The sequence below is a fragment of the Grammomys surdaster genome, unplaced genomic scaffold (genome assembly GCF_004785775.1).
Source record: "Grammomys surdaster isolate TR1022 unplaced genomic scaffold, NIH_TR_1.0 330, whole genome shotgun sequence".
Classification (NCBI taxonomy): Eukaryota; Metazoa; Chordata; class Mammalia; order Rodentia; family Muridae; genus Grammomys; species Grammomys surdaster.
In genome coordinates, this window is record NW_021604749.1 from 3,777,195 (window position 1) to 3,921,373 (window position 144,179).

The window sequence follows — 144,179 nt, forward strand, 5'->3', positions numbered from 1 at the left end:
GGCCCAGCTAACTGTGATAGGACTTCACATTAATTACTTACATTTGCAGTGACCTTAAGCTCAATTCTAAGGAATTTTATCATATGAATCTCAGGGGGATAAAAGCCAACCCATACCACCATCAAAGTGTTACTGCTTTCATATTATATAATTTTCTAATAACTGTTCTACAATATGTAATTCATTTCCAACTTTGGCATAAATAGCATTGTACTGTGCCTATTTTTCAAATCCTTCTCTTTTTTAACCAAAAATATATTTTGGAGAAATACTTCTATTTCCAGCACATTTATAGCATTTCATCAAGTGAATTTGTCACCATCAATGTATTCTCTCTACTGAAATATAAAATAACTACACAGTTCAAAATGGCACCCAACCAGAAATAATAAAAGCATGTATCTTCGGCATAGCTCACAGGAGCTCTGAGATTTTGGCCCTTACCGAGAGATTGTGTGGCTCTAACTGCCTTTCACACTCTTGCAGTGTCTGTGAGTTCTTACTTATTAAGGATGCTCCAGGCAGCAAGAAGAAAGTGACTTCACAACTACATGATACTGTTAAACAAGGAAGAGGTTTTAACTGCTGGACAGGTTTAAGTGTGGTGTTTTGAAAGAGTCTCTGGGATGTCAGCTGAATGTCCCAAGCTAAAGGGAAGAATCTCTAGGGAGTAGGTGGAAGACCCATTTTCTTGACCTCTAACAGGGTCTTTAAGAAGGAAACTGATCTCTTTTTTGTTTATTTTTCTGAGTGGATATGTTTATTTTTGCAGATCACCATTTGCTAATACTGGATTGGTGTGTTAACTTTTCCAAGGTAAGAGGAAAAGAGAGTGGAGATTTAGAAGCAATGTTGAATAATAGTTTCCTCATCATGAGGGTTATTCCACATAATTGGGAGGCTGTAGCTGCTTGTCTGACCTTCTCTTTCTCCACTCACTGCATTTAAACAATGTCTAGCTAGTAAAGGCACAAGCCTCATTTATTTGAGTATATTAAACATCGCTATGTGTATTACCAGACTGTTTAGTGTCTTTTCACAGGCTTTTAAGATGTTAACACCATAAGGGTGTTTAGTGAAACTTTTTATTGATTCTTTGTGAATTTCACACTATCCCATTCTTTTGATCATGAGTCCCACCAAGCAGCCAATCTGCAAGGCTTCCAGGCCCTCCTGAAGACATGCTTCATGACCTCTCTGCTTGTCTGCAGTCTATGCTGCTCAGTGGTTTTTGGTCATGGTGCCCAAAACGAAATGAATTAAATCTAATCAGAGAGTCAGAAAACATGACATGCCTGAGGTGAGTTGCAGTAACCCACAGCAGAGGTAAGAGGTCCAAGGACTCTGCAAGGTCATCTAAGACATAGATAAAGGAAGGTCATGCTTATAGAGAAATCACAAGGTCTCTGGTCACAGAGCTCCCAGGATGAACATACAAGGCTTCTCGGAAAGTTATCTCAGACAGAGATGACAATGCTATTACCCAGTACCACTTCTAGATGGTGCTGTGATATCCAGGTCTGAGCTCCTGATTTTCTGAACCCTAGCAACTGGGCCTTAGAACATCAGTGCAAATTCTGCTCCCTGAAGGGCCCAGGAGAAAGTTCCATGGCACGCCTAGACACTGGATGCTTAAGGAAAATGCTGGGAAACAAGATAGAATCTACATTCTGGACGCCAAAAGTACTGTTGGAAGTGAACCCAGGGAATATATCCACTTTCTTTGTCTGATGCTCTGACCATTAAAATAACTCATTCAGGCCAAGTGTGGGGAACAAGGAAAATCTTGTGTGAATGTGTGTCGTAGACATGAGCATGACCACATCAAGGACCCCAGTGCCCCAGATTCATGTGAGCCGGGGAAGCCTTCCCTGTGCGAGCCCCAGATGAATGGCAAAACTTTCCTCTGGTCTGAATGTGAATGATGAAAATGGGTGTTTTCCCCCCTGGTGGTTTACAGCCTGAAGATTGCTCCCTGCAGAGACTGCTTCTAAGGAGATAACTAAACCTGCCTCCTTATCCAGCTGTAAGTAATACCCTGCCTTTTTTTATTTATTTGTATGCAATAATCCCACCCCCTTGTTCAGCTATATGCAACAACTTCACCTCCCTGTTCAACTGTGTGTAATAAAAATACTGAGTTTCAGGGCACTGTAGCTTCTCCATCAGAAAGCCAGTGTACCCAATCCCAGCATTTCTCAGTACACATGTCTGTCCTTTACTCACACTCTTGCTGCTGACAGATAGGTCAATCCCTGGGGATACAAAAGGACACCCAGCTGAGGAAATGGTTCAGGCAGTAGAGCTAAATCCCCAAAAACCCTGTGAAAGTACCAGGTATGCAGATGCACACCTAGAATGCTAGTGCTGTAGAGGCAGAGAACGGAGGATCCTGCAGACTTGGTGCCCAGTCAGCCAAGATGAGTTAATGATGGATAGTGATAGAGGAAGACAACCAATATTAGTATCTGGCCTCCATGAACATGTACATGTACGTCCTCCACACATATACCAGACATTCAAACAATCAAACAAATAAAAATAGCTTTTTCAATTTTTGGAAATTCAAAGGCCCTTTGTACAAAAGTATCAAATAGAAAGGAAGTTGTGAGCTAGCTGTTTGTGTGATGTGTCCTCCAGACATATAATATAAATGGATCTCCCCAGGTGCACTCTGAAGTGCTTCAGAGGTATAGGTAAGTTCATTACTAAGTCTTAGCATCTAAGATCTAAGGAATCAAATTTTCAAGCACCCTTAGAATTAGCACCAACCCCACCCACTCACTCCCCTACTCCCAGCCACCGGATTTCTCAAGGGATATGTGGATTCAGAGAAAGCACAGCCCAGCTGGGAGCTGTGAGTGAGGCTTGTATTCCAGAAGTTGATCTTGATTCAGCCTTCCCTGAAGGCAGATACCCTGTGACTCTCACCCATCTACAAGGCAATTCCCAACTGTCACCTATAGTCACCAAGCTTCCCCTACAGTGAGAAATGTGGTTGTTTTACTTACTGGTGGACTCTGCCTACACTACGAATGATTCCCTCTCAGGCTGGAAGGGAGAGAGGCTATGATACTGAAAGAAAATACCAGCCTACTTTGTCCCTAAAGGGATGAGAATCTTGTTTCTGAATAATGACAGAATTTAAAAATAAGCACACAGAATTTTATGGATTTTTCTATGGACTTCCAGTTGGACTCTGCAGTTTCCTTTGAAGGTTTCAAATCAAACGAGTCTCCCTCTACCTCTGTAAATCTATGTGTGCAGTGTGTATGTGTGTGTGTGTGTATGTGTGTGTGTGTGTGTGTGTGTGTGTGTGTGTACATTCTCACATAAATATCCTTATTTCTGCTCCCATCAATCATGTAAAGCCCCCTAAACTCTCTGTAAAAGATCTAAATAAAAGTCACCATGAAGGAGATAATAAGATTATGAACATAGAAATATCCACTGATCCCTACATAGAGATTCTAAGAAAGAAAATTAGTTTATCTGTTACCAAGACTTTGACACCTTGAAGATGGAATCAATAGTGTGCACCATCCACCTTAACAACCTTGTCTTTGTTCTTTTGACCAAAGTTGGAGTAGAGAGAAGCCATTTAGAGATTTTCTGGCATTAATCAGGAGTCATCAAAGGCTTCTGCTTTCATTGAGTTATATTCACTCCCAATCCCATTATTTCTTTCTGAAATAATTCTCATGCCAACTTCAGTAATTTCAACAAATAAATATAGATTGTGAATAAGTAAATATGTATTAACTAACTTAGAATGTAAATTATTTTCTCAATGAAGATAGATAGATAGATAGATAGATAGATAGATAGATAGATAGATAGACAGATAGATAGATATGCATGTGTGCCAAGGACAGTGATCACAGTGATCAGCAGCAGCTGTGGTCCAATCCTGCCTACCACTAATAGTTGAGTGTCCTTGGCAACCGATAGTTTCTCTGATACTATGTGCTTGTTTGTAAAAGGGGTCAGTGAGCATTCCTGAGAGCTTCTCTAGAATTTAATGATGTAGAGCCTGCATAAAGGCTGATACAGAGCTGATGCCAATCATGGCAGCTATCTTCGGTTTTCTCTTGCTGAGATGAAGCACCATGACTGAAGCAATCTGGGAAGAAAAGAGTTTACTTGGTTATACATCCAAATCATAGACAGGAACTCAAACAGGGCAGGAATCTGGAGGCAGGAGCTGATTCAGAGGCCGTGGAGGTGTGCTGCTTATTGTCCTGCTCCCCATGGCTTGCTCTGCCTGCTGTCTTATAGATCCCAGGACCACTGACACACGAGTGGCACCTCTCACAATGGGCTGGGCTCTCCTACATGTGGGACCAGGAAACCTGGACAAATACAATGGTGAAATTAAGCAAGGTTTATTGAGAACTTGTTCTTAGACACTGTTCTATTCACTTTTCAATCATAGAAACATTCAGTTACGGCTACAACTCTATGACTCAGGTAATATGTTCTCATCTTACAGATGAGGGAAGCAAAGCACAGTGAGCCCTGCATTGTGTAAAATAGAACCAGGATTCAAACTGACAGCACGCAGCTTTACCCACTCTGCTTTACCCACAGCTGATGAACCCACCTGACACCAGCTCACCACCTCGCAGTGTAAGAAATAATCCCAGCACTTACTTGTACTTCTTTTCCTTTTCTGAGCCACTAGCAGCCGTTCGTGGAATATCTCCTAAAGGACTGTGGCTCTAGAAAGACCTCAAGCCTTCTAGAAAGAGCCTGCAATTAAGTTCCAGCTCTCTATGTACTTGCCTCTGAAGTCACACAGACATGAATTCAATCATAATCAACCTGGACTTTGATTTTACGTTGTTTCTTAGCGTCACTGAGCGTCAATCTCCTCAGCTGCAATGGAGACTATAATTGGATCTGACTGACAAATGTGAGACTGAGTGGTCACACAGCCTCAAAGCACTAGCAGGATGCAGAAAACGAATGCATCAGGTGCTTCTGTTGCTGCTGGGAGCCCAAACAACCCAAGCAGAAGAGAAAGGATTTATTTGGCTCATGGTTCGAGAGTACAGCATATCAGGCAGGAAAGGCATGATGGCAGCACTGAGAGGAAGCTGCTCACAGTGAGTCTGCAGTTAAGATACAGAGAGATAAATGCTGGCTTTCAGCTCTCCCTCCCCTTCCCCTCTCCTCTCCCTCCTTCCCTCTTCTTCTCCACTCCACCTCCCTCTCCCCCTCCTCTTCCCCTCTCCCTCTCTCCCTCTCCCCCTTCCTTTTCCCCTCTACCTCCCCTTCCCCTCTACCTCCCTCTTTTTCCTTTCTTCTCCCTCCCCTCCCTCTCATCTGAATGCATGTGCCTGCCTGTCCTATGGCCCAGGTCATAGGCTGCTCTGCCAGCATTCAAGATGTGTATTCCCTCCTCAGTTAAACCTCTCTGGAAAACAACCTCATAGATACACCCAGAGGTGTGTTTTCTAAGTGATTTTAAAGCCATTCAAGTAGACAGAGAGGATAAAACACCACAGTGATATTAACATTAATCCAATTCTTTGGGATAGAATTAAACAACTGAGCTAACAGCTGCCTCCTTTCTCCCCTTTTCAGAGTCTCAGATTAACATTTTTCTGCCTGAGTCTCTGTTATGACTTCCAGCCTAGAGCTCCCCAGGGGCCCAGAAGCTGAGTAGTCTATGGCCCAAAGACACTTTAAAATTGCTGAGACTTTGATGGTCTCACTAGTTAGGACTCAGACATGTCATCCTGCCTGGGGGGTGGGGTGGGGGTCATTTTCCCACATCCTGTGGATTTGAACTCTAATTTCTACCCAGATCCAGACTTCTTTCTCTCATTCCTATTTTAAACTTTCTCACTCAAAAGACTACTTTCTGAATAACATTGACCTTTAAAGACATGTTAAGTCTTATTCTGAATTTTCCATTCAATGTCCAACTCCGTTTCTTATTTTGCCTCCTTTTTTGAGTTATTAATAAAGCTTCCTTTATGTATAACACCATCTCTCCATACTATGAATGTGTGTTGCACAAAGACATTGTTGCAGTGACAGTAATTATTTTGAGGTTTAATACAGTCAGGACAAGGCCTGACAAAGCTGTACAGGATCTCTCGCCCAGTATCTTTCAGTGGAGCATGCATGGTGTCTTTTGTATTTTGGTACCTTTAAATAGGTCCCTTTCTCTCTCAAAACCACAACTAATATTTGAAAATTAGACCCAGACATCCACTTCTCCCAGCTTTCATTAACCAAGCAGAAAGCCAGTAAGACAGAACTGTTCTTTTTGACTTTTGAATATTTTTTTTAGTTCTTTACTTGGAACTCCTTCCCTTGAAGTCAAAATTTAGTGCTGATATTCCCTTCAGCTTTCAGCGTCTAATGTGTACACTTACAGCTCTGCTCTATCAGAACTGACAACTGTCTAGGTAGACCCAGAAGGGTAAGGAGCGGAGGGAAAGGAGCTACATCTTTGGTTCTGGATGCTTCATTCTGATGAGAGGAGTTGTCTGGTGAATGAGGACTGAGTGATTCTGACACAACCAGGTCTGTTCTTCACTGACTCCCACCCTGCTCTCTCCTCAAGGATCTGATTCCTGAATATTCCATCATCTGCCTCTCAAAGCAGAGGACAAGACAACAGGAAACACCAGTGGGAGGTCAGAATATGAGAAGACAGGCAAACCATGGCTGGTGACACTGAGACATCTAGAAGACATTTAAAAAAAAAAAAAGACCAAGTGTGGCTGTCTTTCCAAAGAAAATAACTGATAATATTTGTGCTGAGTAATATGATTTGTGCTTTCAAGCATGGTACCTTCTCGGTATTTAAAGGCTGTTCTGATGAGAACAGCCATGATATTAACAAGTCATGTGTTGCTATGTGGTGAAAAGTGTCACTATCCAAACAACCATCTCATGTAATTTAGTGAGATCCATCAAAATGCTCTTTCCCAGGGCTGGAGAGATGGATCAATGGTTAAGAGCCCTTACTCTTCTGACACAGAACCTAGATCCAGTGCACTCACATGGTAGCTAATAGCCATCTACAACTACAGTTCTGGAACATCTGGTCTCCATGTGGACACACATGGTGCACAGACATTCATGGGGACAAAAGAGCCATATATACACATTAAAAAAATCTTTAAAAATAAAAAAACTTTTGTCCTAAGTGTACGAGCTTTGAACAGGGACTCAGAGTCATTTACTTGGTGTCTGAGCTCAATTGTCTCAGCCATTAAGAGAGTTTCTTTATCTCCTCATTGTAAAGTGACCTTGTCTGGCTAGAAAAGAACTAAATAAATAATATATGGGTAAATATTAATGTATTTATAAATTAATGTAGATGCTTCAATGCAAGTGCTTGGACCTGGTCAATGACAGGCAAGTACCCCACTACTCACCACTGTCACTCTAGGGGTCTTTGGAACAACAATGGCTCTGGCAATAGAGGTTGCCACATTCATATTCCAGCATAACTTACAAGCTACTGACCTCAGCCAAGCGATTCAGTAACGTGATCATGTATAATAATACATCCACGAACAGTGATGAATGGCCATATGACTACTGTGAGGAATAAAAGGGGTGGTAGGTGCTTGGCCCAGGACCTCAAACATTATATTAACTCATTTATATTAGTAATTGGGTGTTTGAGAAATCTTTCTTGAACTTTATAAAATCATTATCATGGGGCAGGTGAGATGGCTCAGAAGGTAAAGGAACTTACCATCAAATCTGATGACCTGAGTTGGAGCCCTGGGACCCACATGGTACAATAATATAAACAACTTCCACAAGTTATCCTTTCACACACACACACACACACACACACATCGTGTCACATCATAACTTTCAGGACTCTATACTACTGAGCAGTGACATTGAAGGGTCAGAGGCTTATTTCTGTGGTGTGAGTACTGTCACCATGATCAGTTTCAATCTATGAGAATGAGGACCCTGGACACAGAGCTGGTAAGAAATTCTCAGTCTCAGGCCACTTAGACACCACCTCCTTCCCAGCATCCTTCTGGGGAGGACTCATGCATCGTGTCTCAGTTCAGGACACCTCCCCAGAAGGTGTGGGCTTCCCAGGGCAGAGGAAGCAAGAGAAGCTGAGTTTGAGTGTATTCACAAACACATGTTAGATGTCCCTATAAAAACAAGACACTCTTTCTGTACTTTAAACAGGTAGAGAAGTATCTGAGGCATGTAACCATGAGAAGCAGAAACTGAGTTTAAAGACACAATTCAAGCAGAAAATAAGAAACACATATTTTCATGATTCCATTTATTAAAGAAAATCAATTCCTTACAGTATACCTTTCCAACTGCAAAATTCACTTTAAATTTCTGAAAAGAGTAAAACTAACTTTTAAAAAATGCTGGGCAGTTAAAATGCCCTGGTTCAAAGTTGGGCTTTTTTTGTTTTGTTTTGTTTTTTTAAGTAGGCAAAAATATATGCTGAGAGAGATAGGAAGCATTATGAAGGGGAGTCACCTGTGACAACCTGTCATGTTAGCCTTGACACAATTCAACTTCTGCACCTATATAGCCACAGAAGTCAGAGGGGTGTGTGTGTGTGTGTGTGTGTGTGTGTGTGTATGTGTGTGTGTATAGAGAGAGTGGGGGGGATTCCCTAGGATGAGTTACTCACTAATGAAGATTTCCCTTTCTATTTCATGTAAAAAATAAATTACATATAAATAAGGGGCTGAGAAGAGCTAGCATGTTAAGTGAGCACAGTGTGCCTCCTCTCCCATGCTCACTACACAAAACTCTCCTCCATATTGCTACACAGCAAGAAGGAATCCACAAGCCGCGGCTGGACCAGCTGCTGGAAGTCAGAGTCCTGAAGGCCTTCGGGACAGACCCCAGCCAACCGACGCAGGGCAGCCTGGGGAGAGATCAGAAGAGAAGAAACTATCAGACTAGGCCCCACGTGGGTATGTGCTTCCTTCACCTGCCCCGAGAGATACATTTGAGAAATGTCATGCACTAACCAAGCAATTTGATCTGATTACCTGACTCTTGTCCCATGATACATTTTTAAAACCACTCTGGGAAACTATTCATTTTAAAGATCTGTTTTTAAGGATCTAGTCAACTAGTGATGTATATAAGTTCAAAATGTGTTACTTCCAGAGACTGGGACTTCCAGAGGCATCTATGAACTCAAATTTTTGGTCTCAATGCTGTGAGTAACTTACAGAAACCAGGGTTATTCACTCACCCAAAAATTGCAGCAAGTCCCTCACAGAGAACTGTAAGATGGGAAGGGAAGGAAATGGGAAACATGGAGTCTAGGGAGATAAGGATGCTGTGACTGAGAAATCCAAGTCAAAAGAGGGAGAGCTGGAGACAGGACAATGAGACAGTTCATCTGATTACCCCACTGCACATTGGGCTCACTTCTACATATCCTGAGGATATGTCCCTCCTGTTCTTTCCCAGTCAGAAGTATTCATCTATTGTCACTTCCGCAGTGAAACCATCTTTGGTTACCCTAACAAAGGAACAATCTGTGTCCCTCTTGCTATGCACCCTCCCCAAGGCTTGTTCTCAAGTCAGTCATCCCTGGATCTCACTCTTGGATGCTCAAGTATTAAATGAAGACAGTGCCTACTGCCAGCTACTTTGCTATGGGAAAAAAAAATCAATGTTTGCTAAAGGCAATCTGTGCTATCCACTTTCCTCAAAACAAGAGAAAATAATTGAATTTTTATCAGAAAGAAGGCCTTGGAACAGAAAAGAGGTTCCCAACCCCATCCGTGCATTTCTCATCTTGCTGCCCAGAAGCCTGCACCCAATTTTGGAGTCTTTAATGGGCTAAGCAATGGATATCCACTAGCATCAGTGGTTGGGGATGTGGACAAGTCAACTAACTACAAAGTTAGACAATAATTAAGAGCCAAACTCAAGGTCATGTAAAAAAACAAAGGTCAATACAAAGGCTTTTCCCCTTAGAATCAGGGAAGAGATACAAACCCTCCTCCAAGTTAAAATACTGAGACCAGTGCTTTGAGAGAGTGGAAAAGAAAGAGCGTGGCTAGAAACAAGATGATCTATTCAAAAGGCCCAAGCCTCCAGAGAATTTCAAGAGTCTACCCCATGAGTGATATGGATTATATCAAAAGACAAGCAGGGAAACTAAGGTTATGCACTGTGTATTTCCTGCTTTTGTAGCACAGAAGGATCCTGGGAAACATCATCAGATAGGAATTTAGATATGAGCCTCCAGGGCTGAACAGCAGAGTTGTAGAGATGGTGTTTGTTTGGGGTGTGGGTCAAGACAGTGCTGCCAGGCAGAGTTGTACAAGACCTGGAAAGTGTAGAGCATTCAGGCCTAGTGCCAGGGCAGGGCCATACTAAGAAGGTCAGGAAGTGGACAGTGGTGGAGTAACTAGTGAAGAACATTGGAAAATTCCATGCATGTCTGATAATATCATGAGTCAAACTTTCATAGGAGAATGCACTCAGCATCCACATGGGGGATGGGCTAGAAAGGGACCCTCTCGGCATCCACTCACTTGCCCACAAGAAAATGTGCAGTCCCTTTCCAGTTGAAAGTTCTTGGAGTGATTGAAGATGGCAGCCAAAACTTCTATGTACTTTCTCAAGAAGCAGTAAAAATATCAGTAGTAATAGCAAGAAGCCCTCACAATGGAGGCAGCTTATAGTGCCCCAAGTGCTCCCTGTGTCCTTAACTTTACCTCTCAAGTCCTTCAGTCTGGCAGTTACTGCTGCCAGAGTGGTGAAGATCGGGGAGTTGGGGCCAATGATTATGTGCTTGTCAGCTACAAATGTCTTCTCATTTTGTTTGATAGAAAAATAGACCCAAGAAGGCCTGTGAACTTGAAGAAGAAAGGTTCTCTCTCTCTCTCTCTCTCTCTCTCTCTCTCTCTCTCTCTCTCTCTCTCTCTCTCTCTCTCTCTTTTCTACGAACTCTTCTCCAAACAGCATCTCTGTTGGTTGTCAGTGTTGTAACAAACTGGATCTTGCTGATGTCTGACATTTCTTTCAACAGAAATCTTCACAGACATCTGCAGACCCCATAATAGATGTTGAAGGTGCCTTCAAATCGTATTTACTACCGTGAACAAGCACATTTAAACATGCTATGTGCATAAGTATAGAACAGCCATTTTAACGTAATTGGTGCCCTTTTAAAACTCCACATTAATTTTCTATGCATTTAAAAATTACTCAGAAGTTGAGGGGGAAACTTATTAGGAACAAGGAATCTAAAGTGGATGGAGTGTTGGGGGGAGATAGAAGGGGTTAATGGGGATAAATCTGCTTGAAGTACACTATATACAGGTGTGAAATTGTAAAAGAGGTCAAAAACCTTCCCCAGACTTCCAAAGGCACAGAGGAGATAAGAGTGTCCCAAAGGTCCCAGAAAAAAAAGCAGGAAAGTGTTTTCCTGTCTCCACAACTATATCCTCACAACCTCGAAGAGGAAGCGACACATAAACTCACTCAGCAAATATTTACTAGATAAAACAATTATAGCCCTTTGATCTACTCAGTGACACACAACTCACCAAGGTACAGTCAGGATGGGCCCACTGATGGCAAGGCCAACTGCTTCTACAACTGCGAGGTGCCCATGTGGAACTCCCAGAAATGAGCTGAGCTCAGTGAAGAATGGGGCAAGAGGAAGGCTTTGCAATGACTCAGCCTGAAGGGACCTTCCACCCACTGCTTCTCCCATGTGTTCATTGAGTTCTCTTCTGAAAGCTGACAGCTTCTCCATAAGCCCACACTTCGGTCATTCTGCCACCTTGCTCTGTGGCTCATCACAGTCCATAGGAGGATAACTGTGAACAGAGCATGTGATGCCCATCTGCTAGAGCAGGTTAGTTCAGGGTGAACCCCTAGTCCCCAGAAGTGTGAAGTTCCTAGGATGCACTTGCTTGGGTTCAATGAAGAGATCTTAGCATCTGGTTGAGTAACCCTCACTGCCTGCCACGCCCTCTGTAGTCACATCCACAGCAGAGGGCCGGGCAGAATTTCCTCCTGGGAGTAAAAGGAGAAACCTTTCTCATAATTGTTCACATTGGACAGACAGCTGTCTACTTCCTGGCCCCTGTGTTCTGGGGGCTCCATGATATCAACACTACCACCTAACAGCCTCCAGCTCACCTCTCTGGTTTCAATCCACTGTTGGTAGTCCCTAGAACCTAAAGGCTCACTGGGGTTGTGGGGTTAGATGGAGAACAGCTTCTCCATCCTCACCTAGCATATGGCTTTCATCACATCAATAGGAAAGAGCATCAGAATTACCATTTTAATATGAGAAGGAAAAGCCTGGGAAGGTGCCAAGGTTTATCCAACTGTGGCAGAACCAGCTGCCCTGGCCTCAGTCCTTAAAGCCCCCGCCCCCCTTGGGGGGGGTATCAACTGAAGGCAGGCTGAGAACTCACCAGGCAGGCCACCAGGACAGCATCGCTACTGTTCCTCTCAGAGGGAGATCTGCAGAGCTCAATCAGGCGAGACATACCTGTACAAGACACAAGCAGATCACCACAACCGAGTTAGAGAAGACTGGCCAGGTGAGCCGGAGGTGTCGGCCAGCTTCACTCACAGTACATGCCTGTCTGCAGAGGAGAAGCTCAACCACCTGGAGGAATATTTCCAGGAGATTTTCTACTTCCTGCTCAAGGACAAAAAAAGTAGAGTGTCGAAGTCAAACCCACCAGTGCCACCAAATGCTGCAGGCATGTTGCCCATTTTCTCTGAGTAAGGCCTTTGGAGTACACACTTCCTGTATTACAAGTACAATGTTTAACATTCATGCCTATGCACTCAGGTCTCCCAACTACATTGCCCCAATTGGCTATGTCAGTCAGAAAATATATATTTAGCTACGAGTATAGAAAAAGATAAACCCCATTAACATTTCCGAGAGATTTACTGAGAAGGTGTTGCTACAAGCCACAAAGAACATATGTGACCTTGCTAAAACATTCATCAACCCACACAGACAAGGAGGGCCTGTTCCGTCTACCAGATATGCTTTGAGCATCAGTCTCCCAATTCTTATGTGCAGATCATTCTCCTGTCACTACTCAGGGCAGGTGTTGTGTCACCACACCAGGGCAGTGGTTCTCATCCTTCCTAATGTTGTAACTTTAATACAGTTCCTTGTGGTGTAGTGACCCCCAACAGTAAAACTATCTCATTGCTACTTCATAACTGTAAATTTGCTGTAGTGTAACATAAATATCTGTTATGCAGGGTGTCTGATAAGTGATCCACAGGTTGAGGACCACTGCTCTAGATCTTAGCATAGCATAGAGATTCTGGGACTATTCAGGCAAATAGGAGGCTAACAGCAACAGATAGAATTAATGGATATTCTGATCATAAGCAAGTGAAGTAGTGAATAGATAAATAATGAAGTCAATGAATTACTGAGAGACTAAACCTATGAAGAGAGAATGAGTTTTAAAAGTGAATAAAAGAATAAATGGTTAAGTAAAGGAAATCATCAGGTTCTAAATGGCAGGAGTCTGCAGGTGAGTCACTATTCTGGCCACATTTATCTCTTGTTACAGTTTAGACAAGAAGCTATGCCCAGGGTTCCTACCCCAGCATCTCTCAGCACACAGAGAATGGGGCTGATCTGGTTAGCCCTAACACTCTGTTCTCTTACAGCACCGTGACATCACAACCTCCATCCCAAGCTTCCCATTCCATTCTAGCCACAGCCAGCACCACTCACAGCTGAGCCTCACGGCCTCCTGAGCCACATCTGGGTCTCGGCAGAGGCGGGCCAGGGTCACTGCAGCTTTCTGCTGTACTCTTTCACAGGCTGCCACTTCTGCAGGCGTCCCAGACCTTGGCTTCTCAGACAGCATGCCCATGATGAGCTGGACACCTGGGCAAGAAGTGACAGACGGTTTGGACAGTTTAGACTCACTCCCACAGTAGAGCTTTCCTAGTAGAGCTAGCTAGACAGACGGATGCAGGGCTCAAGCAAAGGCTTGCTGTAGAGGAGTCTCAAACAGAGGTACCAGCTGGTTAAGGTTACCTCTTTCCTGTCCTCCTTCATAGAGATGTGTCTGATTCTAGGCACCAAGTCATTAAACTAGAAAGAAACATCTAGAAAGACACCTCCACTTTTTAAAACACCATTACTGATTTTATGGTATGTCTCACAATGCATTATATGCACAGTAAATAAGCAGTCCCCTCAAATACCCCAACAGCCTCACGGGCATGCCCATGGTAATTCTACTTTAAGGTCCAGAATGGGGTAAGCTTCTTACTCAAAGCATAGGGATGCTGGTTGGAACTTAAATGACTGCTCCTTGTCACTGAATGGGCTGCATCTGAGACAGATGCAGTCAGAGGTGCTGAGTCCCATAGCAGGAGCTGTCTCGGGCTTAGGCTGGAAAACCACTACAGCAATTTCATTCCAGATGGGAGCGCCAGACTGAGACTCTGTTCAGTCACCCAGGGGCTTCCTGACTCCTGCCCAAACAAGATCTGTCTCCTGATTGTTCTATAAAGCATAAACATGCACACACACGCGCACACACACACACACACACACACACACACACAGGCCAGCAGCCTGCCTTTGCCCACTTTCTGTGGGAAATGCCTCTTTCCCTCTTATTCCCAAATACCTTCCATTCTACAGGTTTACAGCAGAGGCCTGTCTTCTGTGTGAGCTGCACCGCCTCCCCCCACCTCCAGCCCCCAACATCCTAGTCCCAACCAGCCAGGTGAGAACTTAAACGAGACATGATCTAAAGACAGGTTTTACTTCATGTTGTTTCTTCAAGAATTATGTTGTATGTGAGTTGATGATTTCCATAATAATCTAAATTTCTGAATTGGCAGTAGTGACTTCACATATATTTCTATATGGCCAGAAGCTTATTGTTGTTGTTTGTTTCTAATTTTGTTTTGTATTATGACAGGGATGTACTATGTATCTTGGGCTCCCTTGGAACTATGTAGCTGAGGCTGGCCTGGAACTCAAAATTCTCCTACTGTAGCCTCCTGAATGCTGAGATTATAAGCGTGTACCTACACACCTGTCTTAAGTGTACTATTATTAACGAGATTGGTCTAAGACTTGTCCGCTTTATCCATTACATTATGTGTTGGGATCCTGCAGACGGCTCTGTTTATGTGACTTAGTAATGGGCTTTCAGAGTCAGACTACTTAACATGGTTTTCCCTTAGAGAGACCCAGGAGTCTTCTGGCTTCTAGTGGCCTCTGGGTACATCACTATCATTCGGATCCCTCAAATCCTACCTTCCTCAAACTCTCTGCATGAAATCCTACGAGGCTCTCACTGTTTCCTAAAAGAGAAGGTAGGCCTGGTGGAGGGCTCATCCTGGGTATAGACGCTCTCCTGACATGCTCTCTCTCTTCATGGTGATCCTCACACACTCCTGAGAGCAAACATTGCTACGTCCACTTTTCAGAGGGAAAAGAGAGAGCCTATACTGTTTGTAGATAACAGAGCCAGGATTTGAGCCCACCGAGTATGGCTCCAGTGTTTGCGCTCTGGTACCCTCCTTCTTCCCTCAGTGAATGTACTGTTTTAGATGGCCTATCTTATACATCAACACTTCAGTCCAGGCAGACCCTCCTTCTGGTCAGGGAAAGCCTTTAGGAAAAATGTGGGGCCCTATTAAACTCCATGTTTTCCTTGTTCAACATACTGTCAGGCACACAGTAGGTTTCTGCCCCTGTGGACTTACTGAGTTAGTCAAAAGCACTTTGTAAGCCACAAAGCACTCTCCAGATGGCAGCTATCCCAAGCTCAAAGGCACAGGCAAGTGGCAGCCTGCTGTCATTGGCCACTTGAGCCAAGACTCCAAGTGCCTAAGGAGAGTACAAGTGACACCACACAGCCTCTCCTCTTGGCCTCAGCTGGCTCAGCACAGTTTCTCATTATTAGCACAATCACATGAAATTAACACAAAATGCTGTGTTTCAATTAGTCTTGGGGAACGGGGAAGTGTATGTTTGTTAAGACAGCAGGGCAGCCTGGGGGAAGGGACTTTCAGGAGAGCAGAGGTACCCAGCCTCCCAGCTCACTCTCTCATTAGTGTCTCTGGTCTCCAACTGCTTGCTAATTGCTCCCTTATTCCTCAGTCACAGGAAGCCCTGGCCAGCCTAGCTCTGTTCCCAGCTGCAAGGCAGCCACCTTGTCTTTTGACAGACATTGCTTACAGCAGCTTTCAGGCTGACATGCCCAGTTCCACTTCTCCTTGACCAGGAACACACAAGGTGGAACAGAGAGGACCAGTTGGAAGGGAGATGCCCTCAGAGAGGGGTGGAGGCATCTCTACTGCCCTTTCTTCCCTTCCCTCCCCCCCACCCCCCGCAACTCCTTCCCACACTTTAGCTTCCCATGGAGGCCAAATGCAATAAGGTAGTAATATAGCAGTCTAGCCCCACTTTGGGACAACCTTACATCCCTCATTGCTTTATTGTCCCCAGGCTACTATCCCTACCTGGCGTTATCTTCTATGTTTTCTATCTCCCACTAGAATTTAAGCCTGCGAAGGCAAATAAGCATTTCACTCACTTTTGACCAAGTTATACACAGAATTTTCTCTCTCTCTCTCTCTCTCTCCCTCTCTCTCTCTCTCTCTCTCTCTCTCTCTGTGTATATATATGCTTATACAGACATATAAGCATATGAGTATTTATATATCTACACATAGGAGTTATACAATCCCAAAGGCATATACCCTGATAATCCATGCAGCATTCCCAGACATACCATTCTCCTGAATGATGTCAGAGGCACACTGCTCCAGCACAGACATGTTTGCCAAGATGGTGACAATCTGGAAAACGGAATTGAGAAATTATAAAACAAACATACACGATCCCCATGGTACTCTCTGCAGGTAGGTCATATGTGGGCTGCAGAGCGTCTGTCCAGCATGGCTCCTTACTACACATCTGCCTAGCCTTCCATGGTACAGTCTTCTATTCTCATGGGCTGCTGCCACCCAGATGTAAGCCCAGAGACTGATGCCCACTAATCATGGGCTAAGTACCAGTAAAAAGCAGACTCACACTGGATGAAGTTGAGATCCAGTTGTTTGAATGCAGGGACCCTCTGTCTAATCCCTACGATTCCAGACCCCTTTCTCTCTTCTGTTCTGGCTTTGTCTCCTGACTCTGATCTTTGATTGGGTTTCCCCATGTCAATTTCCTTTCCTGATACTGACCTTCTACCTGAAATGAATTAAGGCTGAGCTCAAGCCAGAGGACATGCTGATAAGAAAGTTGAATTTAGCCACACTTTATAAGTCTCTAGTCTATAAGCCTCACTTAGAGATCACCACTGACACCAACAGTGACACTGTCATTAATGATAGAACACTGACATTCCATGAACATCTACCTTTAGTTACAGTCTCTTGGGCTGTAACACTTTCCCATCCCACAGTACAATCAATGAGTTCCAGTGAACTCATAGTACAAAAATTAATTAATTAATTAATTAATTAATTAATGAAAATAAATTTGGATTAAGAAACTTTCAACAAGAGACTCAGATTGTAAATGGTGTCAAAAATTAGATAGATAGATAGATAGATAGATAGATAGATAGATAGATAGATAGATAGATAGTCAAGGATAGAAGTGTGGTGCTATGAGCAGAGATGGCCACTGACGCTGTTCCTAAAAGAAACCATACAGTGGCAAAGGTCCCTGTCTCTGCAGATGCAGACAGCATGCACTGATGGTGGTTGAAATAAATAGGAAACTCTAAAGTGTTTCTCCCCAGTGGGAGGCCACTCCCCAGAAAGCTTCTTCAAGAGCTGATGAGATGGTCTAACCAGGAGCCATGCTCTACCTCTGAGATGGCAAGCGATAGTCTGCAGAGGCCAGCACAAGAGGCATCAGTCCCAAGGATGGATGGTAGAGCAGTATTTGCCAGGAAAGAGCATTAAATGGGTCTTAACTGGTTTATTTTTAGCTTATCATTCTCCTTAATAAAGCATCTGAAAACTCTCTTAAACAGGAATAAAAGTACTGTCATACCAATAGGATATCTATCCCTCTGCCCTCTCAAGACACATGTTGGCCGTGGAGATAACATCTCTGTGCCTCAGCCTCTTCACACTCAGACCTGGTCAGGAAGTGGATGGATAAGTAAGAACTGCAGAGAGACATTGGGGGAAGGCAGGGAAGCCACTCAAAAACTTTATTCTGAAGTCACTGCTATACCCAGTGTTTCATTAGAGGAGTGGTAGGTATATATTGGAAGTTCTTTCTCTCTTCTCTTAGGATAAAGAGTGTTTGTGGGCTCAGAGGAAGAAGTTAGAGAGAAGAGATGGGATACAGAAGCAACCCTCAAATGGGAGATTCCCCAAGAGCCATGAAGTACAGTCATATGAGAGATGAGGGGCTAAGTCTGTCAGATTACAGTGCATTCTGGTGTCTCTGGGCAGCCAATAACACCAGAAACAGGGCCTGTTTCCACCACACAGGGGCTCCCATGCCCCATCTGTCACCAGACAGGCATTTCTGTATACAGACTCTTGTTTGACCCGTACATTCATAAAGAAAGGAAGGAAAGACGGAAAGAGGAAAAGAAGAAAAGAGGAAGGAAAATAAAACCTTTGTCTGCAGCAACGGGTTCATTATATGGCAATCATTAGCTGAGTCACAGGCACCAGGTAGGTCTTTGTGTTGGACTAATTTAGATCCTGTTAATGAAAATTACTTCCTCCTTACAGAGCCTGTACCCCATGTGGTTTTCTGAGGTGCAGATGAAGTAGTCAATTAAACACAATTTGAATAAATGCCAATTATACCCTGCTTGGAGTCTCCTATTTGAAACATACTTGTATGCACTGTGATGGAGAGGGAAAAGAAGCCAATGTTTTCACCTAGCAGTTAGCTCCCAACTGGAGTTTTAAGGACAACTGGTTTACCTGACTGGAAGCAACCTAGCAATGCTGTGAGGATATGGAATGTAGCAGTCAGGTTCATGATTTCTCTTGGTCCAGGGTTATTCAATTGGTATAAAATTAAGGCCTGTTTTTCTTGACCCTTCTGTGGTTACCTGGTGTGCACAGAGAACACTGGCCTCAAGAAATACCTTGGATGAGATGTAGTGTAGGCTCAGGTCCTGGCTCCATCTTTTGTTATCCACAGGAGTCTAGCAATGCTACCCAGCCTTCTATGCTTGATCAATGAAACAATATACATTTCTTATTGCTGCTATAACAGATTGCTGAAAACTTAGTAGCTTAAAACAAAACAATTTTATCATCTTGCAGTGCTAGAGGTCTGAGGCACTCTTGGGCACGTGCACACACACACACACACACACACACACAAACACACAGTAAGCCTAGGTTTCTCTATGGGAAAACCAAATGAACTGTAATCTGTGTAACATGGACTTGCCTCCTGCCCTTACCCTTTCTTTCTCTTTCATCTGTAAACTGTAGAACTGGAGAAATGGTTTAGTGCTGCCAGGGCTTGGACTCCAGCATCCAAGTAACAAGTTGAGAAAGCTTCAGGTTAAAGAAGAGACCTTGCCTCAAAAGAAATAGAAGGGAAGCTGTAGAGGATGCCTGACATCCTCTTCTAGACTCTGCAATCTGCACATACTTGTCCATACCCACCCCCATCTCTTTAAATAAATAAACCAATAAATAATTCTTTTTTAAAGTGCCTTGTGTTTTTATATATCCTAGAGAAACTTCAATTTGGGGACTGTATCTTTAACTGAACTTTTCTATCTAACTCTTTCCACTCAGCCCACAAACATTCATTATCCTAAAATGAGAGAAAAAGAATTTTCAATAATGAAACCTGAGCCATTTTCTCTGACCCTGCTCCTCTTCTCTCCTCACATAAAATCATATTATTACTTTAGACCCACCTGAATAACACTCCTTGGTTAAGAGCCTCAATTAATCACTATGCAAAACCTCCTTTGCTATGTACAGGAAGTTATTCATCGATCTGGGGTAATAGGAATGGGCATCTCTGTGCAGCATCACTTGGTCTACCACGGGAGATCAAATATAAGTCATAAAATTATCATAAGCATTCAGTGTGTCTTGCCAATCACCCAGAACACTTGTTAAATTAAACAAACATAACACACTTCTAAGAGGCGAGTCCTGGAAGGACCCAGACCTTGAATGATTTGTTAAAGGAGCACTAGCAATGTGACAGCCACATTAAGGGGCTGAACATTGATGTGACCATGAGGTACTGAGATGAGATATCCTCCCCAGGGAATAAAAGGTTTCATATTTGGAGGATTCTATGGTGGTTCAAATGAGAGTAGTCCACATTCCTATATTTGAAGACTTGGTCCCAGCTGGTAGAACTGTTTGCTAGGAAATAAAATGTGTGATTGGAGGAAGTATGTCACTAGGGTGGGCTTTTCAGTTTCAAAAGTCCATACTATTCCCATTCAGCTCTCTGCCTCATGCTTCTGGGTTAAGATGTGAGATTTCAGCTACTCCTCTAGCACTATACCTGCCTGTCTGCCTGCTGCCATGTTCCTTGCCATGATAGTCATGGACTCCATCCCTCTGAATAGACCTGAATAGACTCTTTCTTTTATAAGTTGTCTTGATCATGGTGATTTAATCACAGCTATAGAAAAGTAACTAAAAGAGGGCCTTCCTGGCTAGAAAACAACTAGTGGCTTCCATAGCATTCTGAAATCATTTTTCATTCGGCTTACAGGGGCCTTAGGAAAATTGAAGTAGATAGCTAATTAACCTAGACCAACAGGGGATCTGCCATGTCACTAGTTCAACAATAAATGATCTGGTCTGGTAAAATGTAAGTTGGCTGAGTCTTCTGATAACAGCACACACAGACAAAATGTTCATCTTGCACTCTTAGAGAAAGTAGTCAAGAGATAACTTACTCACAAGCAGACATGAAGACATTTCCCAGGCTGTGTCACATTCCTAGCCTAGCAGTCTCAGCAGTCACTCTTGACCACATCCTGACTCCACCAACATCCTTCCTCACCTGCTCTGCTGTAGGATAGCCCTAAAGATTACAATGCATAAATGACGTGTAAAGTATGCCCAGAACACCCAGTTAGAGACAGATACTCTGGTCTGACAGACCTTATGACACAGAACACCTGGATACATCCATTGGTGATTCATGGGTCCTTCTCTCTGTTGCCCAAGGATTCAAACAAACAAACAAAAAAAGCCAATATTCAAAAAACTGTAATTAACATTATTCTTTAATCAGAAGATTGTCAACAATGTCAAGCATAGCTCTGGAATTCTCTTCTCTTCCTGCCCAGACTCTTCCTTTTTTCATGATTTGTGTGCTCATGTACGTATGCATGTGGAAGCCAGAGATTAATTATTCTCCAGCTGTGTATACTGAATGGTCTAGACTGAGCCTAGAACTTGCCAATTGAGCTAGGATGACTGGCCAGCAAGTTCCATGGACCCATTTGTTTCCTTTCAGCACCAAGACTGCAGGTATTTGTTTCCCTGCTCAGCCTTTTTGTGGGTTCTGCAGATTTGAATCAGGTTCTCATATTTGGGTAAAGAGCATTTTACCAACTTAAACATCTCCCCAGCTCCGGCTAATAGTACTTTTCAACCATACACACACACACACACACACACACATACACACACATATGCACACACTACATGTATATATACCTTGCATGTGTCCACACACAATCTGATACTATACATGTCATTCATTACTTCACACCATACAACATTCCCCACTGCACTAGGTGTATTTCCAGGCCCTCCATTCCTGCCCTAAATTAGACATCTCCATCTAGACCCATCTCAATCCAGTCACCTGCCCCAGTCACTACTCAGTACCCACTTTGGTTCTAAATGCTTTATAAATACCACCCCATTTAATCAAACAAGGGCCAAAGAAGAAATATTATTCTCTTCATTATACAAATGAGAAAATTGTGGCTTAGAGAGATTAAGAGACAGGTCCAAGGACAGACAGCTAGAAGATGACAGAGACAGGATTTGAACTAAAGTGTAGCTAAACCCAAGACATGTTGTTTCTACTCCGATTTACAGACATGGCAGAGATTTATAACCTATAGAGGATTTTTGAAACACAAGTTGCTATTATAACCCCCAGTAATTGGCATTTCTGATCAATGGATTCCTGATAAGTGGTGTTGACATTGAAGTCCCAGAGATGGTACAAAATGTGGTCATTCTAAAATGCCTAGCAGTCTACGAATTTCTATGGGAAGTGTAGGTAGTACACTGTCTCTTTGAAAGCAATTCACAGAATGGCTCATCATGTTTCTGTTGTAACTATCCTCCCTCCACTTCAGAGGTCACTGACACTGGTTGTGCAGGGCCTTAGAGATGTCCTTCCAACCCTGTCCTGTCTGTGGTTAGATATCTGCACAGCATAGCCTCTGCATTGCACCCCATGGATGAGAAATCACAAGGCCTTGGAAACCAATAAGTGAGCAGGGTCTTCTTCTTAGGTGTTATAGGTATGGCCACTATGCCCAGCTCTGGGCGTTGAAATCAAGCCTTTGTGTATGGTAGGCAAGCATTTGACCAACTGAGCTATATCCCTAGGCTAGGATAATTTTCTTGGTTCCTGATAACAAGATGTCACCTATACTATACTATCTTATTCTAGATTAGCAGAAGTAAGTGGAAGACCCCAGACCCATGGCTATGTTCATAGCTGCCCACACCCCAAGAGTGAGCACAGAATGGGCTTTGCCAGTGAGGCTTTGGCTTGACTACTTAAGTGGACTTGGCCTGCCTAGATGATAGAGGAGTTCTTGCTGTTCAAACAGAGGTGCACTAAGTACATAGCCAAGACCAGGAGGCTTTGCACAGCACTGGCGTCACTGGCATGCTCATTACCGGAAGCCTCACTGGGCATTTAATTTCTTAAGTATTTCAGGGGCGGTGAGCACTTCAGAGCCCAATTCATCTTCTTTGTCTTCATTACAGAGAGCCCTCTGATCACCTTAATCCTTCCTCTGCCACAGCAAAGAGCCATTTGTTTCTTTAATGGGTATGCTCTCACTAGCTAAGTGGCTGCTCAGAGCCAGGGCAGAAGGTGAAGCCATCCTGAGGACAGTGGGAGATGTGCCTGACTCAGACAGGGGGTGGAAAACTCCTGAATCAGATGTAGGGGGGAAGTGTTCATCTGCCTCCTACTTGCCCACATTCTCACTGTTGTGAGGTGCCCTTCTCCTAAGGGTTGGTGAGACCTCATGCTGGGGGGCGGGGGGAAGCTGCCAATCTTCCTAGTCAGGTTATGGACTCTGCAGAGTCATGGGACATTCACACAGGAAGCAACATCCCATTCGACACACAGGGAGACCCCAGTCTACAGGTTCCCACTCAGTGCTGTGTAGAGTGGGCCATTCACTCACTTTACAAGATCTTCGTGACAGAGTCTACACCAAGAGTCTGCAGTCCCTAGTTTATTTAATCCCTACCTTGACTCTGCAATCATGCATATACATTTTGCTAATGAAGAAAGAATTGCCCAAGGTAACATGATCATTAACAGCAAGGATCTGCTGAACCTCTATCACCTGTCTCCAAAAGGCTTGTTCTTATTGTCACTACTGGATCTCATCTGACATGACCAGAGTAAGCCCTGGGTAAGGCACTTGCTGGTGAAGGCATGAAAGAGGTTCAACAAGTGGAAGCATCTAGCTAAAGAAAGAGACCATACATATAATGAAGACCAATACAGAGCAGAACCTTCAGTCCTATTCTCGTGACTAATACCTATGACTACAATAAACACTGGGCATTGTCTTTCAGAAGCCAATCAATAAGGCAAATAGCTAGGCCTATGTGAATATGATCTCTACCTGTTCCCACCCTGACTATCCATGGGCTTGTCCATCTCTAAGAAGTAAACTACAAAGTCTGGGCCTTCCTAGGTTCTCACCTGGTCCCGAGTATAAGGTGTGTCCACTCTCTGCTTGTCACCACAGGCTTCCAGGAGGACACGGATTGCATTCAAATGTAGAAGCATCTCACAGGCCATTTTGTCAAAGAAGGTGATGTTGGCAAGGGCCGCAGAGGCCAGCAGGAAGACTTCCCCTGATGAGGCCTCTTGGCACAGTTCTGGATAGTGAACAAGAAGAAACAGTTCAAAGCCATGTGTTTGCACATGATCTCCCTCAGTCACCACAATAGCTCTGGGAGACCATTTGGGTGGGAGTCTTGGAACTGGTTTTAAAGATGGACAAATCTGTTACTAGAGAGGGAACTATGTCATCTGTATAGGTAGCAGAGCTGGGATTGGAGGCCTTGTATGTCACTTTTGCTCACCCACAGTGTTTATTGAGTGAATCCTAGGTGCCTAGAGTTATGAGATGGTAGGATGGACCAAACAGGTCACATTGTTGCCCCTGTGATATGTATTCTCTGCTAGCAGACAAGAGAAAGAGAACCTTTGAAAGTTGATATAAATAATTGCCGCTTTTGATAAATATGAAAAGAAAAGAGACAAATGCTATGATGGAGAATAAGTGGGTCACATAGGAGATGTCTCAAAGAACATAACCATAACACTGAAGCCTTAAGAGAGGAAAAATGAGTCAGTCATGAAAATGTCAGGAGGAAAGACATGTTCTAGAAAAGAGAAGTAATGTATGCAGAGGCCATGGAGCAGGAAGGGATATACCCTCCTCTAGTTCCCATGTCTTCAGTGATGTACACTAGGAAGAGGCCAGAGTTAATGCAGATACTTTGCCTTCCAGACACCTTCTATATCTTTTTGGTCTCAGATGGCAAAGATCACCTGGCTTCAGAAAGTACTACACAAGCTCTTGAGTGCCAGGGCTCTCTCTTCAGTCCTAGTGGTTACAACTCAGCACAAAATTAATGTCCCCACCTGCCATATGTAATTGTGTTAAGTCCTTTTTGAAGGACTGTTCCCATCCCTCTATTACCTAATACAGTTGCCTGCAATGGACCCACCTCAAGAGGCACTGTCCATGGTTCTGCTTGTCCCAATGGACAAGTCTAAGTCTCAGTTCCAACCAGTCAGGATGTGACAGATTAAGCTCTGTGCCACTTGTAGCAAGTGTGTTTCTTCTACAGAGACAGAGGAAGGAAGGCCACACTCCATAAAACAGACCAGCAGAGGAAGAAAGTAGAGAGTCAGAGCTGAGCAAGGCCCTATGATAGTCATGCTTCAGAGTCCTGACACTGCAGTTGGCACTTTTTGGCACTTTCGTGGATGTAGCTGTGAATTCCCCCTAATGTAGGATAGACAGGATTATCAGTTAAATACCTACAATCTTCCTCGTGCTGTACCGGTGCATCTGGATCTGTCTTTAAGGAAGAAAGGGGTTATGTGCAGATACGGAAATTGAATCTCATAGGAGCAGCCACAGATATTATTTCTTGAGCATTTACTCTGGGCCAGGGTCTGCTTTAACTTTCACTTCACTCAGTCATTTGATCTTTGCAGTAATCCAATTTTATTGTGAGTTTGTCAGTTAAATATCCGATGTTGTCACTTGCTGAGATCTTACACCTACTAAGGAACAAATCCATGTCAACCTGATCATAAAATCCTTGTTCTTTCTATACTTCAGGATGTCTATTGTTTCAGCTCCTTGACTCATTCTCAGTGATGCCCCCATAGACATAGGGTTCAGTCCTATTGGGGAAGTAATGCCTGCCTCTAAGGTACTGTGTCCCCTGTAAAACAGCCCAGATATGACCACCAAATATCTAGAACTCACCATCCAGGACTAGGATCACAGATTAGCCAAGTAACATCCTTATAGTAGATGCTCCTTTCATCTCCTGACCGGGGAAAATCACTGGGGGCATCTGACTCTGTCCAAGCTTACATCTCTATACCTGGGCTTTGGTATGGGACCACTCTACTGCTAGGTTTGTCCCTAGGGGCAAACCGTACTCCTCGCCCTCATGCACTTGCTGTTGATCCTGACACATTGATTACTAGCACAGCCATCGAAGTGCCTTTTAATTTTGCTGCACATTTATTTGAACTACAGTCTGAGTCACCTGGGATGTGTTAGGAAGATTAAATTGAGGATTCCAGTGACTCACTTATAAATGTTTCCAGGGAATGGCAAGAAATTGGAGCGCTATTTCCCACCAAAGAACAGAGCCCTGGCATCCTGCCCAGAAGATATATCCCATCTGCTGACTCTGTGAGTGGCCTAACAGTGCATCTTCCTAGGGATGGGTTAAATAAGAAGGCTTTTCTTCTCTAGCAATTAATACAGTCTGGGAAAGAAACGGGACTGGGTATGTAACAACAGTGAAAGGTTGGAGCATACATGCTTTGAATTGTTTGTTATTTGGAGAGTTTTTACACAGATGGCATTTAATTCTTATATTAAAATATGTCCTTGCCCCTAGAGACATTGCAGACGTAGCTGCTGTGTCACATATGTGTCAATAGGTGGCAGAGAGGAGAGAGGCTATCTGCTCTCAGTGTTCTGACCTACAGACATCTGAATGATTAGCAGCCTAACACTCCCTGAAAAGAAAGTGAGCCAGAGAACACAAGGGTGGATGGGAACAAACAGAGACTAAAGGAACCCCACCTGGGACTGCGGGCCTGGGCAGGCGTGAACCTGAGACTGGTGCCATGGGGCCTGGATATGGAGCTAGCCTAAAATGACACCAGTTTAGTGTCATGCAGTCCTGAGGGGAAGACCATGCCCAAAATGACCCCTGCCTGTTGCCATAATAGGCTAGCAGGCCTTAGCACTCCTGAGATGACCCCAGACACTCAGAGACCCTGGTTGTCACTAAGAGGGGCAAGTAAGTAGTGGAGAAATGGAAGAGAAAGAGAAACAGAAGGATGGCACAATAAAGAGAGGCAGAACTAGAAACTCAAGGGTAGTGAGGAACAGCCTGTTGTGAGTAGCTGATGAGGCTGCCAGGGACCATGGTGGGGTCCTGGTCTGTGTTGCCATTGGGGAAGGCACATCTACAGCAGTAGGGGGCTGTAACCACCAAAGGTCAGGCAGAAGTCCATGGTCTGGGCTGCCACCCAGGATGTATTGATGTCTGAAGGCTGTGCAGAACCGGCCCCGCCCCACACCTGGGCATCATGGGATGCTTGGCATGGAGGCATGAGAGCAGGAGAGCTGACCCTACCTCTATCCAGGGTCAGTACTCAGGAGAGTGGACCCCTACACATTGTGGGAGTTGTGGGTGAGCCAGCCCCCAACCCCAGAGGGTATGAACTAGCCCTGCCAATTATCTCTTGTAGTGGCATGGATGAGGGAGAGATACCCTCCTCCCCCCCACTCACCTTGCCACCTATGTGTGACAGGTGGGAGACCTGACCCTGGGGTCATGAGAGCAGGAGAGCCCTGCCTCTCACCTGCTGCAGCACTCAGGAAAACAGGCCCTGTACCTCATCTGGGCTGCACAGTAGATCTAACCCTGATGGCAGGGGTGCAGGTGAGCTGGCCCCAAGAGTGTGAACATGGGAGAGTTGGCTCTGTCACTTGCCTGCCCTCCCCTTGCCCCTTGTCTGCTGTGCAGTAGCACAGACAAGTGAGAAACATCCTCCTCCCTCCCCTCCTCCCTTGCCACCTATGGCAGGTGGGAGAGCTGGCCCTGTTCCTCACCAACTGTAGCACTAAAGAGAGAGAGCCCTGCACCTAGCACAGGCAGCAGGTTAGAGCCAGCCCTGGTTACAGGGGTTGCTGGTGAGTGATCCTCAAGGGTGGGGAAGCAGGAGTGCTCCCATGCTGACTAGCTCAGATACCTTTCATGCCAAGATCCAGGGCTTTGAATTGGCCCACCCCAATATCAACCCCATCAATGAACTGCTAGAGTGCATGGTCCTACAAACCCAAAGCTACAGGATCTCCATGACACAGGTCAACAACAGGATATCCGAGAGGAGACCCAGTGAGGTTCCAGTACTGACAGCATATCAGAAGCCAGAGGCCTCCAACCAGACCAATGGCTCATTGCAATGATTATTTGCAAGCAAAGAAGTGTGGACAAAAGCGTGTATTATGGGACACAGTGTGACACACTACAGCTTCCACAACAAGATTTTTTTTTCCTCTGTTAGTGAGGAGGTTGCAAAGATGGAGGGTGGGTGCAAGGGGAGGGGGGATGGGTGGGATTGGGGTGCATGATGTGTAAGTCACAAAGAACTAATAGAAGTTTTAAAACAAAACAAAAAATATGTCAGCCTTCCCTACAAGGCAATAATGAACTGTGGTTCACCCATGTGTGTCCACATTTAGTCTGTGCACGTGCTCGTCAGCTTACTGCAGGTTGCAGGGTCGACCATAAAGTCCACCTAACTGATATTTCCCACATGCAAAGTTCTTTCTCAACAGTACAATCTTAGAACCAGAAGGCCCTTTTAAAGATATGGGTTACAACCCCTCAATGTATATCAGAAGAAAGTTGTCAAGTGAGATTTGCAAGATGCCCTGGTATGTGAGTGGTAGAATCCCACATAATCCCTCACAGGGCTACTGGCCAGAAACTGTTTGTTGATGGATAAGTAGAAAGCTAGAACCAAAGTTTGGCTGTTCCAACTACTGTATCAACATCCTACACTGCCTGTAACTCCAGACAACTGTAGATATTCCCAACCCTGGTGTGACAACTCCAAGAGCCTGACCTAATTAATTTTCATTTAATTTTAACAAGAGAAGGATCTAGAGATGGTCAGTAACAAAGGTATGAATGGAAGTGGAATCTTGGACCTCACCAGGGAAGTTTCCTGGGAGTTACTTTGGTTAATCCTAGTTTCTGCAGTTTGGCAAAGGAAAGGCTAGAAAAAGAGAATATTCTATATAGTTGACTGTGACTCTCCTGCCAAGCATGCATAGGTCGAATAGGGAAACCAAAAAGAAACAATGTGTTCATGACCCCATGGTACAAGGCCAAAAGGTGAGATTTCCTACATCTCGTTGTGCTATGCTAGTTCTCTCTGGGAAGTCTCTTGTGCCAGTTATTACTGCTACTGACATTAGGTGCCATAACTGAAATTTTAGGAATAAACCCTATTGAAGTCAAAATTTGAGTCCCTCTTTGTCTCTGATTCCCATGCTCTGAACTCCCTCTGAAAAGCTATGTGGTCCCTAAATTTGCAAGCTAATGCTAAAGAGCTGCTTGCATTTCAATAGGAGATTCTTAATCACAGGGCTCCCTAAAGCTGCCTCTGACCTATTAATGCGTGACTATCAGATTGCAAGTTTGAGTAAAGCAGGTGGGAAAATCCTCCTGATCCTTCTTGAAGACACTCAATCATGCTGAGTCCCACCACTTAGGTATTCCACCCAACCCAGGGTAACTCACTGATAAGGGCTGTCACAATCTCTTCCATGTTCTCCAGAAAGCTAGTGAGGTGCTGGGAGAAAGACAGATGTGGGGAGGTAACCTGGGCTACCACGGCTGCAGCTTCAGCTCGAGTGGCCTCCGAGTGGCTGTCATCAGTCAAGATGTCTGCCAAGCACAGGATACCATCCACCTGCAGATGGAGAGAAAGAACTTCCTAGTGTAGCTTGAAAGGGAGAGTGTCACTGCTTGTGACAGTCATGAGACAGAACCAATTCCTCTCACCCTTTTGAGAAGAGTTCATACTCCCTGTTGAGTCAGAGAAAATCTGAGAAGAGCCCCTTCCCAAATGACCCAAAGTTACTTCTGCTTTGAGCCCAAGAAAGATAAGTGACCCCTCGTAGACTTTCTAGATAGCAGACAGCAAGTCAAGTGTCTAGGGACTGACCTTGGCCAGGCATCACTGCAAACTGCAGTAGAGACAATGGTTACTTAGGGATCTTCTGACCTTGAGCTCCAAGCCAGGCTCCATCTTTTATGCTGTGTGACTTCACATCCCTGACACTACTCCCTCAGACATCAGCAAGAGGTCAGCAGATGGTCAAAACAGTTGATGCCTTACCCAGACCAGTCTCTCCTGTCATTTTCACCTTTTACAGCCATGTTCATCCCCCCCGCCCCCCCCCCCCCCGCTCTGGTCCTCCACTGCGTTTCCCTTGGAAACAGTGTACTGCTTCCGTGGAAACCTTGCTCTCCCTGCCCAATCAGAGAGCTACAGGTCTTGTGGGAAACATATGTCAGAAAAAAAGGCTTGTTTCCTAGGCCTGCCACAGTCAGACCTGATCCTGGCACAGTAACGGAAGACATGGCTAGAGTACCTATAGTATGCCAGGTTCCACACTTAGTAGAGTGTCATTGTATCACTGTGTCAAACACTCTCATGTCACAGAAAGGAAAACTTACAAAATATTGTTCAGCCTCCTGGATTCTTAACTTTCAAACTCATGGATTTGTGACTGAATGTTCTGCTCTTCAACACCTGGGTTCTGAAAAGAACTTCCTCCTGAGAGGTTACACCTGAGCTTAAAACCCACCCTCCACCAGGAGTCAGTGGGTGGGCTTTAGAGGAAGGGGGCAGGGTCTTGCTACAGTGTACCTTGAGTTCCTCCAGGAGCTAAAATGTTAGGAGGTTGAGGGAGGACCAGCACTGAAGGTGGAGTGGAGGCCAGGGATGAACAAGGAGATGCCCTGACTGATGTCTGCCATCTGCTACTGACTTAAGCCCCGTCTCTACATCCTTACTTCTAGCCACTAGCTCTAGTGGCCCCCAGAGCTTGCCTCTCATTTGATTAATCACCTCCACCTCCACCTCCACCCCCAGTCCTGCACCTCCTCTTAAATGGCTCTTGGGATCTGAGAGGTCCATTAGCTGTGAAAGCCATTGGCAATTTCAGACTCAAAGGAGACAAATGTGGAAACAAGAGCCCAGGGAACAGTCCACAGTAAAACCCACCTGGATGTGCTTAATAAAAGGAACAAACAGTAGTCAGCCGGCCCCTGGCAGGACTGGACTCAGGCCAGGTATTTTATTAATAGGCCTTTGGAGAGGTCTCTTTGAGCCCACAGGGCAGCTGTAGGCCTAAAAACAGGAAGCAGCTCTATTGCCAACATAAGAAGCCTCTCAATTGACTGGCTCACATCCCCTTTCCTCCTTCGAGCATCAATCAAGAGTATTGCTAAGAAGCTCCGAGGTCCCTAATGGGAAAGTATCTCCATCGATCCGATGCTCTCAAACTTGTTGACTATAGTTACTGCTGCTACCCTGGTCTCTGAATCAGTTGAAACAGCAGTTAGACTCAAACAAGTATGCTGCCCTGATGCTCAGCAAATCTGAGTTGGTGGTCCCAGGACCCAGTGAAACCCAAGGCCCAAATATGAACCCATCTGCCCAGGCTAGAAGTAGGTCTGTGGCCTGATAAGTACAGACCAAGTGCCCAGTCCTGTGCTTTTTTTTTTTTTTTTTAAATAGGAGCCAAATTTCCTTGTTTCTGATCCTGCTGATTTCCCTCACCTGCCACTAGCAGGCTGCCACACAAACCGGTCTCTACACATACCACCAGGTCCAAAGCTCCAATCCAGTCCAGTCACTACAACTTATCACCAAGGGTTTCCTATTACTGGGTTATGAGATTTTTAGCACTCATGCCAATTTCTAGAATATCAGAAAGGGCAGACACTGAGGCTAGACCTATTAGTCTGAACCCTGACTACCTCTTACAACCTGAACAGTCTTCTTTTTCCTTTGAGCCTTTATCCTAAAATTCAATGCCAGTGTTAATGGCTTTCATTTTTCTTAAGATGAGTATTTGAAACATCAACTTGAATGGAATATTGCAATTATTCAATGAGAGTCTACATGGGCAGTGCCCGCCATGGTGAGGCCATCATTCTATCTTCAACCCACCTGTGGCTTAGCTCTCTCCTGATGCCTGGAGGCCCTCTCCTCAATTCTGTGTGACTCAGAGACTCAAAGACTCCTTCTGAGGTCCCTTTAGGCAGTCTTTTCCATAAGTTAGGCCTCTGGTTAACTAGTTAGTCAGCTTTCCTTCATTGGTACAAAATACTAGGAAAAATTGCCTCACTAGGAGGTTAGGTTTGTCTGGGCTCCTGGTTTCTGTGTTTTTGTGTCCCTGATAGCCTCTTTGCTTCAGGCTCATGGCAGCACAGTGAATCATGGGAGCCTGCTACAGGGGAGGCCCGTTCACCTTATGGCAGTCAGCTGGTTAAGAAAGAGGAAAAGCCAGGGTTCCGGGGTCCTGTTTTCGGGCAATGCTGATGTTCTGACTTCCTTCCATTAATCCTTACCAGCTCCCAGTAGCACCACAGGCTGGCAGAAATAAGAAAAAAGCTGGTGTTGAGGGAGAGGTGGGGGAGAACAATAAGTTCGCAGAGAACTCGTTCACTCTCATTTGCTCTTCCACAGTCCTTACTCCTACAGCTGAGACCTCTCTCCATCTTGGCTTCCTCTCTCAGAACTCCAGCATGGTTCATTTCAAAAGCTTGTGTCATCTTCAGCTCGTAGCTTCTCTCTACTTTCTCTCTTAGCCTCTTCCCCTTGACAGCTACGTACCAGCTTTTGCGGCCACTCTGTGTTGTATTGGAAACTGGACTCAAATCCACATAGCCTTGATGTCTTACTCCAGTGACACTCAGAGTTAAATCTTGCCCCTTTTCCCACAGGATGGACATCTATATTTCCAAACCCCTATTGAGTCATTTTATGTTTATTTCCAAAAATAGTTAGTATGGATGAGTGCTTCATGAGTGCTTCAAATCTAATTTGTTTAAAGCTGAAGTGTCATCCCCATTTCCTTCTTACCTCCTATTTCAGACCCAGGTCAGGTCACCTACCTCCCCAGACAGAGGCCATCTCTGTCTTTGCAGCTGCCAAACCACTGTGATCTAATCATAATCACATGTATCCCCAGTATGGTCTCTTCAGGTGACATGCACATTACTCTCTAGTTTGAGGCCCTCAGGGTAAACCCTGCACTGATCTCTCTAGGTCCTTGACACCCAGCAGAGGATTCAACAGCCAGACTATAGTATGGAAGGCACAATGAGGAAACAAGCAGAGAATCAAGGAGATTAAGATTACTCAGGCCACACAGGACAGCATGTTAACTCTGGTCCTTGTTTCTAATCTCCTGGACCATGCCTCCCTCTATGGAGCCTTTGAGAAAGAAAGTGAGGAGCTGGAGAAATGGCCAGGTCAAAGGAGGTCATTCAGCTCAGCTCCTATGAAAGGCGGAGGAGCAGTCCTGCCTGAGGCCAGCTCCTTCAAACACTAGTCCAATTTCAGGACTGTCTCCAGCCCCTAATTGCCTGTTTCCCATCGCTAGTCGTAAAGTTGGTGCCAAGAGAGTCTTCTAACCAAAGCACTTACACATTCCTAAGGAAATGGCTGCTGAAAGCACTTACAGATAATTAGCTCTTACATGGAGTGGGGTGGGCCTGGGCCTGGTGGGTGGGTGCATATGTGGAGATGAGGTTGGTCCTGGGACCTGTACAGCAGGGCTCATGGACCTGGAGTCTGGCACACAGAGATTCTCACTGAGGGTAGAAGAAATGTGAAACTCAGGCATCTGGAGCACTCAAAGTGGAGAAAATGATGTCAAATTTATGAGTATCAGTCTCCCATTGATTGCAAAAAAAAAAGTGTCAGAGATCAGAGATGGCCATTATACACTATTGAAGGAACACGGGTTGTATATGAAGGCCCATCATATACATCGCTGGTGCTAGTCAGACATCTTGATGTTGTATTAGAGCATTTGTTTTGCTTTTGCTTTGTGTTTAGTTTTCAGTCAATGTCAGAGATGGCTTATAACAAAGAATTGTATAACTGTGATGAAAACTTGATCATAAGAAAAAGTACCAAGAGTTTCAGAGTCTCTTTCCTCCCTCTCTCCTTCGATCCCTCCCTTACTTTCTCCCCCTCTTCCTTCGCCTCCCACACCCCTGGTTGAGTATACACTAGCCTCAATCTTAAAAATCTTCCTGCACAAGCCTCCCAAGTGCCTCAATGCCAGGCATGCACACTATGCCCAGCTCCTAAGACTGCTAATTACCTCCTTCATGACTCCATCTACCCAAACATCTAAGATCTACAGAAAACGTCAAAACAAATGAGAATTCTAAAGAGACTGAAATCCTGTTCCTGGGTCCAGGAAGAATGTGTCAGTTCCTCTAGAATATCATACGTTAAAAGGAAATTTTAATTCTGGTCAGAGAGAAACACAAAGACAAACAGAAGCCAAGGACAAGGCAGAGTATCATGTGGTTCCGAAGCAGAAAGCAAAATATGAACAGGTTGAGATAAGGTTTAGGATAAAGTCATGGCAAAGCCTGTGGTCCGAGGCCCCCTTATAAAATGATATACTTGTTTTAGACTTTTGGCAGAGATGTCAACTCAATAAAAATCCACAGAAAGTAAACAATCCTCCAAAAGGTAACAACATCCTCCCCTAAGCCAACATATCCAGGCTCTACTTCACCTCTCCTGTTATTTCAATCACAAGTGAATAAACACAAACATAAAATCATAATAGAAAATGGAAGAGTGGATAGCAGGGATATGTGGCCACTCTCAGGGGAAAGAAAGCCAATAAGAGGGAGGAAGATGCACAGGCAAAGAAAGTAGGAAGAAGTATCTTTAGTGGAAAGCAATCATGGCTTGAATCACTCGGAAGTATAACTAGAAAATAATTCCTTTGTTAGCAGAGAATTTTTCCTTAAAGCACATTTCAAATAAAAGTGTGGGAGTGGTTGTTCCTTCATCAGTGTTACTAGCTTTGTACTATATGAAAATGCCAAGTTTTCAACAAACTTCCATGGAGTCCCAGCTGGCACCTGGGTTGTAGACAAAGTGCTTAGGTCAGTGATTACCAGATGATAAGTGCCATCATCTGGGGAAATATTAAAAATTATAATACTAGTTGGACATAGTGGCTTATGTCTTTAATCCCAGCACATGGGAAGCAGAGGGAGGTAGATGTCTAAGTTTGAGACCAGCCTGGTCTACAAAGTAAGTTCCAGAACAGCCAGGCTGCACACACACACACACACACACACACACACACACACACACACATATAATGAATTTTTATTTTAATGACCTACCTTAAAAATTCTTTATGTAAGTCTAATGAACATCTTGGGTTGAGTACCAGTGTCCTGGGACAGTTGTAGTACAAGAGAGTTGACACAGCCTTCAGAGTTTGGAGAGTGCCTGCTTTCTAACTTGACTTCCTCAAGAGACATCATACACAGCAATGAACTAGTCAATGATACATTAGCCTTTTTTTTTTAATTCTGTAGCAAGACAACGGAATCCATCACCTGCATTTTCATCTCACCAATGTGATCACACAAGAAAAGAAACAATGGTTGAAAAGAAGCAAACCTGCTATTCTTTATACTGCCCTTTATACGTGGTTCAGATGTGCAGAAAAATGTGAAGTGGTCAGCACTCTACTAAAATGTCTGAGCAGATCCAGCACAACCACTGGATACAGAAAGATTTCAAAAAATAGTTAAAGTATCACGTATATTACCATAAAACATGGCTATGAATAAGTATTTAAAAGATCTATGGGGGTGCCCAATCCACAAGTCCACACTAAGGAGAAAGGTGTGTTATGTTCATTGATCAGACTACCCTACTTGTTTGAGATGTCAAACATACAGAAATATAAAGGACTCTTAATTAAAGTACTGGCAGGTATTTTGTAGACTCCATCAAGCTGGTTATAAAATGAATATAGAAATATAAAGATTTGCCAATATGATCTTAAGGAACAAAGAGAGTATTTGTACAACTCAACACTGAGGGTTTTTTGTTATTGTTGTTGTTTTTTAAAAATTGGGGGACTAAGTGTTATATTGGTAAAAGGATGATCCAAGAAAACTATGAGAGCAGACAGGCTGTATTCATCACTTTGTCTACATGAAGTTATCACTTTGACTTGGGGATGGTCTTTTCAATAAACGGCTTAGGCTCAACTGACTAACTGTATGTGTGAAAAACTAAAAGAGTTTAGTTTCACACCAAGAGAAGTGAGTGATAAGTCAGAATGTGGACAGCAAACCAATGAGCCTCCCTGTGATGACTGGCTTCGTTGAGTGTGCACAGCCCAGCATGGGAAGAAAGTCTCAATAAGGAACTTTCTAAACCAGATTGGCCTGTGGGTCATGTCTGTGGGGATTTGTCTTGATTGATAACCAGTTTAGGAAGACCTGGCCCATTTTAGGTGGCACCAATCCCTAGGCAATATAACAAAGAAGGAAACCAGCTGAGGACAAGCAAGCAAGGACCCATACATTCAATACTCTCTGCTCTTGACTAAAAATATTATGTCACCAGCTCCTTAGAGCTACTGCACTGGACAGCCTGACCCCCAGTGACAGACTGTAATCTAAAATTGCCGACTCAAACAAACCCTTTCTCCCCTAAGTTGCTTTTCACAAGAACAGAAATGAAACAAGGACAGTGTCAAACAAAATACAGAAGAATATCCTCAGTGTTCTGGAGAAAGCGAAGATTTCTTAAATAGACAGAAGCAGCACTCACTATAAAAAGGAAGATCAATAAATAGGACCTTAACAAAATCAAGAATTTCTATTTATCAAATGACAACATTAAGAGAATGATAAAGCAAACCACAAGCTGACAACATTTATTCTCGATATATCTATCTGAAAAGTGATTTGTGTCTAGAATGCATTTTTAAATTTATAAATCAATAAGGCAAGATAAATGATCCAATGTTTTTTAATGAGTAAACATCTCAGACTGACGTTTCAACAACAACAACAACAACAAAAACCCCAAGATAACAAAATGGACAACAAGGATATGAAACAGTGCTCTGAATAGTTACTTATCAGAGAAACGGGGGGCGGGGGAGGACTACCTCATAAATCTACAAGCATCTTTGTCTGTGCTTCTGAACTGGTCTAAGAAGAGGCCCCAGCACAGCTCTGGAAATTGTCTCCCTTCCCTGTGAGCCTCCTCTTTTTCCTCACAGTCCTTCCCTCTCTGCCAGGGACCAACAGGCTCATCACCACTTGCTCTACACTGTCAGTACCAGAATGTCAAAGGAAGGGCATCCTTCTGGTCCAGTTCCACTCTGATCTGCACTGATGCTCACAGATGCTCACAGTCTCCCATTTCCTTTTGCTGCCAGAAATCCTGTGACCCTTGTTCCCCTCCTAAAAGTGTTTCTCCACTCAAAAGCCAAAGGACAGTCCAGCATTGGCAGCCAAAAGCATCACTCTACCCCCAGTCAATTCTCCTTTGTTATGTTCCCTAAGGTGCGGCCTCTCTTTACCACAGCACCAGCATCATGTTCACACCCAATTTTCTATTTTTTCTGAGTCCTTTGGGTTTTAAGGAGGAAGTGCACACTAAGTAACACTTTATCCACAGACCTGAGTCTTCCCACCCCTGGTCACCACCACACAGAGAAGGAAGGGAGCTTTCCAAAGCAGGACACAGGGTCAAAGGACTGCAAGTTCTGCCGCAATGGCTTCTCTGGAAGCATCCCCACACATACCCGGAAAACAGGTACCAGAATTCCCAGCTGAGAGAGTCAACACCCCCTCATTTTCCTACATCACACTGTGTCTTACAAAATTCATACTCGACATGATGCCAGAAAACTTACTAAATGGTATTTGGGAAATGTCCTTATGGTTCTTTAGAGAACCAGTAGCCAAGAGAGAACAGGCCTCACTGCTAATGCCAGAGTGGCAGCCTCTACCCGGAAAGCATCCCCAGTCTCAAGTGCTTGTTCTCTATCTCATCTGTCTCACACTGACTCCGCATCCTGGACCACTAGCTTCCTATGTCTATCCTATGCCTATTGTCATAGATGCAATGACTTGAATCTGGGGTCTGAGGAGGGAAAGAGGAGACTCTGGGACAAACCATGAGTCCCTAGAGTGCAATGGGACATAGCTCATATCCCACAGAAGTATATTCAAATATTTTAGCCATTCTTTCCTTGCTGAAGGACCGACCCACACTCTCCCATCTGCTGCCTTCACTTCACACAGGTCTCTGAAACTGCTAGCAGAGGCTTTGCAAGGAAGACTGTCTATACCTAACCTCACCCCTATGACTGGTAGTAGGAATAACGTGGCTATGTACTGTGTGTGTGTGTGTGTGTGTGTGTGTGTGTGTGTGTGTGTGCAAGGAAAGTCAAAGCAGCTATCAAGATAGTGTCCCTTGGTGGGGAAGCCCAGGCAGAGCTCTGGGTAAGAGTATCAAAGAGGCAAGAGAGTTGTTCGGAAGGAGATCAGAGCTGACTCTGAACTTAAAGTCAACAAGCAGAAGTGAGAAAAAAACAAAAACAAGAAAACCTTCCATTAAGATGGTCCAGCAGAGGCAGAGGCCTCACATGAGAATACACCACACAAGGGGCCACAGGTGTCTGTACTAAAAGCATGCAGAAGATAATCACTCCAATTTTACCTCAAAAGAGCTAGGAGGGGTTCAAGGTTACATGTGTAGCTGGACAGCATCTCAGTCCTGCATGCCAGTGGGCAGTGACTGCAGGGAACGTGCTTAGTCATAACCTGAGAGACAGGAGGGTTTCTGTGCCCACAGACATACTGCAGAGCCAGAGGCCTGGCCTGATGACCTGAGCTTAATCCCCTCAACCCACATAACGGAAGGAAAAAAAGACTTGCTCTTCCAAGACCTCCTGTCCTTTGACCTCCACATGTGCACCTTGGCATGTGAGCATGGTCACTCTATTACACATGATTGGTTAATTAATTAATTAATTAATTAACTAACTGTAAAAGACGCATAGCTGATCCTCTGGGGAAGCCTCAGCAATAGGGGTTAGGGACATAGTAGATTGCAAGATCTGTCTGCATCTTTCACCTAGAGGATAATATCCCTGTAAGATACACTGGTTGTCTTGAATTTTAACCGCTGCCCGCCTCGTACATCACAGTATATATCTTCTGGTCCTAACTGCTGATGCTGGGGCCCAGAGCCCAGTAGCCACGGCAGTTCCAGGAAAATGCCTGCCCTAGGCAGCCTGACAGGGCTGCCAGTGGAGCTCTTGTCCGCCAGGGGCCGCTGTTGCACAGCACATTGGTGTCCCATAGAGCCCCAGTGTGAATCACTTAGGTATCCAGACTTCCAGGCAGCTCCAACCCTTCAAATTCAGGTTGGAAAACTGCAGCTCCCAGCTAGCACTCTGAACAGTACTGGCCCACCATATCAGTGGAATCCTAATAAAAGCAAGAGGGTACACGGGATGTTGGAGGGGGTAGGGGGGCAGTTGGATTCTACTTTTTGAAGTCTTAATCCTCTCTGTTCCTCCTCCGGGAGATGACTGGAAGTTAGATTGTAAGGGAAAGGGGAAGAGCCACACTCCTTCAGAGAATATTGGGTCACGGTTTTCCCCTCCTCTGCCCTGCCCCAGTCAGAGCAACCCAGCTAGCAGCTGACTGTAGCCCTGAGGCTCTCGGTTCAGTCCCAGCCTGTTCCCAGGGCAGCTGAAGTCATTGTATGGGGTGGAAGTAGCACTTGAGCCCCAGAGAGGAGAGGGCAGCGTCGGGGGGGCGGGGGGCGGTGGGAGTCTGTTTTCAAGCACACCTGTCTCTTAATCAAGAGCCTCTCCTAGGGAAAGAAGGGTCTGTGAGTCAAATCAAAGACCTGGCATCCGCAGCCCCCTCTCCTCACACAGCCTCACTTAACTATCAGGACTGGAACTAGCAAAGTAAGCCCCTGCCTGGTGCTGGGGCTGCACACTGTGGCCACTATCGCCACTTTCGAATCGTGGAGTGGAGGAGGAATTTATGTGAATGAGACAGGATTAGCACAGGGCTCCCAGTTTGGGTTTGTGCCTCCCAGTGTCTACTCTTGTCAGCTTCAACTTAAACTTTTGTAAAACAGAATGGAGGCGATCACCACTCCCTGTCTTACTTGAATAACAACCGTGAGATTCAAAAGGGCAAAAGGATGGGAGAAACCGCTTAATTTCTTTTAAATGTACTATTTCTGACTCATAACCGCTGAGCAGAGCACAGTGGAGAGAGACTCCTAGCAAGCAGGCAATGGGGCCCTCCCCACCGCTACCACCAAGCCCATTTCTTCCTGCCCAGGGTCTTTGCCTAGACCTCCCTGTCTCTATTTTCCATGCACCCCAGAGCATGAAAGGTGAGTTGCTGAATGAGGTAAGCAGCCGTTTCCCTTCTCACATCCACCCATACCCCAGAGATTTTTCCTTGGACTTAAAATTGAGTGCTTCTACCTCCCCTGATCATCCTTAATTTCTTTATCGATTTTCATTAAACTCTCTTTTTGGCTCCAGGACACAGTAAACTAACTTCTTATTTCTCACCAAAAAAGAGGGGGTGATGGGATAGAAATAAAAGAATGTTCTTCAGGAAGTAAGACTTTCTCTTGTCTAATGCTAAAGAGAAACTTCTAGAGCTGTCTTGAGAGCTGGCTAAAGCTGGCTGACCACTCGGCTTGGAAAGTTCCCAACCCCTTATGGCCTTAGACCTGTATCTTTCTGTTTTGCAGGTCCAGCTCCTCATCTGGACCATGTGCTCAGTTAGCACTAAGCCTGATCTTTGGTCCCATTCCTTGAGTCAGCAGTACCTGGCCCTTACTTTAGTCACATCTGGAACTCTCCTATGGCCATTGCAAAATCACTGGCACCCAGTCTCTTTGGGGGGACAATGCAGAGTCTCCATAGACCACCCTGTAGGACAAACAAGCTAGACATAGGCAGCATACGTCCCATGCACAGATTCCAACTGGAGACTCAATGTATTGCTACCCTCTAACAAGAGAAGTACCACTTCATTGCACAGAAGACAATGCCAAAAGTCAGAGGGAAGTAACTAACTCCTTGGGACTCTTTCTTCCTCCACAAACCATGCAGCTCTTGGCAATGCCAGTCTGTGGTGTCAGGAAAGCAGCTCTGACCTGTGAACCCTGACAGAGTTGGGAGTGTCTGCTCTCACTCCATTCTGGGATCTGGGTCATCTTGCTCTAGCCATCTCCCAAATGTGGTTCTGAGAACACTACCATCTCTCTGGGCTCCCCTGATTCGCTAAGCATGGAGTCCCTCAGATCAATGGACAGCCACAGTGTCCTTTGCATCTCCAAAGACTGCTTTCCCCTGCTACCTCTAAGCACCTCTATACACCCACTGGGACAAGGTCTCCACTGGCTTTTTGGGTCTCTTTCACCAGGAATCCAGTAATTCTGAAAGGAGGGGGGCCTCCTTGAGGTCACAAGCCAGCCTCCACTCTATCTGTACTTTCAGGCTCTCCACACTTGGCCTTTGGAGCAAACTGCTTACCTTCTATCCTGAGCCTAGCATGGGATCAGTTAGTGAGACATGACTGTCTGCCAAGGACCAGGAAAAGCATGGCTGACTTCTAGAAGTGTACTGATCCTGGTACCAAAACAGAGTGGAGCCTGTGGCTGAAATAAACTAGATCTCTACAGGAAAGACTCTTTCAGTCTTCTGGAAAGACCTTCCCTGACCAACACCTTGAGCCTAGCTCCAAGGGAACCATTCCTTTGCAGTCCCCATTTCAGACCGGCTACACCACTTCCTCCTATAGACAGTAGCCTCCCAGAGTCCAGTCTGTCCCAAAGCCCTTACCATTAATACTGCCCCCGCCACAATCATGAGAACTGTGACTCAGTCCCACTGTGCACTAAGTGTCATATATATAATAGTCCCATGAGATTTTAGTGCTTTTAAATCAGGAATGTGCCCAAGAGGTTCAGGAAGTTATCCCAAGTAACTTGCAAGTTCTCCAAACTTACCAAGCATGGAGAATCAAGTTTAGATGAAGGACAGCCTGCCTCTCAACATCTGCAGGGCTCAGCTGCACTGGAAAGATGGCTTCCCAACAGACACATGATGAAAGGACAAGTCTGGAGAGTGAGCATTGGACAGTATGAAGGGGCAAGTGGGTGGATTAGAAGTGAAAGACTGACAGCCAGAAGGAAGAGGCAGCAGTGAGTGACTTAAAGCAGGTGACTGAAGGAGACCAGGACTTTATCAACCCTTAGCAATCTTACTTGGAGGAGAGGAATGCCTATCATTTCTTTTCCTTTTGGAGTGGGGGCCAGGGGACCTGAGTTAAGTCACAGGAATTTTTTTAGTGTTCTCCGAGTATTCATGAAGCAAGCAAGGCAGGGATGCTGAGTGGCTTTGGAACCACGGCTTAAATCCTACCTCTTACATTTGCTAATCAGGTGACTTTTGACAAGCCACAAAAACTGTCTATGATTCTGGCTCCTCATCGAGAAGAAGGAGGTGTTTACAGTGTTTGGCCCATAAGTCACTGGTGTGATATTGAAGGCACATGTGCACTGGAATAGCCCAGGCCCCAGTACACAGCGTCTCATTGGTTACCATCCTTTTCCCTCATCTTCAGAAAGCAACATCTGACATTCAGTCAACTCAGCCCTGGAAAAGATGAGCTAAAGAATCCTAGCGTTTTTATGAGCAGCGTCAGATGGGGGCAATGAACTGCCTCCAGCCATTGCAGCTGCAGCTTTCAGCTGTGAGCATGAAAGTACTGCTATGTTTCTTCTTTGGTTTCCTCCTGCTACCCCCAAAGTTCACTAAAGCCAAGCATCTGACTGCCTCTGAAGGTCTGGTTATCTCAGTCCACCTACTTACTCCTCTATGTTACCTACTGAGCCCTACCAAGCCAGAATGAAAGAAAATAAGAAGCAAACCTCATCTGGCCATTTAGTCACTATTCAGGAAAGATTTCCAGGAGCCAGCATGATGGTGTATTACACATCACATAAGCTTAGCCATTCCCTTCATTGAGTTTATCTGTCTCGTCACCATGCAAGCAAGTACACACAACACATTATACATTCACATTCAGTCAGTACCCTGGGAAGGAGAGAAATGATATTTGCTTTAGTCTTGGGTTCTAGGATTTGGTTTGAACTCTCCCACAACCTTAACTGTAAGTCTTTAAGCAGGTAGCTTCTCTCCTCCAAGCCCAGTTGCTCACTGAGTAGCTCAGGCATGGGCACCATTAACCTCAACCTATTACCCCCAATCTAGTGCTCTCAGCATGTCACTAAGTGCAAAAGCTAATAACCAAGTGGGAGGAAAGCATTCTGCTATCTTGCTAATGTGACCTTACACAAATGGCTTCCCCATTCAGAGACACACCCTTGAGCTGTAAAAGATGCAGACTCACTATTCATCCTCCACCTCAACCAAGAGCACTTCCTACTCCTCTGCCTGCTCATGGGAATGGATTTGGAAAGAGGCAGGGTGAGAATGCAGGTGACTGGTTGCCTGTGAGTCCAGACCTAAGCAAAGAAACTGGGGAAAGATTGGAGCCATCTGGGTAGATAGGCTCAGGCTATGGGACAAAGGTATGATGGGAAGAAAGCTGTTCTTCCTCAAGACAGATTCTCTAGAACAGATACATAGCACCCCAGATCCCACAGTCACCACAGCTGTCCTGAGACACACTGGGCTTTAAGTCACAAGAATATACAAATTAGGTTGGAAAACCCTAAAATATCAGTTTAGGCTCCCCCACTCTCCAGGCTAGTGTCCCTCAGATCCATATGCAGGCCCAGATTCACAGCCTGGGCAGGGGTTAGGAGTAGCTGGTGTTGGATATATTGCCCCAGGATGGGCTGACACAGAAGCACCTACGGCCTCCAGAGCATCAAATTCAAATTCTTTCTTTGACCCCACACTTCCTGTGATACATTCGTCCAACAAGCCCCTGTGGTGGTTCCAGTTCTCCTACTCAAGCTGTACAGTCCTTCATGGAATGGAGCCCTCCCCACTTACACCTGGGATACCCTTGATTGACTTGATTGGATAGGCTGACATCTAGGAAATTAGTAAAGCATACATCTGTTTGAGTCTGTAAGGACGTTTCCAGAGATAACTGACACGTGGGATTTGTGGGGAAAACCTCAATGTGGGTAGTGCTGTCCCACAGATCAAGGCCCTGAGGGAATGAAAACAAAAGACAAAAGGTCCCTCTGTCTGTCTGTCTGTCTGTCTGTCTCTCTGTCTCTGTCTCTCTGTCTCTCTGTCTGTGTGTGTGGCTTTCTTGCTTTTCATAGCTACCATACATAAATAATAAAGTAACCAAGCTTATCCATCTCCTTCCTCTCCCACAGTGACCACTATGATGCATTGCCTTCACACAAGCCCAGTGTGATGGATCCCATCAGCCTTGGATTGAACTATGAACCAAATTCAGCCCTTTTCTCTTAAGCTGATGTTCTCAGGTATTTTGTCACAAAGATGGAAAACTGACTATCGATGGACCCAGGGGCCTCTTGTGCTTGCCACTTTCATCCACCAATGATGTAGATTCACTTCCTAGGACTTCCTGCTATGAAATGATCAACTATCCCAAACTTTCAAACCACTGTCTACCAGCTTTCCTACCAGGGCCTTGTTTGTCTCACACACTGGACTCTCTTGGTCAGTGACCCCACCCAGAAAATGCTTAGTGTCCCCTTCTGTTGCTGGCTATTTGATCACAAGTTGTGTTATTTACTAATAAATAAATAAATAAGTTTCTAGTTGTGGATGGCTCAATCCTTAGCACACACCTTTAACCCACAATGAAGGTAGAGTTAATTTGTAGAGGAAAGAGGCACCAATGTTTGAAAGTGATGTCTAATTGAGTGGCAGACAAAGTGACGAATCAGAAAGATTTGACAGGATACACCCAATTCTCACAAGATGATAGAGGAAAGGGAAGCTGCTTAAGAGAGCAGTGCAGGCAGAGAAAAAAGGAAGGAGAGACGAGGTAGTTTCACCGGGACAGTTATAGAGACAGATTGGAGAGAGAGAGCAAGCTAGACACAGGTGAAGACAGAAGGAGTCATAAAATAATAATGAGCCAGGAGATTAGAACTGATGGCCAGCGTTAGTCTGAGGCCAAGCAGAGCAAAAAGTCAGAGGCAGAGAGAAGCCAGCTTGAATCAGTCATCTTGGAGAGGACTTTGACTCAGAACAGCTGAGTTGAATCAGCTAGCCAGAGACGAAAAAGAACACAAAAAGCTGAGCTTATTCAGTAGCAAGTCTCAGAGGCTGAAAACATTCTAGGCCTAGACTAAATTGTGTGGAGACTAGAAGCTTCCAGGACTAGGCTTAGATTAGCAGACAAAGGCAACAAGCCTCAGAGAAAACAATTATACCCTATCATTCCTGGTTAGACCCCAGAGTCACATTCTACTTCAGATTATCAGTCAATATCCCTGATAGTCCCTTCTGATAAGTGCCTGGTAGACACACATTAGGATAGACTTGCTATAGGAAGAAGACCAGATGGCTACACCAAGCTCCTAACCCAGCTGACTCAAAGACTTCAGCCCACGAGTCAGCTGCCTTTACCTTCTCCAGCTGATGAACACCCTCTTCTACACAGCAGATAGAGGCCAGTGTGCGGAGTGCCTGGGGGTACAAGCACCGGAAGCTGTCCTGCCGGCAGACCTTGAAGAGGGCTACAACCCCACCTTCCTGTGGAGAAGAAGAGAATGATCTTACTTCATAATCTTCCCTAGATTGACTCAATAATAACTGACAGCCCTCATTTGGTAGACAAGTTTTGGATCACTCTCCTCACACATTTAAACTGTCCATCCCTGATTGTCCAGTTGAAAGTATGGTTTTGGGGCCAGCAACAGATGTTTTGGTAGAGTTGAAAATCAAGACCCTTCAGGTCAGCCCTCACAAGAGCCAGCTTGAAGTCACCAATACAGGTACAGTAAACTGGTGAAAGTAGATAAAAGGACAGAGTCTGGAATTCAGCACCTGTTTCTAATCTATCAGCCATGATGTTTCTCCTTGCTCTTTCCTCTGTCATGGAAGGAAGGCAGAAAAGGAGTTTTATATCAAGTCCAATATTCACCATACAATGGAAAAAATGAGTCACTAAAGGCCATATAGGGAAAGCAAGCCTATATGCCCCACATCTACTTCACCCTTACTCCTGCTTGTGGAAGAAAACAACTGTTTTCAAGACACTCCTGCAGCTCTTGAGCATGAGTCTTTGTCTTTGGTTGGAACTGCTAATGGAATCTTTCTCTCTCATCTTGTGGAGACCACCCAGTAGTGTGCATCCCAGAAGGAATATGGGCATAAGAAATATTCTGTAATCACACCATCCTCCCATGTATAAAGTGAGCACCAACAGACCATACAGGGGACACACCACAGTACTCACAGACCAATGGCAACAATACCTTGTGAATCCAGAGACAAAGTTGGTACTCCCTCTGGCTTTGACTCCTTCCCCCTTTCTCCATTTTTTGAGGACTAGAAGGTTCTTAGAGGTGGCACTGAGTGAGCAGGGGATCTAAGCCCTCAGATAGTCACTTTTAACTTTGCCCATCACTTTTGAGTCTACCTATCCTGGCACCTGCTCCCAGATAATGAGAAAAATGTTATAGAAGGTAAGTTCACCAAAATACTATGCCCTGTCAGGTTTTTGATAATATACTTACCATGTTCCGGGCTCTGTTCCATATTCTGGGGATGCTGCCATGACTGGCTGAGAGAATAATAATTGACCACCCTCAGGGGAAACAAGAACCAGTATAGCCCCCATGACTGCACTGAAATAACCTTAGATCTCCCTCCCCTCCACTCAGAGGCTCAGGAGCCCTACTTACTCTAAGAGTTTTACTTCTGACCACTAGAGGGATCAAAATAAAGGGTTTCAATTCAGGGAGATGGTTATTTACTAATTCCTGATGTTTTATTTATTATTATTATTATTATTATTATTATTATTTTTGTTTTGTTTTTTCGAGACAGGGTTTCTCTGTGTAGCCCTGGCTGTCCTGGAGCTCCCTCTGTAGACCAGGCTGGCCTCAAACTCAGAAATCCGCCTGCCTCTGCTAGGATTAAAGGCGTGCACCACCACTGCCCAGCTCCTGATGTTTTATAATCTTAGCTGATTACAAACCTTCCTATCCTTACTTCCTTCTGGGGTGGTTGCTTTGATGGGGATGAGCTAAGAAAATGCATCCATAGATTCGAAATATAGTAGTTTACATGCCAGATACTGCCATGGTTCCAATCCATACTGAACTTATGGTTTGGCAGGGAAAGGAGACAGTTCTAAAATCAGGAACAAAGCTGGGCAGAGATGCAATGAAAAGAAGTCATGGGGCAGGGTTCCTGGAGCACAGAGCAGGAACCCCTCACTCTGGGAACAGTTTGTAGAATGACAAAACAGAACCCCTCTGATTTCAAATACATGTTATTATTACAATGAAACTATGCCTAACATGAGAAAAGATGCCTGTCCCTGTGATTCCTTCATTGATAATCCTTTGTCTTGCTTTCTTATTTTCCCATCAGACACCTGTATATTTCACATAAGGACCCTGCTTAGACAGTCAATAGGGTACAATCAACTTACAGAAACAAAAATAATGGGAGTTCTAAGCTGTTTGCCTCTAGCCTCGCTGGTTATCAAGTCTCCTGCAAGATATCATACATGTAAATAGATATTTATATCTGAGTCTTTTAATATTTAATCATCTAAGTTGTATAGATATAGTTTTTATTAGATTTTTAAATTGGTGATTAATATATAAATAGTTATATTGGGAGAAGGCGATGAGGAAATGGTACCAAAGGATCCATGGTTGGAGAATCTCATACAACTAGGGGTGAACCTACTAGTACTATTTTGCTGCATAGATACCATCTCTTGAACTGCTTTCTAAATGTGTATCTTCCTACCCAGAGGCAGCTCTTGGTTTTCATCAGAGAAGTTTCTTTGTGTAGTGGACAAAGAAACTCACAACCTGTCAAAGGGCAAAGACTACGTTTCTGTGGAGTGTTCAGCCTCAATTGGGATCTATCCTACCCTTTCCTCAAGAATAGAGGGTCGCTACACTCACGACCCACAGCAGCTATGGTTGTCTGCACAAGACCTATGCAAGATCAAGCTAGTCAGGCTCCCACTCCTGACTGAGGAGCTAGGGAAGTGGAGAATGGCTTCTGGGAGAAAGAGAGTCAGTTTTCCTTAAGTTCCTGAGAGATACATGCTCCGGTAGATGGCTCCATACTTAGAAGTATATGGGGGTACAAAAAGGTTATTTTCAAAAACATTTAAAAAAAATAAAGGACATGAGTTGAGAGGGGATCATAAACATCTTGGAAAAACTAGGGGTTGGGAGTAGATATAACCAAAATAATTGTGTTGCATTATGAAATTCTCAAAGAATTAATAAAATTATTGGGGTTTGGGAGGTTTGTTCTTAGCGTTTGTTGTGTTGTGTTGTGTTGTGTTGTGTTGTGTTGGACTGTGTTGTGTTTTATTTCTTAAGGAACCCAAGACCAAAGTTGGAAAGACTGTGGCAGCCTTGTTTGCTTCAGTAGGCACTGAGGCCAGCAAATCTCTCTGAGCTCTGAATTTGCATTGAGTCCTCATTGTGACTTCTCCCAAGCCTGTGAAAAATGCCTTCCCTGTCATTTTCAATTACAGAAGGAAAAAAAGTCCTAGACCCTGGCTAAGGGGATGCAGCTATCAGGTTCTGGCTCCATATCTGCTTAGCTTAGGCTAAAATGCTATGTAACTATTTCATGGGAAAAGCAGCCAAGGTGATGTGTGTGGACGGGCTTGGAGCTAGCTCTCTGGACAGTGGCATGAGAGTTAGGCTATAGCAGGTTTCCTGATCAGAAGGTGGGCGTGTCCCTTTATGAAAGATATGGAAAGGTCCAGGGTATGTGATAGAGGGAATCAGGAAGGAAAGCTACCAAGGAGTTTAGATGGATTATCTCATGGACAACCCTAGAGCCCCAGCCCAGGACCTGACAGCAGCACTTATTCTGGAGTAACACTAGGATTGCCTGAGCTAGCAGATCACACTGTTGGCTTGGGCTTGTTTAATTTTATAGAAAGCTCTGGGCTCTAAGCCCAGATGCATAACAGTATAAATTATTCAGACAGCTTGGATGAGCTGTTATGATGCTGGCAGGGGCCACTCTAGGGCGCATAGATGTTGATGTAAGGAACCACAGAGGAGCTGGGGTAACTGTGACACAGCAAGGTAGAATTTTATGTCCTCTGCTTGGGGAGAGGAGAGGGTTGCCATCATGATGATGAGATGACTGGGCTCATTCATGAGTACCTGGGTGGAGATATACTGAGAGAATAGACCTCAGGTTTCTCAACTAGAAGCAGCTTAGGCATACGAATGGCCCAGAGCTCACAGTGGGCTCCAGAAGTGTCACCAAGAAGACCACAATGGACCTGTCACTTGGGTTCCAATGTTAGTTCCTTACAAAGTATCTGAGGTAGGATGTTTCCAGCACTGAACTCCCACATGGTGTTTCTACTACTGGAACTCAACCTGCCATCTTTTAGACTGAAAAGCTGGAATGCAGTCTTGCATCCTCTCCACACTTCTACCTTCAGTCTGCTCCATCCCAAGGACCAGATGCTGTAAGGTTGAGGTGAAGATTAGGATCAGAAAACCCGATTAAAGCTCCAGTTCTATATGGACTTCTGAACTCATAACTTCAGACAAGCCCTGACCTTCTGAAAACCTGCTTCTTCCCTTTAAAGATGCGTACTATGGGGTCTGGGGAGATGGCTCAGTGGGTAAAGCATTTGGTACACAACTGTGAGAACCAGTGTTCAGATCCCCAGCACCCAGATAAATGTGAGGTTATCTGAGGAACTCTCGACAACGCCAGTACACGGAGGTAAAGACAAGGGATTCCTAGGACAAGCTAGCTAGCTAGATTAGCCAAGTCAGTGAATTCTGAATTGAGAGAAACTGCCTGCATATACAAGACAGAGGGCAATCAAGGAAAGCAGGCAACACCAACCTCAGACCTTCAAATGCATGTACCTACATGTGTAGCTGCACAGACATGTGGACCTAAACACATGCACACACACATACAGACCACATAATACACATATATACACACACAAAGACTGTAGGAATTGTAACTCTTAGCACATCCAAGGGTGGTTGTCCATCAGATGGGATACCAAGTGGAAAAGCACAGCACAGTCTCCATGTCACTAACCACAGAGACATAGGAAGTAGGACTTGGGAGAAGACAGTGAGAAGGAGGAAAGGGAAAAACAAGAGAGGAGAGGAAAAGAGAGGAGAGGAGAGGAGAGGACCACACTGCTGGGAAAAAGTTCAGAATAGCCAGGGGCATGTTGCCTTTGATGCTGTACAGCCTAGCTTAAATTCTATCAGTTCCTATTTCCCCACCTATGCAGTGGGAGTGAGATCTGACTTCTAAACAGGTCTTTGAGTAAGTTTAAACCAGCACTCACAATATATCAGGCCCATAGTAAATGCTATAAAAATGCTGTATTTTTTTTTTAAACACTGATCCATTAATCTATCACCACCACCACCACCACCACAACAACAACAACATCACCATCACAGTGACCGGTTCCAGCTTTAGAAAACTCAGGCTCCACATGTCCCCAGCTCCCACCAATGCCTCTCAGTCCTGACTTTCACCAGGCTCATCCCCAGGAATAGTTAATCATTCATTATGCAATGCACCAGGAGCCAAGAAGGAAGAAATGATGACTGAGACAGCTGGAGTTGCTGGAGCAGGGACTTTGCCTTGTCAGGGAACGACTCTAAGTTTAAGCTATTAATCTTCTGAAATGCAGAAAACATGGATAGAAAAATCTGGTTTCAAGCATGAGCTGGGCGAGGTGCTCAAATACTGTGAGTCCTGGAGGTTTTGTATGTACCAGACCACTGATGCTCATCTCAGTGGATGTGTATGGATCAAACACTGTAACTATACAAAAAGTACCAGCCTGAAGCCTCCATGGGAGGAACAACCAGAACAGTATAGGTTTTTGTTGTTTTTGTCTTTAATATTCATCAAGACTCGAGGCTTCCCTTAGAGAGGCTAAGGTGTGGCTCAAAGCATCAGGACAAATATCTGAAACTTCTAGCCATGGCTGTTAAGTCCAGGCTACTCTGGGAGCTTGGAGTTGTGTAGGCAGCTGGGAAGAGAGTGGGAGAGGTTAGGAAACGGAGGAAGCAGTGACCAAATAAGGCAAACAGCTCATCCCTCAGACTGGAGTTTGACAAAATGTGAAGTGCAGACTTGTTTTTCCACTAGCAAGATCGGACACTGTAGTAGATTAGGGATATGTCTTAAAATCTCACAGTTCACCAAGGTAAGAATGTTGGTCCCAGGGCCTGGTCAGCCTCCTGCCACAAGCTAATAGCAGGGCCAGGATGAGAACTGCCTGTGGTTCTTGCCCAGGTCTTTCTCCCACTGGGCATGCTTGGAATCAACATTAACCCAGGGTGGGTTCCAGACCTCCGAGGAGACTAACTAGCAGGAAGTTAGACACTATCTTTGGCTTAGATTCAAACTCACATCTGCCTTCTTGTGTTTTCATGAAAGAGAAACGCAGGGAGGGGTGTGGGGGGAGACATCCCAAATACCCTCCCCACTTCCTCTGCCCCAATACTATCATATACATTCAAGTAAAATCTCATCCAATGCCTCCTAAGGTCACAAAATTCACCTTGGCTATGATGCGGCACAAAGGAGCCCCCTCCTGGGTCAGGCTGAACAGGTTCCCTGTGGTAGACTCCATGATGTAGATATTGTCTGAGGTATCAATTTTTCTCACAAGTACCTGAGAGGAAAGAAAAGTCAGCCAGTTAACTCATTTTCAGCTACTCTCTGTTCTTGTTTCTCAACAGAATACCCGTGGGTCCTTGTTTCTAATAGCCTCTGTGGGATCTACAATCCTGACCCACCTACTTGAGGGAGTGATAAGACCCTAGCTGTAGGTGAGGTCTGAGCTCCACTGTAAAGTTGCAGAGATGAAGAATCATTTCATACCAATAGCACTCGGAGATCAAATGAGCTCTACTCTGGTTCCTGAAGGCCTCTGCATACCAATTGGTTGTGCTATACGTTCACAGTGGGAATAGAAACCATGGTTGAAATAAACAAGCATCAGTGTGACAGCATAGGAGGGCCCACACCTATGGCCAAAGAATTTGCTCATTTTGAATGGCTGTTAGACAGGGATCAACTCCAGTTGGTGATGGGTTCAAGGGCTGAGACAAGCATGCTTCAGTAGCATGAATCTGCCTGGGGGACATTTGCACTGGAATATAACTATGACAAATAGTGACACCAGAATTCTACTGACAGGTAGGTACCTCCAAGAGTAATGAATGCTATACTCTCCAAAGACGAAACACTCTACTGTATGTGGAGAGAGTTACATATAGGACCACAAAATTAAGGAAGAGCCAGGAAAGCCATTAACAAATAAGATATGAAGATGATTCCTAGAAGAGTTTGGCTAATTTCTGGGGGAGAGAAGCCTTACAAATTGAAATCACTTCATAATCAGCCATTAGCTTTGGCACATGTGACTTATTGATTATCAGCTATTCTTGCCTACTAATGAATACAGTTGTTCAAGTTTCCCTGGAAACTTGCATATGGAAACCTGCCTTCCTGGGCTTCCTATGAGAAGACAAAACTGCAAAATATGGGTGCAAATCTCAGGTATCCTTTCAGTGGCTCTCTGTTTGTACATATGCATGTGTGCGCACAAGTGTGTATACCTGAATATATGTGTTTGAGCATGTGTGTATGCCTGTGTGTTTATCCAGATATGTGCATGCATGTCTGTATGTGTTTATCCAGATATGTGTGCAAGCATGTATGTGTATGTATAGATAAATATATCTGTGCATGCATATGTTCATGTGTGTGCAAGAATCTGCATATGTGTATATGAATGTGATTTCTGTATCTCTCCATCTGATATTTTGATACAAAGTCTCTCACTGAACTCAGAGATCACCAATCAGTCAGTGAACTCGAAGGGTCTTTCTGTCTTCCTCTTCATCTCTAGAATGTCAGACACACATTGCTCACCCAGCTTCTTTAACATGGGTGAATCTGGGATACTGAATTTAGGTCTACATTCTTGTACTGAAATCAATTTGCAGGTCAAGCCATCTCTCCAGCCCTTTCTTATTTTGTCTTGAAACAAAATCCCATACAAGTCAGGCCACCTTTGAATCTACAACCCTCCTGCCTTTGTCTCTGAGTGCTGATATTATAGACATGTACTGCAATATTTACACTATTATTTATTTTTAAATATTAAAATGGCTATATTTTTAAATTACCCTGGTGTTGCAAAAAGGACTCTTGAAGGAAGATTCAGGCTCTAGTCTCAGCTTGCCTTTAGCTCTCTATGCTAATTAAGAATGCATTTGGCTAAGAGAAGATTCTAAAACTAAAATGCCTGAGTTCCATTCAATCTTGGCTCTGCCACTTGTGGTACTGTGCCCTGGAGCAGATGATTTACTACAGTCTTTCTTTGCCTTGGTTTCCCTGTTTATACAGTGTTGGTTGGAGTAAACAGCATCTGTCTCTCATGTGAGGCTGCTCTAATCCCAACCTTGTCAACGTGCACAGAGAAAACGTCTGGAGGTACACAGTGAAGTAAGACATCATTAGCAGTCATCATTGTGTGGGTTTGGGAAAATGAGATAAACTTCTTAGGACTTGGTTTCACCACTTATAAAGTGATTAAAATGAAGAGATTTGGGTTCTTCGCACACAGCATGTTAATCTTCTACATAGAAGAAATAGCCTTAGACTAAGTGTGTACAAACTACATTTAAAAAATTGTATTCTCTAAGATTTGGTAGGTACATTCTACAAAGGAGTCAACAAAAGCTAGAGTTGTTAGCTAAGACTTGTCAGCATGGATCGCAATAACGAACATGCAGGTTCCGTTCCTTCCCCCGTGTTTCCATGAGCAGCCACACAGGGAATACTCACTCAAATGGAGATGTAGATTTTATATATTGGGGTCCTGTACCTAAATGATAATTACCTAATGTTCCTGATGAGTGTTTGCACTTGAAGCAAATTAGCATTAAATTAAACAATTCAAGCCCAATGTCTTCTGCAATCAACTGCTAATATTAGACCATTTAAGTCTGAGAATAATTTCATGTTAATGTCTGTACACATATATACAGCAATTACACCCCAGATTTATCTTAAGGACAAAGAAAAGTTGTAGGCATACTTTCCTACAGCATAAATTTGGAAAAACAAATCAAAAGCTCCTGTGGAATCCAGGAAGCTCTGAACAGTGTCAGTCTGAACAATGGAAATCTTTAATTCAACTCTCAACTCACATTTAAAGAAGTGCACACAACTGACCAAGGTCAAACACACGTAGTCGCTAGGAGCTGAACTTTGTCCCCAGTGTGATGGTTAACCCTTGTGACCAGCCTTACTGGGTTTTACATCACCATGGAAACACACTTGTGGGTGCATCTAGGAGAGTGTTTCTAGAAAGGTTTACTGAAGAGGGGAAAAGCCAATCCTGAAATTGGGTGGTACCATGCCATGACCCAGAATCCCAAATAGAAATGACCTACGTACCAGCATTGATCTGCTTCCTGACTGAGGACACGATATGACCAGCTACTTTATGTTCCTGCTGCAGTGCCTTCCCTGTCATAATGGACAGTACCCCTCTTTCAACAGTAAACCAAAACAACCCTCCCCCACTTTTAAAGTTGCTTTTGTCAGATACTTTGTCACAGCCACAAAAAAAAGTGACAAATAAGACTCTGCATTTCTACTCTGGAGTTCAATAGCCCCATTACTAATGTGCACATGATTTCCCTTAGATCAGAAAAGCTAGAAGGCAAAGCAAGTATGCCATCCGGTCCTATCAGTAGCACTCACTGAATCCTAGTTTGCATCAGTATTTATCAGTCCAGATGAAAGTTCTAGGAACTGGGTTGAGGAACTGCTCATGTCCTAGGGAACAGACTGGAGAAATCATGATGTGGGGCAGGGGTAGAGGAATAGCACAGAAAGACTGGACACAATGGAAAGAACCTAGAAAAGTATCAAGTGAAGCCATAACTGCATTAACTGTTTCTCAGAGGTGAAATATCTCTTGACTGACAATACCCCATTTAGGAAGGTAAGTGTAGATAAAATGTGAGGACCAGAGGTTGTTGGAAGGCCCCAAAGTGGGTGATTTCATTTCTTTCAAGAAGAACTATCCCTAAGTCTAGACAAAAATGTAAAACAAAGGCAAATACAACAATACAAAAGAATGTGCCAGAAAACAAAAGTATATGAGAAAAGCTGCACAGATCCAGAGGCCATTTAGAGCCTAGAGTTTTGTGGAGTCTCTTTGGAAGTGATAGTGTAACAGTGGAAGAGAGAGAAGCAGGGACCAGAGCACTACTGAAACACAATGATGTAGCCCAAATAAATACTACTCAAGTCTGAACTGTTCAGAGGTATGGAAAGAGGTTCTGAGAGCAGTGGATGGCTCCAGAGCTAGTCCTCACAGCCCAAAGGTGCCTGGGATCTGCCCAAGAGTGAAAACCAGAAAGAAATCTTTCAGAGAAACCAAGGGACTCAAGTCCAAAGTAATCTAGTGGGAAGTAGCGACAGCAACATCCTGATATAACATTATTTGTCTTTACGATTTTGCATATTTTTAATTTGACAGCTAAAAATTTTCAGCAGAATATTACGTAATTTCCCGCAGATTATATGTATTGACATAAAAATAAAATCCCTGCATCACTCAGATGTAGTCACTGTAATTTGAATATCAAAACATCTTAACAACACCATTTAATATATGTGAAAAATATTTTTTGACATTTTTATAACTTCTCATCATTAAATTTATATCCACAGTGTACTTTCCTCTCAAAATTTTCCTTAATGTGAATAAACTTAAATTTTAAAGTGTGTGATTGATCACTCTTATGATATTTATCATTGATATTTGACATTTTATTTTATATACCTTTACTATAAGGTTCCAAGTGTAACAGACAAACCCAAACTTTTCCTGGTTGATTGACATCACAGTTACCATCAGAACAATTGGTGAACATGGAAAAAAATTAATAACTACAATTCTTACGAACAAAAATTTTATTGTAAAAATATCTTGATGAAATAGGTATTTAAAATATATTACATTGTTATATATAATCAATAGAATTAGTCCAGCTACTAGTAATTAATTTTATGATTTTAAGTATTAAATAGATATTATATTTCTAGTATAAATACTTTGACAAAAAAAGAATTTAATTGGTCTTTTAAATAGTGCACATCAAATTCAAAAAAAAAAATCAAGCCCATTGCATTCAGAATAATCTGCATCATTTAGGTCTTTGGCTCCTCTGAGATACTTTTCTTTCCAGCTAGTGTCATAGTCTAGGGATGAATATGAAAAATGGCTAAGGGAATGGCTTTCACTTAAGTACAAGCTTAAAACAACCATTTTAAAGACTTGATATACCCTACCACTCCTCTTTGTTCTTATCCAAGAGCCATACACTATTCCAGAATAAAATAGATAGAAAAGATAAAATAACTAGAGATTCCCACAACTCTTTCACTCCCAATTATACATTCTGCCATCTATCTGAATTCAGAAACCCCCACTCTAGAGAAAACATTTATAATGCCCTTCTCAACACAGAAATGCAAAATCCTTCAGAACTAATCACGGTGGCCCAAGAACTTTATTGTTACTGGATAAAGGCTTCTCCTTTATTTGATTCCCCACCCCCAGGATTTGGAGGGACAGGGGATCTGGGATGTGTAATAACCATAAGTTTCCTCTAAGAAGTTACAGAAATGCTAGCAAAACCCACATGCATTCCTGGGAGAGAAAAAAATGAAAATTGAAGATCTACAAATAGATTTACTTAAAATGCTATGTGCTTACATGTCTCCTGGGACTCTGTCAGGAAACTGAGAAAAGCAGTGCATCTAACGTGGTTCAGTGATCACCAGCCTACGTCACCTGAAAGACTCCTGTCAATGCGACCCGGGGACTGGTAGCACAATATACATGGGAGCAGACATGGAGGTTATTCAGCAATGCAGGGTGCCAAAGAATGCACAGCAAGCACATCCATGTAAAGTACTTACAAATTCTTGACTTTGCAGGAAGGAGAAAAATGTTCAAATGTCCTTCTGTGAGAGCAGGGACATTTTTCTCCCATATATGGTAAATACAGTAGCATAACTCATCTCCAATGGCTCGCTTCCCCTCGCAGGTATATGTTCACATGTGCTTGTGGCTATGGACAACTAAGATAAATACTGTGGTTGTCATCCTGTCCAGGCCACATCCAAGACTGTATTCTCTTTTTTTTCTCAGCTGTAGTGTATATTTAAGGCCTCTGGGAGCCCTATGGATGAAATCTAAAGACAAAATGATGCCTGGAGTTTCTGCCATCAGGGCTGAGAACTGACCTATTTCCATCTTCTTGGCCTGCATAGCAGTAGTGAGGTAATACTAGGTCTGAGGTACTAACTTTCTGGGCACTTCAGTTAAGTTTGTGATGAACCTGTACAAGTCAATTTCCTGAAACCCCCTCCCTATTACTGGGGAGACAGCTTAGACTATAGCCATGAAGGAAACCAGAATGTCTATACTGGCTAATTTTGGTTTTCAACTGGAGAGGCTCCAGAATCACCTAGGAGAGACATACTTCCGGGCATGCTTGTGATTTCTAGATTAAGTCAACTGAGGTAAGAAAACTCATCTTCTTATTTTACAGTCTAAAATTTATTGTTTAATGTGTGCAACTTCAGGGGATTTATTTTTCTGTACTTTAGTTTTTATCTTTAAATATGAAAGCACTACCATTTTCTTGACATTTTTTTATATTTATTTAGTCTGACTGTACATGTGTGCATATTCCTTGGCTTATATGTGTCAGCTAAAGGGTATCTGTTCTCTTCTTCCAAGATGTGTTCCCTTGACCCACAAGTATATCTCTAATACACTTATATCACACTCCTTGGTGCCTTTATTAACTCCAATAATACCTACAGCAGTCTTAAGAAAACTCATCTTAACTGTGAGTGGCACCATTCTACAGTTGGGTTCCCAGAGTGAATAAGGAGACCATGAACTGAGGACTGGCATTTACCTTTCTGCATCCTCCCTGCAGATGTGATATGACCTCACTGGCATCCCTACTGCCCTGACTTGGACTCATCTGCAAACGTAAAGTCAAAACAAACTTCTTTCCTCAAATTATTCCTAACAGATTTTTTGACAGCAATGAGTAATGAATACACCCCTTGCAAAAAAACTGGATTAACCACCCACCCCTGGTTGGATAAGCAGTAGAAGTGAAGGCTGTTTTCCATTTGCTTTTTCTCCCAGAAATCTATAAAATAAGATGGAAGAAACGTTTGGAAATTCTACTTCTCTGGCAAGTGCACTTGGGCTGTTTCTGCACTGCTATTTAATCTCACTGCAGTCTTGCTTCACCTGCTCTGGACAACTTGCTGGGCAAAATCTGAGAGTGGCAAACAGAATCAGAAGGACATGTTAGGCCAATTGTCAGAAAATATATATGTGGTTTCATGGCCATGACATCATGAACTGCCTTTCAGCCACCTAGAAGTCAACTGATCGCTGACAATGGACCCACTAAGGAGCTGGGTTATCCTTTGGGGCAGCAGCTTAAGGAAGATGAAGGATGCCACACAGACAGCTGAATTCCCTCTGCTCCATCTGCCACCAGCCTAAACAATACCCTCCTTACCAAGCAGTCAAAATACTATCAGTACACAATTACAAAATTAGGACACTCCTACAGCAAAAACTACTGTGTTCTTTTAAGGTAGAGTATACTTACAGTTAATAATATACAATCCAAAAAGTATCACCATGTACCTTGCGTAATTTCATTTACCCTGACCCAACCCACTTTAGCAGCAATGAGAGCTAAGGTTAGAAAGATTAAGTGACTTGGCCAACTGTGCAAAATGACTTAGTAGAAGTCAGGATTTGAACTCTTGGTTCAAAACCATATGCCTAGTCTATTACTTCCACCCCATGATGCCCATATTCATAGAAGTACAACCTGTTGAGAGAGAAGGACATTCAGCCCAATTTCAGTCTACTACCTCTCTCCTGCAGTCATTGCTGGCCCACCTTAGCTAGGGCAGCCCCTTATATTGCTGGGAAGCCCCACTACTCTACATGCAATATCCTGGAGGTTACGTCCAATGACCTTAGTACACTTCTCTTGTGTACTTCAAAGCATTTTGTTAGATTTTAATGTTCACTTCTGGGTTGAACATCTCCTGCATCCATCAAATATTCTGAAAACCCTTTATCTCCACATGTACATGATGAATACTTCTCATTGTCAACTTTACTACATTTGGAATCACCTAGGAGATACACTTCTAAGAATGCCTGTGAGAATGTTTTCAGAAATGGTTAACAAAGATGGAAGATATGGTACCCTGACTATGGGCAGTACCATTCAGCATGCTGGAATCCCAGGATGAATAAAAAGGGAGGAAGGAAGAAGTCTGCTGAGCATTAGCCATCTCTGCTCTCTACTTCCCTCTTCTCAAACATGAGGTGTACAAGCTGCATGTTCCTGCCGCTGTGAACTCCTGTCACAAGTCTCTCAAACTTGTGGGCCAAAATAAATCCATCTTCCCTTAAGATGCTTCTTGCCAGGCGTTTTGTCAATAACTAATCGTAGGTCCAAAACTGGACTTAATTATATTCCAGGAACAGTCAGGACAATGTGGAATAATATATCATTGTTGTTCTTGTATGAATTGCTTCACTATTTATATGTGATTTTAGAGAGATTATTCTGCCTTAATAGCCAACATAGCTCCATAGTGGTAAAGAAATGTCTCCAAAATGCATGCTGCCAAAAGCATTGCCCCAGGATCCATGCAGAAGTAAATATTTAACTTTTCAAAATGTGTTCCTACCAGTTTGAAATATACTACTTGGCCTTCTCCACCTGTATTGCTCAAATTATCAAGAGATACGTGTCTTAGAAATACACGGACAAAACAAATCAAAATCCCTGCTGCAGGGAGACAAAGATCTTGTGAATGTAAGAGGATACATCTCTGAGCTTGCCTGTGAAAGCATTTTCAAAGAGGTTTAAGGAGTCTAGAAAGCCCACACTGAGTCTGGGTGGTACCATCCCAAGGTAGCATGGATCCTTGAGAAGATCTACAAAGGAGAATGAGCATCATAGAAGATCCTATGCAGATAAAGAGGTTTTGTTTTACTTATATCAAGACACTCCAGATACAGGTTCCTTGTATCCTAGGTTTCTCTAGCATCGTAGGGAATGGCATTTAGTCCCTGGTTTAATAAACATGTGTGTACAACTCAACACCAGAAAACTTGTGTCTACAGCCAATATGTTTCCTGAAGTCACCACTGACTTTCAAGGGAATTTGCTAAGGTAAGATTCATCCAATCTTCAGGATGAGCATGGCAAGCTGGAACTGTAGGGGACTTGGAAGACATCACGGGGAAAAGCGGAGAAGAAAGGGGAAAAATACCAAAAGGGGAAGTTATCAGGAAGAAAATAAATATGAAGAAACATCAAGGACAGACTCTGTCATCCCTCCCTGAAAAACAGGGCTGTGGGAATTTACCTGTAACACAAGAGTAGCTAATACAAGTCAGCTGACAGGCCAGGCATCAGAGATCTGGGCAGTCATACCTCCCAATAGAACAGCAGCCAGCCAGAAGCTTAGGAATATGTACTACCCCAAATAAATTCAGAATGAGGGACAAGTGGAATGAAGCTTGGCCTGGGATGTCAGATACATGGCCCAATTCTCCAGAGAGTCTTGGCCTTTCCCACAACTCTCTGACATAAAGGCAGAAGAAATCCTTCCCCATGGCTTTTTGTTAGAACGAGATGCTCTACCCTTGCTTAGAAATTCCTCTGGTGAAATGGGACCCCAGAGTTTTAAGTCTTCTTCAGACTTCAATATTTCTGTTCATCATGCACTAGAATTTCTTGCCAACATGGACAGACTTGTTTTAATGCTTCAGTTTGTGACATGAACCCTAAAGTGAACACCCTCGCTCTTCCATGTCATTGGTAACATTGGTCCACTAAGAGTGCCTATCTCAGAGTCCCTGTGTCCAAGAGCCCCACTGTCCTTATGGCCCCAAAGAACAAATGCAGCCTTGAAACCCTCCTTCCATTTGTTTCTGAGTCTAAGGACAGGAAGAGTACACTTTGAGGACCCTCTTGTAGCCTGAGAGTACTTAGTACCAGCTGCACTGGCACAGGAGTAGGAACAGGGACCAAGGGAGGACTTGCAGGAGAATCAGGCCATAAGAGCCAGACCCTATGCAAAATGGGATACACACAGGAAAGGAAGAGAAGAATCTCTGAGCTCATCAGAGAGGCCGATTTTGGAGAAAATCAGACTTTTATTATTTATGGGAGGCTTTTATTTGGTGGTGGGAAAGAATGGTAAGAATGTGACACAGTATTCCTGGACTATAAATAACATGTAAATAGCTCTTATAATGAAAACCTTATGGAGCCGGCTGTATTGAGAGGCGTCAAGAGTAACAAAGTCAGGAGAGGGAAATAATGTGTATTTAACCCAGCCTGTCCACCTGCTCTTCACTTCTTCTTACTTTCATTCCTGAGAAAGTTTCACCTCGCAGATCATGCAGGGGGTTGGGAGGAGAGACATTAAGGACTTCAACATAGGCTCCGCTGTGAGCCAGTTTGTGGTACATCTGTTGTCAGACTACAGACTGTACCACACCCTCTTTCTGGAATCAAGTATGAGCCTGCCTAGAAGCAGAGGATGACATTTCTAGTGTTCTCTATGGCCAGGTTTTCAAAAGTTGGCTTATCCCCTTCCTGGTAGCTTATGTTCAAGATCAGCAGGACCCCTGTGTGCGCTGTGTGCTCAATAGGGAAGATTCAGGGAACTGAGAACAGTGCTGCAAGATACCCCAGGCTCTGGCATCACCTTGCCTTGTGACTGGCTAAATCTCTCTCCTCTCTGAACTCCAGTTCTCACATCTGGAAATTCCAGAGTGGGGTTAGATGTTCTGGAAACTCTGACTGAATCTTGATAATCTCCACATAGATGCTGGAATGGACAATGGTGGTTTGAAGAGGGTTCCTCTAAAGGATACTTTGCATTTTCTCCCAGTCTGGCTGAATCACTCAGTGCCCCTCCCTTCATGCTGATCCCACAGTATCCTCTGTCTCCCAATCCACACTGACCTGCACTTCCCGTGTGAGGGCCAGTTCCAGTAGCTGGCCAAAGTGCTGGCCCAGCATGCTCAGGGTCTCACTCACACAGGCCTTCATTGACTTCAGAACTTGCTCATTTTCCACCTGGAGGCACCTGAGAGGAAGAACCAGAGAGTGAGCCACCAGACAGGGTACTTGGTTGTACCACAGCTGTGGCTAGGGCAAACCTGGCTTGCTCAAAGTATGATGTGTGGGAAGAATAGACTAGAGGGAAGACACTGATCACAAGAGAATCAGAGATGGAATCTGCCAACCTGATTGTCCCCTGGCCTATTGGTATATAGAGAAGTGCTGACTCATCACATTTCCCTGTTTTTGGAAAGTGCTATCACCAGGGAGTGGCAAAGTCAGTGAGTTCTCCCTGGGATAGTGGGCTGTCATTAAGGTTAAGTAGTCTGGTTTCAGTGGTGCCTGGGGTGGAGGAGCAGTTAACTTTGGAGAAGGTAGTGCTCTCTCTCTATAGAGCCTGTAAGAATTGCTGCCTATGCTCAAACAAGACTCAAACAATGGCAATACCAATGACACATTAACATGGACAAAGGTCAAGTTTGAGGATCCCACCTCAGACAAAGACTCACAGGCAATGAATGACTATAGGAGAAGAATTAGCCTTGCTTCTTATAGGTTGTTCAATCCAAAGTGCTCAGCCATCAAACTATGTACACAATACCACCAAAATTAAAAAAAATAGACTCAGAAAGTTGTGTGTGTGTGTGTGTGTGTGTGTGTGTGTGTGTGTGTATGAGAGCATGCACACACACATCATATGCAGACATATATACACAGGAATGTATGTATATAATAATAAAATAACCAAATTAAAAAGACTATTAGTTGACAGTGAGGGCATGAGATGGCATTGAGGGAGAAAAATAATATGGTTCTATTTCAGTTTGAAACTTATTTTTAACAAGGAAAACAAAGAATTGCTACCACAATATGGGGGAAAAAGCTGCTTCCAAAGTTTTTCTTCACAGACAAGAAAAGCAGAGGGGACTAGTTGAAGTCCACCCCATGACCTGAGAATACTCTATCCAGAAAGGAAAAAGACTCTCTGGCTTCCCACAGATGCCAGATTCCAGGTCTAAGGCATGATGGGTAAAGGAACATGTCAACAAACACTCTGGATATATGTCAATATGAGGTTGAGTGTGTATGTGTGCATCTGAGTGTGAACCCATGTATGTTTATGCTCTGAGAGAGTGGGGAGGGGCTGTGGGTGGATGTCTGTGGTCGTATGAGTGTGTGTTTATGTGGCTGTGAGAGAGAGAGAGGGTGTCTGTGAACAGCTCTGACTCTGTGCATATGTGTGGATGTGTGAGTTCAGCATTCATGTTACCTGGCTCTTGCCTTAAGATTATAGTCCAAAGGAGTTCTCCAAACCTGAAGGAAACCTTTCCCCATTATTTCATTACCTCAAACAACTTTCCACTAACACCCAAGGCTCTTTTCTGCCTTTCCCTAGCCTCTGATCATGGGACAAAAGCCTCATGGGAATCTTTCATTACTTCATTTTACTTTTTGGTTTTTATTATGTAGCCCTTGCTGGCCTGAAACTCATTATGCAAAATATGTTGGACTTGTAGCGATCCTCCTGCCTCTGCCTTCTAAGAGCTGCAATTACAGACATGCATCACTATACTGACTTCAAGATAAACTTTCGAGCTTTCTGAGAATGCCCAGGTAAAGAAACTCCAGCCTACCACCACCTAGTGCAACCACCGACACCCAGAGAAGAGACTAGTCCCTTCCAGAGCCAGAAGGCCAGCTGGTCAAGCAGAGAGCACAGGGTGTACTCACCTCTCCGTGACCGCAGAGAGCTCAGAGCATTTCTCCATGAGCAGCTTCTCCGCCTGTAGTAAACAGAAAAGATCAGTGTGATTCCATTGAGGACCAGCTGCTGCACTGAACACTCTGGGACATAAAGGTGGAGGGAAAAAGAGGCAGAGAAATGAGAACACACTATGACCTGGGACGTAGATAGCCAAGGAGGTCAAGGCCAGCTGCTTTGAGAGACTAAGGAAAGCTGGCGTGCAATAATTAGTTATACTGTGGGATCTGGGAAGCCTCCAGGAGGAAGAGCTGTTTAAGCTGAGTTTAAAGAATAAATGGACACTCACTGCCTGGACAAGGAAGGAAGAAAACGTTTAAGGTGAAAGATGAAAGAAAGAGAGAGAGAAATGATGATGAGGAGGGTAGATGGTCAGTGGTTCACTTTTGACTTTGGGAAGATTCTAATGCATTTGGGAATCAGAAAAGCTGGATCGGAACCTTCCTCACATCATCCCCTGCTTAACTTGGGGCAAATGGCTCAGCTTCAAGTGTCTATCTTCTCAACTATGATACTACAATACTAATCTTAACTGCTTGACATGTTTTACATGTTATAACCCTGTCATCCTCCTGGAAAACATGCTGCTATACCTATAAGCACTAAGACATAGAGGAGTCAAGTAACTTGCCAAAGTCACACAGTGTAGACTGACAATTGAAGTCACACAGTCTGTACTCAGGTTTTCTTTTTAATATAGTTACCCACTGTCAAGCTGCTCACAGTGGGTATACAGGGTAAATGAGGTATTTATAAAAAAATTGAAAATACCTGCCACAATGCCTTGCATAATTATATATTCATTTCATGTCCTCACTATCCTTCTCTACTTTGTTAGACAAGAGAGGCTACTGGTCAGGAAAGGTTCAGACCCCAGAACTCAGGAAGGCATTCCCACGCCCAGCACCTACTAGCTCTATCCCAACATGGCTGACCTGGCCCATTTCCTGTGAGGTTGTCCTGCTGATGGAGCTGTACTCGCTGACCATGGAGCGTGCATGGCACGTCAGACGCACACTCATGCTGTGCACACGTGCCCAGCGGTCCTGGGCCAGCTTCTGCCCGATCCTTCGAAGCTCTGTGCTGATGACCCAGCCCCGCTTCAGGAGCAGCTGTAGAGGATCTCCTGGGCCAGGACCACCTGCCAGGATAAGGTCACCTTGCATGTCTTCCTCCAGGCTGATGGGCTTTGCCTGCAAGACGCACATGCACTCGCACTCAGTCATGAGCTTCAGGTCCTCCATCCAGCGCTGAACCGAGTCCACCTGCATGAAGTGTAGCCTGCAACCATAGAACAGTGGCAGGGTGACTGCCAACACCCCACACTTCCCAGACAGTTCCCATCCCAGGCCACCAGTGTTCACAGAGCATCTAGTTTAAGCTCAGCATTGCATTTCTGATTCTCTCCGTTATTTCTCATGATCGCTATCCAACAGCTAATAAGATGGAGGTGCAATGCTCTGAGGGCAGGTGACCAGGCCAATGAATGACAGGCCATGAATCCTGACAGAAGGTATCAAGTAAAAGGGGCATAAAGTAAGTTGTGGTAGACCTACATGGGCATATTGAGTGCATTTTCTTAAAGTAATGCCTTCCTGAAAGTTGGTAGCAATGAAAACAATTTCCTAAAGAGGAAGAAAAGGCAATATACAGAGTACAAACAAAAAAGAAGACAATGATACACAAATGATACTCTAGAGAAAATGTTCAAAGGAAAGATAGAAATCTTAAGGGTTCTTTAGGGATGATGGCATCAAAGTCTTTCCCTTCGGTCTTTCAACTTTCCTCTAATTTCCAGTTTGTCTATAGTGCAAATGTAAGCTGATGATGAAGCAGATTAACTCCATTTACTCAGTAACTTCAGACATTAATGAGATACTGAACACATTATGAGTTCAATGTATTTAGTACTGTGTATGTGTCAGTACTGTGGGGAAGCCAACACTGGGTTTCCACTCACAAGGAGCTTCTGGGCATCTTAAAGGAAGATGTGTGAGAAATGAGAAGATACAGGAGCCCTCACCATCATCTTCCAGCACGACAGTACAGTTGATTGCAACCTTCATCAGTCATGTATGAACTATGAATAAGCCGGGCACTGGGATTCATTGCTCACTGCTTCTAGTGTGAATGCAAACATGACTGTCCACTTCATGCCACTGCTGCAATGCCTTCCCAGTGAACTGAATTCTCTCAAATCATAAGCCAAGATAAACTCTTCTGTACGTTACTTTTCTCAGGTATCTGGTCACAGCAATTATTTGGATGTAATTAATACTCTTCCCAGGCAGAAAGACAAAGCTTTGGCATTAAGATGTATTAATCCGATCCCCTCCCTGTGCTGCCAAACTAAGCATAGAGTCACAGCAACTGGAGCTGTTGCCCACACACGATGCTGATGATGGAACTTCGGCTGTTGAGGAGAAACTCCAGGATTACTAGGGTCCAAGTGTCATTTCTGATGCCTGTTAGCTACAGAACTCTGTCTGAAACACATGAGAATCTCTAGGCAGATTTTAGTCAGCACCCTCCCAAAGACTGAAGGTCTTCTGGGGATTGAGAGCAAAATGAAGCTGACCTTTCAGACAAAGATAAGGAAAGGCACTCTCAGAGGAGTCAGCTGTACTGTTGTTTGGACACATGGAAGCAAAAGAGGTATGTTTGAGATAGGCCAGTCAAAGAGACAGTGAGTCAGTCCTTCAGGTTAGATTTGTGCATTTGGAAGAGCAGGAACAGTGAGGAGACAGAAAGAACAGAAACCACATCTTGAGGGTAGGATCCAATCACACTGAAAGCCCTGGCACACTGTTGAAGGGTGATGGGACATCATAGAGGGCTGGAGACTGGAAGAGACTAAAGATAGGTAAATCACAGCATTAAGAACCAGATGCCAGGGCCAGCTTTCAGTATACTCCTTGAGAATGAATATGAGCAAGAATACTGGATTTTCTGAGTGGAGACACACTCATCCCTGGCTGGCCAGGATGTGTTAGCCAGCTCTCTGTGACTGCAACAAAGCACTCGAGGTGATTTATAAAGCAGGCAAGAACTGGTTCTGTTCATAGTTTCAAAGCTTTCAGTCCATGGTTACCTGATTCCATTGCTTTGGGGACTATGGTAAGATATAAATGCTTCCTTCAATGCCCATCTACTCCCACCCCCGTAATCTCACTGGCTTTCCCTAAGGCCCTGCCTCTCATTCCTCTTCTCAACAGCACCAGCTGGAAACAAAGTGTTCAACAAAGGAGCCTTTGGAGAACATCTAGGAACCAAACCATAACAAGTATCAGGACCCTCAGTACAACCTCCAAGGGGAAGCCAGGAAGGAGAGAAGGAGACTAGAGCCACAAATGCCCCAAGCCTAGACCATCCTGGAAAGCCTGTAGACCCAATGCTCAAGCATTGGTCAAACTCCTCACCTCTGACCCACAGAGGAGGCACACTCAGTCTTTGCTCTTTAAAATCTATGATAAAGATGAGAAAGACAGCGCGAATTTAGAAGCTGTGTAAATTACAGTCTCAATTGATTCCTCATTCTCCTGGCAAATGTAGATTGACAAAACTATTGATTTCTCTGGGATATGTGTTTGTGCCTGTATGTCTGTTCGTGGTTATGAATTCATCTAGGTGTCTATATTACTAGACGTCCTCCTGTGTGTTTGTGTATGGATTTATCTCCCAACTTTCGAAAGTGCTGAGATGTGTGTGTGTGTGTGTGTGTGTGTGTCTTTACCAGTCTCATGTCACATAAACTTGATTAAAAACAAAGGAGTTGGGGCTTGAGCGTGGGCTCAATGACTCAGTTAAAAGAAAGAGACAAGTAACTCTGTGGTGAAGACTGACACCATATGGCCTGATGATCAGGGTCAGCATCAGGCTGTTAGATCATGTTGATCATGTTGACAGCATGCATCCGTCCAGTATGTTAAGAGGGGCATGTCAGAACTGTGTTTTTTGTTTGTTTGGTTGTTTGTTTGTTTGCTTGTTTGTTTTTTCAAAATATATGACTTCAATCTCATGGTGAAAAAGCATCAGACAAATCCTAATTATGGCTTTGTGCTGCCTAGTTTTATGTCAACTTGACACAGCTAAAGTGCTTTTAGAACAGGGACACTCAGTTAAGAAAACTCCCCCATTAGATTGGCATTTGAGGAACCTGTGGTGCATTTTCTTGATTGCTGATGTGGGAAAGCTCAGCCCATTCTGGGTGGTACCACTTCAGGGTAGGTGGTCTAGCGGATGAAAAAAAGAAAAACAAATATCTAAATAAGCCATGAGGAATAAGCCAGTAAGCCCTCCTCTATGACCTGTTTCAGCTCCTGCCTTCCAGTTCCTGTCTCTGATTTCTGTTGACTCCCTTTGATGACATGATATGAAAGTGTGAGCTGAAAGAAACGCTTTTCTCCCCGAGTTGCTTTTGGTAGTGGTTTTTTGTCACAGCAACAGAAACCCTAGCTAAGATGAGAATCACACTACAAAACAATATGGCTCTGTCTTAAAACTGTCAAAGTCATCAAAACAAGAAAAAATGGGAGGAACTGTCATAAACCAGAGGAGACCTAGGAGATATGCTGAGAATATAGAAGATAATGTTCTGGGAGGAATCCTGAAACAGAACAGCGGCCTGTGTGGGCAAACTGAGGAACTCTAGATATCATCTGAAGTGCAGTTAAACAGTAATGGATCTATGACCATTCCTTAGTGTGACAAATAAAACTTATGAATAATCAGGGAACCTGGGCACGGAGCCAGGAGAGACACATCCTACTGTCTCTGCAACTTTCTATACATCTAAAGCTGTCGCCATATGGGCAATGTTGTTTTTAAAACAATGACGTTTCTCCCTATGCTTCTTCCTTAATCAAAAGCCTGAGCTGAGCTGGTTGTCCCACCATATGTAATGAGTCCCTCAGGAGGAAGGCTGGTGGGACCTGGCTAATGAGGTAGGAGTGGGGGCTTCTTCAGAGAACCTTGGAGTGAAAGGAAAGGGGAACACTGCTTGGTCTGTGGGGCAAACCCACTGACTTTGTTGTCCAGTGGGGGCCTCCTGATTTGTCCTTAAAACTTACTGTAGCTGAATCTCAGGTGGCTTCTTGGGCCTGTATCTTCTGCTCCCTCTGAAGCCATGCCTTAAGACCCCTCTGATTAGGTCTCAATGCCCTGTCTCCTTCCTCAATCATAAAAAATAAACAGTGTTAGTGTTATGGTTTGCCCAGACCAGGGAGTGGCACTATTAGGTGTGGCCTTGATGGAGTAGGTGTGTCACTGGGTGTGGGCTTTAAGACCATCATCCTAGCTGCCTAGAAGCCAGTATTCTGCTAGCAGCCTTCAGAGGAAGATGTAGAACTCTTAGCTCCTCCTGTACCATGCCTGCCTGGCTGCTGCTGTGTTCCAGCCTTGATGAAAATGGACTGAACCTCTGAACCTGTAAGTAGCCTCAATCAAACGTTGTTCTTATAAGAGTTGTCTTGGTCATAGTGTCTATTCACAGCAGTAAAACCCTAACTAAGACAGCCAGAGTTTCCTGGGTTGGTAGCCTATTGTCATCCATCTCAAGTTAACAAGGCTTGTACAGTGAATGAGTGTCATGCAAGGATAGACAAAGCCTGCACAGACAGCTTCGAGGTCATTTTCCTTTTCCTGAGATTGTTATTGAAATTTAACACATGTACATAAAAGTACAAGATTGAGCTGGATACATTTTCATATGGTCTATGTACACACATTGTTTCAGGGAAGAAACAATTTCTTATATGATAATGTCAGCACTCAGGAAGCAGAGACCAGAGGATTGCTTCAAGTTCAAGGACACCCCAGACTACATTGTGAGTTCCAGGCCAACTTGAGTAACAGAGTTGGACCCTGCCTCAAAGAATAAAGAGGGAGGGGGTGGTGTTACCAGCCCCAGGGCTCCCTGATACCTTTTCTATGCCATTATTCCACTAGAATCTCCAGGATTCTGATTCTTTTCCAAATAAGCCAGCTTTTTTCCATAAGCTTTTTACACTTCTTTGAGGCTTACCATCATCATATTTAAAATACAACAAATAGATCCTCCTACTTAGGGCTCATGGAAGATACGAGCGTATCAGTGAGTGAGAGGGTCAGACAGGCTGCGTGGCAGTTTGCTGCTCCTCACAGTTAACAGGACAATAACTAGAAATGCACTAATGATGAGCACTTACTAAACACAACACACACTCTCAGCCCAGCCCTGTGCCAAGAGCTTTACATGAATTCTTGCATTTGCTCCCCAGAACAATAGTCTCGATTAGGCATCATTTGGCCTGAGAGGAGACAAGTGAGATGTAAAAACTAAACTCTAAGAAAAAAAAAAAAGGCACAGCCCTGAGATCAAACCTTGATCCCTCTGCCTCGGGAGCCTACCCTTGACCTTTATAGTCATACATAGTAGGCATCAAAACTATGTAAGTGAGCCGATTCCACCTGGCAGGAGTGAAGAGGCCTTACAGTGAGAGCTGGAAATAAGTTATGTACTTGCAAAGATAAAGTATAAATATTTCTTCCCCTACGGTAAAAATGTAAGACTGGGGCAAAGTAGCTACCCCCCTTCCAAAAAAAAAGACATGATAATAATGATTTCATTTTCAAATAGAAATAGTTGAAGCAGATGTTAAGAGGAACCGGAGAAAGCTTCTGTGTATGACATTTCACAAATGTCCCTGTCCTTGCTCTACATGGTAGAACTCGGGCCTTAGCAACTGCTGCCCCATTCTCTGAGTGGTGATTCTCTAAGGAGTACTGCCTAAAGTTCCCAGGGGGAAATGCCTGTCCCCACCTGACATCAATAATATACAAAACATTCTCTACCAGCTGGAAACAAGGCTTAGAATAGTGAGAGCTATCTCCCCAGCCAGCCCTGGCCGGCCTGCTTCAGTGACCCTCTGATGCTGCTGCCTGACAGCCTGTGCTGTGGTGCACATGCAGCTGACTTCTTGTCCTGCCATCATGATGGGTCAAGGCATTTCCTCAAGAGTCTCAGGAGCTCCCACAGTTTACCTCATGTGTCCTTGCCTGGTTAATCACAGGAGAAGCTGACTCAGATCTGTCTCCCACTAACTCTTAGACAAACTGGCCTCTAGTGGCCTCTAATGTCATACCCAAGCATGTCCCCTCCTCTTGGCTGCCTTCCTTTCTGGCTCAAGGCATCCACTTAGTACCCCAGTGGACAGTTCTGTTAGCAATTCCTTCTACCTTTTAGGTACTGGCTCCAGGCATGGCTTGGGTCTTTTGAGTATCACTGTGGTTTCTTGTGGCCACCACTGTTTCCTGGATTACCTGGCTTCAGATCCCCGCTCTGACATCTGCTGAATTGCCTGGGTAAATTACATGGCTTCTCTGTGCTCTAGAGTCTTTGTTGGCAAGTAGGGAAAGGTCTTAGTGCCTCATTCCCAGACTTTTGGCCATTATTAAATGAAGTGATTGTTATATTCATATATTTAAATATAATGGAAATATATTTACATTGATATATTTATTTTATAAAATATATAATACTGGGCAGACAATAATATTTTATGTGTAGTTATTACTAGAGAAATTTTAATAAATCTGCGTATGCACCACCATTAGATACTTAGAAGTGAACAAAACAGGAAACATTCTATAAACATGGTGTGACATAGTTTTTTCCATCTCTCTAAATCCCCGCATAAAAACTCGATGGAGCAACTATGAAACAGAGTTTTTCATAGATAAGAAGTACTAAAGGCTGAGATGAACTTGCTTTCCCACCAACGGCAAATATGAAGACTGAAGATGTTGGGACACAACAACAGCGGATGGCCTCTTGTGAGAAGATTGGGGAAGCAGAAGACGGTAACTGATGAATGCAGACAGAGAGACCACATAGTGTGTCATGGTATTTACTAGAAAGCATGATAGAACTGTTTGAGAACCGCACTGCAAGGACAAGGATGTGCTCAGCTCTTCACTCTCTGGGGATCAGATGAATAGTATGTATCCTCAACACTGGCCTGCCAGGAAGCTCTTCTATCAAAACAAGGGGAGTGTGAGGGACACCAGAGGCAGAGGAAGGAGGGATAGAGCTAGAAATCCTGAATGGCCAAAGTAGGAAGTCAGAAGTGTGTCCTAAACCCCAGCTGCTCCTGAAAGCTCCTGATGCCTAACTTCACATAACACCAAGCAACACCAAGCACTTAAATCTCACGCTACCTACAGCTACTGTTTAAAAAAAAAAAAAAAAGACCCAAACCAAAACCCCCAGAGAATATAATACTATTCCTACAATGAGAAAATGAGAGAAAAGCATACTCACAAGGACTTACTATCTGATTAAAGGCTTAAATTTTTAAGAAAATTAGGCAAGATTTGAAGGAGAAGCATAAATTCTCAGAATGAAGATGACCTAATTCAGGGAAGAGTTATAAATGAAATAAGCACATTCATTTCAGATAGTGAGGAAACAATGGTAACACTAAACCCATATGCAAGAATGCTTTTTAAAAATCAGATAAAAAAAGGGGAAACCCTTAAAAAAAACAAGAAAGCTATAAAAGAATTTAAGGGAGAATGACAAATATTAAAGAAAGGTAATGGGGAACAAGCACACAGGAGAGACATTCCAGAAGATGAAAGGCAAAGTGAGAAATCACAAACACTGAGAGAGCTGTACACCAGGGAAACTTTCCAAGGAGGAAAAAGACCTAAAGAGACATGTTAAAAGAGCATACTTCGTGCATGGAAACAAAGACATCCATCCTAGACTTAGTCTATTAAGAATACTGAACAAGAAACAAGCCAGATGTGGTACACTGCATTCCTGCGCTCTCTTCTTTTAACATGTGGAGGGAGAAAAATTCGATATTTGTGGTCATCATGACCTAGGTACAAGGCCAGATGAGACGACATAAGACTATCTAAAATGAAGTAAATAATAAAGATTAACAAAGCTAATTGAGAAGAAGGGAAGAAAGGGGGAGATGTGTGAAGGGGCCCCTTGTACATCTAGAGGAAAGTACAAGTTACTGGTTAAGAATGGAAATGTATGCAAACATTAGATATTTTTGGACCAACGTCTTATTATAAAGTAGTCATAATGAAATACTCAAGAAAATTAGGTGATAAGCAAAGATTTTATATTCAGCCATAAAGACTCAAATAGAGAAGGCGGAATCCTGGGCTCCTGTAGGAAAAATGTTCTTGGAGAATAACCCTTCAAGAGTGGTTAAGAAAGAGGGCCAGAGAAATGGCTCAGCAGTTAAGTGCATTGGCTTCTCTTCCAGAGGACCCAGGATCCATTCCTTGGCTGCGCATGGCAGCTCACAACCACCTGTAACTCCAGTTCCAGGAATCTGATGCCCTCCTTTTGAACTCCACAGACACTATGCATGCATGTGGTGCACATACATGTGGGCAGGCAAGCACTCACACATATAAAATAAATAAATCTCTTTTTAAATGGTTAAGGAAGGGCTGAGGTGTTCTCCTGTTGCAGGATGCTTGCCTATCACACTCAAGGCCCTGCATTCCAGCCTCAGCAGGGAAGCAGATTATTAGGAAGATAAAATCCGTGAAGACATTGACACTGGTTAATAAAGGTGATGAATGAGAAAAGAGTCAAAGACTACACCCTGATCTGTGACTGCAGCAGTAGAACAGATATAGAAAGGAACTTGGAAGTCAGTGCTAAACTCTGATGGAGGCAGACATCTAACAGATCTTCCATTTCTGCTTTTCAAGATGTTCAGCCTCTCACTGCCCTCCATGAAACTTCATTCCACACATGCAGATGTGTGTTCCATGTGTCCTCACAGAGTCCAGCTGGACATTCGCTCTTCTACTGAACCATCATTTCCTCAGTGCCTGTGATGTGCCAAGGAAGTGGGATAAGCCAGCAAACAAAACAACCGACACTAATCCCCTTACTGAGAAGGCAAGCGATAGGCAGGAAAGGAAATGATAAAAAACCGGAATAAATAAGAACTGTGTGGTGTTCTGAGAACTGATCATTTCTACTGAAAAGGCGAGGCAGAATTGGGGACATCAAGAATGCTTCTCTGAGGCACAAGATCATTGCCATTGTAAATGAATGATCATGGTACAGCTTCCTGAGACTGTAAGTCATGCACAAACTCTCTCAGGAGGCAAGAAGATCAGCCAAGATAAAATATGGGAGTTCACCAAGTGTTCACCACAGAGGACAGGACACAGGCAAAGGCCCTTGGAGGGAACTAATAGGGAGACAGGGTAGCTATGGAGGAGTGTATGGGAGAAAAAGTAAAAGGTGAGCTCAAGAAAGGGTTGGCCAGCACATCAGTGGCTTCTGAGGCTATATAAACACTTTGAGGTTTGTTCTGTGTAACAGAATGTTTCTTGGATTCTCCTAGGACTATCACCACAAGTATCATTTGGGACCACCCAGCCCATATACCTCTCTATAACCCAAATGGTCCAGGTTCTAACACATTTATTCATTTTCTCTCTGTCTCTCTCTGCCTCGCTCTCTCTGTCTCTCTCTCTTTTTCCCTGTCTCCTCCCCCTCCCTCTGTCCCTCTTTTCTCAACAAAACAAGTCCTAGATTAAGCTAGAATGGCCTGACCTCTGTGATGCAAAACCATACACTGTTTACTAGACAGTCAACTTAAGCATAATAATTTATGCAATGAGTTATAAATAATTGACAGTGTGGTCGGTACTTTAACTTCCAACCCTTCTGCTTCAGGCACTGGTGACGCCCAAGCTAAGTGTTGCTTAAGTTTTCCACCTTGTTGGTCACTCTGCCTCTGCTCTTCCCGCCAGTCCCATGCTGTGTGGCACCAGCAGGAGTCTCTCCAGGCACTGGGCAGACAAGTCTTGAATTCTACATCCCTATCCATACCTAGTGAACAGGTGAGTTGAAGGCCTTCGCCTCTCTGCAGTGCTAAATAGCTCAGACAGTGTGATTCCCCACTCACCAGGAGAGCATCTGTGCACTACTAGAAATATCAGTGAACTTTTCTTCACCTCAGAAGACTGCACAAACTCTGCATTCACCCATTATGTGGTAAATTCCCCCTCTGCTCTTCTCTCTCCTGTTTCCACACTATCTTCCCCAAGCTAAGTCTTTACCCCAAGATTAACCAGAAATTACCAAGTTCATTAATTCTGTCCACTTAAGATTTGTTTTCTACGCCCCATGACATTTTCTTTTCATTAAACTGCTTGTCATAACATGGTAAAAGACTGGATCCTACATTCTGAATAACTCCAGGAGTCCTAGCAAAGGGAAGTGGTACTCACCAGCAACCCTTGGTGCAAAGGTCTGAGAGTGATTTATAAGGCATTGCAAAGACACAAACAGTATTCTCTCAAGAAATAGGAAACTTGGAGGGTATTTAACTTTTTTCTTTTCTTTTTTTTTTTGAAAACTAACATAGTTTCAAGCAAAGCAGATTCTAAGAGAAACTACTTATTGAATATTATGATAATAACAAATATCAATCAACTTGACAGGATGCAGACTCCCATAAGAAAAAAAAATCTGGATTTGTCAGTGAGGGATTTTCTAGACTAGCTTAAGTAAGAGGGAAGAGTTACGCTAACCGAGGGCAGCACCACTCTAGGAACTGGAGTCTCAGTGTCAATAAAAAGGCAAAGGCGAGCTGACTGCCAACAATTCTCTTTCTGTTTCCTGACTCCAGACATAGTGTTACCCAGCCTCACACTGCAGCAAATGTCACATGACCAGCTGTCTCCAACTCTGCTGCCACGTCTTCCAGAACATGGTGGGTACCCTCAAACTGTTAGCTAAAGGAACTTATCCGTTCCTCAGGTGCTATCGTCAGGCATTTTATCACAATGATTAGAAATGTGCCTGCATTTACAAACACCTTCTGCATACCCAGCACATGCGATCCCTGACCTGTGCTCATAGAAGCCTTGTCCTCACTCAGAGAGGCTCCTACAGTGTGCTGGTGATGGGGCTAAAACTTGGGTCCAGGCCATGAGGCTCACTATTCTGTCTTGGGATGATAAAGGACATTATTCAAACACCTGTTTCAGGCATAATGAGCTAGCATACACCTTTGACAGTTGTTTCCTCTCTAAAATGACTCAGAGTCCTTCTTTGTTAACCCTGACATTCTAGATGCCTTTAGCTTGAGAGAAGTTATTAATATTCCCTGACTTTCATTAGTTCCTTCATGAAATTATCTTTGACATGGATGGATGGATGGATGGATGGATGGATGGATGGATGGATGGATGGATGGATGGATGGATGGATTGCATGTGTGAGTATTCACATGCACAAATGTGGAACTCAGAAGACAACTGTCAGAAGCTGATTTTCTCCTTCCACCATGTGAGTCCCAGGAATCAAATTCTGGTCGTTAAGCTTGGCAGCAAGCACCTTTATCCACTGAACTAGCCCATGGCTTACTTTATAACTTCTGTGAAAGAATGTGTGTGTTGGTTCTGTATGTGTCTGAGAGTCAGCAGGAGAGAGACCAGAGTAAGAGGCCCCGCCTATGCCACCCACCCACTTCCCATCTTAATGGCTATGTCACGTGACACTTCTGCTCTGGGCCTCAGTCTCTCACCTTCTTGCCCATTTCCAATTCTTGTCCCCAAGTCCTTTTAATCTCTCAGTCCTGACCTCTTGCCTACACCTTTTCCTCACAGGCTGACTTGTCTCCTCTGAAGGAGCCTTCTGGATGAGTTCATGTCTCTTATGGCCCACATGTCTGCCTGCATGCTATTTCATAGGACCCACTGTCTGTCACTCACTGGTCTCAACTGTTTAAATCCTTGTAAATGATCTAGCCACTAGATCCCAGATCCTTACACTGTGAGTCACCATCTCATAAGGGATTCCATCACAAAACGGTTCCCAAATGCATGATGAACAAAAATTAACTCCAAACCAGAAGTATAGTAATTCTGAAGTATGCCTTAGACATACTCAGACAGCATGGCTCCTGTTATACCATGGGACTTTACTTCAGAGTTGGTTCTGAACACACCTAGGCACACTTTGCACTGTGAGTGTTGTTATACCACCCAACTCCAGAACAGTGCCTAAGACACCTCAGCTCAGACGTGAGATTTCTATTAGAGTTAGGTAATTGTAGTGCCTCTACTGTGCACACAGTATTCTGCTCTTGGGAAGACTTAACAGTTCAACTATATAAAACAAAGACTCTTACTAGTTTCCTATCACCATCCTCTGCATGTAAATATAAAATTAGCATATCCTTGAATTGTATTAGAATTCTTGACTTTAAAATTGCTACTCCAGTTGCTAATTTGAGCTTCATAAAAAAGTCATTAGTTTTGGCTTGGGATTAGGATGAAATTATCTAACAGTTTCTGAACTGGCACACACATACTTCTGTTATTTTGTACTGCATATTTACATGAACAACATTCTCAGTATTGACAATGATAAAATCATTTAATTATAAAGTCAAAATACTAATCAACTCTGAAAACAGAAGTTGCCCTATGTTCTGGAAGGTCAGACACTCAGCTAAGATTTAATTTTTATGCAAAAAGGAACAGCATATCCAATCTCCTTTGCATACAGATATGTCTTTCTACTTGATCAACTTGTATGTATACAAAAAGAGTTGCTTTAAGATAAATTTATTCCTGGTTATATAAACTAATAAACGTTTAATTGTTTATATGCCTAGTTTATATGCCTATATACTGGGGGTCAAGTAAACATTTCTTTGAGTAAAATGGGTCATGGTTGATAAATATGCAGAAATCTTGCTATACCCTGAGCAGATCCAGCTTGTGTATGCTCACCCCAGCTGCTGGGCCTAGCACACTGAAGCTGTTCGCTGTATATATGAACTAAGCTTAAGTACCTTGTAAATGAGAATGGCAAAACCTTGTTGCTGTCAGTCTACATACATGTTTCATAGGGTTACGAGAATCCAGGGAGGAAACAAAAGGCCATAGTCATCTAGCAGCATGTATTGAGGCAGGCTGTGTGACAGTGATGATATGATACTCCCCATTATCATCACATCAGGTGCCCGCCCCCCATGACCTGGAAGGGGTTCTCTAAGGATTTCTTACAGATTTGGAAACTGAAGCTTAGTGAAGCTGAGTAGCCCATCACACAGATCAGAAGTTGCAACGTTAGGTGCTGAACCCAACACTTCAGATTCTAGAGCCCTGTTCTTAAATTAAAGGACCTTATGAATTGCTGTTTCCTGTTCCAATGAAGAACAGGGCAGGGTCCTCAAGTAAAAACCTTAAATGCATCTACACACAGAGGAGCACAGGTTCAGCTGCCCCTGTGCTTAAGTTCCACCTTCAGGACAGCATCATGCAGCTCCACATGAACATTAATCAGGGATGAGCTACTCTTCCCTGCTCTTTTTTTTCCCCTGCCTCAAATAAGGTTTTCTTTTACCAACATGGCCCATATAAGAGTCCTTATAGATCTAGCATGCCAGTGGCCATCCTAAGACCACGGAGTCATTCTGTGAAAGGCAAGAAAGAAACTAGGTGCCGTCTCTAGAGGCACCAGCCACTCTACCACCTGCCAAGCTTCTGATGATCCCTTACCCTCCACCCAACAAATGGATCCCCACTTCATCCACCATCCAAGCCTCAGGCTCTGGCGCAAGTTCCCTGCCCCCAGTTATAGGAAGACTTGAAAAGCAGAAAAATCTTCCTTTGAGCTGTACAGCTAGCTCTGTCCTCCAATAGGTCCCCAGATACAACTATGAGAAGCCATCCATCCATCCTACCAAGTCCCCTAGCCAGAATGTGCCAGGCCCAAGCCATAGTCAGATATTTTCTATATATTAGTTCTATACCAGCAGAGACTCCAACGATGAGCAAGAGAAACTCTCATCCCTAAGAAAGCTTATTAACACTTCAAACAGGTGAGGTAACACCCATAATCAAATCTGGAGATGACCCTAAAGGTAGCCAATGGGTTAAAATCCAGCAAGAAACCAACCGGGACCCTAAGGCCCTGTCTATACTATCTCCTTTCATCCTGCCCACAGTACTACGAAAGAAAGACTACTACTACTTCCAGATGAGGAAACTTCTGCCAGAGGAAAACACATGGTAAGTACACAGCAGAACCATCACTCAAACCCAGGCCTTCAGGGCCCAAAGTCTTAGCTTCACTAAACACCAGGCTGTCATAAAAAGCAGTGAAACAGTAGCCCATGATCATGGAAGATGGAGCCTGACCTCACCTGGGAATATTTACACAAAGGAAATAGTATTTACCCTGTTCTCAGAGGAGGGGAGCTGGTCAAAATGACAAGAGTCGGCAGGTTTCTATGCAAAGGGGGTCATGATGTTCAAAGGCCAAGAGGACCAAATTAGTAGCACAGCAGGAGCTGCCTTGACTGACACAGGAGACCTGTGACATGGCAAGGAAGGGGTCTGAAGAGACAGACTGGCTCCTGATCAAAGACCTTGAATGCAAAGTTTAGGAATTCGATTTAGCCCACATTTGGAGCCACTGATGGCGTTTTCAGGCAGAGGAGTGACATGTGGTGAGATGAGTCAAGAGGAGGAGGGGAAAAGTGGGGTTAAATACCAGTCAGGAGGCTGCCTGAGAGACTGATGGAAGAGAGAAAACAGAGCCTGAACAACAGTGCCTGGGGATAGACAAAAGCAGCTGACCCTGGAGGGAAGTGGGGGCAAAGATCAGAATTGATCCCTGGATGTTGGATCCTAGCAGCTGAAGTTCCCCTGCTTGGGACAGGAAACACAGCCAAGCAAGAGCTGGTTTTCATTTTGTTTGGTTGCAGTGTGAGGAGGTACCATAATAAGTAGAGGTCACGGGCCACTGCAGAGTGGGGGAAGCAAGCCCTGCAGAGATATACGTCTGAGAGTCCTCAGAGTCTTCCAGGGAAGAGACCAGGCAAGGTAACACATCCCTTCCCCAAGATATAGCCCCAGCACCAACTCATCCATGCCCAGCCTTGGTCACTCTGCCACCACAGAATGTGCTGCTCTCCTCAATTTCAGAATCTAAGGACTGTGGCTCATTACAGTTTGGACTGTGTTAGCACTAAAGATCCCATAATTGCATAGCTTGCCTGACGCTCTGTCATTAGCTCTCTGAATCTTTGAGCCCCACCTCTATTGGATTTGCTGACTAACCCCAACATAAAATGTCTAGTTAATTAGGGTAGCTCTGGCTATGTGGTGGAGGCTCCTGCTGCCCTTGCCCACCCTAACTGCTTGTGGTTCAACTGTCCTCAGCCATGAACTTTAAGCTGCCATCTCTCTATGCATGAAATCTGTCCTTTTCGAGTACAGACAACTGATCCTATTACTCACACAGAGGAGAATTGAAAATTGAGGTCAAGACAGAGGGCCTGGCAATGAGTCACTTTTCTTCATTGTGGAAAATCACCAGTCAGGAGGAGCCTGTAGGGGTCTCTGCTTGAAGAGTCAGAGGAGCCGAGCTGGGACTGGGGCTCAATTTTTGCCATATCCATGATGAACAGGAACCTGGACCTGATGCTATAAAGGTCATTCCTATGCCTGGGAGCAGGTGAGGGGTCCTCCCAGGGTCGGGGCTCCTAGGAGTTCTGCTATGTCCCTGGAGATATCCTGTTCCCTATGTTGTTCCTCTACACCTCAGACGAGGCTTTCCTAGACATCTAGAATGAGGTGACTAAGCCTCCAAATTTGGGTCTTCTGGAGTCTCGCAGACTGCAAACACAACTCCAGATGCAACCACAATCTTCTCCACACACCAGACTCCCAGCCAGATGATGCTGTTTAGGCTGGAATTATGCAGGGTAGGGTTGAAGGAAGTTACAGAACTTATCTTAAGGAATTCCAGAACCAAGCAATTGACTCCTAACACATTTCTCCAGAACTTCTCTAGGCCAGAGGGAATAGATTGCCCACACACAAGTGAAGGATTGCCAATTACAGAGCACCTTTTATTATGTCAGCTTCAAGGTAGTTTGGTGACCAGAGTTGGCCATTCTACCTTACAGATGTAGAAAAGGGGACTTAGGGGCATTGTATAATTTGTCTAAGACCTTTCCCTCACCAACTGTTTTAATAAACATCCTGCTCACTGTGCTAAGTGTTTGGTCCGATCTCAATCACTCACTGTAACCCTCAAAGCAGGCCTTTGAAACTACCATTCCTGACACTGATTTGGCCAATGTCACACAGAGAAATGGAAACAAATCTCAGAAACTATAAGACCAGAGTCCTGATCTTCTCTATTTTGCTGTACCCTTAGGTGGGGTCCAGCAATTCAGCTGATGGTTCAACCCCTAGAACCCAAGGTCAGCTCCTCCCACTACTCAAAACTGTTCTTATGTTGCATAGTGATGCCTTTGTAAAGCTTGGGACCATCTACAGGCCATGGTGTGCTAATTACTTCTCAAATCCTTCCCTCAGTTCTTCCTGAGACGCAATCGGGTGAGTTAGACATCAGGGCTGGCTTGGTCCCATTATACTATATCTCTGACGATTCTGTAGCAGAGCAGGGAATCTGGGGGATTACATCAACAGTAGTAAAAATCACTCCATCAGAATTCTGAGAGCCTCGGGGTCTTCCTATCTCCTCACTGTCCTCACTCCCATCTTGGATTTCTCCCTTCATTCTTTGAAGTCCAGCACTGGAGAAAAGTCTCTAGGGCTTATCCTTTCCATACCAAAAGGAATGCTATTCCCATCTTGGCAGACCTGTACCCAGCCTCCAGCTCCTAGTACCAGTCCCTCATTCCTAGCTTATCCTTCTGATCCTGTGTATAGTGTTTTTCAAAATTCTGGAGTCAATAGTTAGTGGAACGCTTACACCTATTCTCTGCTTGGCTCATTTTAATTTCTTCATATTTCAAGTGGGATTTTCAATTCAAAGCCTTCCAAGTCTAGAATTTGGATTCCCCTTCTCTCTTTCCTACTTACTGTGAAAAAGTGGGTTCTCTGTAAATAAATGGTTTTCTACATAAAAAGCATTAAGAAATAGTGTGTGAAATTTATTATGCACATTGGGTTGAGTGTTCTAGGATTCTGCAGAGGAGATATCTGTGATGGTTTAAATGAAAATGTCACCCCCATAGGCGACAGGTGTTAGAATATTATCTCAAGTAGGTGACTGTGGAGGCTTAAAATGTATAGCTTTGTTGGAGGGGATATGTTGCTGGAGGCAGAATCTCAGGTTTCAAAGCTCTGAACAATTCCCAGATCATTCTCTTTTCATACTGCTTGACGTTCAAGATGTGTGAGGGGTCACCTCTCAGCTTTCAACTCCAGTTCCAGGAACCATGTCTGCGACATGCTGCCATGCTGTCTCTGGTACGATGAGCCCTATCCCTCTAATGGAATCATAAGCCCCAAATAAACCCTTGCTTTTATAAGTTGCTTTGGCTACAGGATTTTATTACAGCAGCAGAAAAGTAACTAAGACAGTACCAGAGTATGAGCTCCATGAAGACGGATACTTTAATTATGCAGACATGTTCCTTCCACCCCAAGTGTGTGCTACACACGTCATATGGAAGTCAGCAGAGAGTTATGGGAGAAAAGAAAAGGGGTGCTTGACTAGAGCTACTGGATCCTTGTAAGTTTCCTATCCATATAGCACACTCTCAAGTCAGTGAGATTTGGAAAAAGATAGCTCCAGACAGAAGGAGTATCATGTGCCAAGAAGAGGCATGGGACCATGTAATGCAGAGGTGATGAGTTGCCAAGTGTAACCAGAGGGTAGAGGTGAGTTTGAAAATGACTGGGTAGAATTCAGAAGCCTGCTGGAATGCTTTTGCCTGTGGCTTTATCAGTGTTATACTCCAACAAATCAGGGCAAACCGTTCTTCCTTAGCATTTATTCCGTCATACCAAGGAGTTCCATACAACTAAACAGAGCCCACCCTCAGAGACTGAATGAATTACGAAACTAGTATATGCTACAGTTTCACCCCAGCTACAAGGCAGATGCTAAACCCCACTGAACATCTCATAGGGAAGACTGAGCAAGCCTCCTGTTAGTCCATGAACTGCATTCCCAGTTTGTGGCACTAAAGATCATTTTATCCTAAAAGGGACAAACTCATTCAAAACTCAGCACTATACTCTCAGAACACTAAATCTAGGAAAGCCTCTAGGGAGTTTGCGCCATCTCCAATTCCTTGGATGAAAAAAATTGAACCTTGGAGGAGAAGGCTTGCCCAAAGACACACAGCAAGTTGGTGGTAAGCTTGACTCTGGCTCCCAAGCCATGCTCCCTGATGTGCTGTGCTCTCCCATAGAAGATTTGATGAGCAAATTATAGACTTTCTCTTTTCCAGTGAACTTAAAAGCAAAGGCTAAAACTATTTCTGAATCATTCTTCTTTAGATGAACAAAAAGGGTCTCTCTCAACTCTGATTCAACCAATTAAACCTCTGGCTCCTACACTGAGGTCTCAAGATAAAATAGCTTATCCTTTCCCTACAAACAGCATTTTCTTTGAAAGAAGAAAAGAAAAAGAGGAGGAAAGGATGGAAAGAGGGAAGAATATGGGGAGGGAGGGAGTAAAGGAGAGAGGAAAGAAAGGAAAGATTGTTGGAGGGAAGAAGAAAGACTAAACATGCTAAAGGCCAAAGAAAACTCCAAGGGGAAAAGAACCAAGTCCCATTGCTAAGCTATGCATGTTTAATTCCTCTTATGTGAGGCTCCCTAGAGAAAGATTTATTCATTCATTAAACATCTGTGGAGATTTGGGATGGGGGACATACACACAGGAGTCTGGTTGTGTGTGCCCACATATGTGAGTGCAGATGCTGTCCAAGATTTGGTGACTTTCTTTATCACTCTTCACCTTATTGCCCTGAGACAGGCTAATGACCTGAACTAGAAGTTGCTGTTTGGATATCTGGACAGCCCAGCATGTGCCTGTCTCCCCGACCCCAACACACATCCCAGTGCTGGGGTTATAGGCACTATGTGGCTATACCTGGAATTTTATGTGAGTGATGAAGGTTCCACCTAAGGCCCTCATGCTTGCAGATCAAGTACTCATACCCACTTAGCCATCTCCTCAGGCCACTAAACAGTTGATAAACACTTATTCATCCAACAACCACTTACTGAGCTCTTATAGTATACATTGTAATCATAGGCAGAAGAAGCAATATAAACGAGATACCCATTTAGTCCTGGGTGCTGAAGATACTCACGATTGGATAAGGTGTCATGTCCCCCATCAAGTAAACTCTTAATCTTACTTGTGTGAAGAAAGAAAAAGAATGAAATTATTTCCCTATAACAGATCCCTGCCATAGACAATTGCTAGAGGCGGGGTGGGGAAATGAGCTTATGAAAGATAAGCCAGGGAAGAATTGATTCCTCAAAAGTGGAGAGGCACCTGAAGATGAACTAGCTCTGAACCTCAGTTTCCCAGGCTTGCATTGGAAGTATGAGCTTAGAGGGAAGTTGAAGCAACAACATCTAGTGCCTCTGTAGCCCCAGTTCCCAGAAGCATACAGGAATTTATATTCAACCTCATCTTAAAAATAACTACTGAATCATTCCTGTCTGCCTTTTCAAGGTCACACACCATGTTGTTGTGGATTTCTCATGGGAAATGGGAGAAGGGAGGGAACTTAATGCTAGCTTTGATTGGTCTGCCTTTTGGCTTAAACAACAGAAAAACATACAATTATTCATTGACAATTACAGTCTTCACTCTTCACCACAGTCACAGAAAATGACCCTCAACAGCAGAACAGCAGCCACAGAGCAGAGTGCACACATGTAAGCCATTACTGACTCAGAGACAGGATGACCTACAGTGGCCCCCACTGGATCTCCATAGTAAGCTGGACAATCAGGGACCACTCATCACTAGCTACAGAGGACCCCAAGCCTCGATCATCTCAGACTTCTGGTTAAACAGAATTCTCAAGACAAAGAGATGTTTTCTCAGTGAAAGGTCCCAAGAGCTGCAAATAAAACTCAATCAGACTAAAGGGAAGTCACTGGATAGGGTGTGAGTTTCTTGCTGGCAGGGACCATGTCCAGCAAGGTCATTACTAGTCCTCAGCTACATTGTACCATACAAGGTCTGTGATTTACATCCAATGAATATGTGTACAATAATTTCATAGGAGGCCAAAAAACACAGGTTTATTGTTTGCATGGTTGAGTATGTGATGCATCGTCCCATGAAAACTGGAAAAACAGACTGGATCTAGGGGAAGACATACCAAAAACATAAGCAGCAGCATCCTATGGGTTTGAAGGAAACAGAGAAAGTAAGCTGAGTCTGACCAGCACTAAGAACACCCTGGTTCTGCTACTCAGCAGCTCTGTCATCCTCTTAAGCCTCAGTTTCCCCATGGAATGAAGACTTATCAATATTCCCACCCTTCTTTACAGCAAGATTTGTTACTGAGCTGTTGAAAGCATCACATTCTGATGCTTTTAGCTGTGAAACTACCTGTACATGACCTCAGAGCCCCTCCTATAACTGCCTTTATTCAGATAGAAACTGTGGACAAAATGTATTTCATAGAATGGGATGGTTACTACTGCTTGCTAGATTGTCTGGTCCTAGAGCAGTGGTTCTCAGCCTTCCTCATGCAGCAACATTCAGTTCCACATGTTATGGTGACCACCAACAATTGCATTATTTTACTGCTACTTCAGAACTGTAATTTTGCTGCTGTTATGAATCTGATATGCAGGGTATCTGATATGCAACCCCCAAATGGGTTTCAACCCACAGGTTGAGAACCACTGTTCTAGAGTGTCCTCGGAGACCAACCTCTGCCCATGGCAATGGGATTGATTGATCTAGGAAGACACCGAAACCATAAGCAGCAGCATCCTGTGGGTTTGAAGGAAACAGAGAAAGCAAGCTGAGTATCAGCATTTATCTCACTTGTTCTCAACCTGTGGGTCTCGACCCCTCCAGGGCAAAACTACCTTTCCAAGGGGGTTAAAAAAAAAACATTGAAAATACAGATTTACATTATGATTAATAACAGTAGCAAAATTACAGTTATGAAGAAGTGATGGAAATAATATTATGTTTGAGAGGGTCACCACAACATGAGGAACTGTTTTAAAGAGTCTCAGAGTTAGGAAAGTTGAGGGCCACTGCTCTAGTCCTATCTACTTCCTGACTATGGACACAATACGATCAGCTACTTCACTTTCCTGCTAACATGCCTTCCTTTTCATGGTCAGCATCCTCAAACTGTGAGCCAAAATAAACCCTTTCTTCTTTAAGCTGGTTTTTGTTGTTGTTGTTGTTATTGTTGTTGGTTGTTTGTTTTTTGTCACAGTAATGAGGAAGTAACTGATGCGTAGAGTTTATTTGATCAAAGCATGGCTCTCTCACAGGGCAGCACTTTGAAACAGAAAATGTCACACAGCTGTACTGAGGCAGCATGGGCAGTGAGCACGATACACTGAACACGGGGGAGATGGAAAATCCCCCTGGCTGGACAGAATGGAAAGACTCCAGGCAGAGAGTGACTGGTGGCTTCTGATCCACGACATCCTTAGTTTCATTTTACTGTTTCCCCTGAACGTCACTTTGGTGTGAAGCAAAAGGGCAGTCTCCGTCTACTGGCTTCTGTATTACTCTCTAGTGACAGAGCAAGGTGGAACCTAAAGTTCTAGTCACTTGGCCCTATGAATTACTCTGATTCCAAAGCTCCCTGTGAGGTCAGATGAGCTGTTACCACAGAGCCACCATTGAGATCCAGTTTAAGCACTCTTCCTCGTACAAACATTGACCTCCCTGGGGCCTCCCAACATCTATCCTGGACTTTGAACACTACCTCAAAGGCCGCTTCCTAGAGATGATTGCATAGGTCACGGCGAAAGCATGACCATAGAAATGTACCATAGAAAGTGCTGTGTATGTGAACCAGTGAGGTGATGGCCAGTCCTTTATCTAGATGTAAGGACCATGGTGCAGTTCACCACTAAAGAGGCCTCTACAGCATGTAACATTAGTCTCTGCTCCTGTCTGCCAGCAATATAGTATCCAACTGAACAAATTAAACACATCTAATATCCTGTAAGCATGAACTAGCTTTCTCTGTGAGCAAAGCCCAAAAGTACAGCCCAGAATATACATGATGGGTCTCCAGGCCCAGTGTTTTGTTTTTTGAATCTCCCAGTATTTCCTTTTCTTTCTTATTTTCTTTTTCTTTTCTTTTCTTTCTTTCTTTTTTTTTGTGTGTTTTTATTTCAAGATAGAGTTTCTCTGTGTAGTCCTGGCTGTCCTGGAACAAGCTCTGTAGACCAGGCTGGCCTCAAACCCAGAGATACACCTGCCTCTGCCTCCCAAGTACTGAGATGAAAAGCATGTGTCACCATGCCCAGTTATCAGCCAGTATGTTCTATTAGCTTTGCAATGCAAGGTTAGGAACATGCAAAAGGAAACACACCTCCTTGTCTCTTGGACTCACTTACTGACCGATCAGAAATACAACACTGTAACTTCTTGCATAGGACACAGCTCTATGCCCAGTCTGAATGCTTGGAGTTCCCAAAGTGCCTGCTGGATAGGGCAAGCTAGATTCCTATATCAAGTTCATGCAATCTAACTTCTGCTTCCCCTTAAAACCTTTGATGGCACTGGAAGCTGGAGAGAGGAAAAGAAAGGTCAATGTGTAACCAAAGAGACATAAAGGCTTCCAAGATCTGACCATATCCTTTATTCGGGGGAGCCCAGTTCTTATCTGAAGAAGCTAACCAACTGAGGAGTTCCTATGTGCTTGTGTGTGTGTGTGTGTGTGTGTGTGTGTGTGTGTGTGTGTGAGAGAGAGAGAGAGAGAGAGAGAGAGACAGAGACAGAGACAGAGACAGAGAGACAGAGAGAGAGACAGAGAGACAGGGACAGACAGACAGACAGACAGACAGACACAAAGACAGACAGACACAAAGACAGATACAGAGACACACAGAGAATTTATAGTCTCATAAAAACACTGCTGATATGAGTATAAATTATTCATAGTTCACAGATAAAGAAACTGAAGTTCAGTTATGGCAGAGGCCAGAGTCAAGCTGGGTCAGTCTGGCCTCTTCTCCACTCTTCCAAACATTTCTCTAGCCCGAGGATGGCTTTGTCTGACCAGCTCAGGCCCCCAGTGCTGGAAACACTGGTGTTTCACAGCCCTATTTAATGTCACACAGGGCAGGGATAGACAGCTTAGCAGCAGGCATACTGTACTCTCTCTATCAGGACTCTACCAACTGTTTCAGGTTTAAAATTCTGTCACCCACTAATGGGGGAGAAAGTCAGAAAGAAGGATTCCAGAAGAATTCTCTAACAGCATCTACACAGAGTGATCCTGGCATTAGCAGACATTTGTTAAATAGTAGTCTCTTACATAGCTCTAGATATTTTGCATATATTAATTTGATTAGCCTTACATAAACCCTGCATGGTATATACTGTCATTATGTCTATCTCAAACATGAAGGGACTGGAGGACAGATGGGGCTCCAGAATTGTCACCAGCCACATGGTGAATAAGGAGTAATACCCAGCTGTAAAGCCAGGTAGCCACATATCATAGATGACCACACTTGATGATCTCAGGAAAGCTCGACCACCAGCTATCCCAAACTGAAGCAGCCCCATCTCACACACATCCTGACAGCCATGTCTTAGCATGTCTGATTTTCACCATACAGACTACAAAGATATGGCCTCTTATTTTCTGCTTCTGGCTGTACAGAAAACTTTAAATTGCACTTCTAATGCTGTTCTGTGTCCCAGGGAACATGCAAGAACTGTGTGTCAAATCCCTACACCTCTTCTAATGATGGCTTTAGGAAAGACAACCACATCTTCAGGGATAGGGATTGACTCTGCCTCACTAGGGAATTTTAGCAAACAATTCATTCCTTTTATTTATTTTTTCTTTTTTGAGACACAGTTTCCCTGTGTAGCCTTGGCTGTCCTAGAACTTGCTCTGTAGACCAGGTTGGCCTGAACTCAGAGATCCACCTGCTTCTGCCTCCCAAGGGATCAAAGATGTGTGCCACCACCACCTGGCTCATCCTTATTATTTTAAAGAGTCAAATTATCTTTTGTGTAACCACCTATCATCCATCATCTATCTGTTAATACATCTATCTATACAACACACACACACACACACACCTATCCAAAAATCAAATGAGCAGCATAGAAATGAATATGAAGTAAGTCAGCATCACTGGTGGAAAGTTCCAGATACAGGAAAGGTGAGATACAAGTGAAACAAAACAAAACATGACAAAATAGAACACAACAGGACGTAACGGAATTGTATTTTCTTTAAGCAGTCTATCAAAACATCTCAAAACAATCAGAAAAGAAACAGTATTTTAATTATTGCACGCTGATGAGGCTAAAGACAAAGCCCCTGTGATGATAGGGTATATAAAGGAGCCAAGGCTAGCCTACCTGTCAGAAGTCTGGAACACCAGGTCACACAGTTCCTCTTGAGACTAGAATCACCAACTGTCCCAGTGCCTGAACCTAAAGAATGTCTAGACACTTGGGGTCTTCATGTCAATCGGGGAGTCACAGAAACAGCCCATCAGGCATAGCTCTGGCACCCTGAACTTCCACCCCTGCTCTGGTTCAGACCTCCATGGCCTGCCAAGTCAAACATGCACTGGTAGCTCTGTGTGGACTTTCCAGCGGGTGCAGGCACTTCTGGTGGCTCCACATCTCTCCTCCAGTCTAAATACACTCAAACCTTCTGTCTTTATACACTGCTTAACCACCTCCCTACCTCTGCCCACACCAGTCGATTCAAAGCAACTAGTACCTCCCAAAGACCAGATCTCCTAACAGTTCTCTTCCGGGTAGATTACACTGCATGACTTACCTCTGCTCTTGCAGAGGAATGGAATCCAGGTGGTGGTCTCCAGGCAGTGCCATCATATTAATCCCAATCTGCAGCAATGCCTGCCCACAGCGGTCCGGACCCTGAAAAGACAGACCAGGATGGGTCTGTTAAGAGAGGAGGTACAGTGTCTTTACTTCTCAAATCTGGGTGGTAAGAAGCCAAAATAGATGAGAGAGAAGGTCTACTCAGCCTCTTCTTCTGAGCTGATTCACACTCTGATGTCCTCACACAGGTAAGGCGGGACTCAGATGTGACCTGTTTTCTAAATCTCTGGCTTACTGCAACCCCCTATGATCTTTCCCTTTGTCCTATTGTCAAATATTTACCCTTTTGGTATGTGACTGACATTGGGACACACAAGCCAGCAAATATTGTACAAGACATACACATACTTTAAAAGCAGCCAATGCATTCCACTTTAAATGACGTTATTTCACTTGGACAGCAAGCACAAAGCTCAGGCTGTGACCTACAGCTCAGTTCAGGTCATTGAGTCATGACAGAGTAAATCTTAGGAAAGGTTTTCTTTCTCTAAGCGAAGCACCAGAAGAGAGAGTCAGTCTCCTATTAGACCCAGAAGATAACTCACTTCTACTTTAATAAGAGCATTGTACAGTCATGAGAGGAGCTAACTGCAGAACGGAGTTGATGTGCAGAGAAAAAGTGTCTGGATCCCAGATCACGGACTCTCTGTAGTCAGGCCCACCTCTACACTTCCTGCATCTAAGATCATATCAATTCTTGTCGGTTAAGTCAGTGGACATAAAGGTCTCTGTTCTCCTCAGCCAATAGCGTACCAGTGGAAAGAAGTGAATGGTTTAGAGACTTCCCATCCTGGAGCTGAGAGTGCACTTGGCTTTCTTGAACCTCACATTAACATGTTACATGGTCAGTCTTCCTCCCTCATAAACTAACTGCCCAACTGTTGATCTCCTCTGACATCTCTCCTACATTCCTTTTTCATTCCCCCTGTATAGTGGGCCTCTAATCCAAGCAGAGAGTAGATAACTACTGTTTTAATAGCAATACTATTACTCTGGTAGACATATCTTACCAGGCAGGTCCTTGTTGTAGCTCATGGATGCACAATCGTATAGGAACATTGATGATATTTTTCCTCCCTTAGCAGCTTAAATAGCACCATCCAACATTATGAAAGTGAACTAGCAGGAAGGAAATTCCAGCTCAGATCAAACTTGATTTCTCAATGTCTTATGACCAAATGGATGGGGTCTTCAGCTATTGGGTTTTACAATCTCATTCCAGTGGGCAACCAAGAACATTGGCAATTGCCCATAGTGTTCTGGGTCAAGGAGACCCTAGAAGGCCCTAGAACACAGAGAATACAAAGGAAACAACCAGTTTCCCAGGGTAAAATCTAATTGTGATGAAATGACAGCAGGAGAACATTCTATCTTACTTCTATCTTTATCATGAAGAAAACAGGAAAAAAAATTGAAGAGGGAATTGTGGGGCAGTGGACTGTGCCACCAGACAGAAGAACTGGTAAGGTAGTAGTGAAGTTTAGAACTCCAATAAAACTCATAATTGAGAATTGCAAGTGCCCAGACTACCTCCTGATGAGAGACCATTGATATCTCTGTAAAAAGACCATGACATCCCACTAAGACCATGATAATGAGTCACATAACATAGAACTAAGCCAGAGCACCCACAAACCGGACTCATCACAAACCTTTGGCCCCCTATTCCCAAATTCTCAAGATCCCCAGCAGTGTCTGGGTGCACAGGAGGATGGTAGGCCCCATTCTCAAGTCCTTTTGGTTCCTAGTGGCATCTGGATGCCCAGGAGTTTGACAACCACAGCCTCAGTCCCAGCACCCGCCATTTATCAGCTGGAGAAACATGGGCCGCGTCCCCTATCTTAGACTGCGCTTCACCTCCTCTGAGCAGTGTGTTGTCTCAAGAGCCTGATACCCCAAAGACAAGGCAAAACACAGACCCACAGGGAATTCAAACCTATGGTAGGTTAGAAGACTGGAAGGAAGATGGTTGACAAGCATCAAGGTCCTTTACAGTATAAACTGAAGGATTCTGCAAGCCAAGAAAAGGAGGCCCTAGAACACTAGAGGAAGCACTGGATTTGATTCCATTGAATCTGAGGCACCCCAAGGAAGAACAATAGGTATGAGTAGAAACCTAGAAGCAGATAAATGTTTGAGTTTCTCTTACAAGATTCCAGAAATCTGGATTGAAGACCACAACGTTCTGGCAGCCATTTCTCATCCACTATCTGTGTGTCTTCAGACAGGAGTAGTGGGTGTTTCATTCACAGATGCCCAGCAGTGATGTAGGTGGGGCCCACAGGCCAACAACCCTTCATTAGGGTGTTCTCTTGCATCCTGTGTCTTTTCATAGGCTGGGATGCCCCTTGGGGACAAATGAAACTCTTATGTATCAATAACCTAGTCAGAAGCTCTATTTTAAGACTTCATTTTCAGGGTAGGAATAGGCACAGGATCCTACACAATGAGCACCACACAGTCAGGGGTCTCTGTAGAGCCATAGCTTTCACTCATGGGGATGACAAACAGATGACCGAGACTATCTAGAAGACCAGATGGTAAGGTAAATACCAGAAATTCTGCCTACATGATGTTTATGAAGATTCCATAACAATTTTAATAGCTAATATTCATGGAGCATGAACTGTGTTCCAGGTGCCCTTTTAAATGCTTCATATATGATTAATTCATGGTATATTATCCTGTTATAGAGAAGTATGTACTGAAGACCGCACACTAAAATTCTCATCTGAGACTGGAAGACTGGTGCTGAGCACATGAAGATGATGAGAAGCGTGACTCCATTCCCCAGAGGTTATGCCCATCTCCAAAGGCCTTCACTAAAAGCCCCAGCTAAAGTATCAAGTACGGCTGCTACCCTTACCCTTAGTAGTGAGAACTGTTCAGAATGCAGCTCTCACAGAATTTCTCCACCAATTTCTTCACCTCCTTCTGATGCTTACATATTTCCAGCATCCCAAAGCGCTAAGTCTCACCCATCCCCTGAGCAAAGGTTCACAGAGTAAAGAGCAATCCAAAGCCACGTTGTCTATCAGAAAACTGAGAACAGATTCAAAGGGACACCCTGCTTCTTACTAGTTATAAAAGAGAGAGTCTAAACAAAGTGGCTGAGCAATTCAAACCTTGACTCCACTTAATTAGCACATGACTTTGGAAAATCAGCACCCCTCTATGACAGTGGTTTCCTCAACTGTATCTACTCCAGAAACTCTTTGTGGATTAAGTACAGGCAAAGGGCTCCGATACTGTGCTTGGGCAGGTGAATGAGGGTATATCCTTTTTCTCAGGAAATGGAGCTGAGGAATGTAGATGAGGTGGAAAGAGCACATGGAGATGTAAACAGGAAGGAGGAATCTTCTGCCCCCACTACTTCGTTGCATGGATTCTGTTGTATCCTTTCAGTCACTGTGTTTTCCTGGGCACTGTGTCTCCCACACTATGAGTGTCTGTTCATGAGGACTTGAAGCCTTGAGTATCTCTGACTTAATTAAACTCAATAGATCAATTTAGTTGGCTTAGTTCTGTTCCCAGTTCCCATTATAAGCAGCCTTTCCTCCTTTCCACTTGACTAAGGTGACTGGTCTCCTGCAGAAAGTTGAGACTATTTACAGTAAAGTATTCCACTAGAACCAGCAGCAAAGGACATTTCTGCTCTTGTCTGATGGGACAATCTGGGGACAGCTCACAGCACAGCTGGGATTGTTTAATCTAGTGAGTTCTGTACAACTGACCACATGGAAGAGACAGTAAATACTGTGGAAAACACTCAGTTCTGGAAGTAGTGCTAGGAGGCTGCCTGGGGGAGGAGGGCTATCAGATACGCTCTGGTGCCTCTTTCTCCAAGACTTCAGAGTACACAGGCTGCAAGTGATGGAACCATCTTGACAACCCACTCTTTCTGTCAATCTACCGTTAGAGCTAAAACATCTCTTAGAGAATATGGCTTCATTCAGGAAGCAAATAGGACTTTTCTAGTGCCTCCATATCTGTTTGCTATCTGCAGAATGGAAACCTTGTAATATTGTTGGCATTAAGATAACTCAAGGACAAACATTGTTCCTTTGATCTTTAACATATGCCCCTTCTTCCTACATTTGAGGAATAACCCTACCATTATGAATTCTCATGAGAGAATATACAAACAAAAGACTGGGCATTTGTATCCTGAAGCCTGTACAGCAGTAACAAATACAAGTCAGCCACTGGAGAAGTTTGGGTGAGAAAGTGGAATGGTTAGAACGGAGCTTCAAAGCTGTAGATGGACTCCAGCAACGGAGAGCAGCACCAGAAGATGACGGAAGCTTCCAGAGAGAGCACTAGAATCCTGGAAACATGGGAGGAAAAGAAAAAATAAAGAAAAGCTTTCCAGGTAACAATGAATCTCCTTCAACTTGGGGCCTCAGATCTGGGGTAAGAATGGGGGTAGTCATGGAGCTATCCCTGAGTCACTAGCTGGGATGCCAGGCATCCTGCAGCAATCAGATACTTCAAGGACTCTCATTCCCAGGGGAGGTGCAAGAAACCAAGCAAGCTGCCACCTGGCCCTGCCTAACAGACTGAGTCTCATGAAATATAGAAAGCTCTGGCTCCCTGGAGAAAGCCGTGGTGGCTCCTTACAGCTGTCAGGCCACGGGGGCCAAGAAGCAGGCAGAACAGACCTCAGGACTCACAAAACAAGTCTTACCCTCTCTAGTCCTCCACAGCCCTGTGTGACACAGAACAGCTTCAGCAAAGCACACACAGGGTCCCAACCCTCTGCTTGATGAACTGAATCTGACTACCTTCAAGACTTTGCCTAAGAGGCCACAAAAATTCTGTCTATAAAACTGTATCTCAAACTAGTCAGGACAGAGACTGTGGTGACCAGGGACAAACAATTCAGTCTTCCTAGGGGACCTTAAATCACACTTTGAGGATATTAGAACGTATGGGAGTCTGGGGGACCAGCAATAACCATGAAGAGAGGAGCTGGAGAAACACTAATGGCTGCAAGACACTGTTCTAAACACTGTACACTCAGTCTTTAGAAGAGTTCCCTGAGTTAAATCACTATGTCATCCGTGTTTTTCAGGTGACAGAAACAGGGAAGAGGCAGAACAGACCTCAGGACTCACAGAACAAGTCTCATCTCCTCTAGGCCTCCACAGCCCTGTCTGATTTGCATATGAAGAGACAGGTTCACAGGGAGGAAGATCAAGATTGGTAAAGATCACAGCTATGCTTCAGACATGTACACACGTCCGCATCCCGTAAACTGCTTGTTATCGCCCAGAAAATCCCAATAAGCTTTGCCTGGGAGAGAGCTGTAGGAAGACCAACTGAGGCCTCATTGTCTGCAGGAGAAAAATCAATGGAGCTTTGGTGATCAGTTATAAGTCCGATATATCCATGCCTGCTTTTATGATTTGCTATGGTTATCAAGGACAGGAAAGCAGAGTAGTGAGAAAAATAAATGCAAGGGTCCTGATTGCATACTGTCCTTTGGAGTAAGACAGACCAGATAAGTTAGCTCAGGGATGTGTTTGTATCTCTAGAGAGAAAGAAAAAAACATTGTGTACTTGTTAATTTGATGTTACCTTGACACAAGCTAGTCATCAGAGAAGAGGAAGCCCCAATTGAGAAAATGCCTCCGTAAGATCCAGCTATAATGCAGTTTCTTAATTAGTGATCAATAGGGGATGCCCCAGCCTGTTGTGGGTAGTACCATCCCTGGGTTAGTGGTCCTAAGGTCTATTAAAAAGATCAAGCCGAGCAAACCACAGGGAGAGAGACAGTGAGCAGCATCCCTGCATGGTCCTGCCTCCATATCCCTACCCTTACCGCTTTTGATAATGAACTGTTATATGGGACTGTGGGTAAAATAAACTCCTCCCCAAGTTGGTTTTGGTCATGGTATTTCATCACAGCAAGAGTAATTCTAACTAAGACACATAGAATCAACATCAGGATGTCCTACTGGAACACATGTTTCCCAATGCCTGGTTTATACACCACCCATTCTCTAAATGACATTACTCATCCAAGAAAATCACCATGAGGTCTCCACAAAACATCTTGTGTAGAATCAGAAAACCCATGGCTGCCTCTATGGTGTATCTTGAAATACAGCCCCCCTGGTTCCGGGGCACTGATTACCCAGCTTCCCTGTGCTTTGGAAACTGAACAGGAGCCTAATGTTCCTGGCATTTAAGCTGGGGATTCTTGCCAAAGGTTATAACTGAGGACTGACAACCTGAACACTGAGACCTGAGGTGGAATATTCCCTGCAAAGGGGCTTGCCTTGGCTTTTGAGCCTTGCCTACCAGAGCTCTGTGAACTAAGAATATACATTCGGGGGTTAGATTTCCAAGTTCACTAGTGTGTGACTTTGGACCTCAGGTTATATTTTTCTATAAGAAAGAATACATAATTAGAATAAAATGAGAACTCTGTATATACCAGTGGGGGACGAATATATATATATGTGTGTGTGTGTGTGTGTGTGTGTGTGTGTGTGTATCTTTTGGTACAAGCACATAAATACAGAAAGAAGCCAGAGGCCATTCTGACAACTCAACTCTAAGTATTCAAAGGCCTTTATATCTTCAAACTTTAAATGATTACTTCTTACTTTCTAACTTCCCCTGATATAAATATTATCCAACTTCTCAAATGCTGCTTATCTTTGATTTGCAGAGGAGAGAGACCTTCCCCGCTGGGCCCAGATCCCAAGGTGCTAAAATTAACCATTACCATGTTCTAAGCTAATGACTTACTGGTTGTAACTGCCATGAATAGACATAACTCTCAGATAAAGGCCATTAGAGAAAATTGAATAGCTCCAATGTAGTGAAAATTTGGATACATCTTATTTCATAAATCACATTCAGAGGTCACACTGGGCAAGCTATTTCCCTTACTGAGTCATGCTGAAGACCCAAGTTGAAGGGGTCTACATACTCTTGAGAAGGAGGACATAGGAAGGAGAATTTACAACATCTTATATCTTCATGGATGCATTTTTTCTTTCTTCTTAGTTCATGAAAGGATGATAGCACAACACCAACAACCAGGATGAGCCAGGCTCCACTAATTCCTTCCCCTCCTGACCCTCTGCACTGGAGTTTACTATGTGACCTTGATAGCGCAGAACACAAAAACCACAAAAACCCATGACTGCTTCCACTTCAGCTCCTCTGATCTTTGGATTTTTTTTTCATCTATAAAATCATACTGAAACCTTTCCTGTGTTGTTAGATTATACAAGAGCATAGTGCCTATATGACACTTCAGAAGCTAATAACAATCTAAGTAAGAATCTATATCTATCCTGACCCCAGAAGCCAATTAATGAGATACTACAAGAGAAGTTTCATGGCATCCCTCCATGTGCCTGATTTCTTACCGAGATGTCAAATATCTGCTTTCTCCCCCAAAAGGCTAATGTATTGGAAAGAAGCAAAGGAGATTTGAATATAAAGAAAAATTAGTACATAGAAATTGGTTACTGTTTGAAAACTCAAGTTTCTATCAGGATGTATAAAAATCTAATAGCCCATGTGTTAGCACTGGAGGTAGAGTCTAGGGAGCCAAATAATCATGAGAGTGAAATCCCTGAAGATGGATGAATACTCTTATATAAAAGGCTCTCAAAAATGGGTTTGCTATCCTGATCATTCCATCTTCTGCTACTTCTGTTCTTTCTCCCCTCCGGAGGATGCAACACTCAGAGATCATCTTGGAAGCCTCTCCAGATACAAAAGGGGTTCTTGATACTAGATTTTCTAACCTCACACTGTGAGACAATACATTTCTGCATATTATAATACAGTCTTGGCATTTGGGGATAGTAGCATAGGACAGAAAGCATGCTTGGAATGAACACAAACACTAAGATATTTCTGTGATTAAAATCATTAGCCCTAAAGAAACAACTACTACCCCAGCTCACACCCTGTGTGACAAAAGGATTATGGGACATTCAACAGAGAAGTAAATCTGAATCAGAACCTTGGCTCAGTCACAATGGTAATATGTTCTCACCAGCTTATTAGTGAAAAGAAATCATAGACAAGATGTAACCAACTCAGAGGCTTGACTCATTCTGAGTTTATAAACAGAATAAGCCAGGGCATGGGCAAGCACAATCATCCTCAACATGCTACTGACATTGCTTTAATGTACATAACTAAAGAGTCCTTTAAAGGGACCCTTTAAAAAATCCCCTTTTAAGGGAATGTGAGATACACTGTCTGCATCTGCCTACTCAAGTTAACTATATAGACCTCAAACACGAAGGCCAGAACTCTGTAGAATGCTGCATTAACAAGATTCATCACTATTTCTAGTCCACCACATGTCACAGCAACACTTAAGCAGTGCCTACAGTGGAGTAAGAGCTCAATCAGCGTGAGGGTGGCCTTGAGTGAAGCCCTATCCACTCTGAGACTTTGAATCTGTCCCCAAGATGGCCATCTCTGCTCTCACACATCCATGCATAATAACAGCCAATATTGCTCCAGCCATGCAATTCTAGGAGGAGTTTTGGCATACTCTAACCAATGGTAGCTTGCCGTAGTTAGACTGGAGCCATCTTTACTTTTTAATGAAGCAGTGGGGTGTCTTTCATTTTATTGTATCTTAAATGCAATGAGCTGTTGTATCTGGCACATAACTAGGTGCCAAGAAGGTTTCTAAATATTTTGAATAAATAAGCACATTTACACCCCAAACATCTAAAACAATCAGTGCCACTGTTATCCCTACTTCAGAGAGGTAGAAGGGACAAAAGAACTCCTTTAATTCGATAGCTTACATGGTTAAAAAGCTGAGCAGGGATAAAAACACCATCTTCTCTGCCAATCCTCCATGGTTTATCACCATTTTTCAGCAGCTAATTTTTAGTTAGCAACAGAGCCCATTTATCTATCTATTTTTTCTTTCTTTCTTTCTTTCTTTCTTTCTTTCTTTCTTTCTTTCTATTTGTTTATTTTAGAGCCCCTTCTGTTGGGAGCCGACTCCTAGCAGAAAGCAGCTATCATCTTTGCAGCCATCTCAGACCATATACCCTGACAAGAGACTTGTTTTCAACAGCCCACAACAGTTGAGCACACTCTGATAAACATCTTGTTTTTCTCACATGTCTTGTTTTGCTGCTTAGTGCCACCAGCTGCAAGGTACACACGGTCTCCACGGCTGCAAGGCGCATGTGGCATAGTACCTTCAACTGTGTTCCCCTGCTTGTCCACGAGGGCACGGCACGTGGTAAAGCGTACAAATACTCAGGATTTCCTTTCAAAAAAGGGAGATTTGAACAGACTCTCTGTTTTGTCTCCATTCTTCGCGTCTCTTGCCCCTCCATCCCCACTCTCTCTCTCTCTCTCTTGCTAGACCCTGACCCATGGACTGGAGCAGCAGATCGGGCCAGGACACCCTTTCTTACACAGAAAACTAGCATTATGTTTTTAATTCCAGTAAAATGATAGATCAGATAGTCTAAATAGTTCTCCATGAAAACTGATTTAAGCATTGAGATATTTATAGGCATCAGTTACTACTCTTGTTTCTGTGACAAAATACCTGACAAAGCAACTTAAAGAATTAAAAGGTTGGTCTTGCCTCATGTGTGTCTGTGCAGCCATCATAGGATGTGTGCAGCCATCATAGGATGTGTGCAGCCATCATAGGATGGCTATAGGTAGGAGGTAGGAGGTCACAGTTTCAGAAGAACAAGGCTCATGTGTCCACAATCAGAAAGCAGAGTGATGGACTCAGCTGGCTTTCTCCTTCTTTTCCTTTTTTATTCAAGTCCAGAGCTTAGACCAAAGGATGCTGCTACCAACATTTAGAATGAGTCTTGGCCCCTCAACTAAACCACTTTGGAAATACATCATAGACAAGTATCTCCCAGAATCTTCTGAATCCATTGATGCTGACAATAATGATGAACCACTTTAGGGCCTTAAAAATATATCACTGATCTGGCAAAAATAAAAATAAAGATAAATCTGGAAAGGCCAAAATAGAATGAGCTATCAAAGGGAGTTCTCCATTGATAGCATCCGTGAGATGTCACAGCCATCAAGCATGTGTTTCTTTTGTGTGGGGGGCTAAGGGGGAGGTACTAAAGCCTAGGGATTCACCAAGAGGAAGAATCAAATACAAGTCCAGAAGAGAAGAAACGCAATGCATAGAAAAATGAGAAATGAACCTCCTCTGCAAAATGTCAACTGTAAAAGCCAAGAATTAATCACCGTGGCATGACCCCCATAGAAGCTGCGAGCTGGCTTTGCATCGCCTGTTAGGGAACTGATGACAGAGCTCAATTAGAAAATTTCATTCCAAGAAACAAAATAGAGTTCTTGGAAACATATTCAAGAAACAAAGGCTACAAATTATAGTCATGCAGCTCCATGAAAGAACCAAAAAGAATTAAAAGATGTAATGGTGTGTCAAATGATAGAACAAAGGAATTATCCAAAATGCAGCTCAGAAGACATAATTTTAAAATGAGAAAACTAAGGCCAAGGGCAAAAAGTGGCATAGTCTAGTGAGCATTTTATCACTGTTCCAAAGAAGGTAAGAGAGCACATGTATGAAGCAGCATTCAAAAAGAGTAGCTTTCAAATCCAGAAATAACAATGAGTATCAAACAAAATAAATACAAAAGGTGCATGCATATTAGAAAATTTAAAAAAGGCTAAAGAACATTAAAGACAACGAAGATTTTTGGAAATACCCAAAGGTAAGCAAATGCCACTGCACAATGGTTAGCATACTAGACTCATCCAGAGAAAAACAGGTATTAAGTGAATAGAACTGCTAAGCATCCATGAGTGTGTACAGAAGCATGTGTACCTGCGCACACACACATACAGACTACACACACATACCACACACATATCACACACATACCATACACAAATACCCCACACATACCATTCACATATGGCATACATACTACATACACTACACATACACACCACCCACACACTCACACATATACCACCCACACACACCACATGCACACACCACACACACACACCACATACACCCACACGCACCATACAATATATATTTTTTATAAAAAGAACAACATAAGAATAAAGATATATAAACCAATCCTATATATAACAGAAAATAAAATATACTAAATTAGACAACAAAATCCAATATCGATGGGTAGAGTAATACAGCCTGGCCATTACAATGACACTCACCACATTAACAAAATAGAAAAAAATCATGACTATTACCAAGAGACAGAAATAAATTGATAGAATTCAATAGTAACTTAGAAAAAGAAAACTTTGATCGGGGCTGGAGAGATGGCTCAGTGGTTAAGAGCACTGACTGCTCTTCCAGAGGTCCTGAGTTCAATTCCCAGCAACCACATGGTGGCTCACAACCATCTGTAATGGGATCCAATGCCCTCTTCTGGTGTGTCTGAAGAGAGTGACAGTGTACTTACATACATAAAATAAATAAATCTTTAAAAAAAAAAAAGAAAACTTTGATCAAACTGGGAATAAAAGAGACTTTCCTTAGACTGGCCGATCGATCAGTGTGCCTCTATGGGAAAACAGTACCATGAATACTATGCTTAACCCACTGAAAGCAGGTTCCGTGAGAGCAGATGCCCTATTTCACCACTTAGATTCATTATTACATTAGAAATCTGATCTGAGATAGAAAGAAAGCCGTATGTGAGAGATGTCAGAATCAAGACTGTCGCTATGTAGCACACAGCCACAGAGGAATTGGAGGTTAAAACTCACCTCTGCTTTGTTCATCAACTCACACAACCACACGTATGTAAACCTGATTCCCTGGTCAAACCAAGAATCCATGTATCTGTGTCCACCCAGACACTCTACCGATAACACTCTCTAGTTCTTCTAAGAATACAGGATGAGTTTGCTACTCATTGTCCATGTATAAAACCCAACAGTATCTAGAAATAAATTGTTCCTAAATTATAAAGGAACTTAGAAAGTTGCCAACAAATATACAAAATTCAGATGTAGTCCCAATCAACAGCATATGGAGGGGAAGGAAGATGGACACAGAGAGAGGGGACGGGGTAGAGGAGGGAAGACCTTCAACAAGAGCAATAAAATACATAAGGAAAATTAAAATGACTCTTCTGTGCAAGACCTTAATTGGGAAAATTATAAAACACTGCTAAAGGATATTAAGAAAGGCCAAGGTAAACCAAGAGGTCATTCAGATATCGTGCAAATGCTGAGAAGTGCCAATCCACCACTAAGAGATCTATTGTATAGATTCAGGGGAATTCCAGATAAACCCCAACAGAATTCTTCCTTAGAACCTGACAATATGAATCTGAAAAGCATAGCCAAGATATACTGAAAAAAGGAGACTTTCTTTTGGTAAGGATTTTTTTTAAACAAACAAACAAAAAACTAGTAAATACAAAGGAGTTTTGATCCTAGAATGAATTTAGCAAGTTGAATAATAGTCTCAGGATTTACCCAAGGAATATTAAAGCTTGATTAATACCAGTGATAAGGAGAGCATGATGACAGAGGATGATGGATTCAGAACTCACACATCTCCCAACCACAGAAAGTGAATGGAACTGGGGAGGCAGATGGCTGCACTGTTGCTCCTGCCTGCCCTCATATTGCTGCTCTTGAACCCACCTTTGCTCCAGAGCAATGGTGCAGCTGCCCTGCATCAGAGAGACAGTCAAGAGTACGCTTTTGGAGCCTCTTCTACAGTGATAAGGAATGAGCCCCAGCTCAAGACTGGGACAAGTCTTCTAGACTTTCTTAAAGAAGTAGCTTTTTGATCATTGAGACAACAGGGAAACAAACAATCAGGTCTGTACAGCCCCTAGAGACCAAACCTTAGGCTAGGCTAAGCAATAGACCCAAGCTCCACCCTTGCACACACACACACACACACACACACACATACACACACCACACACACATTCCAAGTGCCTGCTGGAGGCTATGGGTCTTCCTGTGCTGTTCTCTCTCGCTGAAAGGGAAGGTTTTTCTTGTTGTGGTACCAGGCAATTTCACAGCAAAATCTAGTGAGATTTTGCAACTGAATGCAAATGAAAACTGTCAGAAACTGTTCTTAAAGAAAGCCACATGAATGCACTTGGTCCCACCCACATCAGGACTTTCTAGTCAACCATCCCTGAGAGCAGTCTCATGCCTATCTTAATCAAGGTCAAGAGAGACACAATACAGCATCCTCTCTGCTTCAAGCCCCAGTTTTATGCTAAAGATGAAGATGGATGAATTGTCTTTTTTAATATGATTTCCTCTTTTGTTGGCAGAGATATGCAAATGCATAATTAAGTAAAGCACAGTAATTTCAGTAGCATGAGTTCAACGACATGTGTAGCTTTTTCTTGCCTTGGGTGTAGGCACTCCATATGTAGACATCCTGGCGGGAATGTACATACTTTAAAGAAACTTGTATGTTCCTCCCTTTAGCTATCGGACTATTGAACAACTGTCTCCAAGAAGTGGAAATTCACCCAAGAGCTGAGAAGGAAGAGCTGAAGCCTGGTGCTGGCCAGGAGAGGTTGTCTCCAGAAAGAACGCACACAACTCTGACAACTTGTCATTCAACTTTGCAGGAGAGACTGGAGCTGAGACAAAGAAAATGGGCAGGACCACACTTTGACCAGGACTAGTTAGTCAAGCTACCAGTTTCCTTCTATTTAAATGTAAACCTTCAGTCAGGACCCTGAAGATGGGCTTTGGGAGGTCACTGGCCCTCTTTGTTCCTCTTCCCAGTGTGGTCACACTGGGCTATCTTTCTCTGCTTTGCAGTGCTACTTGCTATTTTAACTGAAGGCTATTGAGGATAGAAGGTAGTGTAGATTGTTAGTGCTGCCAGTGCCCAGACTCCAGTCTTAACAACTTCCATAAGATATAATGGCTTAGGGCCATGTATACCTCTTCTCCAGACCTCCAATATCCTATATGTAAGAGGAGAGGCTGGAAATGATGAGGGCCCGCTGCAGACCTAATATCTCTACAATCTAATGTCCCCACACACTGGAAGCTTGTTAAAATCACTCTTGAACAGAGACTAGACCCCAGTCCTACTCTACCCAGAATCCAGACCACTTTATGGTCTTTGTTCAAAGGTGGCTTCAAGTGACAAGAGACATTGGGGGTTTAAGCCAATGATGGATGTTCATTTCTCCTGCTGCCCTTGTTATCCACCGGAGCCCCCAAGTCACTGCATTCCCAGCTACTGTACCTCCAGGGATCATTCCAATAGCATTCCTGCTACCTATACCCCAGGGGTCCTCGCCCAAGGGGACAGTCTTGCTGGCTTCCAGCCCCAGCCTAACCTGCTTGAGCTGATGTCAGTCTCAAGCTCTTCAAACACAATTTTCCCAGTAACACGCTGGAAAGCTGCTATATTTCCATCAGCCCCATGTCTCCATGTGGCTCTAAGTTCTGCAGGCTCCTCCCAGCTGTCAGAGCCCCAGCTGTCCCCAGATCTATTAGGATCACCATCATGTACTTCTTTAGGTTCCAGACTCAAGAACATTGCCCTATTGTCCTCAGGACTGAAATGCCCACCTTATCGGCCAATATATGGCCGTGACTTGAAGCTTACTTTGTCCTGCACAATAGGGCTACTGAAAGACTGCAGTGTTGTCTCCATTTATGCTAGATTCGCTGAGAATGCTTGGCTTCCTAACTGTCCAGCTACCTCCTTTATCACACTTTGTTTTCTTGTTAGGGCCAATGTCCCACAAAGATATGGCCATGACAGCCAGTATCTGGCATGGTGCTGCATGTGTTAGAAACCACCAGGCCTGGGGCTGGAGAGATGGCTCAGTCATTGAGAACACTTGTTGGTCCTCTAGAGGACATCAGTTTGGGTCCCAGCACATACATCAGACAGCTGACAATGATCTGTCACTCCACCTCCAGAGAATTTGACAGCTCTGGCATCTCCCACCACCCATACTCACTGGTTCCTATCCACGTGCAGACAGATATTTGCACATCATTAAAATAGATTAAAATTAAAATTAGAAAATCCATGAGGCCTGGTGGAGAGATCCTATGGGATGGAAAGAATGGATGCCCAGTGAAGACCACCCTCTGTCCCTTGAGTTTCTAAAGAAGCTCCTGAGTCCTCTCTGTTTTCTAGCTCCCTTTCCACAGTCTATTCTGTTCATAGCAGCCAATGTATGACAGTACTCTGCTTCACTCTTCCAATGCCACTATCACTCAGACTGCTGTGCAAATAACATGCAGGAGACTCTCGAATCTGGCTACCACACCTCGATCCTTTGGACTCTTTCCTCATTTCACTCTCTCCCTACTGACCTTCCTCCCAAATGCCTTGGGCCTTCACCCTTGCATTTCCTCTTCAAACTGCTCACACAGACTGCACCTTTCCCTCCTCCAGGCCTCTGCTTGATCGTAATCAAAAGGCTGAGACAGTGCCGGCCTCGGCTTAAATGTCTGCTTATCCAAACCTTCCCTTCTCTTGAAGCTTCTTCATCATCTCTTACATTTCTACATAGCACTGACTATGACTACATAACTGTGTTTGCATCCTGTGCATGACCTGTTAGCTGTCCTCCCAAACTGGAAGGACTTAATGCTGGCTTTTGTCCACTCTTGCTTCTTGGGTGTCTAGAGCAATGCACAGCCCATAGCAGATGCTAAGTAGATGCTTGAATAGATGTGAGAATGAGTAAAGATGTCTGTAACTTAGACCCTTGGCACCCTGGGCATTGTTCCAAGATGCTGCTATCTGATGGGGCTGCTATTGTCCTCTCCTGCTCAGTTCCAACCTTGTCTGAGACACCAGATGGACGGCATGCATTTGGAGAGCTTTGTAAGTGACAGTCTTCAGAAAACTGAAATGACAGCATCTATAGAGGTCGGGCTGGGGTCACCACTGCCTGGTTTCTAAATGCTGCATTTTAAAGCTTGCTCTCCCCACACCTTTAGCCTCTCTACAAATTCCACAGTACTGAAGAGCAATCAATGAAAAAAAAAAAGATGAAATAAAGATAGGGTGCCCTAGAGGGGGCTGTTTGTCTTACTTGGGGCCTGAGCCCTGACCTTCTCTGCAGAGTCCTTACCTCCTCTGCAGAGCCCTGTAATGCCTACTTAGTTATTGGGTTGAGGAGCCAGTTCCCTAAGCTATCATGGAAGGGAGGTCAGGAAAGTGGAGAGCAAGATAGGACCCAGGAGTGTGGAGCAAAGGAAGAGAGCCTGTCAGCGGGAAAAGAGACAGAGACAAAGCTGCCACATTAATCAACAGTACCTAGTCAGCATGGCGCCCCCACCCCTGATGTCTCCTTACCTGAGCCTTTGGGCTGAGAGGACAATGGATTAAAATAATGTAAGAGAGGAGGGGATCCTCAGCTTTGAGTACTGCATATAATTCCAACAACCGTTCTTGTTTGTGGATGGCTGGGTAGGTGGCAGATGGGTGGGTGGGGAAGTTACCAAAAGAAGATGAAACAGATTGATTAATGACAGGAGAGTGAGGAATGCAGGAATGAGAGAGCCAGAGGGACCACATGGCCTATTCTAGTGCTTGACTTCTTTACAAGGGGATGGGGTGGCTGGGTCTGTAAGCTCCATTCTCTGTATCCCCCTTGGGTTTACACCCAGCAGAGCTGCATGCTGGCAGCTGCTGATCCTCATAATCATTCAGGAGACTCATCCAGGCTGCTCCAGGAAGCCTTCCTTCCATGGTAATGACCTTTCACACCACTCCCATGTATGTTGTCAACAAATCAGAGGTGGGGAAAACAGAGATCCAGAGCTCAGGGATATCACTGGAGGTCAGCTGCCTTCTCCAGAGTGCTCTTTGGGATTATACAGGAATGTGATCACCATCTCTACAAATCTGGGTGATAATCCAAGTCGTTGGCCCAAAAGATGGTACACAATCCAAGATGAATGTTTTAGCTTCATCTTCAAATAAAATTTTCACTCAACTTTTCTTTCTGTTAAACAGTATCATGGTCTGTCTGATTGTTCCATAACACTTCAGTCATCCATCCACTCACTCAGCCAGCCATCTACCCATTCACTCAGTGTGTCCCTATGGCATGTGTCAGTAATGTCTACCAATCAGGATAAAGCAATGTACAAAAGTGGAATGTCTCAGATAGCACAGAGTGCCATAAATCAAAAAAAAGTATTTATTATTACAAGAAAACAGAAATCCCTACTGGGAGAAGCCTTGAAGGGGGTATAATGTGTCCTAAAACTTTATAAAATAGGATTTGATCTAGTCGTGGATGTGAAAAGTGAACTGAACTGAGAGATAAGTGGAAATTGGTCAGGTGATGAGAGAAAGAAAGAATATTCTAGGCAGAGGACCAACCCTTGCAGATGAGGGCAGGGCCAGACAATTGAGACCTGTAGGACCTACATGGGAACTTGTTCTTTGTCTCAAGATCAGTTGGAAGTAGAGAAATGACAAGACCAGAATTGTTCTGAAGTCTCCTTTGGTTGCTCTGTGAAGATGAACTGGAGGGCAGCCAGTATGGACATGGTTGAGTCACTCGGGTGTCTAGAGTGGTACCTTGAACTAGGGGATGCTGATGAAGATGGAGAGAGATGATGGACTTGAGCAATACACACTAACACAACAGGTATGGGGGTGATGAGGATGGTGGCTTCATCTCTCTGGCTTGTGCAGCTATAGGGATTGAAAGGTCGTTCAGTGAGATCTGAAACACCTGGTCAGTGTCACGTGCGCCTAAGACTGATGGTGCAGGGAGAAATGACAGGAATTCCACTCTGAATATGTTGTGTTTGACAGGCCTTGAAGACTTCAATCTGGGAGACCTTTTGTCTGCATCTGTGTGCCACTTCACTTTCTGCATTCATCAATTACTGTGTAGTACTTACTCTGCCTTGACTCCATCCTGGCTCAGCTCAGACCCCTGTAATTATTCCCTGTGCAATTAAAAACAATCCCCTGACTCTCTCCCCTTCCAACTTCTCTTCACATGTCTTTTGAGATATCATCTCCTGAAAGTGGCCATCACTGAACTACCCCCACCCTAACATACCCTCTCCCTGTTACTCTCTACATCAGACTCACAGGGTTATTGCTTCTAAAAAAAAAAAAAAAAACCACTTAACAACATGCTGTGTTGGTTCACTGTGCAAGAAAATAGGCATGCACACCCTAGCTCTGTCAAGAGAGCATACACATCAATAAAAAGGCCACAGGTTGCCTCCAGTTGGGTTTCTAAATGCCATTCCCCCATAAAAGAAGCCTGGGCTCTTCCAAACAAATGGCTAATTCCAAGGCTGGAATAAGGAAGGATCAAAATGAACCCTAACTTTTTGCTACATCAGATAATAAGGAAGCACTCAGAGAATCATGGAAACAAATGAAAAAGAAACAGAAGCCAGCTTATAACAGCTTCCCACTGACTGAATCTGAGATCATGTGACCATCAAACTAAAATAAATACCACACTTGACTCATCCAATGAACTAAGAATGAATGAGAACCTAGTGATGGAAGAAAGGGAGGAACAGAGAGGAGAAAATGAGTAATCTGATAGTAGAATAACAGTAAATATAAAAGAAATAATGAATTCAAAATTATGACTGATATATAACTGTAAGTTTGATGGCAAATATGGTGTGGTTCTATTCTCAAAATATCTCTCCACAAGTCACTCATTAACTGATGCAAACAGCAATTTCACTGTGGGAATGATAGACACCACCTGAAGTGAGCAATGACAGCTTTGGTCACCAGGAGCCAGAGAAGTCCCGTCCTGTGGCTTGCTGAAATGAAGACTCTAGAGAACACATTTGCCTGCCCAAAACATACAGCCAGACTCCTCCAGCCATGCAGACCACCAAACACCCAAATTAGAGATATTCAATGTAATGAATTCAAAACCAAAGGGTCAAGAAAAGGAAAGCAGAGGAGACTAAAGAGGCACGGTATCTAGCAGCATTCACAGACCAGATCTGGGAGGAAGACGGTATAGCCACCAAGATGATGTCAAGGCTGTGATCTTTATTGTCGACTGTACTGAAACTGAAATTAGCCAGGAGACACACTTCTGGACATGTCTTTGTATGTTTCCAGAAAGACTTAACTGAAGAACAGAGACCAGCCTGACAAAGAGGGAAGTAGGAAGCCAGATGATAACAGGCACTCCACTTTCTCTGCCACTATGTTCATGTCTTCACCAATAAACTACGCCACCTCAAATCACAAGCCAAAATAAAATCCCTCTTGTTCCTTAAGTTGCTTTTGTCAGGATGGCCACAGCAATGAGAAAGGTGACTAACACAACACAGACTGAGACAGGAGCCTGCCTTTCTCTAAATACACTGAAGGATTTAGGGATAAAGAGAGATTGTGTCTCTAATTCATTCTGAGGTTTAAATAGGACACATAAAAATTTTAAACGTGTTCACACATTTAATAAAAGATATATTATGGTAACATTTAGAACCATGAGATATAAATTATGCAAGCAATAAAAGTGGGTGTATAAGTGAGAGGGATTTATTTTCATGTTATTGGAAAGGAAGAAAAGCAGAAGTGTGTAAAGAAAAAAAGGTGTATCATGTAATCAGCTGCAAACCATGGATAAAGAGGGATTTCTTAACTAGGATTTCAACCTTTCTATATACAATCATTGAAAATATTCTGTGCCTTGCCTATAAATACTGTCTGGATAACTGAGCTTAGCATCAAGGCCCAATACCCTTTCCAAGCTCCCTACAAAGTCTCCTGTCTCATTTCCATCTTAGTGAACACCCCCCAGTCACAGTCACTAAAATCCGCCAAGCTTACCACTAAGAACCACGCACTGGGTCAGAGGATAATCACTTGCCATTCAGGCATGAAGTCTCGGGTTTGAATCTCTGGCACAGGAAAGTCAGATGAGGACAGCAGCCCAGTAGTAATCAGTGCTCAAGAGGCAGAGACAGGATCCCTAGAGCAAGCTTACTATCTAGACTAGTCAAATGGGTGAGCTCTGGGTTCAGCAACTTAGCAAAGAATGTGGAAAGTTTGAGAAAGACATCCCATAAACAGACATGTGTACAATACCTGCATATGCATGTCCATACACACACACACACACACACATACACAGCCTAGCACCTTAGTACATGTTGGTCTCTCTGCTACAATGTCTTCCTCTTCACTTACTAAAACTTAACTGTTTCAGAGTGCACATCACAAGTGTCATCTCTGGAAAGGCCTCTCCAATGTGCACCGTTGGGAAGGATTCAGCCTATATGGACCATACCCACAGATGGGTCTCAGTGTGTGGGTCTGTCTTGTCACATGCTCATACGGTGACTTGGTGACTGGGATGCTCCCTTGTCCCTCTATCTCATGTTTTACCTGGACCCTAGCATAACAAGGGTCTCAATATGTCAGACGTGAAGTAGTGACTCAGTATTAACTGAATTTCTAGATTTGCCCCTGAGTTCTTCATTAGCCTCAAAACATATAGAGGGGCGAAAGAAAAGGAGCTTGTCTTTTGATTTACTTAGAAGGAAGGGGAGTACAGGGAAGGTAAGAACACAGGAAGCTCAGAGGCTGAGGAGAACTGACATCCACCTCTCTTGCCAGTCCAGCATTCTTTCATGAAAGTGGATGGGACAGGAAGCAGGGAGATTGTCTTTCAGGGTTTGTTTATTCTATGAGGGACGCTGTAGTGGTATATTTCCCGCTATATTAAACTCGGTATTTTGGGAGGAGCTAATGTGGAAGGAGTAAGGAGAAGGAAGAGGAGGAGCTAGGAGGAAGGAGGAGGAGAGGGGAAAATGGCAGCAGATGTAGCGTGTCCCCAGCATTCTAAGGTAGTTGTAATATCTAGGTTAGGTATTAGGTAACACCTCTAATTTTGTGGGCTTCTTGTTATTTGAGCATTACCAAACATATAAAGCTATTGGATAATCTTTAAACATTAGAGTCTTATTTCAACCAGATACCACATGGATGGCGGGATGGTCTGGGCTCGGCCCAACCTTGTGAAGACAGTGTGGAAGATGGGCGGAGCCATCTCCTATGCTGGCATCTCGTGGCACTATATGCCAGGGCCGATATTTCTGGCTGGTTGTTTCTAGCTGTGGGGTGCCCGTGGCCTCTGGCCGCTTCCAGCTGTGGAGCACTTGGCTTTAGGTCGTGGAGCATGGTGGCCTGAACTAGGCAGAGCCGACGCTGCTTAGATGGTCGGCCTGTGCAGCCCTGTTTATTAAATATTAACAGTAACAGGATGCTGGATTTCTAATAGCTTTCCTGTCTCCATCATTGCTGCTATAATAAGACACATCCATTTTACAGGTCAGCAAACTGAGACTGGACAGTAAATCTTTCTGCCTGCAAGGCTTATGTGCTTTTCTTCTCACATCTCCAGTGTATGCTACCCACCTCTGATTCCATTAGGGTGGATGGCCAGGATAAAATGTTCTATCCCACAATGACACTGTTAAACTGGCCGGGCATATAGGCTCACAATGTAGCTCACACTCTCAGACCACAAGCCGCACTTCACAGGGTTGCCAAACCCAGATATTTGGTTTGTAAGACTAGCCTTCCATTTTTCCAATGCAAACTGAGCACTATACACAATTACTTGGCCAAACCGCTGACGCCTACAGACACTGCATCACGCCTGGCAGAGTCCTGTCTGCCCAAAGTCAACCTCAGGGGATCTGGGACACCCCAGAGCTTGGCACTGGGGGGTACCTAGAGCTGAAGGAGGGGAGCTTGGACTGGCTAGATCATGGAGCTTTGGTGGAGGCTACATCCCAAGAACAGAGATTATTCTAGGGAAGAATAAAACCACAGAAGCCCAATGTTCCCCACCTCATAATGTAGGGTGGGAGATCCTCACCTGGCCTCTGAGGCTTTCCCTTACCATGCACCCCTGGGACACAGTGACTATCCCCAACTGAGGCCAAGGCCGGAAAGGCCAGGGCGGCTGCTCAGCCACAATGCTGGTCAGAGTCACTTCCTTGTACCAGACAGAGATAAGCCCTCAGCACCTCCCCTAGTTTACCTGAAAACATAGTTTTTCCTACTTTTAGGCTTCAAAAAGGGGGGACTTCTCTGCCCCACTCAGTGGCCAGTAGCCATCCACTGCAGACTGCAGAGTGGCAGACCTGGCAAGGAAGGATAGCTAGCTCTATGACTTCTTTGACTTTGTTATACTTCTGTCTCCTTGTGTTTAAAATGCAAGCATTCATCTCAAAAGGTGACAAAGAGGTTTCACAAAAGGAAAGATTCCAAGAAACAAAGCCGGAGAAGTAGGAAATTGCAAGTGGCCTTCTCCCTTGAACACTCTGGCATCCTGCTCTCTTGCTGTTTTAAAGCCTGCTTCCCTGGTCGAGTTTCAGTGTCAGGAAGCCAACAGAGCATAACCAGAACAAATCCTCAGCAGAGGTACAGTCTCCTCTTTGAGGTTATATCCATCTAGAAAGGCCCAAAGCCACTGGCCTCACCCAGTAGCAGGCCCAGGGCATTTCTGCTTTCTCCTTCTGTGGTGAAATTCTCCTCATACAGTTATCCTTAAATATGAGCAATGACCACCACCATGGTTGGCTTAGCATGCCTGGATAAGCAGTCACCCACACAGGGCTTGAAAGGCCACCATCGGGCACTCTAACCACAGCCCTGCCATGGGGTCTTTCTCAGTACAGCATCCTCTACAGGTAAAACAAATCTTTCAGCAGGAATTGGAGCTTTCATCAGCTTTGTGTTAGCTTCAGCACTGCCCTGCTCTCTAGTAGTAAGAGCTAACAAATGATTTTCTATCTGACAGACTTGGGAGCCCTTCAGTAGAAAGGGATGGCACTGAACACTATTCTGTGGCCTCAAGACCAAGAGGAGGAGTCAAGAGAACCATTCATGGGCTCTGCACAGCCTGAACTCCCACATTCTTCATTCCAAGCTCTGTCTCCACAAGGCCTCAATCATACAGAGGGAAGCAGGGTTCAGACCCAAAAGACACAGTCCTCCCTGGGCAAGGCAGGGTCACATGAGGAAGGGGCAGTCATTGGGGCCATGGCCAGGTTCAGGGCAAGGATCAAATCCCTTAGGGCACCCACACACTAGGGCTTTTGAGACACGGAGGGGCTGACAGCTGAAGCCCTCAGAGCAGGGGAGCTGATCAATGCCCCAATTCATTCTAGACAATCCCCATTGTCTGAGCCAGCACAGAGATTGCCATTATCTCCACCAGCCACTAAGGAGAAAAGCCTAAGACATGGTTACCAATCAGAGCTCAGGGACAGAAGTCACAATTGAGACATGTGAATTAAAAATTAGATGAAATATTTCCAACTTGGGATGTCTGAAAAAAAAAAAAAAAGGAAAACAGTCCAAACAATATGGCTTCAATCTTCAGAGACTAACAGAATGCTTGATTGCTGATTCTTTTTTTGTTTGTTTGTTTAATCTCATTTCTTCTATAAAGGATAAAGGGGTTTACAATAAAAGAAATGTAGTCTATAAAGGTATTAAAGTCAAAATCAAGTGATGACTTCTTGACTCAGTAGAATGCAGCAGCATGAAGTGCGGAGGGAAAATCCTTCCTTCTGTCTGCAGCAAGCCTGCTAAGATCGTCACTGCCAACCCTTATTTAAACATTTCTAAGGGCTGGGTCTAGGGCTGGACCAAAAGAAAGACACCCTAGTGGCCCAAATGAGCCAGGATCATTTCCCATTTTAACAGACTAGGAGGGCAACCTTTAGGCCACCGCATAAACACTGTCTTCCCTAACTTCCCAACCAAAGAAGCACAATGAACATGGACACATCACAGAAACCCATGAAGAAAAGGATGCCCAGAGCAGAAGAAGTCTAAAAGTCGTAATGAGATAATAACTGTAAATATAAGTACTAGTTCTTGGCATTTGGGGGCACTCAGTGTTCCAAGCACTGTTATGAGTGCCCCCAATGGTCTCCCCACAACTGCTGAAGGAGAGAGAGCAGTTTTGAAAAGTCTGTCCCTCAGTGGCTGAGGCAGGATGGCTGAAAAGAACAGAAGGAATAGGTCCAGTCCCACTCAGCATACCACCCCAGCCCAGCCCTATGGTCTCACTGCTCTTCCGCAGTGGGACGAACTGAAGTCATGAACTGAGTCTGGAGGAAGCTCCTCCAGAGCTGAGGCTTACTCACATCCTCCTTCAGCCCATCTCCTGCTGAGATTGGCCTTCTCACCTCTAACAGAGCAACTGCTGTTTCAGACACAGACCTTGAGGCCAAAGAGTGCTCTGTGGCTGGGCTCCATGGACAGCCCTTGTGTAGATAAGATGAGATAACCAAAGGTATCACCTCCTGTCTTAATCCTCAGCCAAAGCCCTCAGTGGGAAGTATTCCCCTACTGAGACTAGGTTTCTGAAACCTTTTTTCAGAGATGACCAATGAAGGGTACAAGAAGCAAAAGGGGGTGGGCTTAGAGGCCATGTCAGGGTCAATTCCAGGCTGTGTGGGTTTGCATATCCATTTACCAACATGAGTGCATACTGCATACATGCCATTTGTCATGGAAGTACGATCTGTGTGGAGTGTGGCTGCGCTGTGTGTGTATATGAATGAGTGTCCCCTGTCCTCTTGTCTCTGTCGTTATGAAAGTGGAGTTCCAGGCCTGGCCCTGTGGAGTAGTATTAGTCAGAATCCCATTCACTCTGATATTGGATTAGAGCTTTGAGCTCAAGTGTGGCCCAAAGCCCTGAGAAACCAAAGCTACATGACCTACAAGCAAGACAGCCCAGTTGAGGACAACAGCTGGGGACAAGTCAGGTTACCCCAGAAAGTGTGAGTTCAGATATCTATGGCTCTTTATCCCCACCCTCTACCTGTTACCTGTCTCTCAACTTCAACCTTCATCCTGCAGGGTTCAGGCAGGTTCTATCCCTTTAGACACCTTCCTGTCCCCTACACAGAGGCTTCCACTGACATAGCTAGACCCACCTGTGTGCCACACCTGTGGGCATGCTTCAGGACACACACACAAGCACATGGTAGAAAATTCCACATGATGGCATCCCACTCCCTCCTACTGACACTCATGCCTACTCACAAACTCTTACACTTAGACAATCACACCTGCTATCCTAGAAGTCACAACCATGCTGGCAGCTCCAGCCCCAGCCCCTGGATCCAGCCAAAGGAGCTAGCCATCCCCTCTGCTTACTTACTCTGATCTTACAAGGCAAAAAGCAGTGTGTGCGGAGTCCAGCGATGGGTGGCAGCTCACAGCAGCTGGAACTCCAGAGGCTAGGCTCAAAGTGGCCGCGGGGGCGCTGGGGACTGCGCTGCCGTCGGCCCCCGCCGCTTCCCCCACCCCCAATCCCAGCCTCGTCCCTGGCGGCGCACACCCAGCCAAACGTTTGTCCCGCGCCAAGCACCACCGTGGCCTGCAAGGCTCCGCCAGGGCGCGAGGGCTATTTCGGAGCCCCTGGCCACGGTGGAGACCGCGCGCTGTCATCTGTGGGAGCTCTGGAATGAGAACGTGGTCGGGTCTAATTAGAGACCCGGCTCACCCCTGGGCTGGGCCATCACCCGGAGGCTCCAGAGCCGGCCAGACGAGGGCGCCCACATGTGTCCTGTATGCCAACATCTGGAGTGGGAAAGGGACTATGCTGCCACGATAGGTTTTCTCGAGCTGAAAGAAAACAAGGAGAAATTTGGGCCCAATTTACATCCCTGAGGAGGGAGCGGCTTCGCTGAACAGCCCCAGGAATGAGACTGGGTTTGTCCACTGCAGGTGCTTCCCTTTGGAAACTCAGTTACCCACTTAAGTCACCCTCCAAATCACAGATTTGCCAAAAAATGACAGGGGATGTTGATGAGAAACCCCACCACTTCACCCTCACCCCTGGGCTCCGTGTCAGATGGCTAAGTCCACAGAAGTCTGGTCCAGGCCCAAAAGCTCTGGAATGCTACATTTTTAGACCAAAAGGAAGCTTCTAGTTCATTCCATCCAATGCTTTCTACTCGGCCATGAATCCCCAGAGCCTGAAAAGTCTCTAGCTTGGTAGATTGCCAAGAAAAGACAGTTCTCCACCACCTGAGGCCCTGGCAGGAGGTTTACTTACATTACATGTTCAGGGAAAGCAGGCTTAGTACCACCTCCATGGTACAATGTCCTGAGCTCTTGATGCTAAACCTCCCTATTCCTTGCCTCAGGCTCTGGCTGGCACTGCTGCTGCCTGTCCTTGGGCATTTGGGCATACCACAGCTTTGACAGCAAATCATCCATTTTGGTTCTCTAGGGGATTGGGATTGCAGGTGGCCCAGTCATTCCCAGAAAAAAAAAAAAAAAGCCAGTTTCAGTTCCAGCCTGCTTCCATCCAGACAGCATGACTTTGGCCCCTAGATGTGTGAGACGACTTCAGTCTGTCTCCCTCCCTGGAAGAAGGCTGGGACCTCTAGGCAACACTGGCTGGGTGCTGACATTACATCACACCTTCCTCAAGTTGGCAGGTTGCAGAATCATATCTCCATGTGCTACTGGAGGGTGAAGGGTGCACAAATAACCTAGACTCTGTCCTTAGTCCACTACCTACTTTCCAACTGTACCTGAGTCATGTCACCCAACTACTCTGAGCTTTATTTTTCCATACATATAATAGGATAATAGCCGTGTCTGCCTGCTCACAAGGCATGTAAAAGCTCAGGAAATGACCAGGAAGGTTAAGATGGTTTGTAGCATATTAGAAGGGAAGCTTGAGTCTTAAACAGTATCCCTGTTAGCAAGAGGCCTCAGTGGGCTTTTATTTCTGAATCTGAGTCTAATCTTGTACCTATATTTGGGAGTAAGGTTTGCTACATGTACTCTTGAGGAACTGTGGCTAAAGCTTCAACCCAACACACACACATGCACCTCTCTCTCTCTCTCTCTCTCTCTCTCTTTCACACACACACACACACACACACACTCCCCACACATACACACACATTCATGAACACAAACACATACATATGCACATATCACACACGTACACAAACACATATATACACAGACACATATGCACATATGTATACACACAGGTACATCCATAAATACACACATACATACACAAATACACACAAAGACAAACACCTCAAAACACGTACATGCACACATGCATATGCATAACATGCATACATACATGCACATATACATAGGAATACACATAAGTACACATACACATAACACATACACATGTGTATACATACAGACACATGCATGCACACATGCATACTCACACATGTATGTACATAAATGCACACACACACGCACACACCCTTCCCAGATACCTACAACACAGCATAGCCTCCTGGACTCCTGGGCTCCCCATAAGCCCCAGTTGCCTGTGCCTTCTCCGGTGGAGTCTCCATCCCCTGGGGGCCGCCTCATGGTTACAGTCTGAGCTGTAGTGATTCAGGTTTTCTTACAGAGGCCCCTGTGAGCAGCTTTATTCTCTCCACCCATCCTTCTGGGCCATGGATCTGAGAAGGCCTGAGATTCAAAGCAAAGGCTAATGAGCAGACTTCCAAGGCTGCTCAGGACTAAGGCTGCCTCAGGAGTTCAGAGTTAAAGTATCCTCCCTTGTACCTCCTCCCCTACCCTCTGTCTGCTTGGCTCCCCAAGCACTGCCCTGCTTAATTCTTAATGGAAATTCCATCCCCTTTGCAGGCTTTAGCTGGCTCGGGGATCCCAGGCATGAGCCAACAACAGACTCCACCCTAAGAGAAGGGGGCCTGCCTGGCCATATAAGCACATACAAATGTTCACATACATGTGGGCAGAGACCTTCACATAGCCAGTCTTCCCCAGACACAGCCACACACTGAAGGAAAGCAGGACTTTAGTTACTAAGATTACACATAGTACTCAAGGCCTTTGCTTTAACCATCCTACCAGCACCAAGTTCAAAATCATTCCCATTTTACACACAAAGAAACCGAGGCAGGGGACTCAGTAGCTCACACGAGGCATTCGGTGACCAGCCTTACACATGAGCACCAGGAGCTGTGCAGAGAGGAACATGCTCATTGCATTCTGTCACTGCAGCAACTTTGTATCTGACATTTTCACTACGTAAGGCAGGGAACACTGCAGGTCAGGTGGCTCAGAACGTACATCTGGCCTCACAGAGGGTAATATAAAGGGTCATTTTTTAGACAGACACATGTTCTCCAGCCTTGGTGCTGTTTTAGAAAGCTGTGGAACTGTCAGAGGTGGGGCCTAGCCTGAGAAGTAAGTTGTTAGAGGACAGGTTATAGCCCACCCCCACAGTTAGCTACTTTGGTCACTCTGGCTCTCTGCTTCCTGGTTCAGAGTTGAGGTGTGAGGAAGCTTCACTCAATGCCTCTGTACCATGGTAGACTGTACCCTCAAACCATGAGCCCAAATATTTCTTCTCTTAAGCTGCTTCTTGCCAGGTATTTTTGTGACAATGACAAGGAAAAGTAACTAAAATAAAGGCACAGAGATGTTCATGGGAACGCAGGAGGATGCACAGGAGACTCATATACCCTAAGTATAATCACAGATACCTTAGGCCACCTAACCAATTAGGAATCTGGGAATTGTCCAGATTCTGTATCAAGCAAATGTCTATTCCAGCCTAACCCCAGATCTTTCTCCTCCCAAAGGGGCTATCCTCCATCCACCAGTTTACATGTTGCTTACATGTTACTTCTGGAAGCAGAATGGATTCCCAAATGGATGAGAGACTTGAGGTTTACCATCTTCTCAGCTAGGTCCATAGCTAACACCTAGGCTTGGTCTGGGTCTAGCTTTCCCTATATTTCCTGCCTTTTCTCTAAGAGAAGGCCCAGCACTACCACATCCTTTCGATTCAGTCACATGCCAAGGAACCCTGGGAGAATATATTTGAGTACTGCCCACGGGCTGCTCACAGAACTCCCCACACCCAGTGTGAGTCCTGCTCTCCAGACTTAGATGAGGCTGGAGGGAGCCCATAGGAACTCACAACATGGCAAAGGAATATCAGCATCATTCAAAATAGAGCCATGCTCCAGAGAGATGGTTGAGAGGAGGGAGGGCTCAGCAATGATTCCAAGAAACCATCAAAAGCCTGAAGAGCTGAGAGAAGACACGTGCAGAAGCCAAGGTCAGTCGAGTTCAGCAGTTCAGGAACTTGGGAGCTGCCTGAAGTTTCTCTGCTACACTAGCAGCATTTACAAGCTGGGCAAGAGATGTGTATCCTTCAAGGAAACTCCAAAAGATCATGCCCAGGGAGGGCTGAGGATGACTTTGCATGGCAGCCTAGATTGAGGGGTTTGTAACCCTCAATATCATTTGTCTAGTTACTCTGGTCAACTATCTAAAAAAGCATCTCAAGGATATAGTGGGTCATCTTGGCTCACAGTTTGAAGGGATACAGTTTATTACGATGCAGAATATTTGCTTTCAGACCCCAGGACAAGGAGCTGATGTTCATACTTTATATAAAAAAGCAGACCTGCCTTTCAGTCCCTACCTGGCATACATTGTGCCAATCCTGTACTTTCCAGCCCAGGGGCTGGGCTGCCCTTCCCCCAGAGGCTCCTCCCTATATAACCCAGACATTTTTATATCTCCTCTCTCCTTCTTTCTCTCCATCTCTCCCTCACTCTACGTGTGAGCTCTTTCTGTCTTTCTCTTCACCTTCTCCTCTTTTTCCCTCCTCATGGCAATAAACCTACCTATGTATACTTTAATCTGGCTTGAATTGGCTCATTTCACCAGGAACAAAATAACTTATCGGGGCTGGAGAGATAGCTCAGTGGTTAAGAGCACTGACTGCTCTTCCAGAGGTTGTGAGTTCAATTCCCAGCAACCACATGGTGGCTCAAAACCATCTGTAATGGGATCTGATGCCCTCTTCTGGTGTGTCTAAAGAGAGCAACAGTGTACTCACACATAAAGTAATAAATAAATCTTTAAACATATAAAAAGAAAAGGAATAACTTACCACAGAAGGGTAGTAGAGGACTCTGTTCACTGTGATGGGAGCTTCCAGCATGGCCGAAGCTGGCCCATGGTGGCCACCGTGTGCAACTGGTATTCCTCACCTCCTCACATCTTGGCAAGAGAGCTGACATGAGGTGGGACCAGGTTGTAAAACCTCAAGGCCCACTCCTTGTAACCTACTTCCTCCAGAAAAGCTGCACCTCTAAAAAGTTCCAGTCTTCCAAAAACAGTGACACCAGCTGGGGGCCGAGTATTCAAATACATGAGGCTGTGGGGAGCCTTTCACATTCAGATCACAGCACCTCCTACAATCAGATCAGGAAGTGCAGTAACGCCCGCTGCAGCTCTGGGAATGCAAGACTCAGCCCAGAAATTTGCATTTCTAAGGAATTCTTTTGGAGACTACACTTATGAACCACTGCCTTCTAGAACAAGAGAAAGTCAGGGGTCAGTACAGCTCAAATCTAAACTTCCAGCCTAACTCCCAAGTAGAGAATCCAGTCTTGAGGGCAGTGACTTCTTTCCCTATACAACAACCTTGTCAGCTTCTGTGATCCCCCACACCCCCTGTTGACTGCTGGTTGATTTTCCTGAGCTCCCTAATGCCCTCTATGTTTCAGCATTCCTAATGATAAAGATACTATATTCTATTCTGTCTTCCATCAGCAGAAGAAAGTTATCAAGATGAGGAAATTGAATAGAAATAGCTTTAGGCAGACAGGCTTTCAGGACTCAGGGCAGAGATATCAGAAGGTTATGGTGGCAGCAGCTGAGCTGACAGCTCTACCCACAGAGAGGAGAGGTGGACCAAAATCCTGTTACTCAGTTGCAATCTCCTCGAGGTCTCCTGTATCCCCGAGAGACACACATAGAGATACTGCTCAACATCTGGAAGAGATGGAGGACAGGTAGTCACAGAGGACAGGGAGAAGCACATATGAACATAGAGTCTCAGACAAGCCAGAATGGAGACACTGATACCAAGGAAATCTAGATCCCGTCGTGATTCCTATTCTCATTAGTAAAAGAATTTAAGAGTGAACTCAACGGAAGCCCCAGACGATTTTATTAGAGTTTAAAAGAAAGAAGAAGATAAACAAACAAAAACACAGGGAGGGTAATCTGTAACTCTTAGCAGCTTCTCAGAGTGAGAAAAAAAAACTATGCTATTTGAGGTGCCAGCATGGAGGACTGCCACATAGCAGCAGGCAGCCACGCGGTGGGGGTTGGGGGGGGCTTTTAGGAAAGAGGAAAAATACCCAAAGGATAGAAAAGGCATACTTAGGTTCTGGCCAGTATCCAAATGAGAGAGACAGAAAAAAAATTAAAAGTTTATTCAGAAAAGTGGGCAGACCAGCCAAACCTCGAGGTTGTGCAGTAGAGACTGTGAAACTTGGGAAGGAAACATCATTAATGGAATAATTATTCTTCCTATCTCCACAGCGTGACCTGGTGAGCCCAGGTCATTAATCTTGTCAAATTAGAATGTTAGGCCTACACTGTGGTCTAGATGCTACTCTCTTGACCAGAAGGTGTTTTTCTTTAAAGGGCCTTCGTTATTCTAGCAGCTCACTCATCTCCCCAGTCTGGCTCCACACTTCCTCAAGAGGGAGCTGTTGCCCAACTTCCATCACTAGTGTGAGAATCTGTAATTTAGTTAGAAGGGAGAGTGACACGACCCGCCAAAGTCTCCATCCTGGATGTTACAATTCAGAAACCTAGGTCTCCTCAGAGCTTCAGGGTCAGCGGGTAGATGGTGACCTGGAGTCCCATGTACACTCCTCTTTCTGGGGAGGACAAGCAGTTCTCTTATAGGCAGAGATCTGAGTTCAGAGAGCATCTGCTTAGATTTCTAGGTTCTTGTGTCTCAAGACAAGGAATTGTACCAGTTCATAGGGTCACACGGGTAGTGATGGAGATAGTGACAGTTTGTGAAGAAAAGAGCAAAAGGAAGAAAGGAGGAATGGTGGGACAGAGAGATGGAAGAAGGGAGGAAGAAAGGGAGGGAGGGAAGGAGGGAGGGAGGGAGGGAGGGAGGGAGGGACAGAGGGAAGATGGAAGGAAGAAAGGAAGGAAGGATACTCCTGAGAGAGAAAAAAGATCTTGGAGCTAGAACAGGAGTTCTGTAGGCGTGTAGCCTTTAAATGGGTCATTTATATACTGCCTGCCTTCCCTAGGAAATCATGTCTCCCAGACTGCTTTCCCTGATGGTGATAGGTTTTCAATCTTTCTGTTGTCGTTCTCTCTCTCTCTCTCTCTCTCTCTCTCTCTCTCTCTCCCTCCCTCCCTCACTCCCTCCCTCCCTCCCTCCCTCCTTCCCTCTCTCTCTCCCTGTCTCCCTGTCCCTCCCCAGTCTCTTTCCCTATCCAGACCCCTTCCTCCTTCCCTTTTTTCCCCTCCCTTCCTCTTTTTCTCCTTCCCTCCCCCTCCTCATGCCTTAACCTCCTGCCAGGATTTCACATTCTTAGCTTGAACTTGGCCATGGTAGGAGTATTTATTCACACCACAGACCTGGGCAAATACTGCTCAGTCTCACTCTGCTCCTTTATGCTTTGGGAAACCTGTTATTAACCACTTACTGACTCCACAAGAGGCCTGTAGGTCTCAGTTTTTAAGCATCCCATACAATTCTGATTCAGACTTACTTTGAGAGACAAGGATCTACAAAGACATTCTAACTCAAATCTCCATTTGACAGATAGGGAAACTGAGGCTTGGTGAGAGGAAATGTCTGGCGGTTTCTGTGGCAGGCCCTTTGTATGATCAGGATGGTCAGGCTGATAAAGGTCCCTGGGTATCTGACTCCTTAGCTCTGGAGGGAGGCCCGAGAATCTGCCTGTGTGATGGAATGCAGGCCACTCTTGGAAAACCACCACTGCAGAGCTGCATACTTGAGTGACTATTCCCCATTTGGCATCCTGTCTGAGGACAGGGCATAGTGGAGGGGAAATGAAAATGGCAGGCATCCTGGATTCTTCTTTTCACTAACTGGGCCTGTATCTGCAGATTAGAGGATGAAGGTGTGCTTTAACAAGCCGTCCAGGTAATTCCAATGCCCACTAAATTTTGAGGGACTCTGCTGTAGCAGGAGGGGCTGTAGCTTCCATCTCATAAATAATGAATCAAAGATGGTTCAGGTTAGAGAAGAAAGACCTGCAGAGTGCAAGGCCAGACATACAGCCAGGCCCAGTCCTTCCTTTCTAGACTCTTTAACCCCATGTTCCCATGGAAATCCCACAAGCCAAACAGTGGCCGTGAATCCAAATCTCCTTTCAGGAAACAGCAGGATCACATCGGCCACCAGAGCAGAGGAAATGCTACTTCTAACTGTCTTGATGCTTAGTGAGCTAGCCCTTTACCTGCTAAGTTTGGTCTGGGGACAGCTTCAAGTGTCCTGATTCTAGAAGTTACTTTGGTCTCACCAACACTAAGCCCAGCATTTCCTCTGTTTTGCATGTTCCCTTCATCCAGGGGAAAGATGGGGCAACGGTAATTGAAATAACGAGGACTGCTTGGGGATGGGAAAAAATAATAAAGATAACAACTGTAAGGGTCCGAAAAATTGCTGAAGGAAGACCCCAGACTCATGGTATACAAAGACAAAGTGCATTTATTCTGCAGAAACAGCCAGTGTGGGATCATGGTGACCCCAGACAAAGGCATGTAGGCCTTCTTATAGGGAACAGGGAGAAGTCTCTAGAAAGATTAGGTAATCTAAAATTTCATTGGTGGGTGCTAGGAGGTCATAGGTGGTCAGTGGTCTGCATTCCTATGTCATGAACGTTTAACCATATGATGAGATAGGGCTGCCCAGCACAGATGAGGTAGGTAGGATAGTTCCCCATTTTGTGGTTATCTCCCAGGCTACTCTGAGGTAGGATAGTTCCCAATTTTGTGGTTATCTCCCAGGCTGTTATTTGGAAGGGGGTCTTATGACCTTGTTTCTGGGACTAATGGTCTATTCCTGGAGCTGGTACCTCATAGCCTTCTTTTATAAATCGGGCCTGGTCCTTAAATGGAGACAAATGGGGTTTATGTTGTCTTTACAACAATCAACACTATCTTTTTCCTGTAGACCAGCCCCATCTTTAATACACACTTTCTGTACTTGAGCTCATTGAATGTATATGTATGTAGTTAGTTAGGTAGGTAGGTATGTAGATAAGTAGGTGGGTGGGTGGGTGGGGGGGTGGATGGATGGATGTATGGATGGAAGGATGGATAGATAGAAATAGATATGAGATAGACATCTACAAAATCTAATTATGAAAGTATTGCTAGCTCCACATTAGAGAGGAGGAAGCAGTCTAAGAGAAGTTAACTTGTCCTTCCAAGACCACAAAGTCAGTATGTGAAAGATCAGTGATTCAAACCCAGGTCTGCCTGATTCTGGGCCCTGTGTGTTTCAGGACAGATGCCAAGTTCGCTAGGGAGGAGAGGACATGCACTTGCTGATGGGAAGGATATGTCTCTGCGTCTGCAAATGTTTCTTGTGTTTTTCTTTCACTCTTTTCCTTCTCCTTTTTTGCCCTAGTCTGACTAGTTTCTTTTATTATATCACATAACATATGTCATATGTCATATTTTATATGTCTTATGTTATATTATGTATTATGTATTGTATATTATATATTTTATTGTATTATATTTTATAATTATCCCTTGAGTGTCTATTTGTTTTCTAACAAGAGACAGAGAGGTGTACCCAGATGGGAGAAAAGGTGGGAAGGAACTGGCAAGAGGAGTTGGAGGAGCAGAAGCTATAATTAGTATCTATTATATGGAAAAAATCTATTTTCAATAAAATGAAAGGGGGCAGGATAGAATTATAAAACATACATTTGAAGTGAGGGCAGTGAGAACAGTATATGCTAACCAGAATATGAAGGCAAAGGTTATCCCAGAGAGAACTGAGTTGCTGACACTTGATTCCTGTGGGCGCTGAGGAGCCAGAAAGGGAGCTCTAGAGCCTAACAAGGGGGCAGTATTTCCTTCCTAGACTGTTGGGAGGCTTTGACACTACTAGTGAATTGGAGTAGAACTGCCTATTAAATGTCTCCACCTCCATCCAACAGACAAAACAAAGACCATCTTTGATTCCTCTTTATCTTATAATCTCACTTCCTATATCCCAACTCTTCAACTGGCTCCTTCATCCTGCCACTATTTCTGGTCTTTGTTGCCACTATTCTGGCTCATGCATCACCTTAAGTCTCCAGTGTAGGGTCATTGCCTGGCTTCTCACTTCCACTTCTGCCCTCTGTCCTCCGTTAGCCCCACAGTGCTCTGGGTTAGCCTTTAACAAAGAGAATGATCTCTTGTCTTCCCCAATCCAGCATTCTCTAGCAACTTTTATCATCATATGTAGAGTTGAAACAGCAAACCATTTCTCTAATTCATGAAATTCACAAGTTCTTTCTCGATTAGGATCTCAGGTCACACTGTCTCCCCGTTTTGTAGTGAGCACCCCCTGTCATTCTTTGAACGCACTTTACTACTCTTTGAGATGCCATTGTTTATTTGTTTCATTCTTTGTTTCGTTTTGGGTTTTTTTTAGGTTTTTCGAGACAGGATTTCTCTGTGTAGCCCTGGCTGTCCTGGAACTCACTTTGTAGACCAGGCTGGCCTCAAACTCAGAAATCCACCTGCCTCTGCCTCCCAAGTGCTGGGATTAAAGGCCTGCGCCACCACTGTCAGGCTTATTTGTTTCATTCTTATCTGTCTCTCCAGGCTTCCATATCCCAAGCACAGAGGCCTGAGCTTCTGACATACAATAGACAACCAACAAACACCTGTGAAATCATTCAAGCATGGCAGAGGAAGGATCTTTTCCACTCGGCAGAGCAGAGAAGGGCTAAGATCGTCCTCAAACAACATACAAATAGAAAAAGGGGAGTCGCAGAAAACCCATCCAGAAGACATGGGCTCTCTAGGACATTCTCTGAGAAGTTCATTTGCACTCCTCATTCATTAGATTCAATAGTGACACTCTGAGCTACTGCCTTATTGTTCTGAAGAGACATTTTGACGAAGGCAACTCTTAAAAAAAAAAGCATTTAATTGGGAACTTGCTTACAGTTTTAGATGGTGAGTCCATGATCATCTCAGCAGGCAGAAAGGCTTGGCTCTGGTGCAGTAGCTGGGAGCTTTACATCCCGATCCAGCAGGCAGCAAGCAGAGAGAGAGACACTAAGCCTGGTATAGGTTTTTGAAACCTCAAAGCTCACTTGCCACTGACACATCTCCTCTAACAAGTCCATGCCACCACTGCCTTATTCTAGATTTGTTTCTATTACTGTTGATAAAACATCTGAACAAAAAGCAGCTTCGGGAATAAAGGGCTGATTTTAGCTTACAGTTCCAGATCACAGTCCATCACTGCAGGAGGGTCACAGCAGCAAGACCTGGAGACAGCTGCTCACATCATACCCAGAGTCAAGAATAGAAAAGTGGGCTGGAAAGATGGCTCAGAGGTTAGGAGTGCTTGCTGCTCCTGCAGAGGAATAAAGTTCAGTTTCCAGTTCCTAGCATCCAAGCTGGGTGTCTCACAACTGCCTTGTTCTAGCTGCAGGGACCCCAAATACCCTTCTGATCTCTGTAGATTCTCCCACGCACACAGAGACACACAAATTTTTAAAAATCATTAAAAAGAGCAAAGAACTGAATTCATGCATGTTTAGTACTCAACCAACTTTCTTTGTTCTTACACAGTCAAGAATTTCATATCTAGAAATAGCTACTCACTTTCAGACAATTAAGATAATCTTCTTAAGACATGCCAACCCAATATTGACAGACAATCCCTCTCTTCCCAAGAGACTGTCTTCCCAAGTGGCTATAGGTTGTGTCCAGCTAACACAATTAAAGCTAATCATTTCAGTCCTGTTAACTCAACCCTAGCAGGAGCAAGGGAGTCCAGCTAATGTAGTCCAATGATAAGCTCCTCAGACATAGATCAGAACTGGAAGCTATGGATGAGGATATACAGTACGAATGAATAACAACCAGAATCCAGAGAAAAAGTAAAATCTTCAGTCTCTCTAAATCCCCAGTCTCTATTCCATTGAAATCACTCAACTAAAATATACAACCTTCCTAAAAGCTTCTAAAATTACCATAGTGGTCTTGAGAGGCCCAGATTTATAGCTTGTGGGTAAGCCTGTCCTACAGAGAGTCAGGAGCTTCGGTTATACTACTGTGCATATCAACAGCTGCAACAGGAGTGTCCAGAAAAGTTTGACAGGGAGATGAAAACTCTGACAATTTGAATATTTCAAAAACCTTAATGCCAACCCTATGATTCATTATTAAGAATGGATGGGTGATTGCCCAGAAAGGATCTCTCCCACAGGAAAAAAAAATACCCAGCCCAGGAATTTGTGGAAAAGGAAGGAAGAAAGAAAGGAAAAAAGGAGGAAGGAAGGAAGGAAGGAAGGAAGGAAGGAAGGAAGGAAGGAAGGAAGGTTGATTGATTTACTTTAAATTCTATGAAAATAGCACTGTCCATAGTTTGAAAGTTCTACCCTCCAGAATTTACTCATGCCTAATCTCCATAAGAATGTAAAAGAGGCCTGGTAGATGGCACACTTGTTGCACAAGTGTGAGGACCTGAGTTCAAATCCAGAGAACTCATAAAGAGCCAGGTAAAGTAGCATGTTCTGTAATCCTAATGCTCCTACAGTGAGATGGGAAGTGGAGGCAGAGAAATCTCAAGAAGCTCAGAGACCAGTTAGCCTGGTATACACAATGACAAACAACTATAGAGATCACAGCTCAAACAAGGTGGAAGTAAAAACCAGCACCTGAGCACCATAGTACATATGTGCCTGCACCCACACATACAAACACATACATACATACACACATGGGCACACATCATAGACTCACAGACATACAAGCTTCAATCCACAATTGCTAAGACCATCCAAGAGTAAGAACATTTCCAAGCAACTGGCTACTTCAGGACATGGTAACTTCACTACTGCTGAATGAAATTCAGCCTAGCAAGAGTCAAGTAACAGTGGTCTGGCTCTTTGTACATCATTTAGGGTACAACTGTGATTAGGGCAAAGTCTTGGACCTTGGGTGCTCACAGATTGGTAATAGAGAAAGATCTGGTGCAAAGACCAGAGCACAGAAGATTTATTATGTCAATAGAAAGAAGAGAACATATGCAGATGACCATGGGTATTTGGGGAAAATCTGTGGGGGACTCTCCTCTGATGGATATCATTTTCTCAATAAAACAGGAAGCAATAATATGGGTGATGGAGGAGGTTAGGAATGAGGAGACAGAAGGAGATGGAAGTAAGTAGAAAAGCAAATGACTACAGGCATGTAATATGACAATGTGATTTCCAGGCAGCACTAACAGCCTAATTAAGGCTCTTGGACTCAAGAATTTTAAAATGAGATAATCATATGACTGTGTGCTTACCTTCTGTCTTGAAGGCCCTGGGTCCACATGCTGAAACCTCTTCTAGCAGATTCTGAAGATGGACACCTCCAAGGACAGGTTGACTATCACTTTCTGAGACCCTGTGCTACCCTAAGTAGATATAACAAAAAGAAAGTGTTTCTATTCACTTTCTATTAAATACGTGTGCCAGCATTAAGTTAATCAATCCCCTAAACATATGGAAATTGTTGTTGAGCTGGCATTGCCCTCCAGTCTGTTCTGCCTATGCATAAACCTGAGAGCCTGCTGCTGATGGGTGTTACCTATGTTGCCCCTGTCTCCCTGAATCTGGTCATTCAGAAACTCATTCAGAATGTATGCACGTGTCTAAATGGTGAAGCTGGACCAGACAAGAACTCCTACACTACACAAATAGGAATGTGAAATGGTGTGCTACCTATAAGCCATTTGACTAGGCAGTGCCACTACCAGGAAAAATAAGACTTGGTATCACAGTAGATATAAATTAAATTAAGAGGCTCTCCGATTGTGTCCAGTTACATTCCCTAAAGGAATAAAGATGAGTATTTTGGAAGAATTTTGCCCCACATATGATTATTATAGCATTTTTATGAATGTCTGGAAACAATTTCCATATGTTTAAGGGATTGATTAACTTAATGCTGGTGCATGTATTTAATAGAAAGTGAAATAGAAATTTTAAAAATGAAATAGTAAAAGAACACAAAATGTAACAGAAAAAAATATACAGTGGGAAATGGAGTGTCTTCAGTTCCTTTCCTATTGCTCAGTGGATTGTTCCAACAAAAGCAACCAAGGAAGAAAGGGCTTATTCTTGCTCACAATTCAAGGGCATCATCAGTTATGTTGGGGAAGTGAAAGCAGCAGGAGGTTGCAGCAGCTGGTCACATCACATCCACAGTCAGGAGGAGGAAGTGATGCACACCTCTGCTGCTCTGCCCACTCTCTCCACTTACACAATCCAGGATCCTAGGTAGGGAATGACACCACCCACAGTAAGCAGATCTTTCCAGCATCTATGAGATATTCCCCACAGGCATTCTTGGAGTACTGTTTTTCAGTGATTCTAAATTCTGTCCAGTTGACAAGTAAGGCTAACCGTCACAGGCAGATTTCAAAGAAGTAGCTTTGATATGATCTATTTTTTCTAAATATGTACATAAGGTATTTTTTAAAATCTTCCTGTACAGGCCGGGCGGTGGTGGCACACGCCTTTAATCCCAGCACTTGGGAGGCAGAGGCAGGTGGATTTCTGAGTTCGAGGCCAGCCTGGTCTACAGAGTGAGTTCCAGGACAGCCAGGGCTACACAGAGAAACACCCTGTCTCGAAAAACCAAAAAAAAAAAAAAAAAAAATCTTCCTGTACAATCTATCTGCTACAAAGATAATTCTCTATTTAAAATTAAAAGAATAACTGTACAAATTCATGTCATTTAGCAAAACAATCTGATGTTTTGATACAGTCACAGATGTGTAATGCTCAATCAGAGTAACTAGCACATCCATAGCTTGAGCATTTATTACTTTTCTATGGTAAGGCATTCATACACACAAAGTGATACTGCCAACTCTACCCACTCTGTAATGGCAGCAGAAGTCACCCTTCTGTGTGACTGTAACTCTCTATCCTTAACCAGCTTCTCCCTCTCTCCCTCCATGGCAGCTGTTGTTTTACGCTTGACTTCATGAGATCAGCCTTTTTTTGAACTCCACATATGAGTGAGTCATGTGACCCTCGTCTGTCTCCGCGCATTCATTTCATTGTGATCATGTCCCCTAGCTTTATCCATGCTGCCTCTCATAACCGGACCTTATCCTTTTGTGGCTGAATAGCATTCCTTGTGTATATGAACCTCTTTGTCATCTCATCTGCTGATGGACACTTAGGGTTCTGTATCTTTGCTAAAAGAGCAGCTGCAGTGAATAGGGGTCAAACATTTTCCCCACACTGTTGGGAGCCAATAAGCGACTGTCATCTTTGCAGCCATCTCGAGCCATGTACCCTGACAGGAGACTTGTTTTCAACAGCCTACAACAGCTGAGCACACTCTGATAAATATGTTTTTCTCCTATATCTTGTTTTGTTGTTTATTGCCCCCAGCTGTTAGGTGCATGTGGTAAAGTGTCTTCAGCTGTGTTCCCCTGCTTGTGCTTATATATACCCATGATTTCCTTTCAATAAAGGCGAGACTTGAGGAAAGAATAGACCGGACTCTATCTCGTCTCATTTCTTCGCATCTCTCGTCCCTCTGTCCCCACTCTCTCTCTTGCTAGACCCTGACCCACAGATTGGAGCAGCAGAACGGGCCGTTACACCACACACTGGCTGCATCTCTTTTGGATATGCACACAGTATTTGGGTTACTGGGACATAGTGTATTTATCTTTTTAAACAGTGAAATAGAAATTTCACTTAAAAAACTATTATTATTATTTTTGACTAAAAAGCAACCCTCCGTGGTACTTGTACATTCAATCGGTACTAACTCTTCCACAAATGTCCCTATTTTTTCCTTCAATCACTCTCCAACTACAACCAGGAGGTCACTTAAGCCTCCTCTGAGTTCAGACAGCATTCTAACATAATAAGCCTTAGTAAGATACACTCGGGAGGGTGAGCAGTAATGTCAAAATGTAGGGAACTCACTCATTTTCCTGACGCACCCACTCCTGTGTCCCTCCACCCCTGCCCCTGCCTTTGTCATTTGGGGTAATCTAGACTTCACAGAGCAGTCTCCCTGCCACTGCCCCTTTCTCTTATCCCTGGCCTCTCAGGCAAAGCCTCCCAGTCAAGAGAAACCTTCCAACCTCCCCCTTCTCTAAAGATTCCCATCTGCCATCAGAGTCCTGTGTGTCTTTCAGAGATAATTGCCTCTGGGAAGGGACATGGGAAGAATTAGAGATGAATCTGGGTGTCTTGTCTTGGACCCCACTGAGAAGAGGGGATCCTGGTAAAGCAAGCTGAAGGTATGCTGATGCGCCTCCTGGTGGAAAAGAAGCTGCAATTGGGGAGGAAGGCTATTTTAATATGCTACCAATCCCCAAAACTTCCAATTTTGTAAAGACTTCTCCCTGTGTCTTTTAAAAATCCACCTATATCTCACATTTAATATAATTTCTACACGGCCACATAATATCTGGATTAAATTAAATCCACGACTGTGTAAACATTCACATAATTATTTTACCATTTTTTTTGAAGCCAATAAAATACTCTTGGTGAATGCAAACATTTTCATGAGTCTTTGAAAAAAATGTAGGCACTTGGCTCATAGCTCCAATATTTGAGGAACGAGAAGGTTGCACATCTTGTATGGAGGTTTGCAGCCTTCCTTAACTGTAACTCAGACAGCAAGGAGTCAGCAGGAGTGGGGACCAGCAAGGTGACCACAGACTGGTTTGGGGACAGCCAACAGCTATGAGGATTCCTGGGAAGCCATGAAGCAAGCTTCTGCAACTCCATGCCAGTTTTTATAACCCAGTTCACATAGAATAGAGCCCCACAGATAGCATGGAGCATGGGAGGACAGGAAGGCAAATGAAACAGCCTCTGCCTGGTAGAGGATCAAGCCTGATAAGAAACATTGCACCTGATACAAAGGAAAGCTAAGATAACTCCTAAAGCACTCAGTCATCCAACTCCTGGATAAGGCTCAAATGATGAGAAATCAGAGAAGATGGTATTTTTTCTAGACTTTTAAATATTCTAATGCACATTTCAATAAGCTAAAAAGGGGGGTGGGATTGAGTATTTTCATTGTAAAGAAATGCCCAGTGTTTGAGGAGACAGTTATGCTTAACCAGATTTAAACATTATATAATCTGTTGCTATACTAAAACACCACATTGCATCTCTTTAGTCTACACAATTTTGTGTTTTGTATATTAGTTTATAAAGAAACTTCATTTAGGCTACAGAGATGGCTCAGTGGCTGAGAGCTCACCCAACAGACAAACATGTCTTTGGCCTAGTCTGTTTGGGCTGTAACAAAATCACCTTAAACTGGCTGGGTGGAAGCAACAACTTACTCAGCACTGCTCTTTAGGCTGGTACGTCAGAGACTGAGGTCTAGTGTTCTCACCGATCATACCTTTTTGTTCTTATGTGATGGAAGGGAGAAAGGGTCTGGCCTGGGTCTTCATGATAAGGACAGTAACCCCATTCATGAGAGTTCTACTTCCTTGACCTCCCAAAGAACCTTCGTCTTAATGCATTTGGGGAAGACCTTGGAAGATCAAATTTCAAACTGAGATAAAAATAAAACTAGAAGCCAATAAGCAGTTTAAAATGAGAACCCAGAAACCATCAACAAAAATACTAATAAACTGGACCCAGCAAAATGTAAAAAGTATTGTAAATCATGACCAAATTAGTGGTGATTTAAAAATCAGTATCATAAATAAAATGAATGGAAAAGCACATGATTCAATCAATACAGAAAAAAAAATATTCCTAAACTCCAACACCCTGGCATGATGAAAACACTAAGTCATATACGGATCAGAAAGAACCTCCCAAACTACAAAAGGCATCTACGAAGGATGTGCAACTAATATTGCACTTAACGTGAAATATTCAAAACTCTCTCTCCTTAAGAAAGGAAACAAGGCAAGAATGCTCTCTTCTGTGATTTCTACACTCTTACCAAGGAAAGAAATGAGAAAAACTAACTAAATTAAGCCATCCAAACAAATTGGAAAGAACTAAAACTACTTTCACTTGTGGACAGCATTATCTTCTATCTTATATACAGAAAATCCTGAGGAGCAAATGAACAAATTTATCAAGGCTGCAGAAAACAAGATCATTATATAAGTTGAACTGCATTCCCAGAAACAATCGATAAGCAATTAGAACAACCATTAGGCATCATGGTGGATAGCCATGGCAAAACAAAAACAGGAAATCACATTCTATTTAGGAACCCAAATAGAAACTTAGAAGTTAGCTCAGGCTTTTATAGCAATTTTCTCTTGCACAAACTAACCAGGTTCCCACAGGAAAAGACTTATTTTATCTAAGCCTTAATCCAGAGCCTTAATGACCCAAGGACCTCCCACATATCTCACTTCTTAAAGTTTCCAATAATACCACTACCTAGGAGGCAGATCTCCAAAACATGACCTTTGGGGTGTCTTAGTTTTCTTAATGCTTTAACAACATACTGACCAAAAGCAGTTTGGGAAGGAAAGGGTTTATTTTAGTTTGCATTTTCCAATCACAATCCAACACGAAGGAAGTCAGGACAGGAATTCAAGGCAGGAACCTGGAGGCAAGAGCTGATGTAGAGGCCAAGGAGAGCAACTCAACCTGCTTTCTTATACAACCCAGGACTACCTGACTGTGAGTGACACCTCCCACCGTGAGATAGGCCCTCCCACATCAATCACTACTCAAGACAACGTCCTACAGGCAATCTGATGGGAGGCATTTTCTCAATGAGGTTCCTTTTCCTAGATGACTCTAACTCAAGTTCACAAAACCTAACAAGGACAGTGGATACAAAGTAAATCCAAACAAACTCATTAATTAATTAAAAACTATAAATTAATACTGTGCTCACAAATTGGAAAATACAATACTTTATAATGTAAGCGACTCTTCGACTGACATACAGATGCAGTAGAATTGCTATCAAAAATTTTACTGCTTCTTTTGCAGAAATAGGCAAAGTCCTTCTACAATTAGTATGACAACAGAGAGGATTCTGAAGAGCCAAGAACAACTTGAAAAAAGAAGTTGGAGAACTCATACTTCCCAATTTAAAAGCTTAAAACAAGGTTACAAAGTTACAATATTTAAATATGTGAATTATTGAGAAGCAGCAAATACTTTAACAGTGGGATACCGTTGAAAATACAGAAATAAATATGAACAACTTGGTCTATTGATCTATTAGTGATGTTCCCAGAAATATTCAATCCAGGAAAGAATCATCCCTTCAATAGAGTCTGCTGAGATCAATGGATATTCACATGCAAAAAGAATGAATCTGTACCCTTAGACAAAAATCAACTAAAAGTACATCAGAGACATAAATAGGAGAGCTAAAATTGTGGAATTATTTCAAGAAATGATAAGCAAATTTTTATTAACAAAGGGCATCCTTAAGGATAAACATAATTAGCATTATAATAGACTCCATTGTTTATTGCTACATAACAAATGATTCCAGCATGTAGGTCTGTATACAACCAATATCTTTTTGGTCTGTGTGGGTAAGGAACTGCGGATAGCCTAGTTGGGTGGTTTTTGCTTTGGGTCTGCCATGAGGCTGCAGTCATCTAGACATGACTTTAGAGGATCTGTTGGCAGCGTCATTGCAACCTCAGTTCCTTGCTATGTAGACCTCTTACAGGATGGTTAACTATGGTCACAAGTTGAGCCAGTAATCAAAGAAAGACAGGAAGAAGGCACAATACTTACATCTACTAGGATATCACATGTCATTTTGACTTCCTCTTCCACATTTTATTTCTTAGAAGGACATTACTAAATACAATAGAATGAGGAAGGGGACTTTTGATGTCATGTGTTAAAGAGCATAGTATTAAAGAATTTGTAGATATGTTTTAAACTACTGAAAAGAAGGAATTACCATTCCAATTGAGCATCATGTCACAGGTTCCAGACAATGTACTAGGTTCAGAAAAACAAATGAGAGGTGAGTGAAAAAAGAAAAAGAAGAAAGGAGAGGGAACAACTGCTCCTAGGTTTGGGAGAGGAGAAGTTTTATTGTGGATAAAAGGGAGGGAGCATAGCTAGATGTGGGGACATCTGAGAGTCCAGAGTGAACAGACCAGACTGAGCCATGTGATGATGGTGATTGGGTGGGGGTTGGTGTGCAGATCAAGAGACCAAGAAGGTAAAGGCTGGATTATACACAGAAGGGCAGCTGGAGGGGAGGGAGGCCCTGCCCAGGCCCTGAAGTGGGAAGTTAAAGGTAGCAGGCAGGGACTGTGGGATTCTAGAACTGGGTACCAGGTCTGCTTTGATATGTTAGTTAAGCACCTCAGCTTTGTCAGGTTTGAGGCCTCCCAAGAAGTATGTCAGCTTAAAAAGAAAAGTAAAATAAAATAGTGACTCAACTAGCAGGAAGTGTATGCACAGAAATGTCAGTGTGTCACTTCTCACAGAACCTCACAGAGTGACACTTCTCACAGAATCTCACAGAGTATATCAATTCACACAAAATTTCACAGAGTATGTCTCTTTTCACAGAGCCTCACAGTGTGTCACTTCGTGGCCTTTTTCTAGGATCAAGTGTAGAAAAACAGCAAAGAAACAACAATAGAACCTAGTGCAATGTGTGCATGGGCTTTGCAGGATCAGAGAACTCAGGGTCAGTCCATTTCCACAGCACCAAAAATACAATAATTACAAACCTAGCAAGATCTTCATGCCAGAAATAAAGAAAAAAGTTATTAATGGGGAAAACTGAAATCCTAAATAGTTCATGAACTAACTAATTTAAATCTTACTAATATGATAATCCTTCCTATATTGATCTTCTAATCTAACAGAACTCACAGTCAACGTCTCACCAGAAGGTTTGTAGAGACTTACAAGCTAGCTCCAAAATGCATCAGCAAACAGGAATTATCTAAAATAGCCAAAATAATTTTGGAAAGTATTATCAGTGTTGAGTAAGCCTGCCTGTACTCTTGCCTTCATCCTGCAGGAGGAAGATGACAGATGTAATGGCAACACGGTTGCCAGACATCAAGGAGCCCAAACTGGGAATACAGAGACACACATTCACAAGCACAAGGGACAAAGAGATCTTTGCCATATATCTCCCATCTTATACTAAAACTAACCCAGAAAGTATCATAGACCCAAGTGTAAAACAGAAAATTGTACTTTTTTACGAGAAAGTACAAAGTCATCATGACATCATGACCTTGGATTAGACAAAGAGTTCTTAGATGTGAATGCAAAGTAAAATTCATAAATTTTAAAAAAATATCAGTAAGTTGGACTTCATAAAAAATTTAAAACCTTTTTCTCTATGAAATATACTAAGAAAATGAAAATAGGAATTGAAAAATTAGAGGCAAATATTTGAAATTTTTTATCTTACAAAAATCTTGCACTTAAAATATATAATATATTTCAAAGCTCAATAGCAGTAAACTAAATCGTCAACTAAAACTCCAACAAAAACAACAAATGTCAAGTAAGCACAGGGGGAGAAACACCTTTAGTAGTTGGTGAATTTGAATTAAACCCATTGCTGTATACACAGCTATTTTAGAAAGACCAGGACTTCCATGTGTGGCCGGTGAGAATGCAGAACAATTTAACACTTCAGGATTTCCTTATTAAGTTTAATACGTCCTGCCAAATGGTCTGGAAATCCTCCTGCCATGTATTTACCTAAAATAAACCATTTTATTAAACTATTTTCCTGAGACTGTCATAATAAATTGGCACAAAGATAGTCACTAAAATAAGCAAACAACAAACAACAAAACAATAACAAAAAATCAACAGCAATTTGTTCTCTTTCAGTTCTAGAGGCCAAAGGGCTACACCTGCAAGTGCTAGGAAGGTTTGCACTCCTTCTAGGGACTGGGGAGAGTGGTTTCTGGACTCTCCCAGCTTCTGTTAATAGCAGTTCCTGGCTCTGGGAATTCCTTCATTTCCTTGCCTTGCCCCTCTCTGTCTCTTCCTTCACATCATGGTCTCTGGTGTTTTCTTCACTTCTAAGGACACACAGGACTTACAGCTTTTGGGGAAAGCCAAAATAATTTTATTTTAGGATCCTTAGCCCCTTCTGCAAACACATTTTGCTTTAAAAAAAAGTAGCATTTCATCAGTTCTAATAATTAAAATGGGGGTATGTCTTTGCAAGATCTTCATTGGGCCCACATTGTTTATCTTCACATTAAAATCTGTCCATGAATGTTTACCATGCCTCTTCTCACAAATCTCGGAAGCTAGAAGCCTCCCAAGTGCCATTCAGTGGGAAAAGAAATGGATTGGGGTTCATCTCTACAATTGTTTTATGACTTGGCAATTGAGTGATAAATATCACGACATAGAAAACTCTCAAATGCATTCTGTGAAGGAAAAGAAGCCAGACTCAAGACTTCATACCGATTCCATTGACTTGACATTCAGGAGGCTTCAAGCCCATGGATCTGGATCAGCAGAGACTGTGGTTGAAGGAATCACTGAGCGCTAAGGGAAGATGGAGGATTTGGCAAGTGATTTAATTGCTTTATGTCCTCATTGTGCTGACTCCATGGCTCAAGGACTTGCTCCCAGAACACACACCAAAATAAATTAACTTTTCAATATGTGAATATAAAATTATACATCTGAAATGAGGTCCTGGGGCTGGGACTCTGCCAGACACATTTGCTCTTGCCATCGAGACCCCTTTAGGCTTGCTCAGTCTCTCTCTCTCTCTCTCTCTCTCTCTCTCTCTCTCTCTCTCTCTCTCAATTAGAGTTCCTAAAAGAACTTCAGAAGCCCAACCCAAGAAGGATCTGGCTCCTTCCAATCTCAATGTCTGTTTCTGTCAACACTACTCTCATACCGACTTACTCTGGCATTGAAGTTGTTTCTAATTCCTACCTTGGTTTAGTATTTCTGAATTCCTAGGACGTTCTGGACACACCTCCTCCCCTGCCCACCCAAGGGATATCTGCATCTGCATTTTTAGAACAGTCTTGCATCACCCCAGTACCCAACCAAGAGAGACAGGCATCTGCTAATTTCCCTTCTCATGGACTAACACTCTAACAAGTCTCTCAGTTCTCTTTCCTTTAGCCCATAGATGGTAACCTCTGTATTCATGGTCTCTTTGGCCTTTCCAGCACTCTAACGCCTATTTGTGCCACTGCTATATTAAAAACTTTCAGTTAAAATGACCAATGTCATTTTTTTTTTTTGCCAACTAGAACTGATAGAAATCAGAAGTTTCTTAGAGGCTCTATAGAACCCCACATGATCTGACACCTTCATCTCTAGCCTCATCAGCTCCTTCCACACCACTCCCTCGAGGTCTGCCAGTCAATTCGTAGAAACTGCACATCAACTTCACCACAGCAATGGAGGAAACTCTTGCACAGATAATCTAGTCTCTCTTGCCAATTAGTTGTAAGAGGTAAACAGATGAAGAGGAAACTCTACATCAAATGAGTCTTAAGGTATGAGCCAGAAGCAATACAAAGATTTAGTATCAGTCAAGATCTTATATGTGGATGTATAAAGATCTAGGGATGGTTAAACCATTACTGTGTGTGTCACAGTAAAGTGTTAAGAAATAATGAACGTACTTATTTTCCTTGTTAAATAGGACTTGGTTATATTTGGCATTTTTGCCATTTAAAAATGCAAGGTGAAATCATTATAGATATGCTGATACAACAATACACTGGCTAGGAGAAGAGATGCACTGTAGAGTAGCAACACTACTACTGATTGTTCTTGAAACCAAGTAAGGTGTACAAAAGACTTCATTATACTATATAAGGACATTATACGCCTGCATGTTTTATGTGTCTCCAGAATGTAAGGGTCTACCATGTCAGGAAGGAAAGCCAAAGGATGAATCACAGATATCTGGAAAATATCATAAGCATTGTTAAAAGCATAAGGCATGGTGGCTTCTACTGTGTTCTTAAACACCATCACAGATCTATCACAGTTTATTAATGTGACCTTGAATCTTATGTCTTTATGCCTTTATCTCCTCAAATCTGGGTATCTTCTTATGGTTTGGCTATGAAAAACAAGCCAATTCAAAGGTATATCACAACTCCTTAGAACAATAAACAATACTAGACACCCAAAAGTATTCAGTACTGCTACTACTACTACTATTACATAGGAAAACAAGTTGAAATGGACCACCACAGACTCAAAAAACAAAAATGTATCCAAAATATGTTTTAATCTTGATGAAGTTCACAAATGGTACAATTTTGACATTTCCTTAAATAAATTTACAGTCATGTTCTGAGACATCAAGGCACAGCATCTCCTCTACTACAAGGCCCAGTGGCTACAAGAGGCAGTGATTTCACATCTCCCTAAGGTTCACCAGAGCTGCCACCATCAGCTGGATGGCTCTTGGAGAACCTATTTGGTTTGCTGCAAAGGATGCCAGTGGGAGACACCATCATATTTGACTGGCCGTAGACTCAGTATAAAAATGATGCAAACGAACACAGAATTAACTCATTTATGCTCAGTTTCATTCCTCTCAAGCAACAACGGTGGTTTCCCTCAGGATCTATCAGGATGCAAACATACACATCGTCCATGGGGCCTTCTCATCAGGTTGTTGTTAATAAAAAATTAATAGGCATGGTGAGTTCAACTTTATGTAACCTGAGATAAAGAGAAACAAAAAAAGGGAAAGGAAGAAAAGGCAAAAGGAGAGGAAAGAAGAGAGGGAAGGAATGAAATTAAGGAAAAGAGGAAGTATAAAACACGTGAGTAGCCACAAACATCCCTGACTTACATAGGTGGCTCCTCCACTAAGCTGCACCTATGAATTCTGAATACAGAGTGGGAGGAAGCCTTTGACACTTCCCTATTAGTACTGGATGTGGTGCTAGGTGTTCTGAAGACCCCGGAATCTCAGCACTTGGAAGTTTGGACAGAAGGGTCAGGAATTCAAAGCTAGCCTCTGTACTGAGAAGGAAGGCAGTCTAGGCTACTTGAGACTGTCTCAAAAGCAGAAAAGATACTAAAGATTCTGGCACTGACTTGCTTATAGCCCTCTGGTCTGAGCTGGGGACATTAACCAAGAGTAGATCCCTGCTGAAGCTGGACTCATTTGTGAGGCTTGGCACTGGGTAAGGTTTGCAGGCCTGTCCCTGTCCAAATTCTGGCAGGATTTCTCTTCTCTCTCTTCTCAGCAACAAAGCACTGCTTCTATGCAATCTCTCCTGCCTTTCTGATTACATTTTCAAGCTCAGTTTGTGAAGGAACTCACTACCTCAGGAAGAAAACTAGTATTAAAAATACAGGACCCCAAAGCCCTACAACAGTCAGTGGGCTTCATAATGTGGATCTTAGCTCCTAAATCCTTCCTCTCCCAGTCCAGAGTACAAAGTCACCTTCTTCCTGGAGCCATTAGTTACTCAGGCCTGAGGTCCCTGCGGCGCCGGCCAAAGGCATTGGAGCCCACATTGGTGGGCACAAAGTTGTCCTTCACTACACCTCCCGATCTGCTCAGCAAGCCTGCCAGCCGATGGGTCACACAGGTGGCAGTGTTGCAGGATCTCTTCTGGGAAGTGACACTGATATTCAGAATAGAAGAAGAAGAGAATCTTGTCAGTGAGAGCTGGGGAGTTCCTAGACCCTGGGAACTCCATGAGGAGAACTGCAGCCCTTCCATACGCCACTTAACGGTAAGAGTTTCTCCTAAGTGCATTTATCGAAACTGTTCAGGGAAATGACCTGAAAGTCTTTGCCAGAAACTCTTTCCCAAACCATCATTAAACAGGAAAACAAAACAAAACAAAAAACCCTCTTACCTTGCTGAAGCTAAGAACGGCATCTGTAGCATCAGCTCAGAAGAGCTTATCTGATCTTTATCATGCTTGTTGCTACAGCTGCATCACAGAGATGGCCCATCAAGCCCCGTGTCCAGCTCCCCTGAAACTAAGGCTATTTCCTAGGCCCTGGCCACTCACAAACTTCAGATATTGACCAAAGCAATGATCATTACAACTCTGATTCTTCTAGAAAATAAGTGAGCTATAAGGGATGTGCTCATTTCAGTATTAAGGAACAGGCAATGAACAGCTATCTAAAGGCCCCAGAAGGCTCCTTCTTTGCCTCTGACTTTGGTTCTTGCCCTTTCCACTCCGAGTCACTGACATTCACAGACACACTATAAAGCTGCTACTGCCAGCTTGCAGAACAACCAGAGAGAAATGCACATGCAACAGATTCAAAAATAGGACCAAGGGAGGAAACCTGGAAGGACTCAGAGAGTTCCAGTGGCATCTTGGACATTTCAATCCAAAAACAATGGACCCTCTGCAAGCAATCTGCTGTGTTCTTTTCTTGCCATGGTGTTTCAGGCCTGGAGTCCATACTAGAGAAGGCAGGAAAGTTGTTCAGATGCTGCACCTACATGCCCAGAACTTGTGTATTTAGATTCCCATACCACTTAGATCTGGGGCTGTCCAGACTGCAGGCAGGGAAGACAGGTTAAGCAGCGTTATGCATCAGGGCCTAATCTTATGGGCAGTCAGCAGGTTAAACTAGGCAGGGTGACTAGAAGTTGGGGCAGGAGATGGTAGAGATAGAGTTCACACAAACTCTATTGGGAAGACTTGGAGTTGCAGCAAGCCAGGAAGACAGTGTGGGGAAGGGCAAAGGAAAGGGGTGACTCTCTGACATTCCATGTACTGTTTGTCTTTCATGCTGTCAGGGGTTTCTTGGGGGGAGGGGGCGCAGGTCAACACATGCTTTGCTTGGGTAGTGCTGGAGCCTGGCCAGGGTTGGTCTCATTCAGGGCTGGGAACACACAGGCAGCTGACCCTGTAACAACATGTACACATCTACAGATGCCCTGGACCTACCTCAGATTCTGTGCTACCTGTGCTACCCCCCACCCATACAACTTCTCTTTGCAAGTGTGAAATGAAGGTTCCTTGCCAGTTGAAAGAACAACAAACTTCCGAAGCTGTCAAAGCTTCCTGAAATTCTAGTCCACTCTCTGACATCAAACGTACCTGTCCTGCCTCAGCCTGTCCAGTGATGTCTCCTGATCAGTTCAACCCATATCCCTTCGACATCTCCCCATTTCCTTTCCCAAGAGTTTTCAGGAGAAACAACATTGTTATGTGTCTAACCAGTATGAGCCCCTCTGGTGGCACTGGAACCTCTCTCTTCCATGGAGGCTGAGACTCGGGTTTAGTTCCTTGGACTGCTGGCCAGTGTTTCTCTACCTCTCTGGAATAGGTCTTCCTGAATATGTGGGGACTAGATAGGGAGGAGCCTTACCTGTTGCCCTCAGTCTCCTGCTCCTCCTGTTCCAGTTTCCTGGCCTTCTTCTGTTCATAGTCCTGTATCATCAGTGCAGCAAGCAAGAGGTGTTTTTCCTGGTCGCTGAGGGTGCCTAGGTCTAGGTTGCTCTCCAAACCTGACCTGTGGAGGTAGCAAAGCCAGTGCAGGTTCTGATTCCCTGCCTTTCTCCTCCCCAAATAAGAAGCAGGCTTCCAAGTTCTTGCTTCTTCCCTAGGGGCATATTGTCTGGCCATGAGGCCAGTGCCCACATGAGGGCGCTGAATCACCAATAACCAAGTAGGGGCTACAGAGCCACAGAGCTGATACACCTCAGGGGCAGCAGGAGGGGTGCCAAACTGCACTCCTGATTCAGGTCAATTTACCTGAAAGGGGCTGCCTGGAGGCTGTTGGCCAGGCACAGGACCCATATACTGCTGAGAGCCAGAAAAGGAAAGAACTTCCCGAAGGCCATGGTGTCTCTGAAAAAGAGAAGAATGGTCCAAATGATCCGGACTATAGACCCAGGTTCTAGTTCTTCTACCACACTGCTCTGGTAACTTTCCCCTCACCTCCACTACTACTACTCTTGGAGGATCTCAAAAGATCCAGTGTAGCGAGTGGCTAGATAAAGCAGAAACGAGTGGGGAAGGGTAGATGTGCTTTGCTTTTTCTGCTCTGTGTAAGAATAGGGAGGAGCTACAGGCACCCATTTGCTTCCAGCTTGCAGGAGAACACACATGCCGCGCCCCTTTTGCTCTCCTCTGTGAAGAAACCAAGAATCTCCCTGCTCCTTGCTGTCCCGCTGCTAAGGACTTCTCGCAGGCTGAAATTACTATAACCACCTTTTCTGAGCTGTTGCCCTGAGGAGGAAAGGTAGTTTGGAACTAATCCCTCTCCTTCTGCAGAGTTGGGAGACTTTTTAAGTCCCAGTTAAGCTGTCTCAGTACCGCAGACGTGCAGTTTAGCAGCTGGTGCTGGGCTCCTCGCCCCCCCCCCGCCCCCCGCGGTGAGACCCAGATGCTTGCTGATAACCGCAGGATACTAAAGGCTGGAAACATCTGAGAGAAAAGATCGGTGCTCCCCAATCCCGGATCTAAGGTGCTCCCATCCCAAAACTGGTTAGGGTGCGGCAATACCACCTGTCCTTAAAGAGGGAGCCACAGACGCGCCCGGATAGGGTCGCTCAGCTTCCAGTGCTGCTGAGTTCTCCTAAGAGTCCCACTTACTTTAGTTAAGAGAAAACACCAGGACCGTACTTTCTGACTGGAGCACCGGCTGCAGGAAGGCGGAAATGGATGTGGAATGATAAGGAACCAGGACAGCAAAGGGACCCAAGTAGAGTGAAGTGTGGTGGCTTGCGCCTGTAATCCGCATCCTTAGGATGCTGAGAAAGGAGGATCTTAGCGCGTTGGAGGCGATACCAACCTGAGCTATATAGTGAGTGCCAGGCCAACTTGGACTACCGTGTGAAATACTGTATGAAAAAGAGCAACAATAAAAAGGAAACAAACTAAAGGAGAGAGAAATGTATGCATTGAGAAGTTAGTTTCTCACCTGGTAGCCGGAGTGTTGGAACAGCGAGAGCGAAGTGTCCACTCGAGAAGAGCACACACCGGTGTAGGCGTCTTGTCTCCAGAGCCCTGGTCTCTTATTCTCTGATCTTGAGGGTGTGGGGGGTCCGCAGTAGCTCTCTCCACCAATCAGAGCTCTGACCGAGCTTCCATAACGTCATAGCTGGAGCTACTTACACTTCTGCAGGAGGGAGGCAGCAGTCCACTCCCGGTCTTTAAGGTCATTGCTGAGGAACGGGGTGGGGGTGGGGGTGGGGTAAGGATACAGAGAGGGTGAATTCGTCCAGAATGTGAGCAAACCAGAGTTTGGCATCACGACCTCTTTAATGCCTGAACTCCAGCCTACAACCTTTTGCCTCCCACTCCAATGGTGGCCCGAACCTCACGATTGTACTCCCAGGCAGGATGAGCAGCACTCCCGGGTTGTAAGAGGACTTCTATAGATACATTCAGGAAGATGACTGTTGCGGGAAGGAGCTGGTCCTAGGATCCATTAGGGTATTTCTGACACGCCTGCCCCAAATGGGCACTCTAGCA

The 144,179-nt window shown here is 43.9% G+C and overlaps 2 protein-coding genes, 2 long non-coding RNA genes and 1 other non-coding gene across 6 annotated transcripts; 3 read left to right on the forward strand and 2 right to left on the reverse strand.

Moving 5' to 3' along the window:
- Positions 1 to 8,270: 8,270 nt before the first annotated feature.
- Insc (INSC spindle orientation adaptor protein) lies at positions 8,271 to 89,912 on the reverse strand. Of its 2 annotated transcripts, none has more exons than XM_028778221.1 (12): positions 89,648 to 89,912; positions 64,775 to 65,120; positions 63,809 to 63,861; positions 61,979 to 62,102; positions 51,400 to 51,513; positions 45,243 to 45,368; positions 29,308 to 29,479; positions 23,924 to 24,102; positions 16,758 to 16,824; positions 13,727 to 13,882; positions 12,426 to 12,502; positions 8,271 to 8,893 (listed from the first exon to the last, which is right to left on the reverse strand). In XM_028778221.1, the coding sequence occupies exons 1-12, from the start codon at positions 89,701 to 89,703 to the stop codon at positions 8,765 to 8,767; spliced, it is 1,599 nt and encodes a 532-aa protein (XP_028634054.1). In that variant the 5' UTR covers positions 89,704 to 89,912; the 3' UTR covers positions 8,271 to 8,764. The 2 variants fall into 2 exon arrangements, with proteins under 2 accessions (XP_028634054.1, XP_028634055.1); XM_028778222.1 differs by lacking the exon at positions 89,648 to 89,912 and adding an exon at positions 89,218 to 89,443.
- Positions 26,372 to 26,501, forward strand: LOC114630163. Its single transcript, XR_003712781.1, has one exon. It is a non-coding gene; the product is annotated as a small nucleolar RNA SNORA17 (small nucleolar RNA).
- On the forward strand, positions 89,620 to 93,109 carry LOC114630135. Its single transcript, XR_003712777.1, has 3 exons — positions 89,620 to 89,900; positions 92,406 to 92,559; positions 93,003 to 93,109. It is a non-coding gene; the product is annotated as an uncharacterized LOC114630135 (long non-coding RNA).
- A 712-nt stretch (positions 93,110 to 93,821) lies between these two features.
- LOC114630136 lies at positions 93,822 to 95,596 on the forward strand. The gene is made up of 2 exons (XR_003712778.1): positions 93,822 to 94,084; positions 94,787 to 95,596. It is a non-coding gene; the product is annotated as an uncharacterized LOC114630136 (long non-coding RNA).
- A 43,381-nt stretch (positions 95,597 to 138,977) lies between these two features.
- Positions 138,978 to 143,696, reverse strand: LOC114630153 (calcitonin gene-related peptide 2-like). The gene is made up of 5 exons (XM_028778248.1): positions 143,626 to 143,696; positions 142,455 to 142,550; positions 142,069 to 142,212; positions 140,169 to 140,351; positions 138,978 to 139,434 (listed from the first exon to the last, which is right to left on the reverse strand). Exons 2-4 carry the CDS (start codon positions 142,541 to 142,543, stop codon positions 140,189 to 140,191), a joined length of 396 nt encoding a protein of 131 aa, XP_028634081.1. The 5' UTR covers positions 142,544 to 142,550; positions 143,626 to 143,696; the 3' UTR covers positions 138,978 to 139,434; positions 140,169 to 140,188.
- Positions 143,697 to 144,179: the final 483 nt, after the last annotated feature.

Coding starts and splice junctions, on each gene's coding strand:
- LOC114630153 (XM_028778248.1), bottom strand. CDS start 142,543: ATGGCCTTCGGGAAGTTCTTTCCTTTTCTGGCTCTCAGCAGTATATGG. Junction 142,213..142,454: donor CTCCAGGCAGCCCCTTTCAG/GTAAATTGACCT, acceptor CTACCTCCACAG/GTCAGGTTTGGAGAGCAACC. Junction 140,352..142,068: donor CAGGAGACTGAGGGCAACAG/GTAAGGCTCCTC, acceptor TCTGAATATCAG/TGTCACTTCCCAGAAGAGAT.
- Insc (XM_028778221.1), bottom strand. CDS start 89,703: ATGATGGCACTGCCTGGAGACCACCACCTGGATTCCATTCCTCTGCAA. Junction 29,480..45,242: donor GTGTTCATCAGCTGGAGAAG/GTAAAGGCAGCT, acceptor CTCCATCTGCAG/GTGGATGGTATCCTGTGCTT. Junction 16,825..23,923: donor CACCTTATACTCGGGACCAG/GTGAGAACCTAG, acceptor TCCGTTTTCCAG/ATTGTCACCATCTTGGCAAA.